Source organism: Alligator mississippiensis, chromosome 3 (assembly GCF_030867095.1).
Source record: "Alligator mississippiensis isolate rAllMis1 chromosome 3, rAllMis1, whole genome shotgun sequence".
NCBI lineage: Eukaryota > Metazoa > Chordata > Crocodylia > Alligatoridae > Alligator > Alligator mississippiensis.
This window is the reverse complement of record NC_081826.1, coordinates 251921209-252031224: the sequence shown is the minus strand read 5'-3', so window position 1 is coordinate 252031224 and position 110016 is coordinate 251921209. Positions and strand designations below refer to the sequence as shown.

The following is a 110016-nucleotide window of genomic DNA, read 5'->3' as shown; positions in this document are numbered from 1 at the left end:
CCACTTTCACTAGGCCCCTTTCTGATTGGTCATGCCAAATGAAAGAAAATCTTTAAAAAAAATGTAGTACAGTATTGCCATGACACATACTAGCCATGCTTTCTGATTAAGTGTCTAGAGAAATGTGATGAGAAATCTTCCTCTAAAAACAGGAAGAAAAGAAATGCATTAGTAGCCTGACCCACTATTTATAAAAGATTACCCTTGAACATTTACAAGACAAAAACATATGTATAAATTATCCCCCATGCTTGACAGGAAGACAAAGGCTTTATGCAAAATGCTAAAATATGCATTATAAACCCAGCAGCAAATTGAGTATGAGGCTCTGTTTTGCTATTAGACACTGCTCTGATCTTTAAATGCTAGGAAAAAGTAATACCATAAATGGAGCACAACAGGAAAATCATGGTTGTCTCCTGTCAGCTACATTAAAGAGGAAATACCATAGAGAAGCCATAAATCAGCTGGCTGTGCTCAGAAGCATGGTATGGGAAAAGTAACAAACACAGGGGTGGCCAAATTTGAGGGAAATAGTAGAATAGAACATTTTGCAAGTCCCCCTGTGCATAATACTCCTCTGTCCCTCTGAGAGTAATGCAGTTTACATAGGATAGTGAGCCAGATTCAGCTCGCAGTTATGCATTTACACCTGCCTGACCAAGAGCAGATTTTGGCACAATGTATCCAGGCAACTTTGCAGAAGGAATACATCTCTACCACTACCCTGCCCAGCGCTCTTGGAAATAACAGCAGACTCCTGTAAACTCTAATGGACATTTATTATAGATACATCATTAATGCACTTACATGATAAGTAGTGAAGAAGCAGTTTTGGTTCAGGAGGCTTTATACTCAGTGCAAACCTAGAAAGAAAATGTATAACCAAAAGAAGAACACTGATTAAAAATGAATGGCTTGTATTGTACTTTTATATGAATTAGTACATGAATGGCAAATAACCAACCAATTTTAGGGAAGAAGAGTGAAAACTAGGTATGCATGGAAAAATCAAAAGGATGACTTGAATGGCAGTGAGACCATTAGAATGATCTCTCAAAGGAAGGATTTCTTAGGGTGATATCTTTTATTAATGTAGTTGGAATAAAGCTAATACAAACTTTCAAATACAAGGCATTCTTCCATGGGTGAGCTCTGTCTTGCATTCAGAAGTTTGTCTAACTGTATCACAACTAATGTAAGTTGCTCCAATAAAAGATATCACCCTAGGAAATCCTTGCCTCTTGCATAATTTCTGGACTGTCATGGTTCCAAAATCACTCTTACACTACTGTCGAGGGAATAAAATTTTACTATTCCAGCCCTTGAACTTGAAGCATTTGTTGGCACCTCTCCTTAAGAGGAGGATAATCTGAAACTAAAATAATTTAGGACAGAGGTCTTCCTTCAACAAAGCTCTGAAGCATGTGCTTAAATACCCCATTGTGTCTGCACTATACTCAGGGGAGGATCAAATATTGACAAGTTTATCTAACAAGTTTTGTGCTGGGAGGGTATGGGGGTGGGGAGTGTTGAGTAATGGAGAGCAGGGAGAGGGAGGGTGATCTGTCTTACCTGCACCAGAAACTCAGAGACTGTAGCTACTGCTCCTGAGTTGCTATCTACCCACCTACAGTGGTTGCTGCTACTGCTGGAGCTAACACTCCCATTCCAGTTCCTACCTCTAAGTTGGTGCTTGGGGCGGGTGCCCCACTCACCCACCTCAAGTTATAGTACTGGCAAGAGATTATGAAACAATGTATTTCATTGTAAACTAACACTGCAAATAATTAACCAAAAATAAAGTCAGTGGGCTCCCCAGTAACATGCGGTTCCACCCAAACATAGCCATGAACAGGTTTTTGTTTTCCTTATTATCACATTTTTCATTTCTTTCTATTTTAATAGCAGATAGCTGCTTGTTTTGACTGATTTAAGAATAGGCCATGTCTTTGGTATCATTAACCTTTATTTATTTTTATAAATAAAAATGAGCCACTGACATTTTAAATGCTACACACACACACACACACACACACACACACACATATATATATATATATATATAGCATTTAAAAATGTCAGTGGCCCATGGTTCAGAGGTATAGGTTGTAGCCAGATTGGTTTAAGGACATAGGCAGACAAGGTTCTTTGGGTAAATCCAATATTTTTTATTAGACCAAATAAAATAGTTGGAAAAATTCCTCTTTGCAAGCTTTCAGGTACAAACACCCTTCTTCAGGCTGAGGAAGTTTGCAGTCGGTCTGCAGCTGCACAGACCAACCACAGACTTCCTCAGACTGTAGAAGGGTGTTTGTACCTGAAAGCTTGCAAATAATTTTTCCAGTTATTTTAGTTGGTCTAATAAAAGATATCAGATTTACCCAAAAAAGCTTTGTCTGCCTTTAGTGGCTCATTGCATCAAGAAGCCTGGATAACTTGAGTCAGATCTTGTAAGGCCATGGGCAACTTTTGCTGTTGTGAACAAGAGTGAAAGGTGCCCAGCAACTTAGGGAGAAAGCCTCAGTATTTGGTGATATACAAATCAGCACCTTATCTGCCAACACCAAGGTAAGTATTTGCATCATTTTATTGTACTGTAGTTCCTTAAGCAAATGCTCCTCTGTGGCTGGCATTAAACATCTACTATAGCCAAGACAGATAGGATTTATTCTTTTATCAGGAATAATCTTATTTTATCTTTTTATAAGGTGCTTGAGGCTTCAAAACTTTCAGCTATCAATGCTTACAATAGTAAATCCTGCCAAAGGGTAGTAAAAGTACAGCAGAACAGATTCTGTGGTCTGAATTTCCTCTGAAAGTACTTAACCACTAGCACCATTTTGCAAATGTATCATCCTTTCTCCATCACAGTTCTCTTTTTCTGTCATTCTGATGTGAGAACTGATAAAACTTCAAATATAAAGAAGAAGTTCTTAACAAGATCCATGCCTTTTGTTTCTCCTTTTTTTTCCCCTTTGGCTAGTAATGATACTGTTCAGTGGCAGAGAGGCGTTTCTCAGAAGTTTACAAATGCTCCTACCAATCTAGTTGGGATTTTTTTACCTAGGTAAATTAAAATTGTGTACACTAATTTTCTGAATTCTGTTTTAACCAGTTAATATATTCTGCATCTCTTTGCCACCAGAGCTGCAACATGATGTGTTTAAATGGATCTCTGCACCTGAGTGAAGCCTTATTGATGCCAATTAGTTCAGTAGAGCTTTGTTTGGTCATGGGGGATCTATCCAGGAGTGACAACACAGAATCGGGTTTATTTTCTTAAGGAAAGTTGCAACAGATACTTTAAAAATTATAAAATAATAAAAATAAATACCAAAAACACTGTGGTCCTGATTCTCATTCCATGAGGATCTAGAATGCATATTAAATATATATAATTTATTTAAATGTAAGTGTAATTTAAAAAGGACCATTGGTATACTTAATTCATGCCTCAATTGTGCAGGCAGTACAAGTTGGTAATATCCAGTTACCTCTTTTAATTATTATTTTAAAAATGACTTTAAGGTTTGTACTGCTCTAGAATGGTTTCTTACCTTAGAGTAACTGCTGTTGTGCAAGATACTGTAAGTCATTGCAGAGTCTACATCACATATACATATTTTTCATGTTTGTAAGATTGTGGAGGGGGGGTTGTTTTTGTTGAGGGGGGAGGTGGGGTGTTTTTTTTCTGACTACTGTAATGTCTACTGGGGCCTCCCTAGTACCCTGTCCTTCCTTACAGGCCAAATAAGGAAATAAGGCCTTTCCTTATTTCTTTTGCAATTCACAGCTAAGTACTCAGAAAACTGGAGATGGTGGGAGGGTCCCACAAACTAACTCTTGATGCACCATAGTTACTGTATGGAAACTGTTTCAAGTACATGTCAGTGTGGATCCATCTGCAGGCAAGCAGACTCCATCTGACCTAGCAGATGAATCTAAAGTATAACACTCAGATAGTCTTCTTACTGTCTTAAACAAGTTTGATATTAACAGAGAGGATTCAGAGAGACTTAGACAAGTTGGAGGATTGGACCAAAAGTACATAAAGGATGTTAATTGTACTCTGGTGAAATGACCCTTGGATCATGGACAAATGCACACTTGGAGCTGCTGTTACATTCTAAAAGCAAGTCATGCCTGAGCAACCTGATTGCCTTCTATGATGAGAAGACTGGCTCTATGAATGCTGGGAGAGCACTGGATGTCATATACCTGGACTTCAGCAAGGCCTTTGATACAGTCTTCTACAACATTCTTGCAAGCAAGCTAAGGAAGTACAGGTTGGATGAATGGATGTGAGGTGGCTAGAAAGCTAGTTGGACTGTTGGGCTCAAAAGGTGCTAATCAATGGCTTGATGTCTAGGTGGCAGCTGGTATCAAGTGGAGTGCCCCAGGCATCAGTCCTGGGGCTGTTTTTGTTCAATATAGTTTCATAGTTGGTAGGGTCAGAAGGGACCTGAGCAGATCATCAAGTCTGACCCCCTGCCATGGCAGGAAAAAGTACTGGGGTCAAATGACCCCAACAAGGTGATCGTCTAACCTCCTCTTAAAGATCCCCAGGGTAGGAGCCAGCACCACTTCGCTTGGAAGTTGGTTCCAGATCCTAGCCGCCCTGACAGTGAAGTAGCGCCTCCTGATGTCTAGTCTGAATCTACCCTCTGCCAGCTTGTGACCGTTATTTCTAGTCACTCCTGGTAGTGCTCAGGGGAACAGGGACTCCCCCAGTGCCTGCTGGTCCCCTCTGACTAGTTTGTAACAGGCCACTTGATCCCCCCTCAGACTTCTCTTGTGGAGGCTGAACAGGTTCAGGTCCCTAGCCTCTCCTCGTAGGGCCCGCCCTGCTACCCCCGATTATATTTTCATCAACAATATGGAAGATGGGATGGAGTGCACCCTCAGCAAGTTTGGGAATAACACCAAGCTGGGGAGAGTAGTAGTTATGCTGGAGGATAGGGCTAGGATTCAGAGAGACCTCGACAAATTGGAAGATTAGACCAAAAGAAATCTTATTAGGTTCAATAAGGACAAGTGCAAACTCCTTAGGACAGGACCATCCCATGCACCATCACAGGCTGGGGACTAAGTGGCTAAGCAGTAGCTCTGCAGAAAAGGACCTGGGGGTTACAGTGGACAATAGGCTAAATATGAGCCAATGTGCCCTTGTTGCCAAGAAGGCTAACAGCATACTGGGCTGCACTGGTATGAGTGTTGCCAGCAGGGCAAGGGAAGTGATTCTTCCCTTCTATTCAGCACTGGTGTGGCCACATCTGGAGTACTGTGTTCAGTTTTGAGCCCTCCACTACAGAAAGGATGTGGACAAATTGGAGAGTCCAGCGAAGGGCAACAAAAATGCCCTTCCAAAAATGGGGATGGGGCTGGGGCACATGACTTCTGAGGAGAGGTTGAGGGAACTGGGCTTAGTCTGGAAAAGAAAAGACTGATGGGGTATTTAATGACAGCCTTCAACTACCTGAAGGGTGGGTCTGAAGAGGATGGAGCTAAACTGTTTTCAGGGGTGGCAAGGAGCTGTCTTACTTAGATATAAACCGAACTGAACCAAATGCAGAAAAATAAAGGCAATCCCAAAAGTTGTTTTTTATTGGTTCCACGATGGCTCCAAACACTCCTATCAAACTCACTGTTTGGATGGTGATGTCAGGCAGATGGGTAACAGAGCAGCTAGGTGATGAGCGTTTCCTCAAACATAGTGAACATTTCCAGCTGTCTGTTCTCAGCTTATGAATGAACCCAGTCTTTTTGTAGGGGTTAATTTTGGAAACATCCTACTGCACACAGTGTATATATTTTCCTCATGGTCTCAAAATAGCCTTTGAGACCTTTAAGGTACAAAGGACAGTGATTGTTCTGTTGTTTAAGGGTTCTGTCTCTGCTAGAAAAGGCCTTTTATGCTGTTCTGAACCTCCCTTGGTATTCCAGGTGTCAATCGCTGGGAGAACTACCTCATGGCCATAACCACAGCCATCAACCTTGACCTGCAGAAGAGGCATCTATGACTGCCTGTAAAGTTGATCTGGGCTCATATTTCACTTTAATCTTTAATTCTTTCCTGTGGTATTTTTTGTCAGGAAGGGATTCGCCATCTTGCATGTCAGGAAATTACATTTTACAATCACCAACCAGTAGTCTGCCATGCAGAGATGGCCCAAGTAGAAACATCAACAAAGAACCTGATCTCTTCTTCTTCTCAGATTTATAGGAAAGAAATATGTCACAGAATACATAAGATGGTTGTGCCCAATAGGGCCAGAATGACCGGAGTGGCACGGCATATTGCTACTGGCCTGGTCACAGCTGGCTGGCTCTGGGAACCACCTCTGTTTCCACTGTAGAGACCCTAAGAGATGCTTTCAGCAGCGGCTCAAGGATCAGTCTTGGAAGGTTGTGGAAAGGTATCCCCTGCTTGATACTTCGGAGAAAGCACAATCTAGTAATGGGGATGAATTGTCATTCTTTGAACTGCAAGCTCATAACTAAGCTCTGGTATCTGGTGCTGTGTATATGCCCAGGAGGCCTCCAGGTAGGAATTTTACAGTTCCATGGTATACACTTCAGTCCTGTAATTACTATGGTGCTCTTGTCACATTGCCAATGCCAGCAGTACCTACATAGTGCCAATCCCTTAGCAACATATTTAGATGTCCTATCCTCATAGGAGGAACATCTTTCATTTTTCAGGTGGGTATTTGGAGCAATGCCCGGTCTCCACTTCACCCTTCCTTTTTGCCTTGCCTTTGTGATAGGATGCCAATACTGAGTCCCATGACAACACTGTCAATATTGAAGTCATTGGTAATAAAGCTGGTGCTGACATCCATGGTGCTCACAGCCCCAAGATGAAGCAAGATACTTACTGTTAACATGACAAGTTTTTTTCCTTGTTGTTCTTTCTTTATTAGCTCTTGGGATTTGCTAGCAAATGCCCCTCTTGTTGGGAGGGGCATTTGCTGAATACTGCTCTCTCCTCTGGAGGACACAGTCTTCTTCAGGTGTCAGGTGAGGCACGTGACTTGCTCAAAAAACATGCAGTTTCAACTGTACATCCCTTGTATTCTAAATGCTCACACCAAATTCTTCTTGGCAATATGGTTTTCATTCAGAGAGATAGGGCCCATCTGCTACGATAATAAATCCATGGCAGCCTGGGCACTTTCAATTTCCAAGATACAAATCCACCACTGGCTGTTAACACACAAAACCTAGCCCTGTTATACAGGGACAAATTGTTTGAGGATTTTGTTTCATTTGAAAGTGTCCAAATTAATAAAATAAATGATGATTAGGGATCTGAGCCAAGCTGTGGCATGGGCAGCCTGTGAGTGGCTGACCCACAGAGACCAGGGAGGAGACAGACCACGCAGCAGCAGATAGGGAAGGAAGCAGAAGGCAGTGCAGGAGATCTGGCAGGGGAAGGGAATCAGAGCGATACTCAGGGTGGATGTAGGAATAATTTGTGGCATGCTTGCCAAAAAGGGTACCCCCACTATCATGGGCAATCCCAGGGAAGAGAGGAAAGATTGCAATTTATCTGGCCCTTATGCTCTCACATGGGTGCAGATTTAGGCAGAGGGTGACAGACTGAAAAAAGAGAGTTGTAGCCACTTGTGCAATGTTCTGTGCTTGCTTGCTGTAATATTCTTTAAGTTACTTAAATTAGTCTAAACTTTCTTAACACTGAATCAATTTTTGAAGCCAAGGAACATTTCTTATATCCCACCATCAATTAGAGAAATGAAGATGAAAGGCCTCGTGGAAAAGCAAAATGAAGAGTCTGTGCAGGGAGGAGAGGGGGTGGAAGATCATAAATTATCATGTTAAACTACTCTTCAGAAGGAAAAAGAGCACTGGAAAAGATACTGAAGCAAAGAGGAAGTAACAGGATTCAGCATGGCAGTCAAAGACAGCTTTTTGGAAGGCAGTACAGTTCCTTATCTAATTTTACTGTGAAAAGTATATTAATATTAATCCCTGTATAACCTGAAGTGCCAGATCATATCCAACTCCAAGTATAGAAGTTGTCGTGTCTGAGCTGAAGAGACATTTTTCAAGTTTTATGATTTCTAATAAATTATTTGGAGTGACTGCAAATTTTCTAGTGAGAACATTATATATCAAACTCCCCCCTAGGATCATGGGCAGATATCTGCTCAGGGATACCATCCAGACTACTGTTAAAACTCTCTCAGGCATTTTTTGCTATTATTTTACTTCAGTAATATTTTGTGGTAGTTTTCCAATTTCTTGACTGAGATGCTACACCAATAACCAAAGAAAAATCCCCGTCATAAAACCTCCAAATAGCCATTTCAGGCCTTTTAAAAGGCTTGCATTGATAGGGGGCAAACATTTCATTCTGCCTTTGCCTTTGGTTTAACCTGAAATCTCATTAATGAAAAATATCCCTTTTTAACTAGATGTTTACCTTTGTTGGAAAGTGTGATCTAGCATGCCCTCTGGTGTCTACTGTTAGTCCTAAACATGTATACAAGGAAGGCAAGAACACATTCCTTTGTTCACACTATAATATGCAGAAGAGGTTTGGTTTTGATTTTTAAAATACAATAAAAATACTTAAGGGTGATAAAGTTATTAGTCTACCAGCTATTAAAACTACATGATCAATCATTTTTTGCATGATGAGCAATATATTTTAGAAAAACCCGATCTACTAATAAACACAGGGAGATGCCATCCTTTACTGCTTTGAAATACAATTTCTTCTCTTCTTTTCTCTTACGTAAAAAACACAACAACTTTGTTTGTACTCTTACCTCTCTTCAGAGATTAAGGTTATCAGTTTTCTATATTTTGTTCTAAACCAGACTTAAACTTTTTGGTTAGTATTATCTTCTTTCTAATTTGTTACCTGTACCTTTCTTGGATTTTATACTTTATATTCTTGTTAGGTTGTTTGCCTCCTGTTTCTTTCCCAGGATGTGTTGTGTTATTTATCCTTTAAATCTTATAATTTTCAGCTACCTGCTGAATTCTACTAGCTAAAGGTTACTTGGTCAGTTCCTTCCGTGAGCTCCCTTCTGTGATGGAAGGGAATGGCAGTGCAGTCATAATGTGTAGTGGTTCTATCTCGACATTTAAGATGGACCTTGTCTTTTAGAGCAGGGGTTGTCTAGCAGGAGTACTTGGGAAGACCCTAGGGGGTACGCATGGGTGGGAGGGGACCAAGCGCTGCCACCCACCATCCTGCACCACCGCCTCCCTGGAATAGGGCTGAGGGGGGGGGGGGGCAGGTGGAAAGGGCAGTGGCGCCCCTCTGTGGGCTGCACAGGTGCTGCCCAGCCGGCTGGACATAGGGGCAGGGGGAATCTCGTATGTGGTGGCCATTGCCACCACCCACCACCCCACACTGCTGCTACTCTGGCCGCGCACTACGCCCCCGGTGCATCCAGCCATGCATCCCTCCATCCCTGCTCTGTGTCCAGCTCCTGGGGGCACACTTATTAAAAAGGGTTGAAAACCCCTGCTTTAGAGTCCTAAGTTTGGCTTTCCGTGATTTGCAAGCTTTTTAAAAGAGACAACTACTACTATGAGATTAAGGACATACTCAGTCCTTACTGCAACAATCGAATAGTTTATTAATCTAATAGATTTTCAGACAGAAAGATATAAAAGTATCCAAGAGAACAAACAGGAGAGAAAAAGTAAAAGGTCAGCCACTGGGAAACCATCTATGTTGACTGTAGACTACCAGCATAACAAAACATCTACTTCACAGTCAGGGCGGCTAGGATCTGGAACCAACTTCCAAGTGAAGTGGTGCTGGCTCCTACCCTGGGGGTCTTTAAGAGGAGGCTAGATGAACACCTTGCTGGGGTCATTTGACCCCAATACTTTTTCCTGCCATGGCAGGGGGTCAGACTTGATGATCTGCTCAGGTCCCTTCTGACCCCACCAACTATTAAACTATATTTCCTTACATGGCAGGGAGGACGTGGGTGGGGACTGTGACCCAGACAAATCAGGGAAGCTGAGAAACATATTGGCATTCATACTTGGACCATATAAAAATACATTTCAATACAAAATATGCCCTTGAAGATGTAGTATTAGGAAATACTGCCAATGTAGCAAACTGGTCAAGCACTGAGGTCTTTTATTGCTAATAAAAATGGATTTTACATTAAATACTTTTTATGCTGATTGTTGAATGCTTCCTCTGCAACAAATACCAGTACTCTGCTCCTTTCTGTCTATTTAAATTAATATTTACCCATTTAGCAATGAGACAGTTATTTACAATTACATCAAATCTATTTACAAATATTACATTAATTTTACCCATGAAAAAGTAGTTTCATAGTTTCATAGTTGGTAGGGTCAGAAGGGATCTAAGCAGATCATCTATTCTGACCCCCTGCCATGGGCAGGAAAGGATGCTGGGGTCAAATGACCCTGGCTAGGTGGCTGTCTATCTTCCTTTTGAAGACACCCAGGGTAGGTGCGAGTACCACTTCCCTTGGAAGTTGGTTCCAGCTCCTAGCCGCCTTGACAGTGAACTAGTGCCTCCTAATATCTAGTCTGAATCTACTCTCAGTCAACTTATGGCCATTGTTCCTTGTTACCCCTGGTAGTGCTTGGGGGAACAGGGACTCTCCCATTGCCTGCTGGTCCCCCTTGGTAAGTTTATAGGCGGTCACCAGATCCCCTCTCAGCCTTCTTTTGTGGAGGCAGGACAGGTTCAGGTCCCGTAGCCTCTCCTCATAGGGCCTGACCTGCTGCCCCCTAATCATGCGAGTGGCCCTCCTCTGGACCCTCTCAATTCTGTCCACATCCCTCCTGAAGTGCGGTGCCCAGAACTGGATGCAGTACTCCTACTGCGGCCTGACCAATGTTGCATAGAGGGAGACAATCACCTCCTTGGACCTATTCGTGATGCATCTGTGGATGCATGACAAGGTGAGGTTAACCTTCCTGACTGTGTCCCCACATTGGCAGCCCATGTTCATCTTGGAATCAATAGTGACTCCAAGATCCTTCTCTGCCTCTGTGCTGATAACAAGGGAATCCCCAGCCTGTAGGTAAGCTGTTGGTTCTTCCTCCCCAGGTGCAACACCTTGCACTTGTCCGTATTGAAACCCATCCTATTCTCATCCGCCCACCCCGTAACCTGTTCAGATCTAGTTGTAACCTGTCCCTCTCTTCTAGTGTTCTCACTTCTCCCCACATCTTAGTGTCATCTGAGAACTTGAACAAGGTGCTTTTCACCCCCTTGTCCAAATCGCCGATGAAGATATTGAACAGTGAGGGCCCGAGGACCGAGCCCTGGGGAACCCCACTGCCCACATCTCTCCAGGTCAAAAATGACCCATCCACCACCACTCTCTGGGTGTGCCCCTCCAGCCAATTTGTGACCCATCTGACTGTGTAGGCGTCGACACCACAGATGCTAATGTTTTAATGAGGAGGGGGTGAGAGACAGTGTCGAAGGTCTTCTTAAAGTCCAGGAAGACTACGTCCACCGCAACACCTGCATCCAAGGCTTTTGTGACCTGGTCATAGAAGGCCACCAGGTTGGTCTGACAGGACCTGCCTCTAATGAACCAGTGTTGATTGCCCCTAAGCATAAACTCCCCTGGTGGCCCCTCGTAGATGTGCTCCTGGATAATTTTCTCAAAGAGCTTCCCCAGGACTGAGGTAAGACTAATGGGGCTATAGTTTCCTGGGTCCTCTTTCCTCCCTTTTTTGAAAATGGGGACCACATTGGCCCTTTTCCAGTCATCAGGCACCTCACCAGAGCACCACAAGTGCTCATAAAGCTGTGCCAGGGGTCCTGCAATGACCTCTGCCAATTCCCTAAGCACTCTGGGGTGAAGGTCGTCAGGACCTACTGATTTGAACACGTCTAGTCCCTCCAGAATTTCACTGACTAGGTCCTCTCTGACCCTGGGCCTGGCTGCACCTCTCCTGGGTCCGTCCGGTATCCCAGTGGGGGGGATGTCCCTGTCTCTGCTCAGAAAAATGGAAGCAAAGAATCTGTTAAAGAGATTAGCTTTCTCATCTGGTGCTACCACCAGATTACCAAGCATGTCTTGCAGAGGACCCACATTATTTGGCACCTTCTTTTTACCCCTATGTATTTAAAAAAGGACTTCTTGTTATCTTTGATCCGGGTGGCTAGTCCCAGTTCCATCTCTGCCTTAGCTTTCCTAACAGTCCCCCCTACAATCTCGAGCCAAAGAGGTATAATCCTCCTTGGTGATGGCCCCTCACTTCCATTGGGTGTATGCCTCCTTTTTGGCTTTGAGGAATTCATGGATGCTTTTGGTGAGCCATGGGGGCTTTTGAGTACTCTTGCCCCCTTTGATCCACGTGGGGATTGTTATGCTTTGGGCTTGGAAGATCGTTTCCTTAAGGAACGACCACTCTTCTTGGATTCCCAACTCCCCTCCCCTCCAGGACCTCAGTGATTTAACTGCCTCTGTGAGCTGACCTGAGAATTCCCGGTCCAGCTCTTCCCCCTGGTTAGGTGGCCTGTAGTAGACCCCCACCATTAGGTCCCTTTCCCCCTAACCCCCTTGTATTCTGACCCAGAGCACCTCTGTCTGCCCTACCTCAGACCCAGTGCTGTTTGCAGAGGTTGTGTATTGCTCTTTGACATACAGCGCCACACCCCCAGCTTTCCTCCCTGTTCTATATTGCCTGTACAACCTCTAGCCCTTGATGTTCACCACCCAGTCATGCGTTGGATCCCATCAAGTTTCAGTGAGCCCCACTACATCTGGGTTTGTGTTAGCTAGCAGGAGGGCAAGTTCCTCCTGCTTGTTCCCCATACTGTGAGCATTAGTGTAGAGGCATTTAAGGCCTCCTGAGGATGTATGCGCCTCCCCTGCAATCCCCGGACTGTCTGGGCCCCTTTCTCTTACCTGGGTATTTCTTGTGCTCATCGCCTGACTTGGCTGGGCTGTTCCTGTGGGTGTCTCTTGGTTTGGTGTTCTGTGGCTCCCTTGGTCCTCTTCCTCCCCCTCCCCCCGATGTGCCTAGTTTAAAGCCCGCTGGAGGAGATCAGCCAACCTGGAAGAGAACACACGCTTACCTTTGGGGGAGAGGTGAAGCCCATCCCACTCGAGCATGTTTCTTGTTCTGAAGTGAGGGTCATGGTCCAGAGAGTCGAAGCCCGCCGCAAGACACCATTCCCAAAGCCGCAAGCTGACGTCCCAGATGCAGGTCTCATGGCGTCTTCCACACCCGCTCACTGGAAGGATCGATGAGAAGACCACCTGTGCCCCTATCTCCTTCAACTTGTCTCCCAGCTCTTGGTAGTCCTTCATCAGGCAGTCTGGACTGCTCCTGGCCGCATCATTAGTGCCCACATGGATTAAGACCATGGGGTAGTAATCAGTGGGCTGAATGAAGGCCGGGATCATCTCCATCATGTTCTGAATCTGCGCTCCAGGGAGACAGTAGACCTCACGTGTCATGGGATCCTGGTGACACATGGGACCCTCTGTTCCTCTCAGGATGGATTCACCTATGACGAGTACCCAGTGTCTCTTTCTCCGGGTCAACTTGCCTCCTCCAGCCCATTCTGTACATGGAGTGACCTCCTCACCAGAGGTTTCCTCCTCATGTTCCTCTTCCTCCAATGTCGCCAGGGCCTCATACCTGTTCCCCAGCTGGACTGGGGGAGCTGGTACTGCACCACCATGAGCAGCCCTGGCTCTGAAGGGAACTGTCTGCCATTCCGCTGTGAAGGGCACCTCCTGGGGTTCTTCTTCCTTTGGTGCTTGGCCCTGCAGGGAAAGGAAATGTCCATCAATTTCATCCTCTGCTTCCCTGATCCCCCCCTCAGCCTGCTAACCTCCTCCCGGAGCTTCCTCACCTACCCCTCCAGGGCCCTAAGATGGACACCTGCAGGACAGGTGTGGGGGCCCCCATTCACTGCCCCCCCTGACCCCACCAGGCATCCCCCGCAGGCCAGGGGGCAGGGTGCTGCCAGCCCCCTCATAGGCTTCGTCTGGGTGGAGGCCTCAGAGGAGCCCCAGGTAGGCAGTGCCCCACAGGCAGAGGCCCTAGCGACACTCCGTGTCCGCACCATTTTTATTTATTGGTGGTGCTTTTGCCTTTCCCTTACCAAGACTTCCTCCTGGCCCCTCCTGCTTACCTGCCTGCACAAACACCGGCGCAAACACCAACGTGCCCTTACAGAGCACGCCTGTTTGTGCACAGCTTGGGAGTGTGGCTCCCTACCAGGTCCAAGTTCATGGACAACACCAAGTTATGGGTGAGCACGGTCAAGCTTGAAGATACGCAGCAGATACAGGTGGACCTAAATAGGCTGCCAAGTTGGGCAGATTGGAACCAGATGAAGTTCAACAATATTGAGAAGTGTAAAGTGCTCCACCTGGGAACAAACAATCCCCAACAAACTTACAGGCTTGGTGGCGCCAAACTGACTAGCACCATGACTGAAAGGGATCTAGAGGTAATAATAGAACATAGTATGAACATGAGCTGTCAGTGCGATGCTGTAGCTAGCAGGGAAAACAATACTTCGGCATGTATCAAGCAATGCATCTTAAGCAAAACCAAGGAAGTGATTCTTCTGCTTTACTCAGCATTGGTGAAGCCACAGCTGGAGTACTGCATCCAATTCTGGATGCCACACTTCAATAAGGATGTGGGAAAGCTTGAGAGAGTCCAGAGAAGAGCTACCCATATGATCAGAGACTGGCAAGACAAGCCATATGTGGAAAAGCTGAGGGGCTTGAGACTCTTCAGCCTAAAAAAGAGAAGGCTGAGAGAGGACTTGGTAGAAGCTTACTGCTACATCAGGGGAATACATCCAGGGCTCAGCAAACAACTGTTCACCAAGGCACCCTTGGGGAAAACCAAGAGTAATGGCCACAGACTCCTGGAAGACCGTTTCAGGCTTAACACTAGAAAAAATGTCTTCACAGTTAGAATGTCTAGACTGTGGAATAAACTCCCTCCAGAGGTGGTGCAATCACCTACCCTGGAAATCTTCAAGAGGAGACTAGACAGTCACCTCACTGGGATCACCTGACCCCAGTTGTCTTTCCTGCCTAGTGCAGGGGGGCTGGAGCCAATAAACTTGTAAAGTCCCTTCCAGCTCCTTACAATCTATGAATCTATGAATTTGGACTTGTAACTTTCGTTGTTGTGGAACTCCATTTGACTCCCAGCTCTTTGGTTGCGTGACTGGGATCAGCTGTTAGAGGAGGCATTTAATACAGAATCTTTATGGCTGGGTAAAAATGAAACCTACCTACATCAGTTTTATAGAATCATTTCTCAGAGTAGTACCACATTTTAAAAGTCTGTTAGTTATTCAGGAAAACCTGTATAATTATTGGCTGGCTTGGATCACACTTGCTCTGGAAAACCCGAATCTAAGGGTGCCTGTAGACTTGTGGGGAGGCTGCTTTCACACATTGTAATTATAGTGCATCAGAGCAGACTCAATTAATTAAGTTTGCTGGAGTGTGCTAATTAGCCTCCAATTCTTGTGTATCAGCATCCCCACAGTTCAAAATAGCAACAGTAGTGCTTTAACTAAAGCTCATTTGATGACCTTTAGTTAAAGCGCCCCCACGACCATTTTGAAGCACGGGGACACTGATACACAAGACAGTGTGGGTGCTTTAATGCAAGCAGCTGTTGGAGACGCTTTAATTAAAGAGTTCCCACCCTGCTCCCCAACCCCAGAGCATGTGTAAAAATGCCCTAAGACTGCAATTGAACTGTAAGGCTCATACGATTGGGACTATCCCAAAACTAGATATGGGGGCTGGATCCAGAGTCTTGGGTTGAGACGGTCAACTCTGAAGTTGAATGAGTGGTACAACGGCAGAGATAACATTCAGGCTTGTTGATTTTGGAAGTACTGGGGGGAAAAAATCTTTCTGGGTTAAAAAATAATTTTATTTGATCAATGATCTTGTTCTAGAATGAAAGCAACAAGTCAACCTTCCCAGTGGCTTACACCATGCTAGTCTTTCATAAGAAAGATGTAGCCAATACTCATTTAGCATTCTGGAGGGGAAATCTAAGGAAATAATTTTCTAAACATGGTAGATGTCTCTACCTTTGCATGTAGAAAATCTAAAAATACAAATACTACATGTGAAAGCTCCAGTATTTCTTTTCAGAGTTGCATCCACTATATCGCAATCAGAAGATAAATCCATGAGCGTCCTAATCTATCTTCTTAGAAACTAAATGGCTGATCAGTGCTCCCACTGATTATTTTTACCTGTGTACTTCAGGCAGAGAAATCCTTACTTTAGTGCCAAGAGAAAAAAACTTCCACACACATGCCATTGTTCATTGTGTGTCAAAATTCCCAAATGCATGGCTTATTTTCAGCATCATAATTTAACTAGGGAAACCATAGCATTCCAAAAAAATATATTCTATTACAAAAATGACCTAAAGCAATTGTTGGATTCCAGGGGATAGGAAGGGGGCAGGAGAAGAGATTATGTTCAAATAAGTTTTAACATGGTGCTAAAATTAGCACCGCTTGCAGTCAAATATAGATCTACTCTGCTAACAAGGATTAAAATGTCCAATGTCTAAATTGCTTTTGCTTTAACCACTTCATTATGTGCTTCTATGCATTAGAAGCCTGCTCCAGAATGTCATCCAGTCAAGACAGTCACCTGTCCTGACACTCACAGCTTGACAAAGATATGTTCTAATCTGGCACAAAGAGTGGGGGTTTCTTCTGCCTTCACCCTGATGGTCACTAACTTTAAAAAAGAAACAATGGTATGTTGTCACCATTCAGCAACAAAAAAAGTCTCATATGATCTTTGCCCTCCTGACAACACAAATAACCATTCGCTGAACAATTTGGGGCAGTGATGAGGGGCAGGCTAGCAGAGCCACTTGCAAGATTTTAAAACAGTGTAGACTACAAGGCACCGTTTTAGTGAACATATGCTGAAATCCAATTCAAACAAGTTTATTAAATTAAAAGCTTCCTTATAGTAGCAGAGTCCTATTTTCAGTTGTAGCACAGACTGTAATGCAATTTTTAAAAAAATTAAACTGAAGTAATATAATTGTTTCCTGGAATCTGTTTTCCAGATCAACACTGAAATTCAATGAAAGAAATCTGCATGCTAAATTACAATACAATCAATACAAATCAGGCTGCCATAATGCCGAGAAGATCCATACTAGGCCATCTGTACAAACAGGTCAATGCTGCAGCAAATCTACTTTATGCAGACATTGATCAATAATGCAGACTGCTCAAAGAATGGGAGATTTGTGTTTGGTCTCCGGCAAACTTATATAATTTATTGATAAAACAAAAAGCAAACCAAAGAACATTTGAAAAGAAATCAATGGGTAAAACACAACCAATGAGGGTTAAATTTGGGTAAGAAAACAACTAACTTCCATAACCAGGAAACTGCCTTTAAAACCTTTCCATTATTGGTGGTGTGACAGAACACCTTTGGTGCCTGTCACTTTAAGGGCTTTGAGTGGCAGCAGGGCAGCCAGCAGGTGCAGGCCAGCCCTGAGGAGGCTGTCACATGACCTGGTGAGCGCTATGTGAATGGAGGAGAGAGATGAGCAGATTCTATTTTAGCTCAGGCACTCAGGGCTGAGCCAGCTGTCTGCTGCTGGCAGCCAGCAGAACAACATCTGGCTGAGTGGATGCTCAGGAACACCTTAGAAGTAAGGGCAGGAGCTATGAGGATAGCAGGAGGCTCCTGGTCCTGGGTATGATTTGAAACTGCACCCTGCTGGGGAAGGATAGCCTGATGGGGTACCCGTGGCAGGGTAGCTTCCCAGAAATGCCAGGCCAGTTGCCTCACCAGTGAAAGGCAGGTAGGGGTGCCTTATAACCCTAGCCCCCACTACCCAGTGGGTTATAGATCAGACAATGGGACCAGGCACACTGAGGGAAAGGCACCTGAGTCCCTGGGGGTGTAAGACCCCAAGCCCAGAAAGGAGGGCATAGAGTTGTTCCCAGTGAGGGGGTAGAGAGTGGCCCCAGGAACAGGGCAAGAAGAGCCAAGAGAGGGGCTTGTGGCTAAAGTTGGCCTAGTGTTAGGCGTAAGAAACATTACTGGTAGAGAAGGCTGCAAAAGGCACCCGAAGAGCTGCAGGGGGATCACCTGGAGTGTATGTAGGCAAACATGATAGCCCAAAGGCCGCTCTAAGGAGCAGGATGGGTTGAGAGTGGCCTAGTGAGGGGCAGTGTGAAAGAGACCCTGTGAGAGGGAGTGGAGTGAATGAGGCCCTGTGAGAGGGGTTAGCATGAATGAGAAGACTGTGAGAGGTCCAGCAAGGGGCAGAGTTTGGCTCGACTTCTGACTGAAGCAACTAATAATTCTGGATGCCATCTGTGAGGCACAGGACATGGAAAGGGGAGGTCGGAGCTGTGTGTAGACCCCAAGGCATCAGGGCATTAAATGGGCAGCTTCCCACTTATTTCAACTTGTATTACTGAACAGCAAGTCATGGAAAGAGAGACAGGGTGAACTGCCTTGGACAGAGGAGTGGGCTGGCATTGCAACTGGCCATGTGATCTTCCCCCTCTCACAGGTTGTATCAGTTTAAAAGATTGGACTTAAGCTCTTTTGAAAAGTTTTCCCAGGGTGAACAAGCTGTTTGGTTCAACGTTACAATAGAAAACTTTGTCAGAGCCAGGAATGAAACCCAGATCTCCTGATGTTCAGTGCTGTTTTAAAACAAGAGCAGCCTTCTTCCTTATCTCATTTTAGAACTGTTAGTTTTTAAACAGAAACCAAAGCAACCACAAAGTTATTTAAGCTATTTAGCAAATATATAAACTAACAGAAGAATGATAGTTTCCCTTCTTAGAACAACATAATCAAACTTGATAACAGTTGCTTTTTATTTGGCAACTGTTGTTTTACTTGAATCTGTTCAACACCTGCAGCCTATATTAGAATAATCTACGAAACAAAAAAACCCAGAGGACTAGAAACATACTTTAGGGAAGAAAAAAAAAATCTACTATCCCAGGGGCAAAGAATAAACTAAAAAATCATCTAGAACACAGGTGCTCAACCTCCAGGCTATGGGTCAAATACAGCCTGCATTTGGCCCATGGGACTCCCCACAGGTCAGAAAATTTGGCAGCAGGGGAGGAGTGGCCATTAATACCAACACCCTTCCCTGCTGCCAAATTCCCATGTTCCTTACCTCCACAGCCAGATAAGGCCAGGCCAGACTGTCTTCTCCCTGTGCAGCCAGGTTGGGGCTAGGCCACACCCTCTTCCCTCTGTGTGGCTGGATCAGGGCTAAGCTGCTCCCTACACTCGCCCCCCCCACCCCGCCCCCCTCCTCAGTATGGCCATCATACTGGCCCTGGGTGACAGATTGGGGCCACAGGTCAGATCCAGCCCACTGATGGAACATGCACTGCTCATCCAGCCCACAGGGTAAAAGCTTGAGCACTACTGATCCAGAAGATCTAATTTCTAATGCCACCATATGCATAATTATTATGTACTTACCACCTGCTTAGAGAACTCAGGTTTTTTCACAAATCACGAAGTATCCTTTTTTAGTGCTTCCTCCAATGTCTGTACCATACATTCCAGGGAACCAGAGTTAGCCCGGACAAGAATCTTTTATAAAAGGAAAAATTTAAATAAAAAGGCACACTGATTGAAAACATATTGTAAACACAGTTGAAAAGCAGCACAGTTAAGAGCAAGAGGACCAAATTACAAGTTACTAGAAAGGAGGCTAAAAAAAAATAAACTAGTCATTCCAGCATGATTTGTAAGGATGTAATTCTCCTTAAGAAGAGCTGGGTTTGTTGTTTTTGAGGAAACTGGTTTCAATACCATGTTATTAGCTTTTGGAAACCACATACAAAGCATATGCAATAGTTTTTCCCCCCTCTGCTAGTAAAACAGGGACCTAAAGATTGACCACCACCACATATGATGAAGTAGGAGAGGGCTGAGCCAGGACCAGATGAGATTGGGCAGAGCCAGGGGTAAATTTTGCCCAGGATCTTGTTTGCCTGAGGGCTGATGTATTTATCTCTGTTTTAAAGGGAAGAAAACAGTTTTATTAAAGTAATTTGCCCAAGGCCTCGGGGGAAAGCAATGACTTGACTTTTCTAGTCAGAAGTGGCTCCCAGTCACAAACTCAGTAAACTACACTGTATGTACAGAAATTACTGTGTCATAAGACTAACAAGACAAACTTCCTGTTAGGCCGCTGCCACACGTGAACCAAACTGTGATTCATTGCGCAAAGCAGATTTTATGTAGTGCTGTAAACCTACTGATCTTTATGACAGTAGAAGAAAAAGTCTCCCACTGATCTCAGCTGATAACAGTACCTTATGCATACTTTGAAATGCTCGAGTCTTGACCTCAAAAACACTTTTGCACAAGGATTAAATAATATATCCTTGGTTTATCCTTGGTTCATAAATAACCCCAGTTACCAATCCTGTACATATTGCTGAGTGGATACCTAATGTTACTATTCAAAATAACTCTACACAAGTTGGAAGAGTAAAAGATAGTCCTTATCACTACTTTCTGTAGTATTTCACGGCTTTAACTATGTGAGAAGAAAGGATGTGTGAGTGATATCCATTACTGGAACATGGTTGGGATAGACATAAGTCAAGCTTTCAAATGCAATGCATTGCATTTGTCTCAGACCTCAGTGAGGCTCAGCTAGGGCTAAAATAGCCTACAGGGCTATGAAATTGGTATAGCGAGATTCCCAAAAGTTGATAACCAAAAAAAAAAAAAAATGGAAGAAAGGATAGCTTGATTAGTAGATGATCTAGGCCAGTGGTTCTCAACCTATTTGGCACAATGGGCCACACTTGCACCTCTCAACGTGTTATGTGGGCCGTACCTGTGTATTCATTTTAAAATGATTTGTATCTGTTATCTGACAGTAATGCAATGCAAATCAATATTCTGTAATACCACTGATTTCTACACTGTCAAATGTTTTGTTTTGTTTTTTAACGGGATGTCACATGGGCAGCAGCAATGTGCTAATTGGGCTACCATTAAAAAGTGGAGAGGAACCTTAACACATGTAGAGTGGAGAGATTATTAGGACTCGGGTAGAATTTTAATGAGCCATTAAGTCAATGCCTGCATTTAGTACTTGGTTCTTAGTGTCCAACCAGCTTATTATTTTCCCCCCAGGCCTGCCATTTGAAGGCATTTTGTAAATTTCCCCTGAGCACGAGGATGGTGAGTTCCGAAAGCGAGTAGTTGTTCTGTGAAACGCGTTTTCTTAAACACGTTTGTGTGCCTCTGTCTTTAATCTTCTTCTTGTGATTAAACTAGGTTCACTGGGGGATGGAGACCAAAGCCCTGAGCTAAGTTCGGAAGCGGGAGACCTGGAGGACGAGGAAAAGCCAGCAGGAAGGGGCAACAGAGGAGGTGCTCTCATTCTTCCTGAGAAATCAGGGAAATCGATTAGTTACCTTAGGTGCCCATACACAAATGCATAGAGCCTGGGAAACAAGCAGGAAGCACTGGAAGTCCTCGCACAGTCATAGAACTATGATGTAATTGGAATAACAGAGACTTGGTGGGATAGCTTGCATGACTGGAGCACTGTCATGGATGGTGTGTCAGGGCACTATTTGTGCCTGCCACTTTAAGGCAAGCCAGTGAAACTGAGGAAGCCCAGCAGGTGAAGCGCGTCCTCAGTAGAACAGCCTGTAGGTTAAAAGACTGACAGGTAGAGGCAATGAGATGCCTCATGTGATTGCTGGGGCAGGGAACTGGCTGAGGGAGCCTGGGTTTGGTCAGGGCCCCGGACTAGGCAGAGAGCTGTGAGCTGACAGTTACAGTAGTGGAGCAAAAGGAGCAGCGCTCTTGGGGATGGAGTACCATTGCTCCAGGAAGTCATTGCAATGATTGGAGGACAGGAGATGGGATGGAGGAGGTTCCAAGGGACCCCACAAGGGTCCCTAGACTGGCTGAGGCCGAGAGTAAGGAGCCAGTTGAGCAGGGCCCCAGAGAAAGTCTTGTGGAGTGGGTTACCTCATGGGAGGGAAAAGCTAAGGGAGCACACCCTGAAAGAAAAGCAAGGGATCCGAGAAAAAACAGGGGGCCAGGAGAGCCAAGGGGTCCCAGGGAGTAGAAGGAAGCCTGAGCAGGGAGGTTAGGCTATTGTAAAGAAGGCCTGAGCTGGTAGGCCAGGCTATGGCCTAAGAGCCACGGCCAGGCTATTAAATGTCTGAGCTGGCTGGAGCCAGAACTAAAAGAGGACCTGAGCATCCCAGAGCCAGGCCTAAGGCATAAGATGGGCCTGAGCAACCAGAACCAGGCTATCGACAATGATAAGGACCTGAGTAGATAAGGCCAGATCATTAAGAGAGTAGATAAGGGCCTGAGCAGAGAGGCCAGGCTGCTGTGAAGGAAGCCTGAACAGAAAGCCCAGCCACGTGCACCCCCTGAGATTGGTGGTGCACCCCCTCAGAGAAGCGCCGCCGATGCTGCTGGTGGTGCCTGCAGACGGTTGCCTCTCGTCACCCCTACCTTACCTCCAACACTGCTGGCAGTAACTGCAGGTGGTCACCGACCACTGGTCAGCACTCGCCACCCTCCGCCCTTGCCACCGACACTGCTGTGGCTGCCTGCGGGAGCTTGCCACCCACTGCCGCCATGCCACCGCCACAGCCCCCACTGTCTGCAGGCGGTCGCCATGCCCCCCCCCCCCCCCAGCCTCTGTCGTTCATGTGTGAGTGGAGACAGCCTAAGCCAACAATGGCTAATGAGGGGAGATGGCCTGTACAGGCACCATCAGGCCAAAGGAGAGCAGAGGGCTTAAGTAGTGATCAGTCAGCCTATATGAGTGGAGAGGGCCTGCACAGGGCCTGAGTAGATGACCACAGGCCAGTATGAGTGAAGAGCTTAGAGTTCCAGTATGAAACTGGAGACAGACCTGTTAAAAGTCTCTGTGTTAGGGTCAGAGGAGAGGGCAAAAGGGATGATGTCATGGTGCGGGTCTGCTATAGACCACCAGACCAGAAGGAAGTGGTGAATGAGGCTTTCTTTAAACAGCTAGCAGAAGTTTCCCAATCACAAGCCCTGGTTCTTATGAAGGACTTCAGTTACCTTGACATCTGCTGGGAAGGCAATACAGCAGTGTGGAGACAATCCAGGAATTTGTGGGAGGCTGTTGGGGACAACTTCCTGGTGCAAGTGGTGGAGCAGTCGGCTAGAGGCCATGCTCTTCTTGACCTGCTGCTCACAAACAGGGAAGAATTGGTGGGGAATGTACCAGTACATGGCAATTTGGACAGTAGCGACCACAAGATGATTGAGTCCAGGATCCTAAAGAAAGGAAGGAAGGAGAGCAGCAGAGTAAGGACCCTGGACTTTAGAAAAGCAGATTTCAACTCACTCAAGGAACTTATGGGCAAGATCCCCTGGAAAGTCAGTCTGAGGGGGAAGAGGAGTCCAGGAAAGCTGGCTCTACTTTAAAGAAGCCTTACTGAGAGTGCAGGAACAAACGATTGCGATGTCCAGGAAGACTAGCATGTATGACAGAAGACTAGCTTGGCTTAGTAGGGAACTCTTCATTAAAATGAATCACCAAAAGGAAGCTTATAGGAAGTGGGAACTTGGACAAACTAGGGAGGAGTATAAGTGTATTGCTTGGGCATGCAGAGATGAAGTCAGGAAGGCCAAAGTGCAATTGGAGTTATAACTAGCAAGGGACATGAAGGGTAACAAGAAGAGTTGCTACAACTATGTCAGTAACAAGAGGAAGATCAGGGAAAGTGTGGGTCCCTTACTGTATAGGGGAGGCAACCTAGTGACAGAGGATGCAGAAAATGCTGAAGTACTCAATGCCTTCACTTCAATCTTCACAGGCAAGGTCAGCTCCTAGACTACTGCACCTTGCAGCACAGTTTAGGGAAAAAAGTGAGAAGCCAACAGTGGTGAAAGAACAGGTTTGGGACTGTTTATAAAAGCCAGACATATACAAGTGCATGGGGTCAGACGAGATGCAACTGAGGGTGCTGAGAGAGTTAGCTGGTATGACTGCAGAGCCACTGGCCATCATCTTTGAAAGCTCATGGCTATCAGGAGTGGACCCAGATGACTGGAAAAGGGCAAACGTAATGCCCATTTATAAGAAAGGGAACAAGGAGGATCCAGGAAACTACACACCAGTCAGCCTCATCTCAGTCCCTGAAAAAAGCATGGAGCAGATCCTCAAGGAATCTATTTTTAAGCACTTGGAGAAGAAAGAGATTCAGAAGTCAGCATGGATTCACCAAGGGCAAGTCATGCCTGACCAACCTGATTGCCTCCTATGATGAGATGACTGGCTCCGTGGATGTGGGGAGACCAGTGGATGTGGTATACCTTGACTTTAGCAAGGCTTTTCATATGGTCTCCCACAACATTCTCACAAGCAAGCTAAGGAAGTACAGGCTGGATGAATGGACTGTAAGGTGGATATAAAATTGGCTGGAGCATCAGGCTTAGATGGTAGTAATTAATGGCATGATGTCTAGTTGGCAGCCTGTATCAAGTGGAGTACCCCTGGGGTTGGCCCTGGGGCCAATTTTGTTCAATATGTTCATCAACAATGTGGAAGATGGCATAAAATGCACCCTCAGCAAGTTTGCAGATGACACCTAACTGGGGGAAGTAGCAGATATGCTGGAGGGTGGGGATAGGATTCAGAGTGACCTAGTTAAATTGGAAGACTGGGCCAAAAGAAATCTCATGAGGCTCAACAAGGACAAGTGCAAAGTCCTGCACTTTGGAAGGAACAATCCCATGCACCAGTACAAGCTGGGGGCTGACTAGCTGGGCAGCAGCTCTGCAGAAAAGGACCTGGGACTAACAGTGGACAATAAGCTGACTATGAGTCAGGGCCGTCCCTGGGTGGGGGGCAAATCGGGGTGACAGGGGAGCAGCAGCGGCACAGAGCTGGGTGGAGTGGTGGCTCCATGTCCAGCCACTCGCTACTCCCCCCTCCCCCCATGCCGATGGTGGCAGCAGCTTCTTTGGGTCCAGGGCCCATCGGATCGGAGGTGGGGCAGGACCCCACATGAGCTGATTTGCTCCAGGCCCTGCACCCTGCTCGGGTCAGCTCTGCTATGAGCCAATAGTGTGCCCTTGTTGCCAAGAAGGTTAACAGCACATGGGTTGCATTGGTAGGAGTGTTGCCAGCAGGGCAAGGGAAGTGATTATTCACTTCTATTCAGCACCGGTGAGGCCACATCTGGAGTACTGTGTTCAGTTTTGGCCCCCCCACTACAGAATAGATGTGGACAAATTGGAAAGAGTCCAGCAGAGGGCAATAGTGAGGGGGCAATGGCACATGACTTCTGAGGAGAGGCTGAGGGAACGGAGTTTATTTAGTCTGAAGAAGGGAAGACTAAGAAGAGATTTAATAGCAGCCTTCAACTACCTGAAGTAGGGTTTGGAGCTAATCTTACTCAGTGGTGGTAATTAACAGAACAAGGAGCAACGGTTTCAAGTTGCAGCACAGGAAGTTTAGGGTAGATATTAGGAAGAATTTTCTCACTAGGAAGATAGTAAAACATTGGAGCAGTTTACCCAGAGAGGTTGTGGACTCTACATCCTTGGAGGTTTTTAAGACCCAGCTAGACAAAGCCTTGGCTAGGATGATCTAATTAGGGTTGGTCCTGCTTTGAGCAGGGGTTGGACTAGATGACCTCCTAAGGTCCCTTCCAACCCTAATTTTCTATGATTTGCTCTGAGGCATAGCTTTAGTCTAGTTTGACCCTATGACAGGACAGTAGGGGGCACTACTATGCTGAGCCACCCACCTCACTGTGCCTGACCCTAACCCTGCTTTGGGTGCCTCCCCTGGGGCACCTACATCCTGCTGACCCCCTTCCCGGAGCACACCCACAAGCCAGGAGTAACTGCTGCCACCAACTGGGGTGTGGTTGCTATCAGGGTTCTGTGCCCTCCAGGGTACACAGACCTTGTAGACCTTGTGGATGCTCAACCCACCATGGGATTCTGGCGTGCTTCTATAGCCTGAAGCATTCAAAGATAACCTCAGATACTGGAGGAAAATAAAAAGCCTAGCCCAACTTTGCTAGCCAAACAAAGGGAGCAAAAGGCTTGCTTCTCCCCTCTCCCAGCACCACAGCCAGGCACGCTGTAACTTGATACTTCTATTGGGGCAGGGAGGGGGTGGTGTTGGGGGGTAGTATAGAAGTTAGAAATACACTTGGAGCAAACAAAAGTCATTTGAGCCTTTGCAGATACTGGATTCAATGATGCTATTAAATGCAACTGCCTATACGTATTTCTAGACTTCTGGCTAGTTTACAGGTCATTGCTTACAGAGAATCATCCAAGCGGGAGCCTGGAGGTGCATTCCTTGTGGCTTTCCAAAATGCCCGGTGGATGAAGAGAGCCCACTCCCCTCCCCCTAGGAATTTTACCTGCATCGGTGACCTGACTGACCAGCCAGTATCACAAAGAGACCCAGGAGATACACGGGTCACCTAGTTTGTCCCAAGTGAGTGGCAGAAAGAGGGGGATTTCTCCACAGACCCACATAGCCAAATTATTATTAGCACATTCTATTATTAGCAATTCTTATTAGACAACAATTTTTATTACTTAATGGCATACAAAAAACTAGAACTCTTGGTTCCAAAATGACACCTTTTACCTAGGTCATCAGTTTAGTATCTTTCACTTTAAGAAATGGCAGTAAAATCAATGGACTAAATTTCAACAAATCCCCACCTAATCCTCTTCAGTGCATAAAGAGTTTCTATGGCATATTCTTTTACATAACAAGACCATTACATATTCTCTTACATTACCAACAAGACATTGCTGTAATAAATAGTTGATAGTTTAGATCCTGTCAGTTTACTCTGTAGCAGAAAGCCCCCTTTTCCTCTTGCCTGCATTTGCTCTCCCCTCTTTGAATATGTTTTTCCTCTTCTACCTTTTCTTCCTTCCTCTTTCTTTCACTTTAAGATAAGGAATTGTGTCTTAAAATTTGTGTGTGCGCATTTTGTATCTCCCCTTGTATTTTGGTATTTTTATCTATTTGTGTGCCATGGCATTACACCTTTCAACTTTCAACTGTAAATGTGTTTAGTAACAATGTTAACAAGGGCAGGAGTCAAACTGCCGCTTCCCTGTATCAGGCGGGCCCCTGAAAGAGCAAGTGAATCAGTGATTGAATGCGTAACACAATAGCAGGCAGCAACTAACACCAAGGAAAACCGCAGGTCAACCAATGGAAGAAATCAATAAAAGACAATGTAACAACCGGGAAATCTCTAAACATCACTGTTCAAGGGCTACAAGTCCTGGTCTGAGTTAATCAATGCCGGGGACCAACTTTTGGGATGAATATCTCCAGATCAACCGCTCCCAGAGCCCTATTCAAAATTCATCAACAGACTCCCAAACCTGCACATACATGTGGATGACCCCTGGGGCTGACAGATGCCATCTAGTAGCCACCAAGGGGGAAGTCCCACGAGGGTCAACGACCCCTGGATTGGGCAAACCTGAAAACTGGGGAGTCACCAAAGTCTGCCAAGGACAGATAAAAAGCAGTGAAAAGTGACCCTCAGTGGCGCCCTCTTGATCTCCAACTTGACCAGCACCCGACCTGTCCAGCCAGAAGGACCAGCTGGCGACCCCCTTCTGGAAGATAACACCACGCTGGAAGAAGCCTCGACGACAGATTCCAGCGCCTGTGGGATAGGTATACCTGACTCTTGTAGTTTGCTTGTGTGTGTGTGTGTGTGTGTGTGTGTGTGTGTGGACCAGCCCCAAGGTTTATGATTTAACTTCGTTACAGTGTTTCAATCCGCCTAATAAACCAGAATTTTAAGGATCCCGAGTTGGACATTTGTAGCCAACAACTCTGCTTTAATAGCCATGTTCAATAAATGACAATAGGCTAGAGATGACTGGCTTTTGTGTAGGGCCTGAGCAATCAAGAGCAACCATTTCCCATTGAATCTATGCAGGACTCTGCAATGCTTTGAGGTATAATAATAAGTAAACCAAGCTTTTCAGTAGCTTCCTGCAGCCACCTGTTTGGAGTGTGAATAGCAGTTACATGGAGCTGTCAAGTCCAAGATTACATATGTTGATCTGTTGGTGGTAGTAGCTGTGGGCTGAATCTGATTCTACCCCACATAAACTACAGTATGCCTTAAAGGAATTGGACTGGTACAAGTGAAGATCAAAACCTTTTAACTAAGAAGTTGCCTGTTAGTCAACAATTTGACGGTATAAAAGCATTCATTATTATTATAGTGGATGCCTGATAGCAACTTTGTAATTTAGGTAACGCAGCAGTTTTATTAATGCAAGTTTTCATAAGCTCATAACTTCCAAAAACATTAACCTTTTCATTTGTAACTATCAGATCTAGATCTCTAAATTAACTGTAACCAAAGTTATCTAACTTTTTTTCCCAAAGGGGACAACTTCCAATCCTATTCTGGAGTACTTCTTACCTCCTATTTTATTGGACATCCTAGAACATTGCCACCTGACCAAATCTATCTGAAAGTCCTCCTCAGGCTATTGCATATCTTGGTTTGGGAATATCAGTACAGTAAAAAGTTACTAACATTGTATTACTTTAGACCACATCTCTCTCTCTCTCTCTCTCTCATGAATGAAATAAATATTTGTGTGTACTTAAAAAGTTCTGGGAAGCTTAATTTACTGTGGAGTTGTTATTCCATAGCTCTTTGGGAATACAGCCACTAGCTATGTGTAAAATAAAAAGTAGTGCTTTTATACAATGTTGTCGCTAAGAGAGGAACAACTTTAGTTTCAGGCATTTACTTGGGAAAGAGCATGTATTATTTGGCTAAGATTTCATATGGCAGAACAGAATTCAAAAGTGGAGAAACAGAAATCATGAATGGCTACTTTAGCAAGTATTCTCTATAGCAGGGAAAGTGTGAATGATTTGAACAAAGACAGGCAAGGATCTTTTTCAGGTGATCTCTTTTTTCAGACCAACTGCATGGTTGAGCTTCAGACATGTGTTTGAATGACAGATATTCTTCATTGGCGATTCTCTAACTTCATTCCAACCATGCAGTTGGTCTGATAAGAGATATCATCCTAAAATAATCCTTGCCTCTCACATAATTCATGGACCATCATGACAACAACATCACTCTAACACCACTTTGAACAAAGATTAACATTTCTACCAAGAGGGACTGCTCTACAAATACCAAAAACTGCAAGTCAAGTTTGGAGTGTGATACAGGGGCAGAACCATTGCTGAACAAGATAATGGTACTATGGGAACAACTGCATATGATAATGTAATTAAAGACTGTATCACAGTGCATGCATGTAAGGAAAGTATGAACAAAAGTTATATAGGTAATCTTTATTCTCATGTTATCTGTCTTTTGAAAGAATTATTTGGCAACTTCTGTATGCTTTTTCTGCATGCACTACACATATTGCAGACATTTGATACAGAAGCCATTTATGACTGATTTGAGTTCTCAACATTGTCTCAAAGTGTTTGCAGCAAATAATAAACTAGGGCCAGGTATCATACTGACATTCTGAAGATAAATGTTATTTAAAACAAAAATTAGCAAAACACGTCTTTATAAGTTAATAAAGAAACACTTTAACAAGTTTGTAGCATATTGCAAAAGCAAGCAAATGGGTCTCTTGATTGAATTTTACATTTTGTTTTTTCATTTCTACCAGCACTTGTTACATTGTAAAATGGGTTCCCTTTATGCCAATTCAAGTTATGCACCATTTTCCAGGAATGCATGTACAGCACAAAGCGAGGAAAACCTGTATTTCCATTTCTCTGCCACCCCCACACCCCTTTGTGAAATCCTCTTGTTATTTCCTGAGTTGTAGAAGAGATTTCAGAGTGATGTATGTTGTGACAGCAGTAAGAGTCAGACAAAATATAGCAAGATAGTTTCATAATGAGGAGAACATTTTTTTGGTGTGATGAATGCTTTTATGCCTTAGTTAGTGAAAGAAAAATACACAAATCTCATTTTTAATTTTTCTTCTGTAGATCATCTTCAATTATGCATATGGTATAAAATACTGCCTGATCTTCTCTTGTCTATGTGTACTCTGCAAAGCAAGAGTGGTTATATTTTTTTAATAGTAAAGCTCCCTATTCAAAGGGAGCAGGTATAGAGAAAATAAGTGCCATTTTTACTGTCATTTTTTTTTTATATTGAACATTAAGAGTCTAATTTTTTTTAAAGGTACTGAGCTTCCACACCTGCTATTGACTTTAGGAGCTCCAGGTTCCCAGCACATTTGACAACCAATCATTAAGGCTCTAGCATGTGGCTTGGATTATATAGTAGATAACAGCAGGTTGTAAATGCAAACTTCATTATTGTCAAAAAGAGCAAATCTGATGCTAAACTGAATCTTACTTTTTTTCTTCGTCTTCTTCCTCATCCCTATTTACAGCAAAACAGTATTTGTTAACAGAATATACTATAAAATTGAAATAATTTCAGCAGAAGAAACTGGACATCAAATTTATGGTAATAAAGGTACTAATTTGGAGGGGTTTTGGAATAACTTTATCAGTACCAAAATTAGTGCTGAAGTTTCTGTTCATTTCAGTCAAAGCCACCAAACCCTTAAAACAATTACCTTTTATCTTCTACAGAAAAGCTTAGTTAAAAATGTAGTAGGTGGATATCAAGAAGAGGTTTATGCCAATCTTTCTCTCCATCAGTTTTTCCTATTAGGCTATTCCCTTTTTTCAAAGCTTCCATTTTGTACTTTTGAATCTAAGTCACACCTGTAAACCAGGAATATGAAAAGGTTCAGACCCTCCAAAATGAGGAACGAGTCTGGTTGTTGGGGAAGGAGTGACATCTTCAGTGGTTACAGACTTTTATCTACTAGCCAATTGCCCATCAGGAATGATGGTGGGGTGGGGGGTGGGAAGGGCGGGGACGGAGTGCCACCACCCACCACCCTGTGCCACCACCTCCTCCCCAGAGTGGAGGGGGGAAGCTTGCGCTACTGTCCCCTCTGTCCCCCTCGGCCAGCACCCCATACCACCACTGCCTCCAGAGCCCAGAGCCCTGGGAGGGAGTGGGAAGGTGGCCTCGGCCCCCCCTGCTCCATCCACTCCGTCGCTGCCACCTCCAGGGAGCAGGGCTGGGGGTGGGGACAGGTCAGCAGTGCTGGCCTCGTCCCCCCCTCTGTCCCTCCGTCCTCATTGTCATGGCAGCACTCCATCGTGCCGCCACCACCACCTTGTGTCCAGACCACTCTTGCAGCACTCTGATTGGTTGTTTCACTCAGCTTTGTGCTTGGTTACCAAGACAATCAATCAGGGTGCAAATAAAGCATTAGGGCCAAACAGACAGACAAACAGACAGACAGACAGACTAAGGCTTTTATAATATTAGAATGATGACAAAATCCCTATTTGGAAAAATGTATGTTTCCTTTTTTCCCCTTTCAGGAAACACAGATCTGACCCAAGAAATTCATAAAGGGTATACTGACTGACCTTCCTCTAGCTCTGTACTACATAATTCTTGATGTTAGTGATGATCATGGATCCTGGTTTTCCCTGATAAAAAAATCGCAAATTCTCTGATTAAAACCCCAAAATCTGTGATTAAAATGAAAGGTCACTATATATATAGGTATCAGTTGAACATAAGGTTTTCCTGATACATTTACAATTTTAAAACAATTTGGAAGCCTACCAGTGCCTCAGTCACAATAATAACATAAATTCTAAATACCTATATATTTTGGTATTTGATTTGGGATTTTTTAGTAAGGAAAATCAGAGCTCCCCCTGCCCCCTTAGCTCACCAGGGCATAGGTCTGGCCCTGCTGGTGTCCCTCATTCCCCCACACAGCCCCCTGACTCTGCTAGTGCCCTCACCCACAGCCCCCTGTCCCACCCAGACCTGCCGGAGGCGGCCCCCAGCTGCCAAGACTACAGGGCCAGGGACCTAGGTCCACCACCTCCTGCTCCCTGCAGCAGCACCCAAGCCTTGGCTGCTACTTGCAGGAGGCAGCAGCTGCTGCAGTAGAGCAGTGCAGAGCGCAGCTCCTCACCCTCTGCTGCCTGCCTGCTTCGGGCTCAGGCAGGGGGTAGGACCAGCTCCCCACCTCTGCGTACAATCTTGAAGGGGGTAGGGGGAACCCGTGCCCCCCAGATGTGTGTGTGGGGCAGGGTGTGGGCTGTGGGCTTCCCACTGTAGGCTCCAGCTCCCCAGCTTGCTGCCCTGCCCCTGTGGCCTCCACAGCCCAGCTTGTGCACCCCAGCATGAGCGGGGCGACACAGGGAAGCTCCTTGCCCCTGCAAGCCCCGCGCTGCCCTGGCAAAGCGTCCCCTGCTTGTGCAGCAGCAGAGAGGAGCACAAGCCCATGCTACCACCCCCGCTGCTGCCATGTGGGCAGGGGGCACCTTGCTAGGGCAGCGTAGAGCTCACAGCAGCAAGGAACTTCCTCATGTGGCCCCACTCCGCCCTGCAGTGCCAGGTACACCTGCTGGGCTGCGGAGGCCCCAGAGGGAGGGCAGCATGATGAAGAGCCTAAGTCTGCAGTGAACAGCACACCCCCAACCCAAGCACAAATCTGGGGGGCATGGGTCCCCCCTGCCTTCCTTGGGAGTGCACACAATAGTGGGGAGCTACCTCATCCCACAGATGAGTCGCCTGTCTCACTCCCTCCTGAGACCCTGCAGCTGAGCATTCTGGCCCTGGACCCCAAGCACCTCCCAGCCCCAGACCTGCCCAGCTCATTCCTTACCTCCCTATGGGGGTCTCCATCCCACCTGAAGCCCACCACTTACCAGTGAGAGCTGCTATCCAGGCTGCCTGGTGGCCATGTGCATATACATGCACATGGCACCCCCTGCCTGACCACCCTCCTCCCAGCCCCTTGCAGAGCTCTTTGCAAATGTCAAAATTCATGGGTTTCTCTGTTAAAATGAAAAATCCACATTTTCCTTAGACAAAGGGGCGGGGGACCACTTTTTTCTCCATTTTTTTCTATGGGAAATAAAAACCCTGATCCTTGGTGATGATAACTATGTTTACAACGTGAGGATTGTCTCAAAGAATAAAGATATAGGGGAAAGGGAAGGTGTGTTGGGATAAATATGTCAAACCTTATGTTAATTGTCCAGCTCTTTCTGTGGAGGGGATTATAAAGGGGAAATCCACTCTATAATCCAAATCAATAAGGGGAGCTGAGGTATAAATTGAATGCAAGGTATAAGGTGAATGACAGAATATGTCATTGTATCTTGTTCTTTATTTAAATGCGGAATGAATGCTTGAGAAAGCACACTGGAGAAATTAATCCAGGTGACAAACAATCCAGATAGGGTGATAGCTGTACATTTGACGTGAAATTTTACTTTATCTTAAAGTACACTAGGCTTCTTCACACTTCTTCAGTATTCTGGTACCTTCAGATACACTGATTTAATCAGTATGTGAAAAATAGCAGACAACAAGGCAACTCTTAACAGGTTTCATGGTGAGAATATAGCCTTGCTTCTTAAAAAATCATGTTTGCTTTGCATGATTCCGTAACATGTATCTGATGAGACCTCTTTAGAATGTAATGGTATTTTTACACTTTTGGAGGCATAGAATGAACTGGGACTATGCTGTTTCATATGCATACTTCACTATCTCTAAGTTTGCAACCATTTGGCTTTCTATCTTCCTCAAACACTTACATTTTTACAATTCTTCTTCTGATCTGGTATTATGCAGGAAACAGAGATGTGGTTCTTCATGAGTTTAAATTTGGACCACTCTTTTTTAAGGTTGTTATGAGGTGGACCTTGAATCATCTGCACTAGAACTCATAACAGATCAGGTAATTTCCTTTAGCTATATTAAAACACATGTGTGTTTGTGAGTGTGCATGCAATATTTACTGACTTCAGTCAGTAAAGTATTGTATGTATAAGCTTTCTGTGAATTCAGAATTATAGCAGAGAAAAAGATTTACAGAAATAATGGGAATTTATTTGCTAACATAGAACAGTCCCAAGTGCTGAATGAAATAATTTGAATGAAACAATCTGCCTTTTTCCTTTGGAAACAACATTGAAGAAACTTAGTCAAGTTAACATTTCTGTTGTAATCAGTTCAGTTGGATTTCACAGTAATTACAGAATTTTCTTTGACAAATATTGATTTCACACAGTTCCTCAACTAAACATGTCAGTATATTTCTCTGAAGACCCTTTGCTCCATCAGAATAATTCCCGGGGGGGTGGGGGGGAGAATCTAAGTCTGTACACAGAAGTTTAAGTCTGGATTTATTATGGCCCTAAACATTTAAAAACCCCATGCATGTCACAGAAAGTTGTATGTACTCACTGGACACGTCTACATGAGATGTTTACTGCACAACAGCTGAAAAATACCGCGTGCTAGCATGTCACAGCACAGACAGTACTAATATGCTACTATGCAGTATTATTAGGCTACTGTAGCAGTGTCATCTAAAAGACATTTGCCAGTGCTGCTACACAGTAACTCCAGTTACTACGCATTTATTTAGTACTTGCTAATACAAGTACTAAATAAATATCCAGCAGTCTTGTGTAGCTGTGCCCACTGTCTCTGAAAATTAATCCTTTTGAGGTTTTATAAATAATGTAAAAATCTACTTTGAGGCAGGAATTTGAAGATGTGAAAAATCCTATATACATTATCCTTTTGCATGCCAGGATAGAATGCAGTTTGGAGCCCTATAATATGCATGGAGAAGGCGGTATAGTAGTATGGACCAGGCTGATAATGCACAAAACTGATCCAAAGCCTCCTGAGATCAGTACAAATGAGCTAATTCACAGCTGGTATATGTGCTCTGTTGCCATTAGATGGGTCCTAATTGTGACTTTCTTTAAAGCTCATCATATGTCACCAGAATCTGCACAACTTCTTCTCAGATCAGACATCATTCAGTATTTTGATGAGTATGCTGTTTATAAAAGGTCAATATGAAAGTAAGTACTGAAATAAATGGGGTAAGGAAAATGCATTTAAGCAAGGTATGTTGCTTAAACATAATCATGAATATTTTAAACCTATGAATAACATTGCCCTGAGCAGTGTGCTCCTTTTACTGAGCCATATGGATTTGAAGGAGCTACACAGCAGTTTGCAACAGTAATTGATGAGTTTACCAGGTGCGGATTTATTAAGTTTCTGCAATAATTCTCTAGCCTCCTGTACACAATATTGTACAATCACAACTGAGAGGAAGTTTTTCTATCTAATCCTCTATTTTCCAAAGGTTTTACTTCCCTAATGTGATGTTTGATCTGCAATTTCAGTTTCTTGTTTTGTTTTTGCAATGGAAATTCCTGAAGAAAACTTATCTGAGCATTTTTGCATGTATTCTAGGGCAGCTAGAGGGGCTAGGGGTTTGCAAGAACAACATCTTCGGTTTGTTTTAGTAATATGTACAAAATGCACCCATCCCATACCACAGCCATTGACTTAAAACTATCAGTTTGCCCATTATGAAGACCAGAGATGCGATTCTGTTCCACCTGTTAAGCGCACAGGTTTTCTTAGGTGCCTGAGTGCAATCTTACAACAACTTGCTCAAGTCCCTAAAAAAAATTTATTACAAAAGATGGGTGGATATGCTGCCACTGTCACCATTTCCATCAGCACCGCTTTTTTGTGAGGCAGTCTGAAGGTTAAGATGATAATGTTTTACAAAATTAGATGCCTTAATGGAGAGTTATCATGTGGCATGGAATGTAATATTAGAAAAACCTTCCTAAAAATGCGTAACGAAGTGAGTTTCTCAACCTTAGTTTATAAATTGATCGGTGCTTAGAATCAGCAAACCAGATTCCAATTTTGGCGAAGGCCATCAGATCAGAGAAGCAAACCACACTGGAACTGAACAAGTAGAGTAGGGACTAGAAACAATGTTAAGGTCTAGTATACCTGCAGCAGTTATGAGTTCTTTGGAAATCTACAAAGAATGATGAGAATTTGGCTATGCTTTTAAATGGCGGCTGCCTTCTGACTGCAAGTTTGAGGAGAACATAGGCAGACCTACCAAGTATCCATAATTATTATTTTGAGTTTGGGTTTCTATGAACATAAATCATATAAGGCAAAGTGAAAGTAAACAAGGAATTTCAATCAGCTGTTCACCACATAATTTTTGGTATAAAAAGCGTCATCGCATAAGAGTGAATTTGCACATACCGAACCCACATAAAGCAAGGGAAACCCGTATTAACATTTTATTATTTTTATATTGCCACAGCACCAAAGAGTCTCAATTAAATTCAGGTCATATTTGTATGAGAGACTATACAAACACAAACAAAAGCAAGAGATACGTGATGAAGGATGGTACCAGTGGGATTAGCTGAGAGAAGAGATGATTGAGGGGATTTGATAACAGTCTTCAAATACAACAAGGGTCGTTTTAAGGATGACAATACAACGCCCTCCTCATTTACAGGAGACAGGAAAAGTAGTAATGGGCCTAAATTACCAGGAAGATTTACATTAAGTATTAGCACACGTTTCTTAGCTATGTACTAGGTACTGGAACAAGTGGGGGGGGAGGCAAATCAACATCATTGTAAATTTTTAAGTGCAGGTTAGATACCAATTTCTGGGGCTGTTTAGGATCTTTGGAAAGTGAGGCTGGAAAGGCCCTCATGAGGGTATCCAGTCCAGCCCCCTGGTCAAGCAAGGATTATCCCTGCCTAAATCACCTGAACCAACATCTGCCTAATCTCCTCTTGAAGATTTCCAGGGATGGAAATTACTCTAAACCAGCGTTTCTCAAGCCATGGGTGGGCCACAAACATATATAAAAAGTTATGAACAGACTTTAAAAGTGGACCCTCCTTTAGGGAGGAACAACATGGGAAACCTGCGGCTTTTCCCTGGCGGGCTGGCGAAGCTCCAGCCTGCGAAGGGCTGCTTGGTGGCCCCCGTACCACGCACATGGGACCTGGGGGTCAGGAGCGAAGGACGCTGGGTGGAGCTGGCTGTCCACGTTTCTAAATGGGCCCTGCTACTAAAGAAAACCGACAGTCACCGCTCGAGAAAGCCCCTGCCCGCCGGCCGCACTACACGCCGCTACTGCAGCCCCCCGCGCACGCGTCACCCCCACCTTCCGCCAGCCTCTGAGCGGAAAGGGCGGGGGCGGGGAGCAGCGCACGAGCTCCCCCCGCAGGAGCCGAGTGGAACTTGGCAGCCATTCTAGTCCCCGGGACATACCAACTGTGGGCGGGGGGGAGGGCAAAGCGAGGAGGGAAAGCGAGAAGCCAGCTCCTAAATAACCTTGACGCGCCTTCCCTGACGGTATTTCCGGCCCTGAGGCCCGGAGGGGCGGGGAAGGCACGTGGGCGCTGGCCGTTTCCGACTACCTGTCTCCACCCCCTCCGGCTCGGGGGTTTGGTACGGTCTGATATGGCGGTCCCCATACTGCGGCAGGCTTTGCTTGGGATGCGTGCTGGCGCGAGAGCGCCGCGCGCGGCTGCAGGTCGGGGCCGGGGCCGGGGCCGGGGTCGGGGTCGGGCGGCGGGGGAGTGTCGGGAATGGAACAGTCCAGTCCTGGGGCTCGGGGCCGTCGCAGCGGGCTCCAAAATTGACCGCGGCCTTCCCTAGATCTCGGTCCCCTGCTTTGCTTCCTGCTCCTAGCCCTGTGCGGTCCGATCCGCTGCTCTGCTTCCCCCCCTGCCCTGTCTGCAGCTCTGCTATCCGCTGCCTTCTCGCTGTCCGATCTGCTGCTCTGCTTTCAGCTCCCTCCCCCCTTCTCCCTGTCGGATCTGTTGCACTGCTCTCTGCTTCCTTCCCGTGCTCCCTGCCCGATCTCTGCTGCACGCTGCACAGAGGCTGCTCGTGCCACTTGGGCACGTGTTGGCCAAATGGTTTGTTCATGGAGGCCCGTTTATGCCTGGGATGACAAGGGAGGAGGGGCAATATAGAAAAAAGTTGTGGTGAGGATACCCACCATTTAAAAGTCCCTTTGTGATACAAACATTTGGCAGCTTGTTTGACTCACCTGTCCTTGCTTGTAAAACTAAGATATTGTACTTACCCTCACTCTCTCTTGTAAGGTACATTGAGATTGCCTCTGCAAGATGTGTAAAAGCTCTTTTTTATTACATCTTATTTTATTTTTGCACTTTTCTACGTTATTAACTGGAAATAAATGGACTAGCATAGGCTTTGAATCCAAATATTATTAATTTATACTGTATTTACCACTATAGTATTTGAGTATCTGCTCTTACCATTCACCTGAGCTGATACAAGGCTGCACTACTGGGACTGTTAAATCTAAAACAGTGAATTTTTAACATGAGCTATTCAAATTTGCAAAGAGTTGGGCATAGTTTTAAATATCTTTAGAAGCAAGGGGGCAAAGTAAAAGACAATCATTCCTTTGCTTTCAATAAAATAATAATTATAATAAATTTAGGATTAAGATTGAATTTGTATTGTTCTTTTCTATGAAGTTTTCAGTTTATGGGTCTTTAAGATGAGGACTTTAAAAACCAGGGACAATGTATACTGGATAATAATAATAACAATAATGTACTTAGAGCAAACACTTCATCTATCGCTCTCCCAGCATCTCTGAACTTCTTTCAATAGCAGCAACATCTGCAAGCTTCACATGTTCCCTGTACACGGTGCTGTTTCCTTCCTTTCAGGCTTCAGCACTTGTCCCTATCTTGTGGAACAGGGATGTCAAACTCAAAGGAGTTGGTGGGCTAGAGCTGAACCGTGTCTCTGGATCAGGCCCTCAGGACTTCTTGCTGTAGCTGCCAGAGAATTTATGGCATTTAATTTAGTAAATGGACAGCATAATATTACAGTCAATAAAGTGTTTATTTTGTTATTTTGACACCTTTATCAGTGATCTGGCTTTTGAGATGATATTTTTTTTATTGTTATTAGGCAAAAGATGTCTTCTTTCTGCTGCTTATGTGGACAGTTCAAAATGGGAAGAAAGACAAAAAGATGAGCACAGCTTGGGTAAGGAGTTATTTTGCATACTCACCTTGACTAAATGAGCCTAAAATAGTTACCAATCAGATTATAGTACTCTTATCTACATTTAGTAGTTGCTTGGAATACGAGTATTTGTGAAGTATGCTACTACTAAGACTGAGTAAGGGTATCTGAATCTGGTCTCACAAGTTTGATGTAACAGGAGGGACGGCAGGGTCGCCATGCTAGCCCGTCGCCTTCTCTACTGTGCCAAGCTTCGGACTTGCACCCTCCTATTCTCGCCTGCCATGACTTTGATGATATCTGTGTTTTTATAGGGAGGCTACCTCTCTTCCACTTGGCCACAGTTCTCCTGCTCTGGGTGTTCTGTATCTCTAAGCCTTATGGGCCTTCTCTGTATGCCGCCCTTCTCACTAGGGCCTTCTCTGTACTGCTGCCCCTCTCACTGGGGCTCTCCACACCCACACTGGGGCTTCTCCATAATGCTGCCCCTCTCACCTGGCTCTTCCCTCTGCAAGGTTGCCCTCTCATGGGGCTCTGTTCTGGAGCTGGGGTCTGTACCCCCAAACTCCGTGCCCGCACTGGGGCTGAGGTCCTCACTTTACCATGAGTCCCCTATGAGGCCTCCTCCATCCCCTTATAGCCTCACCCAAACCACCGGTGTAAACAAACTGCAACATAAACACAAGCCCCTGGGCTACAAAGTAAACATAAGCCTCCAGTTAAACTGCACTCAGGCCTACCAGGGTTCTCTGCCACCCGGTGGTGACCAACTCTGCTCTGGCCTCCCGGCTCTGCTTCTCTTTTCTTTCTGGCAGGACAGTTTGTCTCTTCTTTCTGGCAGGGAACCCCTTCTGCCTTGGCTGCTGGTAGAGAACCCCCTGCCTGGCCTCCTGACTGTGGTTTTTATAGGCCAGGCCCTGCCCCTTCTTTCAGCCGGCTAGGCAGGTGTAACCCATTAGCCCCCTTTTGTTACCTTGGCGACCGGCACCTGATGAGCCTTCCTGGCTCTCGCAGTAGCAGGCACCTTAGTGTCCTGCTACAGATGTGTTTCACCTTTCAAACTGATCTAAAGAAAAACTCCACAGAAATGGCATATTTTGTACTTTTCATTAAAATGATTACAAGTTCAGTTGTAGTGTTCAGTAATATGTTGTCAACTAATACTTACCTTCATAAATACAAGGCGTCTATATGTGCATGTTGCTTCAAGATCAGGATCCTAAAAGCAAAAATCCTTTTCTGGCAGATAATAGATCTCTAATTGCATGTATGTAGCCCACACAGTAGTAGGTTGGTTTTCCTCATGCCCATAGTTATTTCCATGACAGCTGACACTCTTTGAGGAAGACTGCAACCTAAATGCACCTGTCTATTTGTTGTATAGGTGCACTGATATATCAGTCCGATATCTGATCAGTACCAATATAAAGAAAATTTTCTGTATTGGAAATCAGCCCAATGTGGCCGATAATTTGTCCAATAAATGCCTGTGTGCGCGTGCAGCTGCAGCACAGCATGTAGGCAGTGAGGAGCAGAGCCAGCAGCATGGAGAGCTGCATACAGCTGGTAAGTCTGGTGTGGTGGGAAGGGGAGGGAAGGGAAGGGGCACGGGAGGCAGATCAAGGCCCCCCATGGTGGGGGAGGGTGTGGGGTTGGAACAGGGGCTGCCCAGCCAAGACTGGGGCAAGTACAGGACAGTGGTGCAGCTCATCGGGGGGGCATGGGAAGGGAGTTGGGGGGCCGCTCCCACTGCTGCACATAGCTTGTCCAGTGCTTGTCTGGCAGTTCCCGCTGCTGCTCCTTCTGCTTGTCTGGGGGGGAGGGGGTGTGCCCCTGGATCTGCGTGGGGTGGGGTGGGCTGCAGCTGGGCTCTTCCTGGGAGGGCAGATCCAGGGGCACGCCCCCCGCCCCCCCGGCCCTCCTGCATGAGCGGTGGGAGGAGTGATGGGAGTCACTAGACGAGCACCGGACGAGCCATACACAGTGGCGGGAGCTGCCTTCTCCATTCCCATGCCCCCTGATAAGTCGCGCCTCAGTCCCCCAGCCACCCCAGCCCACAGCTGCAGCCCGCCCCGTGCAGATCCAGGGGGCAATTCCCCCCTTCCCCAGATAAGCCACTTGTGGCTCTGTCCCACGCTCCTCCCCACTGGCTGGTCAGTGCCTGCCCCAGCCCCATTCCCCCCGCCCCTTTTCACCACACCAGACTTACCAGCTGGACACAGCTCTTCAAGCTGAAGAGCTGCATATCGGAAATTGGATCGGTATCATCCGACTTGCTTCCTGAAAAATTGGCTATCGGTATCTGCCGCAAAAATCTCTACCCGTGCATCTGGGCGGGGTTTGCAGCTAGCTGGGAGCAAGGGGGTTTGCAGCCTCCCCGCTCCCAGCCTGAGTGCCCAGCCAGCTGCGATACTCCCACCTGGTGTGATGCTCCACCCACCCCACCAGTCTGAATTCACCAGCTGTGCCTGCCTCCCACTAAATGAAAGTAACTTCGGCTCAGTTAGTAAGGAATCGTATCATCAGCAATCCCTTGCAGTCAAGGATGATTGTCTTCCATAATTGTCTTATCTGTGGGTTCAAAGATGGCTGACAAGGCCAAACCAGGATCAACAGGTTCTACTGCAAGCTAAAGCCATTTTCATGGAAGATGCCTGTGTGCGATTTCTTTAATTATGGAACAGCTTCTGCATATCAGTTTCTACACAGTTCTTGACAACAGGACTCTAATCCAATGGCAAGGGGACCAGGACAATTGGCAATCTCATTACGCTGCAGTCTTTGTCTGCCTTCATAAGCTGTTGAGATTCTAACTTCTTTCGCCTCCTCTGCTGTTGAGGACGTGTGTAGACTCATGGCTGAGAGGCTGAACAGGCTTACTATAGTGGCAATCTGTATTTGTCATTGCATAACACCATCAGAGGATATATGTGGCTTTTCAGGAGGGAGAGCATTGCCATTTGCTGTCCCCACCACATCCTGGTGGTGCTGCCACTGCTTGGTCCATGACTGCTTATTTGTCAGAGTTACCCCTGCTTATTTCACAGCTAACCTTCCCTGAAGGTCATTCCACTATCCAGCACCTGTGGACATGCTGGGTAGCAGCACAGCTCTGCCACCAAGAATCTCCTGAAAGAACTGAGGATGGAACTCAATTGGTTTAAGGTGCTTCTCTGTCCTGCTTTCATCCAGCCTAAGATCTACTGAACTAGGCTTTATCTGTCCATATCCATAGTGAGATAGCCATTTGCTAAAGGCAAACAGTTGCTTTTTTGTTACCCTGCTGCAAAACACAATACCATGTTTACAGAATTCTAAGGCAGGTCTTTTTTTTCTTATTGAACACTGGGCGGGGATGGGGGAGGGAAAACCTTTGTCTTAGAATTGTGTACTAGGGCAGTGGGGGCAGGTGACTGCCATCTCTGCACCCTGTCATCTCCCCATCTACCTTCACCCTGCCTGGCCCACTCCCTCCCCCACCTTACCCTTGCTCTTCACCAGCATTATCCATGCACTGCGCATAGCCCCAGCCCAGCCCCATGGCAGTAGCTCATAGCCCCCACAGCTACTACAGGACTGTGCTGGGGCTGTGCTCAGTGCGACAGGCTGGAACACGAACAAAGTCAGCCAGTGCAGAGCGGAGGCTGGCACGTGGAAGTGGGGAGCAGACACTTGGGAAGCAGAAAGGGGGCAGAGGTGGTAGGGGAAAAGCTACTTGACCTCCCTACACCACCTGCCTCCCCACTGCCTGCCTTCTTGCAGCAGTGGGAACGATGAATTTATAAATTTTTCCATGTATTTAATTATTTGGGGTGGGGCATCTTAAATTTAGGGTCATCTCAGGTTCAAGTAAATACAGTAATAGTCACTCACCATGTGCAGTACCCCAGGGTAGCTGCATATTTGCCTATTCAGGATGTAAATTACATTGATATCAGTATAAATTACACCAGTGGACATGTTTGCCCATCCATGCCTTAAGTGCTGTCGGCTTTGTTGAAGACTATAGAAAGCATGAGAGGCCAGTGAAAACCAAGCACTTTTTTATTCTTATTTTTGGTTGAAAAAAATTGTAGTGTTATCAGTCACCAATAACCTTAAACTGTCTTATTTGAACACCAGATGGCAGTGGTGCCTTTGTGGACATTAGTACCTCCTATTCAAAGCAGTTGTTATTACAAAATTACAACCCTTTCCTAACAGTTCCTAAGGGTGTAGTGGGCAGTTGAGATGTAGTGCATCTCTATTGGATATTGGCAATTTGAGAACAATGAGACTTTTGATGCTGCTCTAAAATCATAGCCTGATCCTTTGATGCAGCCTTCAAATAAACCTCTCTATCAGGCAGTTCATTTTTATAACAGTTATCAAATAATAACTACTGTTAGTCACTTTACCTTTCATTCCTGGTTTCCACAGTCATCCTGTCCTAGGGAGCAGGAATTTTAATTTTCATGAAGAGAATTAGAAAAAGCACACATTAAAAAACCAAAAACCACATACAAGAAGAGCCGATTATTCCTCTCACTGCTTGAGAAAGTGAGGTCTGGAATTTAAGTTTCCTCCACTCTAACCTTAGAGTTTTTTGTTTTAATACATGCAATACTCTATACAAGTTTATTGTCATCTTGTCTCTGGTAGTCTGAAGAAATTTAACCAACCTTTTTAATAAAAAGTGGCAGCTAAGTAAAAATTTACCTTTAACAGTATGCATGAGAATGTTGAGTGTATATGATATTTATCCTGGCAAATAGTATAAAAACATTTTCTATAATAACTTAAATACAAAATTTACTTTCAGCATTCATACATCAGCTTTGTGTTTCCATAAACACTTGTATTCAAATTTTACTTTCAGGAACACTAAGGAAAGGAAAAAAGTATGCGCTCCTATATGCAAAATACTTCCAGAAGAACATGTAGGGCAGCTATATAAGTGATGGAGCTCCGCTCCAATGCGTGCTAATTAGCTTGATTAATTGAGTCTGCCGGAGCATGCTAATTAGTACACTCCAGCAGCCTCTGCATCATGTGCATTCAGCATCCCCATGTTTCAAAATGGTGGCAGGGGCACTTTAACTAAAGCTCTTTGAATGAGCTTTAGTTAAAGCAACCCCACCACCATTTTGAAGTGCAGGATGCTGAATACATGTGACACTGTGGGCGCAGAGCTGCTCTAAGTAAAGCATGTTTACCCGCCCCCTGGAGCACATGTATAGATGTCCTTAATTTGCAGCATGGCAACAGTTTTGATTTTAAATAGCAGCTCACAGGGGAAAATTAATTCCATAACAAATTACTGGAATCCATTTTGAAAAATGTTATAACACGTTTTGAAAAAAGTAACAAAAACACAAACAAAAAATAAATTATTGAAAAAATAACAATTGGTGTCAGACACACTTCAGACTGAACAAGAAGCCTAACTGGAATAAATGATTGCAAAGCATTTGTTCATCTTTAGCAAGTAAACTAGAAGCTGTAGTTTGGCTGGCAATATAGGCAGACTTTCAATTAACTTGATTTGTCTCTTGTTCTGTAAGCCTTAGCTTTGATTTTATTTTGCCTTTGTGAATGGGATAATGTTGATGTATGATCCTTTCCATGGCAAGGTTTCTACAGAGATTTCCAGCTTCAGAGAGAGAACAACGGACCAATTTTTCAAGGCCTTCCTGTGTGAAACTCTTCAAATGCTTCCACAAAAGCTCTTGCAGGATGGGGCACCTGCACTTATTTATCTTAGGCTTTATCTTCCAGCTTGAAGAGATTCATTAAATCCACAATCACTCAATAAATTCTGAAAAACAACTCCACTGTACCTGTGTTCCAACTGTTCCTTCATTTGCCTCACAGCCATGTTGTAGTTTTTCTGAAATACTGCAGAGTTTCTTATTGAATATTTTCCTATCTTCTTCCATAATCTCATTGTGGAGAGGAAGAGCTATAAATGATTGTTAGTTTGTTTTGTTCAGGTGAGCATATTTTGGTAACTAACCTTTTTGCTAATTGCTGTCAGCTTGACATTGTTGCCACATTTTTTCCCTAAAGATTAGTTCCTTCCATGTACTTGAATTTTATCACTGCTGTAAAGAATCAAAATGCCTCTCTAACTGTTAAAAGTTGTCTCAGAGTAGATCAATGGATCTTTCTTCTCTTCAGAGGGATTAAATCCTTCAGTCATTTCTACCATCTCCTTTTTTTCCCCCTCTCACCTTCTTTCTACATTTTCAGTGCAGTAAGAGACAAAAAGTATCCGCCACTCTAAGGAAAAAATGAGAAAAAGATTCTGTAATTACTGTAGTCACTATAACTAAAATATAACATCGCAAGCAGGAATCACTGCCTTTAAATGTGTGCAGCCATTTGGATTTGGTATTAAGAAAAAGACATACATTTTTCTACAAGGATACCTAATTGATTAGACATCTAAATCTGTATTTAAGCAACTAAGTGGCTTGCTTTTTCAGAGGTGCTGAACAGTCTGTGAGAACTACATGTGCTTAGCACCTCTGAAAATGATATGGGCTGTAGCAGTCTCCCATGACATAGTCTCATTCATAAATGTATTGAGATCCATTTGTGTAGATGTACTGGAGTTCCTCAAGAGCCCTAAGGGTGTAAGGTCATATCTAAAAGTAAAAGTCTGGGTATGCACTAGACAACTGTGTTATTCAAGCTAACAGCCTGAAGTTTAACTCGAAAGCAAGGCTCCAGCAGTTGCTTGATATGAAGATCTTTACATAAATGATATAATTTTAGGTAGCATCTACAGGATCCTTGTAACACCATGATACCAATTCTTGTTTTTCAAACTCTGCATGATCCTGAGGATTCAACTCTGATTGTAGTGCAGGATGCTGTTAAAAGATTGATCAGGCAGTCAGTAGGTGTCTCTTACAGGGACATAAGAACTAAAGATGTAATGTTGCTTTCCTCTTACCCCTCCACCCTAGCTCATCTGGAGTTGGAAGGTCAGAAAATGCCTGTGTTGTGGGAGGAATTATGGATGCTGCATGTTTTGGTGGGAGGTAGGAAGCTCAGACCATATGGTAGAAAACACATTTTAAAAATAATAGGTTACCACATGTATTGGTTGCAGTGCAAGGGTTCAAAGCCACTGATGTCAACATAAGGACTGTCATTGGTTTCTCAGTGGGCTTTGAATTGCAGAGGGGTCATTTTTTAAGTCTGGAGACAATCATAGCATGCAGGAAAATATAAAAGCTTTAATTTAATCTCTTTTAGTGCCGTGGACGTGATGCCATTGACATATGCTCTTAGGAAAGAGACAAAGAAGTGATCTGATAGATGATGTAATAGAGCTATTTTTCCTCACATCATTGGTATTTTTCAGGAAAAATACAAAACTAACACATCAACTCAGATTTATTAGATTTATGGTTTCAGCCCCAAACCACTGTACAATAAATGGTTTAAATACTGTGCTTGGAGCAGGCCTCCATGCTGTTAACAAACTACTGACATATTGCCCAGTTTCCATCCAACTGACTGACTGTTTATCCCTTTTGGGCCTCAATTAGTGGTGGTGTATCTGTGACTTGTAGTTTCTAATAAAATAAGGAAAAGTGCATGGTCTAAAGAACACCAAGCTTGAAACCACCAGTGAATTTTCAAGGGTTCTGCCCAGCGTTTTAGACATTGTAGCTTGTCCTCTGTAGTTTTTTTTTCTGCATCTTTTTATTAGCAGAATATAATTTCTATGCTCTGTGTCTACAGCTGAATTAGCCGGCATAATGGACAGAACCTATAACAGAAAGCTGCCTGTCAGCTCCTTGACAATATCAAGGGTGAGTAAATAAATCACAGTCCTAATAATGATGGAAGTGCCATTTGAATGCTTATGAACTCATAAGGAAAAGATGGTATAATCTACTCAGGAAGTTCTTTAATTGCAAACATTTATTACACTGCTAAATGTAAGCCCTGGCTGGGTGAAGTTTGCCATATTATTCTTTTTCTCTTCTTGGTGTAATCATCTGCCTTATACTTTAATTTGTAAGATTTTCAGAGCAGGGAATAGTCTGTCTGTGCTAGTACAGTTTGCATGTAGCACAGTGAAGCCTTGATCCATTTTTAGGGGGCATGTAAGTGCTTCCACAATACAGACTATTAATAAAAGAGTACTGGGGCCTGGTTCAGAGAACGTGCCACAGAAAGGTACAAGTTACATCCCACTTTGGTAGCCTGGCCCCTTGCCACAGAGGTGAGATGATCCATCCCAGTGGGAGCCATGCAGTGCTGCTGCTTGCTTTCTTCTGGTTTTGGTCTGTGACAGGCGCAGCAATAAAATCTTCCATGTGCTCTATGGCAACACCATCTGCATAGGCAGCTAAATGAATATGCTACATTAGCATGTTCCCTGGCTAGATATGTTCCTTCCTCCAGTTCCAGGCTCTTCTAGCAGAGGGGAGGTTGTGGCCATTTTCTGCCACTGCTACTGTAGCAGACTGGGCTAGGGTATGTGCTGGCTAGACTTAAACTACTATTCTTGTTGCAATTATTAGTAATCAAGAGATATGAGATATGTATTCAGATTCTTTGTTGCACTGATTTGCTAGAGTTTTTTTTTACTGAACTCTGCACTTAAATGACGTTAATATGAAATTTGTTCTTAAAGCAGTTTCAAACTGTATAATTAAGGTTGGAAGGAAAATTGCTGACAGTGTATATCAGGAGCTCAGCCACAGTATCCACTAATCAGAGTGGTCACTGGCCTCACTAATAGGGGTTTCAATCCATTACTGAACATTCTTCAGGTATGTCTGCATCACTTCAGATAGTGCTGGGGAGTGCCTCTGTGTAAACATGGCCCACTCCTTCTCTGCATGTGCTACAGGCCAAAACATGTCATGTAGGTACCATTAGAGCAGCCCTGGGGCACATGCCAAAAAGTTTCTACATGACCATTTTTTGGCATTTGCGACGTGTAGACCTGAAGCGAGTGGACTCTGGGGTATGTTTGCACGGTGGTACTTCCTAACATTTCTGCTATACTGGATAAATTCCTACGGCCTCCATTTCTGTAGTTATCGTAGCTGGCACCATGGGATGAAAACTGCAAATACTTTAGCAGCACAGTGTGGTCTTGATCCAAAGCCTGTTGAATTTAGTGGAGATTCCTACTTATTTCAGTGACCTTTGGTTCAGGCACTGTAGACTTTTTTTCCTTTCATTTTATTTGCAGTAAGACCATTTTGGGTTGCCCCATTAATCTTCACACTTGTTGGTACTAGTTGCAACAAAAGCTTCCATTATTTTTGCCCAGCTGCACTTTCTAACCCAACATCAAGCCCAAGAGAAGGAGATAAGTTCCGAAATCCATTTGAGAAGCCAGAGAGAAGAAAACAGTATTTGTTAATGCAAATCTTCCCTTAAGCCACACACATTTCCCCAAAAGCTGGAAATTTATATATTGCTCTAAGACCACTGAATCTAACACAAGACTCATACAACTCCTTCTGTCCAGTCTTGTCCAGTTGCTTATTTTCTCTTATTATTCCACCTTATTTTCCCTACAAGTGGCTGGCCTGCCTTATGGGGTGGCATTTCCACTTTGTGAAACAGCCCCCTTTTTGGATATCTGAAGCACACAGCTAAGTCTAACTTTCCAAAGTTAAAACACTGTAGACAGATTGTCTTGTCAGAAGGTGCAATCTATGTATGTGTAGGGAATCGGAGAGAAAAGAGCAATATGCTAAATCTAGGGCTTTTAGCTTACTTTAGGGAAAAAAAGCACGCTAGCCTTGGTGACATCTAATGCTATTTAAACACTCTATGCTAACTGTAGTATAGATAAGGCTCTGGAGGCCTCTAGCCTTTTCTTACCAACATGTTAGGTAACTACAGAAAACCAAGATGAACTCATCTGGGACTGAAAAATAAGTCTAGATGCAAGTTCTTTGCCTACACTAGGTCTCCTGTTCTCTTAATGCTGTAGTTAAACAGGTGGAGCACTGGTAAGAATTTGTTTTAAGATTACCTAAAAGAGACAAGATGTTGTGCCAGCATAATTTGAGAATAGCTTCCCTGGGGTCAATAAAATCACAGGAATGCAATGGAAATCAGAATCAGGGCCTCTGACATCTATTATCTAACTACTACTGTTTAAATAGTACTTAGCGGCCCTATTTAAGATTGAAACATTATTATTTTTGGCACTGCACATACCCATTGTAAGAAACAGGCCCTTCTCTGAAGAGCTCACAGTATAAACAAGCCAGACAAAGGGTATAACAAAAATGATTTTTAAAGCTGTGGAACTGAGGTACAGTGAAGACTGACCCAAAGACAGAATCTGGAACTAAGAATTGAGTCCAGGTCCCCCGTTTCCTGGTGCAGCCCCTTAACAACAGGACTGTTTACTGCCTTTCCGGCATGCCTGACACAGCATGGAGACCATCTATGAATGTTCAGGTCATGGAGCATCTCTCTAATTTTTTTCCTATTTTAAGCACTTTTAGCTGTGTGAAAAGTTAGTTATTGAGCAAAAAATTGTAAATCTGTTGATGTTAGACACTTAAATATACTTAAGCCCAAACTAAACTGATTTCTTTGTGTGATGTTTCTGTTCTAAAATGCATTCTGAGTGCTGTTCACCCAAGTTCTCTTTTATTTTTAAAACAGTTTATTGACAACATTTCTTCAAGAGAAGAGGTGGATCAAGCTGAGTATTACCTTTACAAGTAAGCATCTTTGCTGTCTGCCCTGACCTATAAACATTAAAGCAGATATCTTGAAATCCTCCTTTTTTAACAGTCTGACACTTTTAAACTTCTTGACTTTGATTACAACATTTCAAAGTACACATCAGCTAGTCTCATAATTTACAGCCCAGCGGCTTTTTTGTAATCCTTTGGTGCTGGTCTGGTTACCATGTTTCCCATCTTCTGGTATTTGCTCTAGATAAGTATGTTTATTTGGTACAACTGAGCAACTAATATCCAACTACTAGTTATGCCATAAATAAGGCATTACGCCTATCGGTAATAATTATTTCGGTTGACTTTTTCTCTGGATCATTACTTAATTATAGAACTTGGGGCAGCTTCTGGGTCTTCTTGCTCAATGATGAGTCAAAAAATAGGGTGTTTTGGTAATGACTTAGGAGGAAAAGGAGGTATAGTTATTTATCCCCTTTGAACTTTAATTTTTCTAAATAAGATGTGAGATTTAATTTATACATGTTGTCAATTGCATTGCACAGTGGAATTGGAAGTACTTAGTGCTTTAATGCTAGTTTCAACAAATCAAACATTTAAAATGACCCCTCTTTTAAGTACCTTCTTTTTGATATTTGCTTTGATAGGCCGATAAATCTTGATGTTCAATAGCAATTATAAGTTAGTACTTCATGTATATTGCTACACACATTCTGAGATCTAAATCTGCACAAGTAGGAGGGAATTCACCCTGTGCAAATAGGGTCCCAGTTTGCCAGGATTGATAATTATTGGAAGTGCTATTATTTAGGCAGATAATTTGTCTACACACTTGCTCAAAGTGCTTACCCAATTGTAAGTGCAGAACTACACTAGACATCAGGTCTCTTGAGCATGTAGGGCCAAATTCTATTCTACCTATCAGATGTGTAAATTGACATAGGCACATGAGTGTAATCCTTCTCCAAAGGTGAGTGGGATTCTTCTCCTTGTTGCTTTTTTATAACTCAGTTTTAAAGCTATGATGATAGTGTGGTACAAACAGATGCATTTAATGGATTTTCAGGACTTGAATAGGGTGAAATAGATTCACACTTAGACACCAAGCCTGCTTGTACATGCCATGAGGATTTATTTTGGTTTAATTCTCCTTAAATTGAAGTGGTGGGTTTTTAAAAACACTGCTTCAACTTAAACCGAAGTAACCCCCTGTGGCGTGTACACAAGTGTTGGGCCCGATCCTTACCTGCCTCTCTGGTGGTGGGGGTGAGGAGGGTGAGCTAGCAGCAGGCTGAGCAGTCCCTGAACTGCAGGGCGGTGCCTGTCCTTCCCTCCGTGGCAGTGGTGGCACCTGCTTACAGGCATCCGGCCATTGCAGCTGTGGAGGGAAGCACCGGTCCCCCCTCCCCCCACCTGCAGGTTAGGCAGGCAGGCAGGCAGGCTCAAGGGAGGGGGAAAAAAAAAGATCAGGCTCACCAATTGGTTTTTTTTTCTTTAGTGGAGCCTGCCTGCACAACCCCTGAGCTCCATGGGGCCCAGTGCTTCTCTCCATGGATGTAAGGTAGCAAATTAAAACCTCAGACATGTTTTATTTTGCTACGTCCCGAAGTCATTTAACGTGCAATACGCTGCTGACAGTGTAAACAGCAATGCCATTAAAGCAGTGCAAAAGGGCATTTAAGCTGCTTTAAAGTCCAATTTTGTGGTATGTACAAAGCCCCCAAATGGGTAAAATAGAATTTGGCTCATGTAGTTTATGCCATGTGGTAGGATGGCAGGAATACAATGTTTTAAGGCAGATTCAAGAAGTATAAAAAATCCTGTTCAGTGATATTAAAGCCCAATGCTGTTATAATTTACAGGGAGAAAATAATCAAATTAAGCACATGCTAGTAAAGTTTTGTTTTCCTGACAAGATCCCTTCCAGCTCCTCTGCCAGACTAATATCCACAAGTAACCCTGTTTTATATATCTCAGAGCATGGTATTTTATTCCAGACATATTTAATGCTAGGCAGAATTAATTTTTTCCTTTTTGTGCAAAACGATTGCTATAGAGGAAGATGAAAAAAGTAGAAACAAAAAGGATTTTTCTTAAACCAGATGAAAGCGTGTGTTTTTAGAGCCTGTTAATTAGCATATGCTAGCTAATATATTTTAAAGTAGGCAATGCATTGCAGACTTCTACAATCACCGTTTAGGGTTCAGCTCAAAAGTTGGTTGGGCACCAATCCTGCTATAGGTCACTGGACACTAATGATATAAATAAAGATAATGTGACCATTGTTCAATCACAGAGTGATGCAGATGAAAGCAGGATGTTTATTTTGGAAGGTTAATCTATGGCTGTTTCTTTGTTTTTACGGAAAAACTTCCATAAAAGGGGAGAGACAATAGAAAAGGAATATTTAGTTCATAAATATTTCTCTTACTTTCCCTACCCCCGATATAATTAAAATCCTGAAGTAATTTAAAAAAAAAATCTTAAAGCCACAATCTAAAAAAAATTAATATCCCCCAAAAAACAATTACAAGTATTTATCACTTATTTGAAAATGAGTCATTTTCCTATAGCTAATCAGTTGGAATATAGTTATTTGCATATATACTTTGGTTGGTAATAACTTTTTCAGATTTTAAGATTATTAACCTTTAAGGAGAGAACTTAAGTGACACATTAACGCCTTTCTATTATCAGCTACCAATGAGCCAGGATTTCTGTGGGTGTGTCACAGAAATACTTATTACTGTTGCAAAATGTTTGATCTCAGGAGAGATATTAGCATTGAATATCCAGGAGACTGCATTCTGTCATGATCTATTAATCTATTTCTTCTCAAAGGACATTAATATTCAGGAAGCCAAACAGCAAGGAGAGATTTGTAATCCATGTGAAAATGTAAAATACCCAATTAGAACATCAGCCTCCCTTTCAATAAAAATAAATGCACTAGCTTGAGGAAACAATGGTACTGGGAAATAGTACTGGTGAGATCTGTTTTATTGTTCTTCTTTATGTTTTGAACTCAGGATAGAGTTCAGATGACGGACATGCTTATAAAGAGTTCTCTTTGCAGCTGGGAGGATGTTTGACAGAGAGAGAGAGAGAGAGAGAACTCATTGCATAGTATTCAGACAGCCATTGCCATCAGGCATTAAGAGAGGTGGGAGCTAAAGGAGAAGAAGCTGCTTTAACTAGAAATCTTTTCTTGGATTGTCTCATCCTCAGTGTTGCTTGTGATGTTTATTGCTTTGTTTTTTTTAAGGTTAGGACAAACATTTTAAGGGAAAAGGAAAGGAAAAATAGAAAATATTTTCCAGTGATACTGCACAAAATTTACAGACCCCCTGGGTCCAATTATACAGCATACAATATACAGACCCTTTGGGTCCAATTTGCGAGCAAATGGCTTGTAAATTTTCTAATAATAAGCTGTTTGCTTCACTTGGATGAATGCAAGTAAGCAGTGTTCCTGAACCAGAAACCAATCAACTCTTTCCTTTTATCCAGCTCCAGCAACTCAGCATACACCATTAATGAGTGAAATTGCTGCGTGTAACACCACTTCCTATGGTCCTTGCTTGGGCCCTCTTCCAATGAAAGTGGCACTCCCCCAGGCATGGTTCATGTTCCATACAACAGAACTGTCGCGTTCATTCTGTGGAAAGGATCATATTCCACTTTGAGTTGAAGGTGGATGCTATGAAGGCTGTACCTTCTCTCAACAGCAAATCTTGCAGGCAAGAGCATGAGCTGACAAATAAAACATGAGCTGAGACACTGCTGGCCTAACACTTGACTGGCCATTCTCTTGTTGGATGTGGTTGGGGTAATGCTACTGGTGCTTTTTGAACAACATGAAAAGAGAGTTCTTGTATTGCAGATGGGAAATGAAGATCAGAGTTTTTGAAAGGGGAGTGTGTATTGGATCATATGGCTAGATGAGACTTGTATTCTGGGGATAATTGCAACATGGAGGTGGAAAACAGGAGTGACAACACTGTTAGGTGGAATAGGAAGAGCCAGGACAGGTGAGACAAACCAGCTTTCCCAGGAAAGACTACAAAAATGACTGCATGACAAGGAAAGTCAGGGAAGGAGGGACATAGACAAAGGGAAGAGTGTGGGTGTTTAGAGTTTGCACTTGAGGTTATGGAAATTCAAAGAAAGCAATTTTTGGCATTTACAAATATGGTTCATATCGTCAGTCTCTGTCTACAACATTTTTTTGGGAAAAAGATAATCGGCTAGCCCGAGGACTTTTATGACAGTGTCTACTCAAGCTGAAGTTTTATGACCTAGCTGTCAACTGCTCAAGAACAGAATGAACATATTGAAGTAAAAATGCTGAGTAACCATTAATCCACTCCTACTCCCAGCATCTCTTTACTCCCTAAAATTGCTCATCCCCAACTCTGATATTTCATCCCCATATCCTAGTCAGCTTCACCATAATTCTGTATTTTGCTTCCTATGCTTGGAATTCCCTTCCTGTCCTCATCTGCATAACAATCTACCTCTCCATGTTTACAGTGTGTGGCCTTTCATGGATAACCCAGTATTTGCTATAGATTTATATTAAGAAGTAAAAATACTGTATCCCTTACGAGGTAGCTTCTTATGGTTTACTCTCTTCCTCTTATGGTTTACTCTCTTCCTCGTATACTTAGACTTCAGGAAGGCCTTTGATACGGTATCCCACACCATACTGGTAAACAAGAGGCTGTGACTTGGATGACTACACAGTCCGGTGGGTGGTGAGTTGGCTAGAGGGTCGCACCCAGAGAGTCGTAGTGGATGGGTCGGTATCGACCTGGAAGGGTGTGGGCAGTGGGGTCCCGCAGGGCTCGGTCCTTGGACCGATACTCTTCAATGTCTTCATCAGAGACTTGGACGAGGGAGTGAAGTGTACTCTGTCCAAGTTTGTGGATGACACAAAACTGTGGGGAGGAGTGGACACGCCGGAGGGCAGGGAACAACTACAAGCAGACCTGGATAGGCTGGACATATGGGCAGAAAACAACAGAATGCAATTCAACAAGGAGAAATGCAAGCTGCTGCACCTAGGGAGGAAAAATGTCCAGCATACCTACTGCCTAGGGAATGACCTGCTTGGTGGAATGGAAGCAGAAAGGGATCTTGGAGTCCTAGTGGACTCCAAGATGAACATGAGTTGGCAGTGTGAAGAAGCCATCAGAAAAGCTAATGGCACTTTATCGTGCATCAGCAGACGCATGACGAACAGATCCAAGGAGGTGATACTTCCCCTCTATCAGGCTCTGGTCAGACCGCAGTTGGAATACTGCATGCAGTTTTGGGCACCACACTTCAAGAGGGATGTGGATAACCTGGAGAGGGTCCAGAGAAGGGCCACTCTTATGGTTAAGGGTTTGCAGGCCAAGCTGTATGAGGAGAGACTGGGGCACCTGGACCTCTTCAGCCTCCACAAGAGAAGGTTGAGAGATGACCTTGTGGCTGCCTATAAGTTCATCACGGGGGCACAGAAGGGAATTGGTGAGGTTTTATTCACCAAGGCGCCCCCGGGGGTTACAAGAAATAATGGCCACAAGCTAGCAGAGAGCAGATTTAGACTAGACATTAGGAAGAACCTCTCTGTGCATCAGTGCAAAAGCTGAGTGCCTGGAGACCTAAGGGAAGAAAGAGCCCTTGTCACTGCCACATCCTGCAGGTTGCGGCACCAGGTCTTTGGGTTGGGCCTGGGTCTCCCAGTGCGGGGGTTTCTCCATGGCTGCGCACCAGCAGGCATCTCAGTCCGGGTCTCGCCCTGCCCATGCGTGATCCACGGGGCAGTAGCAGGCCAAAGCTGGGCACACGGCTCTGCCCAGCAGCCACTGCCCTGGAGCTCTCCAGGGCTGCCAGCTCCGTTCCCTGCTCCCCACCGCAGAAGGACAGGGTGGGAGAGGAAGGGGAGCGGAGCAGAGCGGGGCCCTGAGTTGCACATGGCCTGGGCCACACCTTTCTGTGCTAAGGTTGCACCCTTCCCGTCTGGGAAGGACCCTGGGTGGAAAATGTCTCTTGGGATTTGGTGTGATTCACGGGGGTGGGGGTGGGGGGGTGTAACTAGGGCTCATGGTCTCAGTGCCGAGTTGGCCCTACAGCTGTGCCAGCTTCAGTAACCAGTATACCCTCACCCTTGTTAGACGGGGCTGCAGATTCCCAAGGCTGCCAAAGTCTCCCAGGCAGGGGAGAGCAGACCGGACTTGCTATTTCTAATGCAGAGAGCAAGGAGGAAGGATGTTGCAGCTCTCTGAGCTGAGCCTGGTGTGTAAAGGAAACAGGCTTGTTTGAGCTTTGCTGTTCACCTTGTAGCCCACAGCTCCAGGAAGGAGAGTTGAGCTCAGGAAACACCAGAGACACAGAACAGGGGACGGGTTTGCGGCGACCAGGAGGGTATTTCAGTTCCTTTCCGGTCGCTCTGTTGCCTGGGGTTTCCATTACCGCAGGGGAAATCTGTTTTTAATAGACAAGGTGGCTTCCAAGGGAGGTGGTGCTCTCCCCTACCCTGGGGGTCTTCAAGAGGAGGTTAGATAGACATCTAGCTGGGGTCATCTAAACCCAGCACTCTTTCCTGCCTATGCAGGGGGTCAGACTCGATCTATTGAGGTCCCTTCCAACCCTAACATCTATGAATCTATGAAGAATTTCTTCACAGTTAGAGTGGCCAAGGTCTGGAGTGGGCTCCCAAGGTGGGGGGGGGGGGTGCTCTCCCCTACCCTGGGGGTCTTCAAGAGGAGGTTAGATAAGCATCTAGCTGGGGTCATCTGAACCCAGCACTCTTTCCTGCCTATGCAGGGGGTCGGACTCAATGATCTATTGAGGTTCCTTCCCACCCTAGCATCTATGAATCTGGAGGAAGAATTAGAAAGAAACTTTGAAGTCAACACTTGCATTAGTGGGTTATTCCTGTACCTGGGGATTTGTTGAGTATTGGATATTTGAATGAATTGTAAGCTGCATAGGGCAGGGATTTTTTTTCTGCAATGCCAAAGGAGTATACAATCAAGAGCAGTGAATGCAGTGACATTCCAGAGCATTATCATGATATATTTAATGTATTGAAATACAATACATTTATATTTAGACCAGTTTAATTTGCTCTATCTTTAAAACTGCAGGTCTCTACCCATACCACAGAATCCTGAGTGCTTGAGAAGAGCTGCATGGAAACAGCTACCCTGCATTGTAGGGAATGTCAATAAGATGATAAAGCCCATTTTGAAGCATGACGTCAGCTGCTTGCTGTGCTTCTCTTTTTGTTCTCCTTTCAATGTCGCTTTTTCCAGTTACTGTCTGACTTAAAATCCTTTCATCTCCTAGGATCCCAACATAAATTCTAATCAGAATTCCAAACACTTTGTCAGCATCAAAGGCTCACAGTTTGCCCCACTTTGTCCTGTCTCATTGAAATGTCACTTTTCAGATGATAGAAATGTTAGTATATTGGGGCCAAATTTTATGCTGACATAACTCCACTGATTTTTAAGCTTTTTGCCAACAGAGATTATAACCCTTAGAATGTATCTTGGAACTAACATACAAATTTTTACATTGAGACTTATTTGTAGATTTGTTTCTATTAAGCACTAGGACATGGTACTGAAAAAATGCCATATATAAAATAGGCATATTAGATTTTAGGTACTGATATGTATAAATCCCCATGTGCAGTGTAAACAGGTATGTAAAAAAGTTACTTAACATTAAGAACCACATTGATGCTATATATGTAAGACTTGTGTAGATGAAGAAATATAAATATACTATCTAAATGCACAGTCCTTAAAATGATGGCTGATTGTGCCTACTGTTTGGATATCCAGGAAAAAGGAAACTGAATTCCTTTTTTCATTTCATATCACAGTTATTTCTGTAAAACCCACCATTTGTTTTGAATCAGAGGATTAGTTCTTGATTATAATATAAAAAAGGATGAAGTATCAAACTATAAAAAGTTCTTCCTGTATATGCAATTCTTATAGTTTTCCTCCTAGCACACTCCATTTTTAAAAAATGCTTTCAGCTTCTTCATATCATTGTAGGACCATAGCCATCTACAGTTGCATGGAATTAAACGTGTTCTTTCCAGAGCCACTTTGTCAATAATCTGATCTAATATCCCACTCTACAAAGAAACTTCCACCTACAGCATTTGTGCCTGCATATATGTGTACATTAGCTGCTGAAGATCAGGTTTATGCAAATACTTTTATGCAAGTCAAGGAGTTCAGTATTAGTAAGAGCTATCCAATTGCCTCAAAATATTACTTATAATAAAATGGTCATAGTGCTTTAAATATAAAATTTGCTCTTGCTGTATATAATTAAAGTTGCATTCATTTGCATTTCTGTAATTATATTGTTTTGTTTTGGGGTTGTGTGTATTATGAAATTCCAGTTGCCTATCACTGCACAAATTAGGTGGAGTATCCAAACTTGCAAGATGCCTCATTCTTCCTTTGAAATGCTAGGAAGCCACATCTTCCATAGACCCTGGTAGCTTGCAGGTCTTGGTCCTAGCTCCACTATGTTTATCCATAGGGATGTGAACATTAATATTATCAGTGTCAGATGGGTTTTATTATTAGCTACTTGTTTTTTGTGGTGACTGCTGTGAAATAGTGTTCAGAAGCAGCAGATAGGACGGTAACAGCTGGGGTAGGGGGAGACATGGCAGCCAGAATGGCACATTATATATGTCTGACAACCTGCCTTGACTAGATTTTCAAAAATAACTGCATTCTCAACAGATCTGAGCTGTTTCTGGTGGGTGCAGGAAAAAAGTAAGGCAGATGTGTCTAATCAGAACATGCATATGAATAGGAACATAACAAAATAGGAGTGAAAAGGGATCATCACTGGGTCATCTAGTTCAATTCTCTGCTTAAGACAGGATCATCCCTGTAAGGATCATTCCTATAACTCTCTTTTACCTACCGTAATTAGTAAGTATATATTTTTTGAACAAAATATAATGATTACTGTGTGGTGTTGGTGCATGTAAGAATTTCTCAGTGAATTTATAGTTGTCAGTCACTATACAAGAGAAGGTTGGACCTGGCACACTGGGCAGTCTTATAAGGTTCGCAGGAATCCTGGCCTCTGTGCATGGCAAATAATGAAGACAAGTAAAACTGGTTCAAAGCTTTGCATTAAAAAAAATCCTTCCTTTGCTAAGAGAGCCCATGTTCATGTGGAACAAACTTTTCTAGAGACGCCAAACTGGCTCTTTTCTAGAGACGCAGAACTGGCTCTTCCACAAGAAGTGAGATCAGGTACTTATGAGGAAGATTTTCCTCCTCCCTGTCTAAATTCAGCATTTGCATACTTCTCTCTCAGTCTCTCTTCCAAGGGAGAGGGAAAAAGATCACTGGCTCCATGATAGCCCATCTAGGGGCAGGCTGTCAGGGAGCCTTGTGGGGACCCTGCCCTAAAAAGTTATCCCCTTCCCATCAATCCTCCGGCAGGAGAATCCCCTCCTGTGAATCAGCTGATTGGTGGTGGGGAAGCATTTCTCTCAGAAGGGGTTACCACTGTAGCAGAATGCCCCTGCCTTGCTTTGCATTGCTCTGGGTGACCCAAAGGAGCAGGTGTTATTCTCTTGTGCCAGGAAGCAGCCCAACACAAAAGAATAGCCCTCCAGTCCTGCCATTCAGCTCATTACTGGGATGGGGAGGGGGGGGCATTCTCCCTGGGACAGAACCCTCCCTAGGCTTTTCAGCAGCTGCCAACTGCACACTTCACAGGCAGGGGAGAGGGCAGGCTGTCAAGTAATGAGCCTGAGCGCCATGTGCTGGGCAGAAGCCACAGTGCTGAAACTTCTTCCCCCACCAGTTCCTGCCCGCCTGCTGCTGGTTGTACCGCTGCAGTTCCAGGTGCTGCACAGAGCAGGGGGCGCGGTAGCAGTGGCTGCTGGGCTCAGGGCCCGCCAGCACCTCTGAGCTGGCCTGGGAAGCCCACTCCCCAGCCAACTCCAGCCCGTGCTGCCAGGCTGGGCTGGGAATGGCCCCACCTTCATGGGCTGCCCTGTGGGGCCCTACCCAGCTGGATGGGGTTCCATGACAGCCCCGCACGACTTGAGTGCAGGGAGCCACGCAGCCCCTGTGGCCCCAGCCCCATCTGCAGCATGCTGGGAAGAACCCAGACCCAGCAGCCTAGCCTGGACTGGCTCCTCTGCCTCCACCCTCAGCAGTACTAGTAGGCCAACTGGGTTCAGCTCTGCAGCCCCAGCTGGTGGTGAGGCAGGTGGATGGCAGAGGCCATGCCAGCCGGCTCTGGCCATGTTACCTCCCCTGCTGCTGGATTGGGCAGGAGGGAATGGCTGATGGGCCACAGTCCCCCAGTAGGGGAGGGGGGAAATAAACCCCTCCCTGCTCCCTTTGCCTCAGCAGGCCATGCATCTGGCCATGCCCCCACCCCTGCTCAGGCTAGTTGCATATACTGATTTGACCCAAATCAGTTAAGTCTGATACTTCATTCAACCAGGTTTATCTTAAACCAGTTTCGGCCATTTTGAAACTGGTTTATGTGCACTGAACTTATGTTCTGTTACAGGTTTAAACCAGTTTCTGATCACTTGAACAGGTTTATGTGCAACTTCTTGCCCTGGCCTTAGGGTGGGAGTGGCCCAAGGAGCAGCCTGCTAGTCTATCTTGCCCATGAAACTCTCCAGCCATGGGGCTGGAATGTATGTTTGTTCCAGCTCCTGGACTATTTTTCTACCAATATAAATGAACATCTGTATGCAGCCACTATCTGGCTGCAGTTATTTGGTTAATTATGTATCCACCTAACAGTAATTCTTTCTAATCCACATCACTCCAGTTTATTTATGAGAATGTCATGTGGACTATATCAAAAAGCTTTACTGAAGTCCAAGCATACTAGGTCTACTGCATTTGCTCCACCCACCAAACTAGTGTCCTGACATAAGAAAGAAAGCAAGTTGATTTAAGATCCTTACCTGTTAAGTACAATCAGAAATGCAATAGAGGAATTAGGCTTTTGGGGCAAAATCTTGAGATGTTTTGATCATTTGTGGTGCTGATTGAAATCTATTGGAATAGCTGTAGCAGCTCTCGAGATTTGGCTCCTATTGTTCCTATAGTTAAGTTTGAGACTATCCAATATCAGTCTAAAGGCTATTTCATAAACTGGGGTCACAAGAGCAAAAAGTCCTAAGTGAGACAGATTGTGGATTGTATTTTGGAAATTTTACAAGCCCAGGCATAGACAGATAAAGTGGCAGCCAAAAATGTAGAGAGCCAGTAGGTCAAATGTGTATAAAGGAGCAACACACGTTAAAGCTATTTATGATATTCATAGTAAAAAGCATGAGCAAGAGATGTATTAATTAGCTAGTTTAGGGGCCTGACAACTGACTATAGGAGTTTGAGACCTAACTCCTATACAGCTTCCACTGAAATAATAGTCTCTTGCTGTAAGTCTTTGAATACTTTTGGCAGCCAGGACAGAACAGAACAGCTCCAGTCAACTGAAAAGAGGAGAAGTAACACCACACAAAGCTATCTCCTTCTCCACTCCAGCTTTCCAGTGAATCATCCCTAGGATGGTCTAGAGGGTTGGATTTTTCATGTGCAAAGTCCATGTAAATGAGTGCTTTAAACATAGATACTTTAAAGTAAGTGCTTACTGTGTAAGCTATGTGAAAAGCAAGGGAGTTTTTGGTGATATATTTTATTGGACCAATTCTGTAGTTGGGAAAGAGGTTAGACAAACTTTCAGGCTCAAAATACTCTTTTTCGGCTCCCTAGGTTTGTCTCTTCATAGCATCTGATGAAGTAAGCCATTGCTTACAAAAGCTTGTGCCTCTGAATTAGTTTGAGGTGCCATCCTGTCCTACCTTCTGCCTAACTTCACACTAACATGGCTAACTACCTGTCTCCCATGGGAGTTATCACTTCTTATCTACACACCTCCCCTGTTCTTCCATAATGCAAAGGGTGATTTCTTTTCTTTTCCTTTCCTTTTCTTGACATACTATAGGGATAACAGAACTAATATTAGTAAACTGAACTGAGGAATACAAAAACTGAACTATAAGAGGAAATACCATACATTCTTGCATATCATGATCCCAAATAAAACATGCACTTTGTTTTTTGGAAGACAGAGTATAGGAAAAAATTTTTTCCCTGAGTCATGGCCAACTGTGTGATAGAGTAAGTCCTCCTGGAAAGAGAGTGTTCAGGGAGTATAGCATCATAGAAGACAGTTTGGGTGAGGCAGCAGGACAGCAATAAGGTTATGCTTCAGACCCTTGCAAGAGCAGTAACAAGATTGTTATTTCTTTATTGTAAATAATTCTTTATATAAATTCCTGTAAATAATACTGTTGCTTCCACATTACAAGCCTCATCAAGATGCAGCAGACTGTGTGCAGCAGCTCAGTGGCTCTTCAGCCAAAAACTGCTGCATTCAGCCAAAAAGCTACCAGCAGCTGTGAGAGGGTTAACACAGATTTTTGCACAAGAGCAGCCTCAAGGAGAAGCAATAGCCATGAATCAGTGTCAGGTTATTTTAGTCTACCCTGTTTCTATTCCAGAAGAGAAAAATATCACCTTCCCCGCTTAAGACATGCACTCCAATTTTGAAGGGTTGATGTTGTCGGGAAAGGTACATGTGCCATGTGAGTAAATATGGTAAGAGAGTACCTGTTTCACTGCAGAATGAAGTAGCTTAAATCAAAATAATTTAAATTGACAATTAAGAAACCTAATTTAAATAATATTTAATTTTTCTTTGCATTTAGGTTTTAGGTTTTCTTCCTAAAGGAGGGCTGATTTTTATTGATCGGTTACCACTGCTACCTGTTGATTTGCAACTGCACGTTGCCTTTACACTAATCTTGGAACTTTTTTGATTCCCAAGAAGATGCATTTATATATATATTTAAGCAATTATGTAGCATAATATGCACTCATTAAGATAATTCATTTTTTACATTTCATTATGTTAAAAAGTAAGAATTATTTACTGTAGGATTAATTTTATTTGTCAAGCTGCTTTTGGATGTAAATTAGAATTAGACTTAAATGTCGATTTTTTTCTTTTTTTTTCTTTTATCCCCTCGCTGTTTTAAAATTTCTCCTAGTAAAATAAATCTATGTTATATGCTGGGTACATAAGAAAAATTTGAAAATATTTAGCTTTCAATTGATTAAGCAAAATAAGTAGTTACTGAATTCAGCTGTTTGTTGCTGATCATTACATCATTCAGGATTTTGGAACTATTAGGTCTGAGCCTCTCATAGGCTTTCAGGATTTCAGAGCCAGTTGCTCTCAGCTTCTCACAACCAGTTTTTATTTATAGATTGAAAGAGAAACACAAGCTTTCCTACTTTTCCACCTCTAAATGATCTGGCTATTGAACACAAACACAATGAATAGATTGAAATGAAGAAAGCTCTGTACTTTCTCTGCACGTGCCAAGAGGGCAACAGCTGTCAAAAGCTGCTTTATCAGTTTGACAAAATCTGATTCAGGTGTTTAGGGAACTTGGTATGATAATCTTTAAAGCTTTGGCAGAAATACCTACTGCTTGATTGATTTTTTTATTACTGTTTAATATTAATTATTTTATTATAATGAATTTAGGTCTTAACATTAGTTCCCATAATGGCAAATTCATTTTAAATGGCTAATTTAAAATTATTATTTAAAAAAAATTCTATCTGTATTAAAAACATTGGGGTTTTTTTTTTTAATTGACTCTACGTTTAGGGTTTTTTGGCTAGATGAAGCCTTGGCTGGGGTGATGTAGTTGGGGATGGTCCTGCTTTGAGCAGGGGGTTGGACTACATGACCTCCTGAGGTCCCTTCCATCCCTAATTTTTTGTGATTCTCTGATTCTGTTCTTAAATTCCAACTATGAAAGCTTGGTGGTACAAATGAATGTTAAGGGAAATAATTTAAAGGAAGAAGATCAGTCCACCATGGTTAATTATGGAAATAATTGACTAGATAAAAGTTGATAGAATATTTATCCCATGAAAAAATGTATACCTTGAAAGAGTTAGTTGTGTTAGTCTGTAAGGTGGCAACACCCTGCTTTCTGCATTACTTCATAACATTAAATGAAGATTTTTTTAATGTTTAAACTAACGTGATTTGCTGTGGATTTTGTTATAACCCTGGTCAACTGTCACAACAACATAGCAAAACAATACAAAAATATGGTGTAGCTATGCTATATATATATATATCTATCTAGCATGCATACCTTTATGACCTTAAATATTGCAAGGTAGTTAGTTTATCATATCAAAGTGTAGATAGAAATATTATGTAAAAATTTCAAAGATCCCCAAGTCATTTTCAAAGCGTTTCTAGTAAAGATACTGCACAAGGAATACATCCATGTGTTCATCCATAAGGCCAATGAGAGAGGAAACTCAAAAGACCAACTATGAACCTGATTCATTGTATGTTAACATAATTCCATGAACAGAGCATTGCAGTAGCAAATTGGGCCATGTATATTTTAAATGAGGCATGCAAAGAGAGCACGAATGGATGTTGCAAAAGGCAAAAGTTTTAGTAGAGAATAAGCATTTCAGTAAAAATGAACTTTACAAAAAATGATGTTACCTTGGCATGCTCTTGGTTCTAAGAGAAACACGAGACCTGAGGCTCTAACCGTTTTATTTACGTAAAAGATTAAAGTAAGAAGACAGTGATAAAAGTTACATGGAGAGTAGTGTTGGTACTTAAATATAATAGTACAGAATGTTGGAGTAGCACATAGTGATGCAGCTGTTTTGCTTGAAAATACCACCTGTGCATACTTGCTCTGAGCCTGAACTGCTTTGCCCTACTTTATTCAGAATTTCCTGGGGTTTTTTTCTTGGATGGTTTTTCCTTCTGAAGTGATCCTAAGCAAAGGGCAGGGCTACAGTTCCATTTACAGTGGAAAATATTGTAGGATTGTTTGAAAGGAACAAAATAATCATAAAAATGGTTTCAGGGTACATTAATCTATTGACTGAATTGACAGGGATAACTTTTTTTTAATTATTTAAGAAATATATATAGAAATGTATTTATGTTTAAAGTATACTTAAAATACCCCTCTAGCGCGAGTGCATTACCAGAACCCACTTTATCACGAACAGTCTCAGAACATCATCAGTTTCCCAGCATGACCTGTCCCCGGTAGTATCAACTGTTGCCAGTACACAGTACAAGTGGTGAAGCCAATACGTTTGTTATAGTCTAACGTGAGAATTCCTGTGCTCAGCCTAAGCTTTTTCTGAAGGAGGCTGCCAGTATTGAATTCTGTCAACTCATATGGTGCTTTTTGTGGTGTGAACTGGTATATATGCGGAAAGCCAAAAGCACCAGATTTTCATGCAGCCTAATTTGGAACACAAACAGTGAGACTAGCACTGTCTGCATTTCAGTTATACTTTCCATTCATAATTTTTATTGTCTATAAGAAAAACCTGTAAGAACTGTTCTTGCTCTCTGTTTAGTTTTAAATGACTTTGCTGGTGCTATAAGGGAACGTGTCAGTGCAGCATGTCCCAGTATGTGTTCAATGTAATTACTTTTCTGAGGAAGCCAACAAACAGGTTTGCATTTATTTTATTAAGCATTTTCTCCCTCACATCTACTTTTTTCCTTAAAGGGAAAAAGATTTAATTATTTATGAATAATTTTAAGAAATTTTGGCTTAGTTTCCTGAACTTACAGAGGCAAGCTGAGTGCACTATAACACTGCACGAATTTCTGTGGTTTTTTAATCTGCAATGCAGCATAATATGTCATAACAGTTGGCAAGTATGATGCAGGTTCCAGAAGGGAAAAGCTTTTTGAAGATGGCCTTGTTAATGGATGTGACAAGTAACCAGTGCATCAGGTACCATTTATAGTGATTTCTTTTTGTAGACATTTTGGGAGGAACCAATGAGTTTTTATTTTATTTTATTTTGTGCCATTACATGTGTCATTCTGTTATCTTGTTTTTCATAGTTTTCCTTTAGCCTGCTTTCTATTTATAATTTCATAGATTTCATAGACATTAGGGCTGGAAGGGACTTCGGGAGATTATTGAGTTCAGCCTCCTGCCCCAAGGGCAGGAAGTCAGCTGGCGTCAAAGGATCCCAGCAAGATAAGCGTCCAAACATTTCTTAAAGGAGTCCAGAGTAGGTGCTTGCACCACCTCTGGAGGGAGCCTATTTCAGGCCTTGGGGGCTCAGACAGTAAAGAAGTTTTTCTTTATGTCCAGCCTAAAACAGTCTTGGAGGAGTTTGTGACTGCTGGTGCTTGTCATCCCATGGGGCGTTCTGGTGAACTGACGTTCCCCCAGATTCTGATGCACACCCCTGATGTACTTATAGGCTGCCACCAGGTCTCCCTTGAGCCTGCACTTTTCCAGGCTGAAGAGTCTCATGACTCTTAGCCTCTTATCATAAGGCCTATTCTCCTGCCCTCTTATCATGTGTGTGGCTCTCCTCTGGACTCTCAAGCTTTTCTACATCCTTCCTGAATTGTGGAGACCAGAATTGGATGCAGTACTCAAGCTGTGGCTTCACCAAGGCCGAATACAATGGGAAGATGACATCCTGAGATTTACTTGAGAAGCATCTATGGATGCAAGCCAGAGTTTTGTTTGCTTTACAAGCTGCGACATCACATTGGTGGCTCATGTTTATCTTGTGGTCAGTCTGACCCCCAAGTCCCTTTTGGCCTTGGTGCTAGTGAGCATTGCACTGCTGAGCCTATAAGCATGCTGTGGGGTTTTTTCCCCAAGGTGGAATATGTTACGTTTGTCGGTATTGAAAGTCATCAGGTTTATATCCACCCACTTTTTCAGTTTATCCAAGTCAGCCTGGATCACCAGCTTATCCTCTGGTGTGGATGCTCTACCCCAAAGTTTGGTGTCATCGGCAAACCTGGCCAGTCCACTTCTGACACCTGTATCAACGTCGTTGATAAAGACATTGAAGAGAACAGGTCCAAGGATGGAGCCTTGGGGGATACCACTGGTCACAGAGCACCATGATGATTCGCTTCCGTCAACTACCACTCTCTGCATCCGGCCTCAGAGCCAATTCTCCATCCATTGGACTGTGATGTAGCTGAGGCCAGTTGGCTAATTTTTCCAAGAGGTGATCATGGGACACCAGATAAAAGGTTTTTTTGAAGTCCAGATGTATGATCTCTTCTCCCTTGTCTAGGTGATATGTCACCTGGTTGTAGAAGGAGATGAGATCGGTCAGGCAAGACCTACCCACAACATAACCATGCTGGCTGTCCCTCAGATTAGCATTTTTCCTGGGAGTCGGTTCTCAGTTGTCCCATTTGGTTTAGCAGGGCTCCAATGTTACCTTTGCTTTTCTTCCAACTCCCCACATATCTAAAAAAGGACTTTTTATTGTCCTTGATTTGTGTAGCCAGGTGGAGTTCGGTTGCAGCCTCGGCTTTCCTGGTTTGTTCCCTACAGGTACGGAGCAGTGAAGAGTAATCCTCCTTTGTGGTGATTCCTATCTTGCATCCTTCCAGCTTGTCTTTGACGAAGGAGGTCCACGAGTTCCCTGCTGAGCCAAGGGGGTTGCTGTGCCCTTTTGCTACCTTTCCTCTGAGATGGAGGAAGCATATAAGCATGCTGTAAGGCACATCCCTTGTGCCTCCAGGATCACTACCTTCAGGAGCGACCACTCCTCTTGGACTCCTCTCCCTGCCAAGTCATAGTCCCTTAGTGCCTCACCAACAAGCCTCCTGAACTTATCAGAGTCAGCTTTCCTAAAGTCGAGGACTTCTGCATTGCTGACTGACTTGCCAGCTTTGCGATGGATGGTGAAAATGATCAGGTCGTGGTCACTATCTCCCAGCTTTTCTTCAATCTTTAGGTTGCTGACTATGTCATCCCTTTTGGCAAGTACCAGGTCCAGCAGCATGTTACCTGTTGTGGGTCTGTAGACTTCTTGGGTCAGGTAGAGTTCGTCCATGCATGTGAGGAAGCTTTGCAACCATTCAGGTTTGGCTGAGTGCTTTTCCCACGAGATGTCTGGGTAGTTGAAGTCTCTCATGACAACCATGTTAGTGAGGTGTGGGAAGCAGGATGGAGCCAGCAGCTCATCCAGGGGAGCGTGGGGGGGGGGGGGGCGGGGCAGGGCAGGGCAGGAATAGCTCTTGCCACAGTGCTCACCTTCAGGGGAGGCATGGGGGCACATGCCCCCCAGCTCTGTGAATGGAGCAAGGGCAGGTTGCTGCTGTGCACTTGGGGGCTGCACCAGGCTCTTCCTGGAGGCTGTGCTCAGCCCGGGTGGGGCAGACATCAGCAACGCTGGGAGGGGGGCTATGGTGGAGGCTCTAGCCCCTTCTGTAGGCCCCCCCTTCCACTGCCACCACCACCCACCCCACCCAACACAAGTGCAGCCACTGGGAAGAGCCCGGCACAGCCCAGTGCTCAGCAACAACCCGCCCTCACCCTGAGCCCAAATCCAGGGGCATGTGCCCCCTATGCCTCCCCCAAGTGTTTGTGCAGCAGCAGGAGCCACACACCTCTTGGACAAGCTGGCAGCTCCGTCCTGCATCCCGCCTCGCCCTGGCTGGGCAGTGCCTGCCCCTTCCCCAGCACCATTCCCTCCCTCACTGTCAGGGCCTTGATCTGTCCGTTCCCCTCCCCCCCCCCCCCAAATGCCCCTTCCCTTCCCCCTGCTCCTTCCCCACAACAGACTTCCCAGCTGGACACTGCTCTCCAAGCTGCCAGGCTGCATTCCTAGCCATGTGCATGCTGCAGCTGTACACATGCATGCTGCATTTATCAGTGACATTATCAGTCACATCATCCAAAAAAACCTGATTGCTGATAATGTCAATATGGTATCAGTGTACCTCTACAGGAAACCTAAGTGTTCTGCAAGATTTTATCATATCTGTAGTTAAGTCACTGTTACCTTTCTTTACACTTTTTATTTCCCTCTTCACCACCCTGTTTAACAAAGTGGGACCCTCACTATGTACTTCAGAGTTTGTGGCTCTTGTTTATCCCTTTCTAATGTCCCACATATATACTTATGCCCAGACACACAAAAGGACTTAAGCACCTAAGGCCAAAATTGCATTTTGGAAACCACTACTCATCCTTGGAAGTTCCTAGCATAGTTTGACAAGCTTGGTTCCATCATAATATTTAGTCATAGCTCCATTATTTTTAAAATACTGCTGGAGAAGAAGCTGGGGGGATAGAGAAAGAATTCTTATATATAAGAGTTTAGTGGTTAGAGCACTAACTCAGGGTAGGGAATCTGGGTTCTATGCCCAATTCAGCCTAATAAAGCTCAAATCTACTTCTCCTGTCTTTGAGGAGAGTTCATAGATTCATAGATGTTAGGGCCGGAAGGGGCCTCAATAGATCATCGAGTCCGACCCCCCTGCATAGGCAGGAAAGAGTGCTGGGTCTAGATGACCCCTGCTAGATGGTTATCTAATCTCCTCTTGAAGACCCCCAGGGTAGGGGAGAGCACCACCTCCCTTGGGAGCCCGTTCCAGACCTTGGCCACTCGAACTGTGAAGAAGTTCTTCCTAATGTCCAGTCTTAATCTGCTCTCTGCTAGCTTGTGGCCATTGTTTCTTGTAACCCCCGGGGGCGCCTTGGTGAATAAATACTCACCAATTCCCTTCTGTGCCCCCGTGATGAACTTATAGGCAGCCACAAGGTCGCCTCTCAACCTTCTCTTGTGGAGGCTGAAAAGGTCCAGTTTCTCTAGTCTCTCCTCGTAGGGCTTGGTCTGCAGGCCCTTAACCATACGAGTGGCCCTTCTCTGGACACTCTCCAGGTTATCCGCATCCCTCTTGAATTGCGGCACCCAGAATTGCACGCAGTACTCCAACTGAGGTCTGACCAGCGCCCGATAGAGGGGAAGTATCACCTCCTTGGACCTATTTGTCATGCATCTGCTGATGCACGATAAAGTGCCATTGGCTTTTCTGATGGCTTCGTCACACTGCCGACTCATGTTCATCTTGGAGTCCACTAGGACTCCAAGATCCCTTTCCACTTCCGTGCCACCCAGCAGGTCATTCCCTAGGCTGTAGGTGTGCTGGACATTTTTCCTCCCTAGGTGCAGCACTTTGCATTTCTCCTTGTTGAACTGCATTCTGTTGTTTTCTGTCCACTTGTCTAACCTGTCCAGGTCTGCTTGCAGCTGTTCTCTGCCTTCCGGCATGTCCACTTCTCCCCATAGCTTTGTGTCATCTGCAAACTTGGACAGAGTACATTTCACTCCCTCGTCCAAGTTGCTGATGAAGACATTAAAGAGTATCGGTCCAAGGACCGAGCCCTGCGGGACCCCACTGCCCACACCCTTCCAGGTCGAAGCCGACCCATCCACCACGACTCTCTGGGTGCGACCCTCCAGCCAATTCGCCACCCACCAGACTGTGTAGTCATCCAAGTCACAGTCTCTTAACTTGTTCACCAGTATGGGGTGGGATACTGTATCGAAGGCCTTCCTGAAGTCTAAGTATACGACATCCACCCCTCCTCCTGTGTCCAGGCGTTTCGTAACCTGGTCATAAAAAGACACTAGATTGGTCAGGCATGATCTGCCTGCCACGAACCTGTGCTGGTTTCCCCTCAGCATAATTTGTCCTGCCGGGCTCTCGCATATGTGAGCCTTGATAATTTTTTCAAAGACTTTGCTAAGGATGGAGGTGAAACTGACTGGCCTATAGTTGCCCGGGTCCTCCTTTCTCCCCTTCTTGAAAATGGGGACCACATTGGCCCTTTTCCAGTCCTCCGGGACTTGGCCCGTGCGCCACAAGCGTTCAAATATTCCCGCCAGTGGCTCTGCAATGATGTCGGCCAGTGCCTTCAGCACCCTTGGACGGAGCTCATCCGGGCCTGCCGACTTAAAGGCATCCAGTTCTTCCAAGTGACTCTGCACCATCTCAGGATCTACGCATGGAAGTCTGGCGCCTTGCTGCTGCCTCTCCACAATCCCAGTGAGAGACTTGTCATGCCCCTTGCTTAGGAACACTGAGGCAAAGAACTTGTTGAGGAGTTCAGCCTTGTCCCCTCTATCTGTCACCAATTGTTTCTGCCCATTTAGCAGGGGTCCTATTCCTCCCTGGGCCTTCCTTTTACTCCCTATATATCTAAAGAACAATTTCTTGTTGTCCTTTACTTGGGATGCCATCCTCAGCTCCATGGTAGCTTTGGCCCATCTTACTGCCTCCCTACAGGCACGAGCAGAGGAGGTATATTCATCTTTGGTGATCTCTCCCTGTTTCCACTTTTTATGTGCTCCCCTTTTGGCCCTTAGGCTGCCCTGGATTTCTGTGGTCAGCCAGGGAAGCCTTCTGGTCCCTTTCCCTCTTTTACCCCGCATGGGGATCGTCTCGCTTTGTGCCCGAAGGATCGTTTCCTTAAGGCACAGCCACCCTTCTTGGGCTCCCATCATTTCAAAACTCCTGCTCTGCAGTGCGTCCTTGACTAATCGCCTGAGTTCATTTAAATCAGCTTGCCTAAAGTCTAGCACTTTCACCCTACTAGTTACCTTACCCACTAGACGTCTTATGGTGAATTCTATTATTAGGTGATCTATATCTATTATTAGTTCCTAAACCACCAACCTATAGGCCACACTAGGTGGGGGTTGGGGGGGTGCAGTTTTCTGTGTTTCTGTTGAAGCTGGGTCACTATCCAGAGAGGAATGCAAAAGATGAGCCAGAATGAAAGAGCACAAAAGCAATTGGAACTCAGTAGCTCTGCTCTATGGGCATCATAGTGTCTCTGCTGTAACTGCTTTACCTCTGGCTCGAGATATGCCAATTTATGAATATAGGAAGATAAAGGGGGAAAATGCAAGTTAACTAAACCTGCAGTTCTGCTTTGGATTGTTTTGTATTGGATAAGATGGCCAAAAACAGCCAAGAGTGTAGTGGACAAGATTGCTCCATTGGGGTCCTTGTATTCTGCTACTAAACAAAACTAAAAGGATTTAACAACTTTGAGCTATTCACTTACTATCTTAGCCTTCAGGAACATTCTTTTTTTAAAAAGTGTAAAGCAGATAATGCTCATGACAGAAACATAATTATTCTTCTGGTTTTTTTAGTTTACCGTAATTCTCATATTTTTCTTGCACCTTTCTAATTATGTCTATTGTGGCAATGCACATTGTCCCCAATCAGGGACATTGTGCATTGTCCCCATGTATTCTGTGTCTGCATAGTATTTGAACATAATACAGACATTTTGGAAGATACCCTTCCCTTATAATTTTAGGCCATTTGTATCTTATCCTCGCATTGTTGATATATTGCTTTTAAAAGAAAACTCCTGTCTTCATGCTCATATGAAAATCAGTGGTCATACCAACCCCAGTGGCTTTATTTATCCAGGCTAAAATGTAAAGCCCCTCATTTCATCTTATATGACTAACCAAATTTGAAAGCCATGATTCTCTAGAAGAATTAAAAAAAAAAATCTAGAAAATATATTGGTGCCATAATTGCACACAAAAATATCAGGCGCACAGGTAACACTTTTCCTTCCCTTTCATGGCTGTCTGTTCTGTTCTTGTATGCAGTTGGTAGCCTGACATTTATAAGCATTTTATACTCTGGGTGCTCCAGAGAGCTGGATGCTTGTAAATGTCATTTCACTGCCCAAATACAAGAGTGGATGTGAGCTAGCACAGCAGGGAGGAACAGTGCTGCATGCAGGCACTTGCATCACTTGGAGGTGCTCCTCAGGCACTGCAAAGCCAACAGGTGGGTCATATTTTTCCCCGATTACCAACCTTGACAGTGTTCCCTTTTCACATGCGGAGAGAGAGCTATAAAATATTCCCTTTCATTCTCAAGTAATTTGTCTGAGCTTTGAGCTTTACAGTATAATTTAACTTTCATGAGAAGCATGCAGCTTGTAAATGCAATCCTGAACACTTAGTATATGCAATACTTTAAGTTCCTAAATCCTAAATAAAAGATTTAACAACATTTTTTAAACTAGCCACAGAGCTGGTGTGAGCATAGGTGGACTTAGATTAAGTTTCATGTTTGATGTGAAAGAACTGCAATATTAAGTAGCAGCTGTAAAAGCAAAAGTGTATGATTTCCCTCCCCTATCACTGTTAGGAAGATAGAGTTGTATTAGTCCTGACCAGGGATCTGGGTTTTCTATTTCCTATGCAAAAGCATGAGGAAAAACTGTGGATTTTTGCTTTTAATTGAGAAAAACACAGATTTTTCATTTTAGCTGAGAAACATGCAGATTTTCCACTTTTCCAAAGACCTCTCTGCAGGCCGGTAGAGTTCCAGCCTGCAAGGGGCTGGGGGCAGTGGGAGCAGGGTGGTCAGGCAGGGGTGCCATGTGCATGTCAAGTCATGCATGCCTACATGTGCACATGGCTTTCAGGCAGCTTGGAGAGCAGCTCCCACAGGTGAGTCTGCTGTGGTAGGAGCGGGGATTGAGGCCCCCAGAGGGAGTATGGGGGGGAGTTGGGCAGGGCTGGGGCTGCTGCCTAGCCCAGGCAGTGCATGGGGCTTGGGGCACGGGGCCATGTGCAGTTGCAGGGCAGGGAGTGGGATGGGGCCATGGGTGGCTCATCCAGGGCATGGGGGGTAGGGCTGGCTCCCCACCAGTGCACACACTCCCAGGGGCAGGGCACGTGCCTCCTAGATCTGTGCACAAGGTGGTGAGGCAGGGGCAGGCTGCCTGCTGCAGGCTCGGCCTACCTGCCCTGCTGCTCTCCCCTGGGGCCTACACGGTCCAATGGGTGGGCCCAGCACGGCAGAGCTGGGCAGGGAAGCTCAGTGCTGATGCTGCAAGCCCTGGCAAAGTGCCTCTGCCCGCCTGGCAGCAGTGGGATTGGGGGCATGGGGTTGTGCCCCTTGCTGCTGCCGGCGGGCAGGGGGCACCTTGCCAGGGTTCCTAGTGGTGGCACCAAACTTCCCCATCCTGTCATGCCAGGTCCCACCCGCAGAGGCCCTGGGGGAGGGCAGCAGGGCAGGGATCCCTGAGCCCTCAGTAGATGACCTGCTGCTGCCGCCCTCCCACCCAACAGGCTCTGCTGCCCTCAAGGGAGGCGGAGCTGGGCTCTGTGCTCCAGCAGTTGCTGCTTCCCACAAGCGGCAGCTGGGGCTGCTGCGGGGGGCAGGGGGTTATAGACCCGGGTCCTTGGCCCTATAGCCCTGGCAGCTGGGGGTCCCCTCCAGCAGGGCTGGGGGGTGGGTGTCTATGGGTGGGAAGTGAGGGGTACAAGCAGGGCCCAGGGGGCTGTGGGTGGGGAGTGAGGGGCCTGGACCTGCACCATGGTGAGCTAAGGGGGCAGGGAGAGCTCTGAAGTCCTTGATAAAAAATCCCAAATCAAATACCAAAATGTATAGGTATTTAGAGTTTATGTTATTATAGTGATTGAGGCACTGGTAGGCTTCCAAATTGCTTTAAAATTGTAAATATATCAAAAAAACATTGTGCTTAATTGATACCTATATATGTAGTGGTGTTTCATTTTAATTATAGATTTTAGGTTTTTTAATCAGAGAATTTCTAGGGCATGAAGTGTGTTAATCAGAGAATTTGCAGGTTTTTTAAACAGAGAAAACCAGGATCCCTGGTCATGACTTAACAATGACTTTAGAGTAGGTGTCAGTCCTTTTTTTTTCCCTTGATCAGCTTCAAACCTGGAAAAATCCTTGAATGAGTTTTATCATGATTTTATATGACTTATTTAGCATTCACAGTGCTTGGATTTAGTACAGGATAGAAATGAGAGACAAGTCTTGACCTCAGAGAGTGTAAGGAAAGGTTTGGTGCACAGAAGTCAGGGAAATCTTGAGACCGGATAACTTATTTTGAAGGCTTTTGTAAAAAAAAGTATTGCTGGATGCAGGGTTTTTGTAACTGACAGGCTAAGGAAATAACAGTCTAAGTAAAGATCAACTGTACTGTGGTTGAATCCATAATTAGCTGCACTAGATACATCACCTTTTAGCACCAAACTATGTGGCAGCTGCTGCAAAGAGGAGTGCTTTGTCTCTCAGAGCTGACTCTCTGCACAGACACAAGTGACAATTTTTGCCTGATCTGGCCACAGAAAGCAGTTTATAGCTGTGACCAAACAAGTGCACAGCTGTAGACAGCTTCAGAAATGGCCAGTTGGGTAACCCCTCATTGCAGGAGGTATCAGATGAGACATTTCAAAATGTAGTGTCTTCTGTAACTTATGTCTGCGCTGCGTACCATCCTGTCACTTTTTTCAGAATGGAAAGGGGAAAGGGAGTGGAGGGAGTTCAGTCTGGGGTTTTTTCATTCCCCTAAGGTGGCTCCAATAAGTGGGGCAGCTCCAATTCACCCGTCCCACCCTTCAACACTGGTGGGGGGGCCCCAAGAACGAGCTCCCCCTGCTGCCTTTCCCCCTTCCCATTCTGAAAACAACAAGCACTGGCAGAGAGCAGTGGCTGTTGCTGTGGGAACCTGGCTGTAGGCTCCCAGCCCCAGCTAGATTTGCCTCCCCCTGGAACCAACACTGAACTTCTGTTTGATCCAGGGTAACGCTGTAATCTTGTTAAACAACTTAAATTCTGATGCTTTGCAGAACACTTACAGCTGGGAGCTGCATTTCTGTCTGCACCCTCTGTGTTAGACATGATACACAAAAAATGGAGGACAAGCCAAAAAGAGAAGGGGACTGGGGGGAGGGTGAAAAGATGAATTACCACAAGATCATTCATTTGCTATGACTTTTATACATTATTTGTGGCTTGGTCAGTAGTTTTTAATGAAGACTAAGATTTATATTATTGACTCGCTTTAGGCACTGCAGAAGGAGGAATTTTAAGAAGGATTAAATAGAAGGTAGTGGTTTGGCAGGCTTCAAAAAGGTATCTTACATGTAGAAGTTGGTGTCTTTGCATGTAGAAGTCAGAAAAGAAAAAACCCAAAAGTGCTCATGGGAAAGTTGGATTAGAGGAGTGTTAAGCCTACTACCTTTGGCAGAGCAGAGGTGATAGGAGAGAAGGTGGCAAGAGATAAGGCTGCGTAAGTCAAGAATGGCAATGTTATTCAGGACCTTGAAGGCAAGGGCAAAAATTTAAAGTTGACACCAAGCTAAAGGGGAAGTTTAGTGGAGGGATTCAAAGTGAGTTAATGAGTTCAGATTGCTAGGGTTATACGGTCAATAGCTACATTCTGAGTGGACTGGCTGGAGGTTAGCAGTGTAGATGCTGAGGAGGTCAGACGAGGTGGTTTTATAGTAATTAAGCAGGATAACAATGGAATGTGTCAGGTGTCTCATAGTCATAAGAGAAAAGAAAGGGTGGATTTTTCAAACCTTTGTGAAGAAAAAACTAGCAGGATTTGAATCCAGCCCTGGGACTAAGGAGAAAATGAAAGGGAGGAGTCAAAAGATTTAAAGCACTGAAAAAGGGATGGTGGTGTTATTAACAGAAATGGTAAAAGAAGGCAGTATAAGAAACAGTTTTGGGGTCCTGATTCTCATCAGTTATGGTATAATATAACCTGGACTGTGTTATGGAATGTACCATTTAGTATACATCATAAAATGTTTGTAATTTGTGATAAACCTTAGTCATGACTTGTAGTGCTGATATATATATCTATATATAGATATCTATATATATATCTATATATAGATATATATATAGAGAGATCTATATATATAGCGTTGATTTAATGTGGACTGTCCAATAGCAGCATTCCTCAGACTCTGGTCCAATATGGATTGCTGTCTCCTATGAGGGGACTTTTGTCTATAGTCCCTTGGATAGAAAGCCTCAAGCCTGATTTACTGGGTAGGGTACACATTAACACTTTCTATTTTGGAAGTGGATGACAGTTTGTGGTCAAAACTTAAAATGATAATGTATCAATTTTTGTGCATGCACTTGTGAATGTGTTTTGCTTTTAATGGGAAGAGCTTGTTCATTTTCTTTGTTAGTTCATTTCATTCAGCATAGCTTTTTGGTGTAGAGTTAGAGTAGCAAAGCATACGAGAAAGATTGTCAGAGTGAAAGATTATGAGCGCTCAGAGTTATAAAGTAAAACCCCATGCACCTGCCGTAGGGCCTCTCTGAGCTGTTCAGCTGGGGTAGGAAATGGCACATGACATCACTAATTTTTGGTTAAAACAGAAAAGGGATATACTTTGAACTGAATGAACAAAGTGCGTTTTTCAATGTAGAACCTGGTTTGTGCAAGTGCAGGACTCCAAAATCTTGGCAGGATAATGTTTATGCTTTGCCACACTTAAATAGTTTTCCAAGGTCTGTACATGCCATAAGAACACAACTTTTGATCTAGCTTGAATTTTTTTGGTTAGTGTGCATCTGACTTAAAAGTAAATAACTGTACAGGATAAATGGCTTGGTCTCAGCTCTCTCTCTAATTCAGGCTGTGGTACAGAAGCTATAAAAAGACACTGGTGTATAATCAACGTGATTCAGTTTGGCAGCTATGATACTGAAGTCTGTCAGGGTTGAAACAACTGATTTTTACAGTAGTTTTATGCAAGACAGAAATTATATAAAGTATTGGATAATTGAGTAGAATAAGCAGAATATGCAATATGTCTGTTACAAGAGAAAATTAATTAGATAAAGGCTGATTCAGTCAGCTGTATCTTCCACAAAATATTAGTTACTCATCCTCAGACTAAATTTAGTTGGCACATTAGACACCTTTAAAAGTCAGTGTTAGTGAACTGTTAAAATATAGTGATGTGCATTTGGGTTTTTTCTGCACTTACAATAGAAAATCATTCTAGGAACATGGCATTTGTTAGCAACATTTTACTTTTATGTGCACCCATGAAATATTTGTGCGCGCCGGGTCTGACCCCGGGTCGCTTACGTTGCTCTGCACGCGAGCTGTGGCTAGCAGCCCGGGCAGGCCGGATCGGAGAGGGCAGGCGCCGAGCTAGAATTAGGCACAGACACGTAACGGTTGATTTTAAGATTATTTTACTTACACCGAGATGGTCGTGGTGTAGGCTGAGAACTTGCTTGAGTTGCGGTTACAACAAAAAACACGAACACACATGGAGGTTGCAAGGCTCCACTTAGACAGAACACGACAAATTCCGGATGTCCAGGACAAGTGCGCATTAAACTCGTCGTTACGTCTTATAGTAGGCTCCGTTCGAAGACGGGAAGAGGTGGGCGGTGGATCAGGCTGCCAAACTCCTCTGAGCGACACACAGGGTTTCTACTACCCTGCCGCGCACACCCAGAGTCCCCACGAGATGGATGCGGAGTCCTCTTCGGCTTGGGCGGAAACTGCTGAAGCCTCTTATACGGCTAGCAGGCCAATCGCTAGCCACCACGTGGGAATAATTTAGAACTAGCCAATTGCGGGGCACAAATTTGCATATGACGAGCGGGAAACCTTTGCACCGTGCATTTCTGTGCTGCAAAGGAAATGCACCCTGCAAAGATCTCTGCAAAGTGGCGGGAAAACTTCCCTGCACGCGGGTTCTCTGCGCAGCAGAACTCCTCCGTGCAACGAAGTTGTAAACCCACAGGGATAATTCTTAGTGCCGAAGCACACACAAAAAAAATCAGACCTTTGGGTCATGACAATATTATGTTGACTGTAAACTGAAAAGCCTGATGCAGTGGTCTGAGCACAGACAGGTTTCTGGAACTAGAAGCCAGAAACCCATAGGTTTTAGTACCAACTCTGAAACATGTTACCTCTGGCATTACAGAAATCACTTAATGGTCTTGTCTGCTTAAAAAACTTTTGTCTTTCTGCCTCTGTCTGGTTTTGACTAATGATGCTCAGAATGCACATTTTGTGTGGCAATACCACGTGGGTTTTCCTGGTGGTCCTGATCTGGTGTAAATTGTTATGCCTCACTGGCATTTATTGATTAATATTTGTACAGCCCTTTAAAAAGGAGAAGGTCTAAGTGCAGTAAATCAGGGATGAACCTGGGCAATGGCAAGCAAAATTGAATTCTTCATGCAGTTTCTATCTTGGTTCCTACTACAAAAGGCAGCTTTTGTTATAACAAAAAGTTTTTCACTTGTGAAAATAGTCTGTAAGATGAAAATGAGTAAAACTTTTCAAGCCGCTAAGGGTAGCAGGGTGGCCTCTTGGCTGACATATACTGCCAGGTATATCTGAGCAGATGAGTAGTTAAAAATAAAATGCATGTATTTTTGTTTATTATTGCCAAGTTTGTTTGCTTGAAATCATAGTAATACATAAGCTATGTTCTGTAACTGTACAATGCTATCAAAATGTGACAAATTTTGTTTGCTATGATTTTAATAATGTTAGAATATTGAACATTTTATAATTGATATTAAACCCTTAGCTTTGGGTAGGATTCTCTAAAACACCTAAGTCCTTTGGCAGACAAGGTTCCTTGGGTGAATCTGATATCTTTTATTAGACCAACCCAAATAGTTGGAGAATAGTTATTAAGCAAGCTTTCGGGTTCAAAAACCCTTTGTCAGGCTAAGGAAGTTTCAGCAGTTGGTGTGTGCTCTTCTTGGATGGAATGAAAAGTCCTTTGGGCATTTTCAAAAACTCTGTACCCAGTTAATCTCAAAGCAGTGAACTCTGGCAATCCTTCATTCCCTAAAAATCAACTAATCATAACCAATTGCTAGCTGTAAAATGGCACTTGAAATTATGTACTTTTTTACTACCCTTTACACACGTAAAAACAACTTGCAAGGTGCACTTGCTAGGTAGTGGGAATTAATTTCTTGACAAGTACTGTAAAGATTCTTCTCTCTCTTTCTGAAATCATGTAAAGAGCCCAGATAAGGTGGAAATGGCTGCAATAAAAGAGGTATAATCACTTTTCACCAACATGTTTACTCATTTAAAAAAAAAAATCATATGGCTGATATTTGTGTGCCAAGATTGAGAGAGATGGAGAATCAGTCAAAATGGCAACAGACATCCATAACAGCTGAATGACTAAAAAGGCAGATTAAAGAAGTGTTTTACTTATTTTCTGCAGTTTTATAGCCTTTGTGCTAATTTTCAATGTGATGCAGATAAGTAACAGTTCCGCAGAATTGATTAAACCTTAACAAACACAAGTTTTAGCCTCACATACGCTAATTTTGCCAAAATTTGAAATCCTTACCAGAGCAAGAAATCTTCACTTCATAGTTTTTAAAATATATATTTTCGTGCCAGAATACGAAGAGAAGATGTAATTAATGCAAGTGTTGGTTTTAAATTATACTTTATTATGGTTGCATGGGGACTAGGGAAAGCACTAGAGAATATTTTATCAGAGTCGCTATAGCAACAGCTCACCCCATCTTTCCCCATGTTTTCCTGAGCCTAGCATACTTTGCATTCTAACGCTAGATTATTAACGGCATTTGTATTCAAATCCAGGCATTTTCAACTGCAAAGCCCAGAAATATTTTTAAAAGGCAGGCATCCTAGAAGCTACGTCTTTTCCTGTCAGTATTTACAGGAGTTTTTAGTATTAAGGTGTTTCCATCTAGTTTCTTAACTGCTACACCCCAAAGGAATATCAGTGCTTTTAGTGTAGGTTCTTTACATCTGTGACAAGAAATTTCAATCCCTCCCTCTCTTCCCCTCCCCCATTCCTTTTCCATCAGGACTGAAGGAGGTAGGGGGGTGATGGGTAATCAGACACTATTCGTCCTAGGAATAGGATGAAAAATAGGGACACTATATTAAAGCACATGTTCATTCTCTTTCTTTTATCAACAATGTAGCCCTAAGTAACAGTTGTGAACTGTGCCACATCTTTCCATCCTGATACTAATAGAAAAAAAAGAAAAACCCTAGCAAAATGTTTGTCAGTTCACGTTTTAAATACAACTTAAATTCTGATGTAATAACTTGCTTGTATTCTGTCAGAAACTAAACCAGAGATACCTCCCTAGTTTAAGAGCGCTGTTCAGCAGTGCTTCTCTCGCAAAGAATCCTAAAATGATACATGAATTGTCTAGCAAGTGGAGCTAGGAGCTTTTATCTGACCAGTTTGAACTGTGTTGAAAGCTCCTTAAAACCTTTTAACTTCTAGTTAGACACAGCCTTTGACTGAGGCCACGCTATGAAAGAAGCCCTTGCGGAGGAGGATGGCTTGAATCAAACTGGGAATGTGGTTTTGAGAAGTGAACTTTGTTGCTCTCTGTTAAGACTCTTCTGAGTTGTGTTGTTCCAGTGTTTTGAATACATACGACCAATACAAGATTTTGGAGAAGCAGCAGGAGCAGCACAGGATGTTGGGCTGGGAGTTCCCAGGGACTGAGAGTATCCAGCCATGAGGTGGAGGATGCTTTGTGCATGCTGTCCACTGAATTTGTTTTGTTTTCTCCCTACCTGTCCGATTACCCTCCCACTTTAGTTACAAGTCTGGAGGGTATAAAAGCTACAGAATCACAGTCTAAGCACATGATACTTTGGCTGATCATGTCCTCTGTTCTCCAAGGACCCTCTTGCTGTTGTTTATGAATGGTTCTGCAAGGGCTCTGGGTTGTGCAAGAAAGTCCCTTTGCTACAGCTAGTTACAGGTTAGTGGAGCCATCCTGCTTCTGTTTAGTTAATGGTCACTGTCATTAAAAACTGGCAAATACGTAATGCACTTTTTGGATCCACAAATCCCATTAAGCTCCAGATTTGTCCCTGTTACTATTTTTCTGTACATTTATATGGAATACAGCATTCCTTTGTTCCTGTAAACTGCCTCTTCATTCAGATATTGTTATGAAATTAGCAACATTTATCTAGTGTTTTGCAACTGTCTGACAATCGTATTTTCCTCTTTTGTGTTTTGTTCAGACGGGTGCATTAAATCCATTGCAAGGAAGATGAGCATTTGAAGTGACAAAATGCTAGAGATTATCAACATTAGGCATAAATGCTTCTGGTATCAAAATTCAGCTTGTCAGTCATTTGTAAGACAATTCAAATAAGTGTCTGTCAGATGTACTAGGTAGGTCACTAATGGAGGGATCTGATCCTAGCCAACATATGGCTTAACTGCCCTTCAGTGACAGAGTCAATTTTGGACAGAGACCTTTCAGTGATACTCTTTCTACACAACAAAATAGGATTGTGCAACATGATAGCTATTTTGATATTACTGGATAGTAAATACTATTTCTTACAGTATTTAGAGAGTTTTTACCACACTTTTATTCAAACCAATGCACATTTACCCTCTTCCTAAGCAGTGCAATATGTACTTCTCCCAAGTGCTTTCTAAGCAAAATGGTGTCTTGTTATACCAAATGTGATTACTGCTGCATGTCGAGATTAGAAAACAAAAAGCTCTGGGTTGGACAGAAACACAGAACAGAATGATTGGAGGGGCAGGGGTGAGGGATTGTCAAGTATGGTTAAATGGTGTCAAGATTTGGACTTCTGGTTTTTATTTCAGCTCTTAACAAACATGGGGGCTGATTTTATCAGGGTGTTTTTATAGGTGGATTAACTAAGGCATAGAGACAATTTACTTTTGCCCAGAAGACTTGCTTTGAAGCTAAAGTCATCAGTGCATTTAAACCTTTTAGAGGTTCTAAAATGGAATGTGTTATAGGAGTAAGATGTATTTACTTGAGGAAAAAATGTGACTGGTGTGCAAACAATGAGGTACTGAGTATAATAAATGCTTGGACACCAACGCTCATTTAAAAACATTTCACAGGAAAAAGGATAGCAAGTTTAGAGTCCTTTATCAGAGAAATCAGATAGATACATATTATGTGCAATAACTTAAAAATGCATGGCCTTTTTCAGGCAATGGCATGGGGGAAGAATAAGGTTTTCTCTGTTGGCTTTCTTATGTGATGGCACTGTTGTGCTATGTATTCTGTCCTTTAAATAGATTTTGAATCTATTTTTATAACTGTTTCTATTGTTGCTCTTGGTAATTGAATTGTCATACAATGTGGAAACAGTATTCTACCTAAATCTTGGTAGAATGTTTTATTTTGCTATAAAAGGAAAAAATTGTTCCCTCGACTCCTACCCAGATTTAGAGCATCGCAGTTAATATAGGACTTGTATATTTCTTGCTTGACTGCTCTGACAACATTCTGTATTGCATGTGAAAAAATGTTAAATAGATACACATGCATCCAGACAGACACATGTGCACAGATTTAGGTGAAGGAAAGAGAAAACAGAAGCTTCTTTCATTAACTATGTTTAAAAAGGGACTCAAGCAGCAAAGGTTTTTCAGAGCAGGTGTCTTTGACACTGACACATGATCAATGCCTTCGGTTCCATTTAGAATGCAGAGGATTTCTCCCAATGCCTCCAGCTTGAAATGACAAACAAAGGAGACTCTCAGATGACGTTTTCCTTTGCCTTCTAGTTTCCAGGCTAAGCCTGCCTGGAATCTATTTGATCATTATGCATTGTAGCTTAAAAAATGTGTTTGGGAAGAAAAACCATGGTATTACCAAGTGCTTTGCATCTTTTTCTGACCTGCATTTAGGAAGTGGAGTGGCTTTGGAGTCCTTCCACAGAGGCAGCTTCTTCCTGGCACTAAGAGACAATTCTTGGAAACTGAACTCATTTTTCAGACTGTCAATTTTCTTTCCATTCAGCATAAAAACCTTTTAGAATCTGAAGTGGGTGAAGAGAACTTTGTTCTGTTCTGTTTCCTCAATTAATATAGCTGAGTGTCCAGAGCCAATCTGGTTCGAGAGAACTAAAAAGACACCTAAAAAATATAAATAGAAGACTTTCACTGTGCGCTCCACCTCTATATCATTATAAGTTTTATCCCTTGCCTGGAGTAGCTTCTACCAGCTTAATGGTATATGGCAATTTGAATATCATGAGTAAAGTTAAAATGAGTTAAATAGGTAAGTGGTCAGTCAGAGTCAGAAACTATGATGAAGGAATGCATTGTATATACAGTATAACCTCATAAATACAGATATCAGAAATCTAGGATTATTGAAAATCTGGCCATTTTTAAAACTACACTCCATTGGGGAGCAGCAGTGGCTAGTCCCGGAGCAGCGGAGGGGGAAGCGTGCACGTGGTGGCTGCCGCCACCATCCACCACCCCGCGCCACCACTCCATGTGCAGCCACTGCTCTGGGACCGGCAGCTGCTCCGGTTTCAAAAATCTAGAATTTTCACATTTCCGGCAGGTGTTTGGTCCCAACCATGCCAGATTCATGAGGTTATACTGTATATATTTTCCTTGTGTTGTAAATACCCTATGTTGCCCCTCATCACAGTAAGAAGAATGACAGGTATCTTTAAAATATATGCAGGACATCATTGCCAAGAAAAAATTGAATTGTTTAGGGAAATAAAAATTGATAAAGGAGTAGTAGAACAGTATTACAAGGGAAAAAATCAAGTGGAATTCAAGAGACTTCTTCTTAAGTAATAATTATGTTAGCACTTAGGGATCACATTGTCTTAGACATGGTGCTTCCACATCACAAGTCAGTCAGCCTCTGTCCTGAAGAGCTATCTACTTAGGAAAAGAAGCAGTTATTCCCATTTTACAGATCAGCAACAGAGATTAAGGGATTTGTATTTGGGAAGTCCTTAGCAGTGCTGTCTAGTTGGATGTGAGAGCTTCACAATTACCACCAATAATTAACACCGTAATATAGGGAGCAACCTTATTTAGGGGAAGAAAAGGACTAAGCAGTTGAAAAGATCTTTTCTTTCTTTAGTCTGTACAGTTCCATGATCTAGCTTTTGCTTATGCAATTTTTCTGACACATGACAGTCAAAAAAACTCCACAAAAAACCCCACACTCTTACGAATACTATGCTGTCATCTTTACCATTTTGTTATTTGCTCCAAGGTTATTGTAATATTTTTCCTGAGAAAAGTTGTATGTAAATGTGGTAAGACAATTTTGCCACTTGGTGGCACCAGATAAATTTCAAAGATCGTTTTTTTTTAAACAGAGAAGCTACTCAGCTGTTTTTTTGCAGAGCTCAAAAGTTAGTGTAAAACATACTGCCTGTAGTTCTGAGCACAAAAAAAGTCCCTTAAAGCCTTTTCAGCATCTGATAGACTGCACCATCACTCAGAGTCTTCTAAATAGATCAGACATGTCCATGTTACTGTAAATGACAGACAACAAGGCCTTGATACAGGAAGTCAGGAAATTAGGAATATGTTCTCAGTTTGATATGCAGAGTTTTATTTGTGTGTCAGCACACAGTCACTCAGCTGAAGTCATTTCAGTTGTGCCAAGTATGTATACTACATCCTAGCTTCCAACTCCAAGATGCCATAATGTACGTTTTACAAGAATGAAGTAGTAATTTGATTACATTGTACTCCTGGAGTTGATTATTTGAGCAACTCCCCAAACTAGAAAAACAAAAATTCTACCACTGGTAGCTGCGTTAAAGTATTATTGCATTCTGCACTGTTAGTCTTATAGTGACCTCTCTAGTTCATTGACCAGCCCTCTCAAAGGCATTCTTTCCTAGTTTCCTGTAGGGAGAGAGATTCTCAGTTCAGTGGCTCTGAGGCTCACCATATTGATTTCTCAGCCGTTAGCATTAAAGGGCACTGACAATGAGCTACATTAATACTGTTACAGATTCTTCCCCTTGTCTTTTCTGAGTGTGTTATAATAATCTGGCATACAAAAAAAACTAGAACTCCTGGTTCCAAAGTGATACCTTTTATTAGACTAACTGGAAAACTGCAAGAAAATTGTCCTGCTATTTTCCAGTTGGTCTAATTAAAGGTATAATTTTGGAACCAAGAGTTCTAGTTTTTTTGTATGTCTTTTTGTTTCAGACCACCATGGCTACCGAGAACACCCCTTATAAGAATCTGATGTTTCTTGGGGGTTATTAGCTCTCAAAGGAATGAATCCCAGGAGCAGGCATCTGCAAGATTACTTCCTACTCATTCCATTGACTGTGTAAGGATTGCTGGAAGCTTCCCTAATTTAATTCTATATGAATCCTCTGATTTGCTGTAACCTGCTTTCTACAGTTTTAGCCTCCTTCTTTCTTTTCGTCTGTCCCTGAACACGTTGCACTGCCTAATTACAGTTATGTGTTTCAAGGAGAAAAGAGGAGGGAGGTGCTAATGCTCCTCAAAGTGACCAGCATGTCCCCCTGCCCCCTTCCATTTCAAAGGAAGCGGCTGCTGCAGCATTTGGGTATTTCATCAAGGTTAGGCATGAAAACTGAAACTCAATGGGCTTCTGTTGATACAATGTGAAAACGGAGTCTGTGTAAGCAGTTGGAGTCAAAGTTGATAGAATGGATCTTGTCCTTTCTTTGCCATTTCCCCTCCTGCATTATGGATAAATGGGAATACATGACACCAAAGGGAATCTCTACATGTATGTATACACACACAAACAAGCACACTTTGGCGGATGGGTGAAAAAGCTAACCATTTTGGAACAGTTGTTTTCTTCTCCATGCCCAACTATCCTATAATGATCTATTATTCTGATTATAAGCTCTTTGGGGTAAGACCTTCTTTCTATGTTCTGTTTGTACAGCACCTAGTACAGTGGGCTTCCTAGGCTCTGTGGAATATAAATCCATTTTTGCATTCTGGTAGTGCCCATAACACATAGTTGTTTTTCACACAAATAAGAGCACTATATTAGCCCCCCAAAACTTCTAGTCAGTGTTTTTCGGTCATCTTTGACATGTCCAACCAAAGTCTAGGAGGTATATGATTTCAGAAGCTTCCATTAACAAGAGATTTCACACTGGTTTTAGGCAACAGTATATTTCCATCTAAAGGCCTTTACTGTTTAATTTAATTGAGTTTGAATTAAATCAGTGGTAGCACTCTTGCTATGCAAAGAGAGATCACGGGGGTTTCTGTCTCTGGTATGTCTTGGAGGACAGCTACAGTTCTGCTTAAAGAGAATTGTTCAGATCCACTAATTTTTCAATGCTTGCTTCCATCCTCTCTCCCTGCCCTGTTGGAAAAGATGTTAGACACCCAAAAGGTATCAAGGCGCATCCAGATGTGCAGGCATGTACAGTTTGTGGTGCCGCAAGCCACACACATTGCATACTAAACTGTGTATGGTGCTGCTAATTTGCAGTGTGGGGGCAAGGTTAGCTACTGGGATTTCCTCAGGGTACCTCGAGACAATGATGTCAAGCAGCTCTGAGCTGGCTGCTGCCCAGTCTCTGTATGCCTCGGCTGCAGAGCCCCCATGCTGAGGCATGTGGAACCCCTGCCCAGAGCAGCTGGCTAGGGTGCAGTGTGCTCAGCCAGGGGCTCCACAACGCACAGAGACAAGGGAGCAGGTAGCCCTAGGTTAGCCCTGCACTGAGCAGTAACTGCTAAAATAAAGCAACTTTGAAAGATTCTAGCAGCTTTATCACTGGGTATCAATACTGTACTCCAACCCTTTTGAAATGGCTGGTGAAACAGTCTGTAGCAATTAGATAATTGTTTCATTAAAATATGATTAAATCCAAATGCCTGTAATTGATGCTTCCTGTAAGCATTGGCATAACATGACTTAAATGAAAATAAATAGAGGTTCTTACTGTTCCCACTATCAAAATTCCAGAGGAAGGGGTGTACAAAGCAATTAGACCAACAGAATGAGCATTTATATTGATATTTTAAGTGTGGGTTTGTTTGTTTTTTTAATATTCTTATTGAAAATGAGAGCTCTCATCTGCCATATAAGAACTGGTACATTTAGGGTTTATTTAGTAATGGACATTTCAAAACTTCTGCTTTTGGCACTCCAGTCTCTAACAGCAGCAAAGACTCTATAGTCCAGAATGCTTTTCCACCCGTTTTCAAGCTGAGTCATCTGCCTGGCCTTTAGCCATAGGAAATGATACACAGGAATTCATTGGTGGAGGAGGGGAGATGAGAGGGTTGGCGGCTATAATAATCTGATAAATGTTCTGGAAAGCATGCTCATTCAGATGGAAGAACCAATCCCTCAACTAAATGGTGGTGCAGCGTGGCTCAAGGCTCCTAGCATCTGCACATTAGTGCAACTCAGTCATCAGTTTTCCGCAGGAAGCAGAAGGCATTCAAGCTTTTATACTTTAGACAAAGCCTTTCCTTGATGCACATGGTTTACCATGTGAAAGACTGCGTATCTCTCTTGACATGTATGTGTGAAATTTAGCCCAAGATCAAGAGAGATCCTTCTGTTTGGGGCTTTTAGTTTAATTTTAGAGTCTGTGCCTGCTGTAAGATACTGCAGGGTTTTGGTAGCTTATTTTCCACACAAATCATAATGAACAAGGACAAACCCAGAATGTACAACCTTACAGCATTTTATCTTGAAACTTCTAGTTCTCACCATCCCCCAAGCCTTGCTGTCAGTCATGGACCAATAGCCATTATGAAATAGATCAGCAGCAGCGCAAAGCTGACTGCTAGGTTTAGGAAGCTGGAGTTACTATGGACACTTTCCTTGCTGCAAACAATGTTTTTGGATATTCTTCCTTTGGGGAGGTGCAATGGAAACCAGTCATCTTGTACTGGGAAATAACTTTTCCTCCCTAAATTCTCATGCCCAGATTAGAAGTTATGATCACAACCGTTCCATTATAAATCTTGTCCCTCTCTCTCCTCCCAAATCTTTCAGCAAAGATACCCTCCTTGACCTTTTTTTCAAAAGCTGATAGATTTTACTTGGGGCTATAACTTGGTGCTGGAGTTTTAGGTCTAAAGGAAATTTGTTTGAAGTTATCCTAAACAAAATAAACATGGGAAGAATTCACTGTTAACTGTAGATTTTATGTCTAGATGTTATGCACCTGATTCTAAACTGATTTACATTGGTGTAAATGAGTGTCATCATACTGAAAGCAATTAAGATATTCAGGGCTAAGCAAGATGAGGTATCAGATTTAACCCTGTGTAACTCAAAAATAAATAATTTAGTCTTTCAGTTCTTCCCTCTCTCTTCCATGATTTGACAAAATTATATTCCTCTGCAAAGACCCAAGGACTGTTTAGATGCTTTCTTTGGAGGAGCAGATAAACATTGCTTGCAAATATTATAGGACCTTCATTGCCAAAAGTACTGAAAGATGCACCTTGGGAAATGATAGAAGGTAATTATGTCCTTAATCCTGTCTATCATTTTTAATTACACCCCTTGCAACTGTGACACTTTTGGGGAGAAATACATTATTATTGCTGTTTGAGATTGTTCCATAAGCCATGTTTGTTTCCCCCTTTAGGTTTCGGCATAGTCCAAATTGCTGGTACCTAAGAGAATGGACCATCCACAACTGGATCAGACAGTGCTTTAAATATGGTGCACACGACAAAGCCTTGTACACATTAAAACACAAGGTGAGGCATTCAAAAGATAAGCCAAGCATGCATTTGACAGCATTATGAGATGAATAAGGATTGCCTCTTTATCACCAGCAAAGATTGCCTCCATCACCCTGTGGATGGAACTCTGGGTTTAGGACATTGTAGTTGGATTGAAAAAAATTCAGTAAAAGCAGGGCTTGAGCTTTTTCTTTTCCCCAGCTGGAGCTGACTGTTCATTTTTAACATTCAGTAGTATCCGAAGTGCTAGACATACAGTCCCTAACTAATCCTGAAGAACTTGAAGGGTAGAGAAAGGAACTGGGGAGAGAATCCAACTAAAAAGCCACACAAGTGTGGATGAGAGACATCTCGTCCAAGGATGCCAAGCACAGGAACCTCAACCCTACAAATATACCGATGATTTACAGTTAAGCATGAATCTAACTGTCTGCAGGATTGCAGCTGTAGCTCTTAGTTCTTTTTTGTGTCTAATAGCATTGTCTAAAATGCTCTAGTCCAGGTGTATCAGATATGATGCCTGCTCTGGGACCCATATTGCATTCAGCATCCACCAAGGGTCAGTCTGGGATACCCCTCTCCCATTCCTACCCCCTCCCACCACATAGTGTGGGACTGCATTGCACAGGACACCTGCTTGGGTTGATCCCGATACAAGTTGTATACAATGCCTGCTCTGGCTAGTCTCCCAGGCCAGTCAGAGCAGGCACCACATATGGTATAGCTGTGGACCATCTGGAGAAGATGCCGCAAATGCTGGATCCAGCATGTGGGGGGTGGGGTAGTGCTGTTTATCCAGCCTGTGGACCAGTCCCACATCACTCATTTGGCTCACAGGGCTAAATGAGTTTGACACCTTTATTTTAGTCACCCTAGCACCTATTGGGGTCACAACTTGTAACAGAATATCCTATCTGTGTTCTGTTTCTCATATTGTATTTCTCCTCCCTTCTTCAGGTACAATATGGAATTTTTCCAGATAATTTCACCTTCAATATATTATTGGATTATTTTATCAAAAACAAGAATTATGAAGGTAAGAAACTAAATGTGTTGTGTGTCATCAAATATATGCTCTAAAAAGTTGTGGTATTTTGATTAGAAAGTTTTTAAGTGTATTAAATCTAGAATTTAATTATTCTTTTCAGCCACATTTTCTCTGAAGTAGGAAATACCTCTTCTCTTCCCTCCTCCCTCTACTTTCCCCACATAATTACATCTGGTTTCTGTATTTTCCTCAGTGTCTTTACTTGTAACTTTGAAATACTTCAAGATGGCAGGCAGCAGATTAGTTTTAACACCTCAACCTGAATTGCTCTCTCTGACTGTATATTCTAGTGCTGCCTTCTCTGGTGGGATTGGGGGTGGGGAGCATTTATGATGAGACTGGAAACAGAATGTCTGTTTAATAGTGACTGTATTGCAGACAGCTTAATCCCAAAGCCATAGGGTGTTTGCTGATAAACATGTGTTAGATTTTAGCTTCAGCCAAGCTTCTCTAGTAATGAAGGCTTGCATAAAAGTTCTGAAGGTGAGGACAAACTCGCTGAATTCCAGTGGTTGGCAACAGCTGGGCCAAGTGAGGTCTTCCACGTCAGAATTCCTCCCCATGCCAGCCATTGGTCTTTTCTTTGAATCAGATGCTCAGGGCCTTTTGTTTTACCCACCATCTTTCTGGTGGAGAGGGTGCACAGTCTTCTGTGTCTTTCCTATCATATTTGGCACCTTGAAATTAAACATGTGGGCCCTATGAACAAACTAAGGTAAGCTCAGGTGTAAACTTACAGCAGGTCAGCTCTGTAGTAACTGACAGTATTTACACTCTTACACTCCAGCAAGTATGAGGTTCCTTACCTTACCCCTCAAGAACAGGGGGTTAAACTACTCTGCATTCAATACAGGCTAGGACCATGCACTTGAAAAGTCACCACAGAGTAGCTGATGTGCTGTAAATTCACACCCTGGCTTACCTATTAGTCACTTGTTCCTGTAGCCATGCCCTAATTCAAGTGTCTTGTATTATGTGCAAGGTACTTTCACAGAGCCAAAACAGTCATTTTTAAAGGCAGGGAAAAGAAACACATATGGCTGTGGGCCATAACCTTTGGAGAAGGCCAGACTGCAGAGTGATCAGCAAAGGTAGCCTAAACTGCTCCACTGAACTGCCTGGATGCTGCTGTATTGCATTCCCTCTTCCCAGCATCCTACTTGAGTAGCCTCAGAGAGATAATACTAAAGAATTAGACTAAGAATGAGAAGACTTTTTTAATCTACTCTCTTATTAGTTTATCAGGGCTCTGTTGCTGCATCCACTGAAGTAATCTGGAATTATATCAGCATTTTCAGTAAGAGCAGAAGGGCTAATATAAAATTACTCTATCAAATCTACTCATTAACTGTTTTTGTTTCCTTCTTAGATGCAATGTCAGTAGTTACAGAGATCATGTTGCAGGAGAGTTTCGATCAACTCTCAACACAGCTTCTCTCTCTCTACACCTTATACCAATACCTGGTGACCAAATCAGAACATACAGTAAGCTTTGCTGCACATTGAAACTATATGGGTTACCGCATACTCAGCTGGGGTTTGGGTTGAGTAAAATTTACCTAGAGAATGATGTAAGCCACCACCCACTCTTCAGTTTATTTCTTCAAAATGGGGAAAATAATAACAACTGATAGGGACAGCCATATTTTCCTTTTTCTCCAAAGGAGAAGCTGGGTATTTCTGGAAGTTCAGGAGATTAAATAGGGAGGCACTTAAAGATGTGAAGTTGCAGATTGCAGATCAGGGTTTTCTTTTTTTGTCTGAAGGATTGAATCTTTCTTGGCTGCAAGCCACTTGGCAAGTGAAAATACAGCTCCTGAGAGAATTTACCATTTCATACCCAAGATGTACAGTATGGGAAACACTGCTCAGAGAGCATTTAAAGGTTGTTTATACATGTTATTGTTTTTAACAATAGTGTAATTAAGGTCATGGCAGGCCAGTGCAAAAAATAGTTGCCTTCATTGCTGGCAACTAGCTGCACTGCTGTTGCCGCTGCCACTGCCCAGGGCTTTCCTATTATGCCTCTGGTTTATAATGGTGTTCCTAGTATAAAAAGGAGAAAGGTGAATATTTCATTGGCAATGACTAGTGATGTTCCAGTGTTGTGAACATTTTCATTAATATTTCTGCTACCTGTTGGACTTTGAGAATACTGGATTTAGTTGCTTGTTCTTGCATTTTGTTTATGTTTCATAGTAGGTGAATCATTTACCCCTAATCTGCCTCAGTTTTGATTTCTTATTCATAACCACCAGGTTCAAGGCCAACCTGATAGTTGTAATCCTGGCAAGTGGCATTACCCTGCAGAACAGCCCAGCCAGTGATCTGCAGTACTCATCAGGAAGGTTATTGGTAATCTTGTCTGGCATAGGTCTTCAATAGTGCATTGTTATTGATAAGAAAAGTGCTTGTGGACACCATTCTTGTTACACAAAAAGTATTTGGTGACATAATGCATCCCATAAATGCCATAAGGTTTTAATCAATTGGATTACAGTTTCAGATTTTTTTTGCATAAAACTTGTTTGCAGTATTCTCCTCGTAGAAGCCAGTCAGTTTGCATGATCAGTGGCTTAAGAAAAAGCTCAATCAGAAAAGCAGGAGGAAAACTTTATCTTCTAATTGTGTATGTGCAAATCACCTGCACCCAAATTTTGTACACTCTTGCTGTGGACACAAGTGCTAAGCAGTGTGCACAAAAAACACTTGTTTAAAATGCAGATGTACGTGCTGTCCAGCAGTTGTACATACACACCAATGCCAGAGCTTGAGAATGGGTCCCTAGATGATGCATTAGTTTAGGAAGCTGAATCCTTCCAACTTGTAAAGACCCCATACACCAGAATGCTTTTGGCATGTCTCTCCTTCTCTCTCTTAAGGCTATTACATGTGTTTAATACTATTTAAAAGGTGAGGGTGGAAGGAAGCTGCCAACCTGCAGTGCCAAGTCACCAAAGAGTTTGAGCCTCTTCAGTCCAGCCTTTTGTACCTCTCTTTTCCTTGGAGTCCTAGGTGATGAATGCAGTGCTTGCCTGATATCTGTTCATCCTCTGTTCCACATCGGATAGTGGGTTAATTCTTGAAGTTTCCTCCTTTGTTTTTGTTTTGCTGAGGGGGCAATACAGGATGTTTCCCAAAACCAAACAACTCTTATGGTTTTAATTTACTTACTAATTTGACCCTGTTCTCCTATCATCACTAGCGGTCTTTGGTCTTGAGGGAAACTCATGCAGAGCAGTTCATCTAACAAGATGTCCATGTTTCCAGCTTACTGTGAACTTGCAGTAGCCTTTTTAGTACAGTAGTATGTGTGATTGGGCTTTCCATAATATACCTTTAGTAGCATAGATTTTGTAGAAGGGCAGCTTCTAGTGGCATGCTCTTCCTCTCCCTATGTTTTTGAATTCTCTTGGTGACCCCTTCTCATTGTGGTTGCAGGACTCATGCATGTTCCTTTCTGCTCCTATGAATCACTCCCTGCCCACATGGACTCTTGTTTTTTTTTCAAAAGTGGCTGCACTAGTATACAGATCTGGGTAAATTTTAGTTTTAGCAATACTAAGTTGAAGCAAATAGTAGGAATTTCACAATGTGAGGGCAGAATCTTAGCTGGTAAAATCAACTGTTACATCAGTTTACAGATACTGATTCACTGAAATTCAATCTGGGGCCACTGAAATTGCTCTCACACTGTATTTCAAGCAGAGTTACATCTTTCTAAATATAGGTTACTGCCGTCACTCTGAATGGGATGGTGGCGAGTAGGGTGTGGTAGAGGTAGTACCGTTGATTTGTTAAGGCTTTTTTTACCTTAGACTAACCTTGTGTTTGAGCTAATTATTTAGCTAACTATTGCATTTTTATTGTTGATCTACACAATACTTACTAAGTATGAACCATTTACAGTGGGAAGAAGAAAGAAACCTTGGTGCATCCCTGCTGCTTACAGGCCTAAAACAGAAAAATACTGTGGGTTTTAGCTCCCAGCTGTATGGCTATGCATTAATTGGTAAGTTGTAAAACCCTTACCTAATCTTTCCTTTTATCCTTATTAGTTTACTAATGAAGAGTCTCATTAAAATTATTTCTTTGCAGAAATAAAATGTGGTAATTTACACACAGTAATACTAGGCCTAAAGAAAAAGTAAGCCTTACTTATATTGGTACACAAGGTATGTCAAGTAGTACCAGATACTCTGTGTTTGGCAATTTTATATTTTGTGCAATTTCTTTAACTCTGATCATTCTGAGAACATGGTTAAAGTGAATGAAGCCTTCTTCCCTCTCCACTGCAAAACTGCAGTTTACCTCTGTGTAAAAGCATGTTTTGGCAGAAAGCTTTATCCAATTGTTCCATCACTGTTACAGTTCCTTTTGGAAAACTATCAGAAGTAATACAAACTAGACATGTTTTGAAAATGTAACTTCAAAGTAAAATGTATAGTGGCAGAATGAGGATGCTGATTCTGATTTAAGCTGACTGTAAGACAAAATGCAGAGTCAATCAAAAAGGAGGATAAAAATGCAAACTAATTTGAAAGCAAACATTCCATGAGACTTATACTTTACTGTTGACCAAAGACAGCAATACAGACTACAAACGTCCGTTCTCTGCTTTACATTCAGACTTTTTTGAATGCCATATAGATTGTCTGGAAAACTTGTTTTTAGAAAAAGGACTTCACTGTTGTCTGTGAGCAAGTGCTCAATTCTGGAACTTTGACATTCAGCAGATCACAAACTGTTTACTGCTGTCACATATCCTACAATCTTGCCAACACTAATGGAACAGAACTGTGCAAGAGTGAAAGATGTCTACAGGCACAGCCTTGCCTGGAGCACCTTAACTATTTACATTTATCCATGGTCCATAAGTTTTGTGCACTTATTACTATACTTTTCCTGAATCATCCTCCCCAATGTAAGAAAAACCCAAGGTAGGTTTTAATGGTTTACATTTGTCAAAACCTTAATTCTAATTAAGCTGAATGCTTAGGGTATTTATAGACATGCACTGTGAGGCACTTAAATTAGTGCCGTTTTGAGAACCATGCTAATTAAAATGACCGGAGCGTCTCGTGTATCAGTATTCCTGTGCTGAAAAATGACGACAGGGCACTTTGAACTAAAGCTCATCAAATGGCACCCTGTCACCATTTTGCAGGGGGGGCAGGCGGGCAGGTGATGCTGATGTACGTGATACTAGAGCATGATAATTACCATGCTCCAGCAGGCTCAATTAATCAAGTCTGCTCTGATGTGCTGTAATTGCAATGTGTTGGAGCAGCCTCCTGCATGTATATAGGAACCTTTAAAGATTATACAGGCTCCAGTAAGCTGGGTACAACCACATCAAAAAGACACACACACACTGTTGGTTACTATGGTGACAATCCCAGGAGCTTAGAGGGCACCTATGTGCGCGCTGAATGTCTGCTCCAACGCATCTGACGCAATTAAATAGAGTCTGCTGGAGTGTGTTAATTAATACGCTCCAGCAGTCTCCACATCACGTCTATTCAGCATCCCCACACTTCAAAATAGTGTCAGGGGCGCTTGAACTAGAGCTTTAGTTCAAACACCCCCACTGCCATTTTGAAGTGTGGGGACGCTGAATACATGCGACAGTGTGGGCACTTTAGAGTGGCTTCTGAAGTCTTCATAAGTGGAGACTCCAGTGGGATCTACAGAAGCCATGATGCCCAACAGCCCCAAAAGCAAAGTCTGCTGGGCACGCAGGAGACTACTCCTGCAAACGTGGTCTAATGTCTCCTGTAACAAGTCCATGTGAAAGAGATTACTGCTTACATGGCTCACAGGCCTGCTTTATGGCTTTGTAGAGAATAGCTGACTCATTCCTTGTCTGAGGCCTCAAGTGATAGAGTATAAACCCTTAAAATGTCATTTTACTACAGGGAAAGTGGAGTTAACTAAAGGCCTGCGAGCTGTGTACCATCAAATGCCACTGATATGGACACCAGGATACTTAAACAGAGCTCTGCAAGTGATGGAGAAAGTGGCCTTGCTCTCAGAGGAGATAAAGCTCTGCAAAGAAGCAGTAAGTGTGAAAGAGCATTAAGATGGAATAGTTTTGCACAGCATGTGGCTTGAGGGCCTTATGTAGCCAGCATCCTGGACTCCCTGGCTTGGTAACTGCAAAACAGAGCCACAGCTAACCGATTTTCAGGTTTCTGGTAATTTCATACCACATGGCTCTCACTGCATGAGAGTCCCCCTTCTCCTTGCTGCTGCACCACATGAGCCTTTCCTGCCACTCCACAAAGGTCCCGACCCACTGCAGGAGCAACCCCCACCCCCTGCACTGCAGGGGCTCCCACCACAATATAGTGCACGATCCCTCCCTCTCCATACCGTAGGGGTCCCCAGTACCCCTTGCCACACTTCACAGGCCCCACGGTGGTACCACATGGGCCCCCAATGTGTTTCACAGGCTTCCTGCTATACAGTGCACCACACCATACCACATAGCCCCTGCACACCCAGGTACAACACATAGGGTTTTCAGGTCCCTTGGAGCCCTCCTGCCATGGGCTCTCTCAGCCCCATGAGCCATACCACTCCACCCCAGGGCAGGGGCAGGCAGTGGAAGTTGAGGGTGGGGGAGCATGGGGACTCCAGCAGCAGCAGCAGCAAGAGAGCAAAAGAAGGAGCAACACTCGTGCCAGAAGTCTGGAGGCTGCAGTTTAACCTCTTGGGGGCTGCCAGTTGGACAACTGTCCTACAACAAGCAGCATATATCCAGCTGAATCCAGCTTCAAAGACCAACATCTTGCAAGAAATTCAGGGAGCCAAACAATGCTTAGAGCAAAAACTTTGCCTCTGATTTCAAACCACTTGCAGCTCCCCTACCAGGAAGTCCCCTCATGGGAGGTTCCACAGCACCCACCAACCTAGCAGTTCATACTCTTAGACTTCCTTTCTCATGGCTCCTGGCCCAGGAAGGGGAGAGCCTGGACTATGCTACCTTCAGCTTCTGCCAGCTGGTGAAAGTTAAAGTACCTGGGGCTGGGGCACAGAAGCAGGGAAATTTAATTGTGTATCAGCTGTCAGCTTCTCTTTCCATCCTCTTCTGGATGGCTATGCTAAGGAAAGGGGAAGGGGCCTGTCCTTTACTAGGTGCCCTCTAGACAGAGCCTGTATTACACATCAAGGAATGGGCAGTCTGCCTAGTGGCTAACTAGCCAGAGGACTGAGGGATAGCTGGGTCAAAGCCAGAGGGTCAAAATCCAAATGAAAGTCAAAACAACAGGCAAAGCAAGGTTGCGAAGCAAGCTAGGTCAGGTATCTGCAAGAGCCAAGTTCTAAACAGTTCAAGCCACAAGGCAAAGGCAGAGGTCAATGTCTGGGCAACATGTGGTCAGACCTGGAATCAGGAGACAGGGGCAAGGAGACAGCAGGACAGTCCAAGGGCAGCAAGAGCCTTGTTGTTCAGATAGCTTCCGCAGGAAACCTTATATAGCAAAGTAGGTAGGAGGATCCAATTAGTATTTGGGAGCTCAGGGCCAGCAGTAGGCAGCCTTTTCCCAGTGGGGCATGGTTCCCTGTCACTCCACCATTGTCCATGACCTGTGGCCTGATGGAGGACCAAGCTGGTGCTCAGCTCGGGGTTTGGGCCAGGTCCTGACAGCCAGTCAAGTTCCTGTCCTGCCTCCCCCACCTCTCGTATCTCTAACAGTTGTGTATGTATAGGAAGGAAGCAACTGTTCAATCTGTTCAGGGCCGTTGACTGCATGGTTGAAGCCAGCTTTTGTGTTCATTATGGAGTAGCAGATCTGATCTGGTCACTTCAGGTTTATATTTATCTTCATAGGAAGCAGTGATTGTGGTCAAGGCCTGGCAGTGTTCTTTCAGTGCAGAGCCACTGCTGACTTTACTGAATGAGAGAGGTACTTTACTGAATGAGACTTCACTGACTGAACCAGACGGATGAGTACAATTTTGAAAAATGTTTGACTTAAGAGCTTAGGTCACTTCCTTGCTTTTCAGAATTCTACCCTGTGGTTTTTATGAAGTCTAGAGTGCATTTTCAGACTTCTGGTCAAACTTGTAGAAAATGAGGTTGGTGCTGATCAGACACTATAGTCACATTAAGGAGACACTTGTCCCCAGAACTGGGATTAGTGCCTAGCAGGGCTAAACAAGTAAAGTTCATGAGATATTTGTATATGAAACATCTTAATTTCTGCAAAAGAGGGTCTTGTTGACCTGATTCTGCTCTCAGTTACCAGGATAAGTTAGAAGGTTGCGTGCATGTGGGTTGGGGATAGGAAATGGGGGATTGGGTTTAAGTCAGCAAATAGGAAAAACTAGTTGGCATGGTGTAGTATTAACAAAATGCCTCTCTCCAAATGACTATAACTATGATTTCATAGATTTCATAGACATTAGGGCTGGAAGGGACCTCGGAAGATCATTGAGTCCAGCCCCCCGCCCAAAGGGCAGGATGTCAGCTGGGGTCATAGGATCCCAGCAAGATAAGCATCCAGTTTCATCTTGAAGGTGTTCAATGAAGGCGCTTGAACAACCTCCGGTGGCAGGCTGTTCCAGACCTTGGGGGCTCGGACAGTAAAGAAATTCTTCCTTATGTCCAGCCTGAAACGATCTTGTAGTAGTTTGTGACCATTCGTCCTCGTCATCCCTTGGGGCGCTCTGGTGAACAAACGTTCCCCTAGATACTGGTGGTCACCCCTGATAAACTTGTAGGTGGCCATCAGATCACCCCTGAGCCTGCGCTTTTCCAGGCTAAAGAGCCCCAGGGCTCTCAGCCTGTCATCATAGGGTCTGCTTCCCTGACCTCTGATCATGCGCGTGGCTCTTCTCTGGACTCTCTCAAGCTTCTCCACATCCTTTTTGAATTGTGGAGCCCAAAACTGGACGCAGTACTCCAGCTGCGGCCTCACTAAGGCTGAGTACAGGGGGAGAATGACGTCCCGGGATTTGCTTGAGAAGCATCTATGGATGCAAGCCAGCATTTTGGTCGCTTTACTGGCCACAGCATCGCATTGCAGGCTCATGTTCATCATGTGGTCAATGATGACCCCCAAGTCTCTTTCTTCCATAGTGCTAACCAACATAGCACTGCCGAGCCTATAAGGATGCTGCGGGTTTTTTTTCCCCCAAGGTGGCAAACCTTGCATTTATCGGCGTTGAACACCATCAGATTCTCATCCGCCCACTTGCTTAGCCTGTCCAGGTCAGCCTGGATCATCCGCCTGTCTTCTGGTGTGGATGCTTTGCCCCAAAGTTTGGTGTCATCAGCGAACTTGGCCAGTCCGCTTCTGACTCCAGTGTCCACATCATTAATGAAGATGATGAACAGTATGGGTCCAAGGACAGAGCCCTGGGGGACCCCACTGGTCACAGGACACCACGATGAGCGACTTCCATCAATTACTACCCTCTGGGTCCGACCCCGGAGCCAATTTTCCAGCCAGTGGATCGTGGGGGACCCAAGGCGACAATTGGCCAGTTTCTCCAAGAGACGATCATGGGACACCAGATCGAAGGCTTTTTTGAAGTCAAGATATATGACATCAATCTCATCTCCCTTGTCCAGGTGATAGGTCACCTGGTCGTAGAAGGAAATGAGATTGGTCAAGCAAGACCTACCCGCAACAAACCCGTGCTGGCTATCCCTTAAGATGTTGGCGTCAGCCAGTCCATTAAGGATGGCCTCTTTAATAAACTTTTCTAAGATCTTCCCCGGGATAGAAGTCAGGCTGATGGGCCTATAGTTAGCCGGATCCACTTTCCTCCCTTTCTTGAAGATAGGCACCACGTTGGCCTTCTTCCAGTCTTCGGGCACTACACCAGAGCGCCAAGAGTTTTCAAAGATCCGCGCTAGAGGCTGGGCTATGATGCTCGCCAGCTCCTTGAGTACCCTGGGGTGAAGATTGTCAGGGCCGGCTGACTTGAAGGTATCCAGCTTCTCAAGATGTTCCTTCACAAAGTCAGCATTAATGGAGGGCAGGGGATCACCCTCACCCGGACTTCCCGGCCCTGTAGCAGGCACGGGCGTCCCATGGGGCTGATGAAAGACCGACGCAAAGTACCTATTTAATAGGTTGGCTTTTTCCTGGGCGTCAGTTGTCAGTTGCCCCATCTGGTTCAGCAGGGGTCCAATGTTGCCCCTGCTTTTCCTCCGGCTCCCCACATGTCTGAAAAAGGACTTTTTATTGTCCTTGATGCTCAAAGCTAGCTGGAGTTCAGTTGCAGCCTTGGCTTTCCTGTTCTGCTCCCTACAGGACCGGACCAGTGCAGAATAATCCTCCTTGGAGGTGACTCCCATCCTCCATCCTTTGTAGGCCTTTCTTTTTAGCCTCAGGAGGTCTGCTAGGTCCCTGGAGAGCCAGGGGGGCTGCTGTCCCCTCTTGCTGCCTTTCCTCCGAGATGGAATAGACTTAGTTTGTGCATTGAGGATTGCTCCCTTGACGAGCAACCACTCTTCTTGAACTCCCCTCTCCCTGTGGTCACAGTCCCTTAGGGCCTCACTGACAAGCCTCCTGAGCTTGTCAAAGTCGGCTTTCCTGAAGTCAAGGACTTGCGTGTTGCTGACTGACTTGCCAGCTTTTCGGCGGATGGTGAAGGTGATCAGCTCGTGGTCGCTGTCACCCAGCTTCCCATCGATCACTAGGTCGCCGACTAGGTCCTCCCCAGTAGCCAGCACCAGGTCGAGCAGCGCTTTGCCTCTCGTCGGCCCATAGACTTCTTGAGTCAGGTAGAGGTCATCCATGCACGAGAGGAAGCTCTGCGACCACTCAGATTTTGCTGAGCGATCCTCCCATGAGATGTCTGGGTAATTGAAGTCACCCATGACAACCATGGTCCTGGAACAAGCTGCCTCAGCCAGTTCCTGGGCAAACTCCTGGTCTAGCTCAGGACTTTGGGTGGGAGGTCTGTAATAGACTCCCACCATTGTGTCCCCTGTGCCATGTTCCCCACGGATTTTAACCCAGAGGGTCTCCAGCCGTCCACTCTGGTCGCCAATATCGGCTTGCAGGGACGCGTAGCTTTCCTTAACATAGAGAGCTACACCCCCGCCCCTTTTCTCTACACGATCCCTCCTGTACAGGGTATAGCCATCTATCCCCGTGGTCCAGTCTTGATAGTATAAATCAAAACATTATTTTTTAACTAGCTGAAAACTAATTGAGCTACATTGACTTGCATCAGCTGAGGATCTTACGCATTTCATTTCAAGGTTCACCAAGAACTTATTATTGAAAATCGCTTTAGATATAAAAGTATGTACATGATTAGAGTGACTAATAGTACTTGACTAGCTCAGACACTGGGGCAAGTCCTGCTACCACTGAAGCTTGTGATTGAAGTGAAGAGCAGATCTTCCACTGGCTCAGTGCATGCAACCTGGTGTTGTAAAACTTTTCCTTGCAGTGTCCTGGGTCTCTCTGGAGCAAGCCTTTCAGTCGCTTAAAATTACATAGCAATTTTATGGTCTGAGTAAAGAGAGGCTGCTTCAAAACCACTTAATTCTTGTGCCTCTGTATGACTCAAGGTAGTCAAGTTGTTTGAGAAGTTCAAACCATTCTGCCCTCTAATCCCACTCTTTTTTTCAGATGTACAGTGTGTTTGTGGCTGAAAGCTTTTCATTATCTAAAGAGACACTTCAGAATTACTTTATTTTCATGATGCAGCACCTGGTTAAATGCTTCCAGTTGGCAAAAACAACTGGCAAGTTGGCTAGAAAGATATTTCTTGTCCTGCTAAGGTCTAATGCTTCCATTTATCTTTGGCCTCCAACGCCTCTTTCCCCATTGATCCAAGACTTGATATGCATTTTTATTATTATAATACTATACCTATTACTTGACTGCTTCTGTGCATGAGAAGGACACATAAGGGTAAATCTCTAGCTATTCTGAGGGACTCTCTAAATGAGAATATACATCTTTCCAAGCACACACGTGTTCTTTCTGTTTATCTCATCTTGCTGTTACATTATTAGTAGTTTCAAGCTGGTTTATAGAGCCATTAAATTACAGTATCAAGAAATGAGCAATAGGGAAATAGTCCATTTCAAATAAGCCTGATTTTGCTTCATTAAGTGTTATACAAATGCAAACATTTGAAAATGATCTTCAAATCTAAATGCAGACTGTAGGTATCAAGCTTACTTTTGCTCTGTGGGGAGTATCTACCTTTACCTTAAAAACATTCAGTGGTTATTTATAGATATGCTTCATTACAGTGACATCTATGCAAAATGAGGATTCAGAGAAGAATAGCAGCTCTTTGCATTTATAAAATTTGAAGCTGAAAAATACATTTCTGGATGATCTGAATATTTTTTCTTTTGGGGGCAATGCTTCCCCCCTCAACCACACACACACACACACACACACACACACACACACACACACACACACACACAGATTTCCCTCAAACACATGTAAGCATCAAAATAGCAAATACTTTCAATGTTTTGGATACCATTCTTGGTATTGCTAATACATGTAAAAACTGTTGGTTAATTGAGCTAATGTGTTCCTTTTAGTTCTGAGAGGGGATTTTTCTTTCCAAGAGCCAAAGTATCTTGAGGTCAGAGGTGTCAAACTCATTTGTCTCCATGGGGCTGAGCCAGATTCTCAGGTTTCCCATGTCCTGGATGACCCACAAGTAGCAGTGGGGTAAAATCCCAAAGCTGCCAGAGCCTCTGTTTCAGCACAGCTCTAGAACCCAGGGAGTAAATGCAGCTGCTGCTTGCCCCTTCTTTTCCCCTTGCCACCAGTTTTAGTCACCAGGGTTGACTAAGAGCCCCAATTAATTAATACTGCTCCTGGAAGAGCTCTAACAGCCACAGCAACAAACCCCTTCAAGAAGACCCCTGGGCTATATGACCTACCTGCATGGACCATATACTTGATACCCCTGCTCCAGATAAAAGCAGTGTGAACAGAATGAAGAATTTGCATAAGTTAAAACCTCATATGTACTGTGGATACTATGTTTGTGCTCCTTTTTCTGTTCTTGCCATTAAATCTAAATAACTTTTGAATGTTTTCTTTTGTCATTCAGCTGAAGGAAACTCAAAGTGAACATCAGCCAGAGATCATTCAGCTGCCCTGTTGAAGATATTACATAAACTTTTCATGGTAGCTTCCCATATGCACTTATTGGAGTAGATTATTTGTGCTGTTTTAACTATGAATATTATGAAATATGTATTGGGCAGGCATTAGACCAGTAGAGCAGCTAGTCTATATGTGCTTGGAACTGTATGCCACCCTGCATTAAAAGTCACCAAGAACTTTGCCATTGATATATGTATGGGAGCAGTTGCGTAAACTCTGTAAGCACTTCCAAAAATCAAAGCTTTCTATTTCCTCAACTGATGGGTTCTTCAAACAATGAGTCCCTCTACTCACAGAACTGTTTTCTATTCCCCTGGCAATAAAGCCACCTGCAAACACAGGCTATTTCATGAAAAATCAGACTAATGATGTTGAAATAATGTTTGCAAGCTTTATGGTAACAATTCTGATTTTGGTTGTTCAGGTTGATGTTTTGGAGACCATTTTGCAGTCTGTTCCCGAGGCAAAAACAGATCCAGAACCATCTCAAGAAGAAGTCACGGCATCAGTACCCAAGCCAAAACAAACAGAATCAGAAGAAACATCAGAAGAATCAGAGTGGCCCAGGGTGCCTGAATACCTCACTCAATTCAAAGTAAGGGGTTTCTTTCTTACAGCTTTACTAAGCTGCAGCAGGTTTCTACTGTATGCAGTAGCAAGTAAATAACTTCCTTTTATACTAGTAGGGGACAACCATTCAGTGCATCAGTTATGCTACCTGGCATGTTTTAAACTGATTTTGAAATGCATTTTAATTGAAGGCAATTTCCTGTTTGAGGCAAAGAATCAAATGCTTAAAGCTACTTGTGTCTGTCTGCTGGGATTTTATCTTTACTTTTCATACATCAGACTGATAAATCAAAATCTAGTTAGTGAACATGCTGTGTCATTACAGATCCATTATCTGGCCTTCTGTGAGCTATGTCTTGTTACATTATATTGGTCAGATATTGTCCAGGTTCTGTTGTTCATTTAATGACAACATTTACAAATAAGATTGCAACTTAAAACTTCAGTCTGGGATATCAGATAAGTCTCTATTTCTCCTTTCCCTTTTTTAAGTCTTCCAACCACTGTTAACATGCAAAATGCAAATTCTTGATCTCATCATGATAACACTCATACATAAATAGACTATTTTTTATATTATCACTCCAGTGATTTGCACTGTTGTAATATCTGATGCCTTAATTAATTGTTTTGAAGCTATACTTCCAGCAGTGGTTGGTAATTAATGGATTTTTTCTTTTCTTACACAGTACAAGCAGCATGTCAGCTTTTTCATTACTGCTTTCATGACCATGGACAGTTGCTTTGGCCACATATACTTGTTTTTCTAAACAAGTTTTGGAAGTCGTTTAGCTTTACTACTTTGGCCTTTTTATTCCCCCCCCCCCCCCATGTAATGTTATTTGAGCTAAGCACCTTTTAGAATCAAACCCATTTGTATAAACCCTACAAAGACTAAAAGACTGGTACAAGAATGCCCAATGTGAATCCTGGTGCCAACTGCAGTCCACAGCTACATGCTCTGTACAAGAACAAGGGTGGAGAGAAAACTGAATTACTGTTGTTTTTTCCACTGTTGCAGTTTCAAACTGCAACCAGGATCTGTTAATAGCTAGATCCAAATACATCAATAATGCATGTATGTGTTTTATAATTTAAAAAAATGTGTAATGAGGACACAGACAGATTTATTGGAGACAGCAGGCTCTGGTCAAGTTGCCTTCAGTCTTAAGGTGCTTGAGTAAACCCCTGCCTTCATACAACTGACAGTTTTGCTTTTTGTTCAGCTGACAGAAGCTTATATTTTTCCATCTGATGTAGACAACTTATGCTCTCCATACTGTATGTGCATGGGTGAATCAGTAATCGCACCATGTCTCCGTGCTGCATTTCCATTCCATGTTAAGTCACAGCAGGCCAATAAACTGCTGTTTAATAAGCTATGACTGTGCCCCAGACCTAGGGTTGCTCGACTTGGCTTTTTTTATATATACTAATGGCTTCATTTCTATGTTTAGTCTTCAAAATGGCCATTTTTGGAAATGTTATAAATGACCCTTTTCAGAGAGGCTAACAAGTAAGGTGCCTAGTAAGATGTGGAGGTACCCTTCAAGGGACTAGGATTTGAGAGCACTTGGATACTTCCAGATCAAGCTGTTAGAACTATAATTTAGACTCTGTTATAAAAAGAGTTGAACAAAATAAATTATCTATCCACAAATACCACATGTTAAGGCTCGCTATTCAGTACAACTTTCTTCCAGCAACTCTTCCCATCTGCGTAAGTGATCAGTGGATAGGCATGTCATTGCAGAAATGCCGTCTTCATTGTCACGTGTCAAGGCACATACAACATTATTCTGTCTAAAAGCAACGTTCCTTTTTGGGCTGCAAGTAGAGCCATGGGGAATCGATATAAAAAAGTCAAAGTGTGTGTCTGTCTCATACCTGTGGTATGTATGGCCGGTTCCTTTCCTAAAATGTGAGTTTCATTTACATATTACACATTATTAAGCAGAGTCCCAAAGTTCAATTATATCATAACGCTCCTCCAATTTCTAGTCCTTTTTAATTTCTTTTTGTATAAAGTTCTCCTCCCGTGTGTCCCACTCAGGAGTTTGAGTGACTTACAGTAGTATATTTAAACAAACAAGTCTACTCTGGCAGCATGAAAGTATCTGCAAGGAATTCCATCTGCTACACCCAGCATATATGCTGGCAGCATCTGAAACAGAACAAGGGACCAAAATGCCCAAATATCATCAAGTATTCTCTTAGTCTGGTGACATCAAAGCAAAGCATTTGGGACCCCTTTTGCAATTTTTTTTGTAACAGAATATACATGTTCAACAGTTATGGACCTCTGTTAGTCAAATCTATGTCCACTTAAAATCTTCCTGGCCTTTGACCGAACATAGGGTGAAGCTAACACCCTGGGGAGGAGGAGCCAGATCCAGGCCGACCTCAACAGGTTGGAGAATTGGGCAGAGAGCAACAGGATGCAATTCAATAAGGACAAGTGCAAGGTGCTGCATTTAGGGAGAAAAAATTGCCATCATACCTATAGGCTGGGGGGTGACCTTCTCAGTACCACTGAGGCGGAAAGAGATCTTGGAGTCACTGTTGACTCCAGGATGAACATGAGTCATCAATGTGATGACGTAGTCAGCAGAACCAATCACACTTTGTTGTGCATCCATAGGTGCTTCACAAACAGGTCCAGGGAAGTGATTCTCCCTCTCTACGCAGCACTGGTCAGGCCACAGCTGGAGTACTGGGTCCAGTTCTGGATGCTGCAGTTCAAGTGGGATGCAGACAACCTAGAGAGGGTCCAAAGAAGAGCCACTCGTCTGATTGGAGGCCTGCAGGGAAGGCCCTATGAGGAAAGGTTAAGGGACCTTAATCTCTTCAGCCTCTCCAAGAGAAGGCTGAGAGGGGACCTTGTGGTGGCATACAAATTCACAAGGGAAGAGCAACACAAAGTAAGATATGCTCTGTTGTTCCAGGGGGTTCCCTGGTAAACAAGGAACAATGGCCATAAGCTATTGGAGAGTAGGTTTAGACTGGACATTGGAGAAAAATTCTTCATGGTCAGGGTTGCCAGGATCTGAAATGGGCTTCCAGGGGAGGTGGTGCTCACCCCATCCTTAAGAGTGTTTAGGAGGAGACTGGACAGGCACCTGGCTAGGATCACATGATCCCAGGTTTGGTGACCCTTTTCTTGCCTGCCAGGGGCAGGGGGTCAGACTACATGGCCCACTGAGGTCCCTTCTGACCCTAGAATCTATGGGAAAAAGCCAACGTGGTTCTGCTGTTCTGGGCAAGGAGAAATGGAGAGGGTTCTAGATGGACACTGCAGTCTCTTGCGCACTGCAGAATTGAGCCCCATAGCTCAATAGCAACTCTCCCTGCCAGTTCTGAGCAAATTGGAGGAATGTGGTCAGTGTCATATAAAACTCAGCATGGTGCAGAGTGGGAAAAACAGCTGGCCATGACTCCAGCACCCAGGCTTCCATCCAGGTGCCTTGTGTGTGGGCCGGGGGCGAGCCGGGCCCATCTTTGCGCATGCGGGCTGTGGCCAGCAGCCCGGGCACACGGGGCCGGAGGAGACCAGGGGTGAGCTAGAATTAGTCACGGACGCGTAGTGGTTGATTTAAGATTATTTTACTTACACCGAAGATGGTCACGGTGCAGGCAGGAAAACTTGCTTGAGTTGCGGTTACAGATAGAAAAGAAGAGAGGTGGACTAGAGTTCCTTCCCGTGAACACTCTTCTAGCCCATCCGGTTGGAGGCTCTAAACTGCGAGCCTGTCGCGCCAACCGAAGAAAGTACTCAAAACAAAGAGCTCTGAATACACTCACACGAAGTTTGCTAGGCTCCATGGATCCTTTTTGCGCGCAGGGAAGAAGGATACATCGGGATTGCGCTCGGTGACGGGGAGAGGCTATAGGCTGATCAGACTTCTGTTGCCTGCTTGAAACGCGTTGGGTCCGTAAGGATCCGCAGCGCTTAGAGACCTTCACACAGCGTGAAGTCTCCTCCTCCTGGTGTTCGTGGAGTCCTCCAACTTGGGCGGAAACCACTCAAGCCTCTTATACGGCTAGCAAGCCAATTGCTAGCCGCCACGTAGGAATAATTTAGAACTATCCAATGGTGGGGCACAAATTTGAATATGAATGGCGGGAACTCCTTGCAACGAGCATTTCTGTGCTGCAAAGAAGAAATGCACACTGCAAAGAAAGCTACAAAACGGCGGGAACTTCTTTTGCACCCGGGGTTCTCCTCTGCAGTGGAAAACTCCACCGTGCAAAGAAGCTACAATTTGGCGGGAACAATTTAGCAGTGCCGAAGCACACAAAACAAAAATCACACCTTTGGGTTGTGACACCTTGTAGTTCCCTTTGCATTGGGGAATAAATTACACATGCATGTCTGTATGCTTGAGTGCAGCATTTGTCAGTCTTCCACATGCAAAGCTTTTTATTTATGCCTTTGTGCAGGGAGCCAGGGACAGGGGACTATAGTGGGAGCCTCTTTAGATGAGACATTAAGATTTCATACATCTGCGTAGTGGTTAAATAAAAGACAGGCAGATAGTAATGAAAGAACATGAAGGAGCAATGGGTAAAGGCTCTGCTTAAAGCCTTGCCATATTTGTCCTTCAGGAAGCGCCTTCTGTGCTGTAGCTATCTACATCTTTAAGCCAGTTAAGTGCCTTTGTCAGTGCAACATCAGGCTTATACCTTAAACTTCCAGAGGCAGAAATAGTTGTACTGGATGATCTATATCATACATCACTTAAGTGAATTAATATTTTTATACTTTATGAGGTACTCCAAACATACACACAGCCAACACATAAGCAAAGTACAAGAAAGAAATACTTCATGACTTTCTGGCCAAGTTCTACACTTGGCAACACAGCTTTAATCAAAAGCAACCTTGCCAAACAGAGACAGAAAAAGGAATGGTGCAAGGTCTCCCTAAGCAGAGTTGAACTTCAGATCACATCAGTTGTTGGGGAAAATCTGTAGGGGAGTATGGTGGGATTTGCTGTAGCTGCAAGAACTCTTGGTACCTATTTAGTATGCCATTAGTAAGACTATCTAAAAACAATTTGCATCTTTGGAAAGGGATGCTAATAGGGGTCATCCAGATCAAATCCTTACATCAGCCCTGGGATAGAAAGAAGCCAGAAGTGTTTAGTTTACATTTGTTGTAGTTGGCCAGTTAGCTATCATTTGAAATTTAAAATTTTTGTTATGTCATTTCTCTTTTAGTTTTGCAAGTTTGGTCAGCAGTTACTTAACTCTATTAAACTTGATTTTATTTGATAATAAGAGCTGAGGTAAGTTCCCAATCCTCCCAAATGCAGGAAAAATGCTGTTAGCGTTGCACAATCATTTTGCTAAGGTAAATGCATAAATTAACTTATCCATGAGCAGTGATTGTACTTTCTGCTTTCTAGTTAGAAAGCATCCTGCTTTCTCTAGCCTCTGATGAAATAAGTTGTTGTTTATGAAAGCTTATGCGTCTCTGATTTAGTCAGTCTACAAGGTCTACCCTACCTTCTGATTGACTTATCCAGCAATAATGGCACAGCTCCAACTGTTACATGCAACAGTTGTTGTGGCTGTTCTGTGGCTGACTAACTTTTTTAAAAGAAAACTCATTTTTTCCACAGGAGCTGTACTCCAAGCTGTATTCACTTGGCAAGGTGGAATCTGAAAGCTTGCTGACACTGACCACCCAACTTGTCAAGGAAAAGCTGCCAGCCTGTGAAGTGGAAGACATTGCTAAATATGAGGAGAAGCTTAAGAAGTGGGAGCAGGAACAAACGTTTCTCACTGAGAGAGAGAAAGAGCTTCAAGAAAAGGCCAGGCAGGCGCTAGAAGCAAGGAAATTAGCTGATGCATCTGTTCAATAGTACAACTCAGAGACTGCTGTATTGCTATAGATCTTTTGGTAATAAACTTAAGTGCATGCCGCTATTAATACAGTACTACAACCATGCTGTGAATGTGACATTAAATGTATGCAAATTAAACTCTAACTCTAATTGTTTCCATCCATTCAGCCTGTTTTCTGAAGTAAAATGCATACAGTTTAGAACTATCCCTGCATATTACTCTAGTTAGCAGTGGGAAAGTTAGAGGAAGAGATTAAGAGAGATGAGAAGCAGCCAGCTGTTTGGTGGATGGCTTTGAGACCAGAGCAAGTTTGAACCAAAGAAAAGAAAAACCATCAAAAAGCAAATGCCTTAGCTGATCTTTCTTCCCTTCACTTTGTTTTTATCTCAGTGCACTAGGGCCTTCTCCATAACAGAAAAGAATTCCTGGGCTTCCTGTAGCTCATGAGGATTAATATGATAGACACCAG

At 43.6% G+C, this 110016-nt stretch overlaps 1 protein-coding gene and 1 long non-coding RNA gene across 3 annotated transcripts; one reads left to right on the top strand and one right to left on the bottom strand.

Annotated features, from left to right (window-relative positions):
• The first annotated feature begins 37369 nt into the window (after positions 1-37369).
• MRPS27 (mitochondrial ribosomal protein S27) lies at positions 37370-109709 on the top strand. 2 transcript variants are annotated; one of them, XM_014594484.3, is made up of 11 exons: positions 37370-37453; positions 38963-39040; positions 46757-46827; positions 49664-49722; positions 88865-88979; positions 89922-90000; positions 91382-91497; positions 93922-94024; positions 95931-96073; positions 103552-103722; positions 109322-109709. In XM_014594484.3, the coding sequence occupies exons 3-11, from the start codon at positions 46774-46776 to the stop codon at positions 109562-109564; spliced, it is 1083 nt and encodes a 360-aa protein (XP_014449970.1). In that variant the 5' UTR covers positions 37370-37453; positions 38963-39040; positions 46757-46773; the 3' UTR covers positions 109565-109709. The 2 variants fall into 2 exon arrangements, with proteins under 2 accessions (XP_014449970.1, XP_006274697.1); XM_006274635.4 differs by lacking the exon at positions 37370-37453 and adding an exon at positions 37455-37538.
• Positions 38267-39885, bottom strand: LOC132249602 (uncharacterized). Its single transcript, XR_009461106.1, has 2 exons — positions 39760-39885; positions 38267-38826 (listed from the first exon to the last, which is right to left on the bottom strand). It is a non-coding gene; the product is annotated as an uncharacterized LOC132249602 (long non-coding RNA).
• Positions 109710-110016: the final 307 nt, after the last annotated feature.

What these genes read in the sequence shown, in the direction of transcription:
- MRPS27 (XM_006274635.4), top strand. Translation starts at nt 37,466, where the DNA reads ATGGCGGTCCCCATACTGCGGCAGGCTTTGCTTGGGATGCGTGCTGGC. An exon ending in AAAAGATGAGCACAGCTTGG is followed by an intron (nt 39,041 to 46,756) that starts GTAAGGAGTTAT and finishes CTGTGTCTACAG; the next exon opens with CTGAATTAGCCGGCATAATG. An exon ending in CAAAAACAAGAATTATGAAG is followed by an intron (nt 90,001 to 91,381) that starts GTAAGAAACTAA and finishes TTTCCTTCTTAG; the next exon opens with ATGCAATGTCAGTAGTTACA.